This window comes from Eurosta solidaginis, chromosome 1 (assembly GCF_040869045.1).
Source record: "Eurosta solidaginis isolate ZX-2024a chromosome 1, ASM4086904v1, whole genome shotgun sequence".
NCBI lineage: Eukaryota > Metazoa > Arthropoda > Insecta > Diptera > Tephritidae > Eurosta > Eurosta solidaginis.
Genome location: NC_090319.1, coordinates 361,331,437 through 361,475,615, shown reverse-complemented (window position 1 = coordinate 361,475,615; position 144,179 = coordinate 361,331,437). Strand labels below are relative to the sequence as shown.

The 144,179-nt window shown below is 39.0% G+C and overlaps 3 protein-coding genes and 1 long non-coding RNA gene across 11 annotated transcripts; 3 read left to right on the top strand and 1 right to left on the bottom strand.

Moving 5' to 3' along the window:
- Nucleotides 1-48,163: 48,163 nt before the first annotated feature.
- Nucleotides 48,164-58,556, bottom strand: Mink (Mitotic spindle and nuclear protein). Its single transcript, XM_067762819.1, has 5 exons — nt 58,310-58,556; nt 53,370-54,800; nt 53,242-53,313; nt 50,064-50,243; nt 48,164-49,975 (listed from the first exon to the last, which is right to left on the bottom strand). Exons 1-5 carry the CDS (start codon nt 58,317-58,319, stop codon nt 49,224-49,226), a joined length of 2,445 nt encoding a protein of 814 aa, XP_067618920.1. The 5' UTR covers nt 58,320-58,556; the 3' UTR covers nt 48,164-49,223.
- LOC137238153 (uncharacterized) lies at nt 52,879-53,368 on the top strand. The gene is made up of 2 exons (XR_010949119.1): nt 52,879-53,077; nt 53,156-53,368. It is a non-coding gene; the product is annotated as an uncharacterized lncRNA (long non-coding RNA).
- Nucleotides 58,557-72,335: 13,779 nt separating the features above from the next.
- LOC137238151 (ankyrin repeat and sterile alpha motif domain-containing protein 1B) lies at nt 72,336-122,273 on the top strand. Of its 7 annotated transcripts, none has more exons than XM_067762815.1 (12): nt 72,336-72,490; nt 72,856-73,008; nt 73,079-73,316; nt 76,065-76,614; nt 76,672-76,855; nt 80,613-80,956; nt 82,691-83,015; nt 86,013-86,353; nt 89,749-90,185; nt 90,251-90,487; nt 98,305-98,436; nt 98,492-98,860. In XM_067762815.1, the coding sequence occupies exons 2-12, from the start codon at nt 72,902-72,904 to the stop codon at nt 98,621-98,623; spliced, it is 3,027 nt and encodes a 1,008-aa protein (XP_067618916.1). In that variant the 5' UTR covers nt 72,336-72,490; nt 72,856-72,901; the 3' UTR covers nt 98,624-98,860. The 7 variants fall into 7 exon arrangements, with proteins under 7 accessions (XP_067618916.1, XP_067618913.1, XP_067618917.1 ...); XM_067762812.1 differs by having other exon boundaries at nt 82,664-83,015; XM_067762814.1 differs by having other exon boundaries at nt 72,363-72,490; nt 72,877-73,008; nt 82,664-83,015.
- Nucleotides 122,274-132,423: 10,150 nt separating this feature from the next.
- PIG-S (phosphatidylinositol glycan anchor biosynthesis class S) lies at nt 132,424-140,173 on the top strand. 2 transcript variants are annotated; one of them, XM_067774645.1, is made up of 9 exons: nt 132,424-132,600; nt 134,242-134,280; nt 136,791-136,881; nt 136,944-137,083; nt 137,149-137,346; nt 138,771-138,965; nt 139,024-139,499; nt 139,561-139,702; nt 139,762-140,173. In XM_067774645.1, exons 1-9 carry the CDS (start codon nt 132,549-132,551, stop codon nt 140,079-140,081), a joined length of 1,653 nt encoding a protein of 550 aa, XP_067630746.1. In that variant the 5' UTR covers nt 132,424-132,548; the 3' UTR covers nt 140,082-140,173. The 2 variants fall into 2 exon arrangements, with proteins under 2 accessions (XP_067630746.1, XP_067630754.1); XM_067774653.1 differs by lacking the exon at nt 134,242-134,280.
- Nucleotides 140,174-144,179: the final 4,006 nt, after the last annotated feature.

The following is a 144,179-nucleotide window of genomic DNA, read 5'->3' as shown; positions in this document are numbered from 1 at the left end:
CACCCTAGGATTGGTAATTTCTCATTATTTGCAATGTAAACAAATCGTTTGGAATTTGACAATTTTAAATCGGTAAACCATTCTTTATGTGAAGTCATGTGTTCGGTAGCACCTGAGTCTGCGATCCATACGTCATGGTACGGCGCTAACAAAACATCTGACGTTGATGCAGTAAATGCTACTTCATCACCGTTCTTGTCTCTCTGCTTGTCGCCCTCACGTTTTTTAAATTGTTTTTTCTTTGCACGACATTCTCTCTCCCAATGTCCAATTTTATTGCGGTAGTTGCATTTTGACGTTCGCTTTCTTTCGGCAATTGACTTTTTTGGTTTTTCAGATTTTGCATTGAAAGCTGCTTCGCTTACAGCTCCGTCACTACTCTTCTTGAGTTGATCTTCTTCGAGCTGTAACTTTGCCATCAAATTGTCTATAGTTCTGCCTTCTTTCACGTTATACCAAACAGTTTTGAAGTTTTGGAACCTTGGTGGCAAACTGCTTATAATTCGTACCATCTTGATATTTTCGGATAACTTTTCTCCTTGTGCCTCTATTTCCGCTGCCAATGCTGACACCTTTGACACATGATCTGCGACTGACTCGTCTTCCTGCATTCGTAGCGAAAAATATTCTTCATAAAGGCACATAACTTTTACTTCACTTTGTTTGTCGTGAATATTAGCTAATTTGAGGTAGACTTCGCTTGAGCTAGTGCATGTTAGTACGTGGTTTGCTTGATCCTTTTCAATGGAAGATATAAGAATTCCCATTGCTTTACCGTCACGCTTCATCCATAAGTCCTTCTGATCTTGGGATGCCGAATCGTTGAATTTGGTTATCCCTTGTACTATTCCTAGTAAACCATGGCCTTTTAATACCGCATCGACATTAAACTTCCACAACCTGTAGTTGCTGTTATTTAGTCGGTGGAAAATATGGATTGTTTCTTTGGTCATCTTAAGCCAATCTGGGCCCATAACCTGATGAAATAAAATGCTATCAAGTGCAAACTTAGCACGTACAAAATATATGCTACGTTTATTCACGCGGTTTGATGAGAAGTAAAGTAATATAATATATGTACAGATTATATTTTTATAAGTATATACAAAACAACAATACAAATAACAGTTAGTAATGAATTTAAGTAGCTGAATACAAAGCCGAGTAAGAGTTTGCCACGTATCAAAGGAGTGACAGATCTTTAAAGACAAGTGGTGCCATAAAACAATGTTGCTTCTTAACAGAAATAATAACGTTTCTGTGTCGGTTCATATTAAAACAATTTAAATTAGTTAGTTTCAGGTAAAGTTGTCTCTGTTGAGGTTTAACTTTAACTTCTAGGCGAGCTCTGGTTTACTTAAAATATTCATTTTTTAGACGTACCACACACACTGAGCTTCACACCAACTTGAGTTCAAGCGATAGCTAATTACTCAAGCGGGAAGTTTAGGAGTTAGCTAGGCATTTTCATGAAAGGCACAACTAGGTAAAGAGATGGAAACAGAATCGGAAAGAGGGTTGTCATCTTCTCCAGTATCGGGTCTGAGGCGAAGGTTCAGTTTGTCATATTAAATCGTTCCCGCAACCGTCGGGCTTGTACCTTAATAGTGCTTGGTACCAGATCTGAACCGTCAAAGGACCATCAACATCGATAACACTCCCCAAACCTTTCATGAAAATGTCTAGCTAACTCATAAAATTGTCAGTGTAGGAAGTAGTGGCGTTTTTTTGATTTGGGTACCAAATTATCGTAATATACAAGGAAATGAGATGAACTATCAGCTCGTGAATCTGCTCTTGATGTCGCAAACTTGCTCCTCTTCTTCATTTCGTCTTTCATATTTTTGCTTTTTTTGCCTTTCATTTGTTCATTCTCTCTTATCTATACTCTGTTCCTCCATTTTTGTTACTCAGACGCTGCTCATTTTCATTCACGATGATAATTTCAACCACGCTCATAGTTTCGCAAAGACGTCTGGGTAAATGGTTGTATTCTCTCACATCTTGGGCAAAAGTGTTTACACATAAATATCTTTAATGGATTTCAATTCATTTGAAATGGTTTGACTCCCGTACTTATGTGTTTCAATTTAAAGCCACGAATAATATCACACCATAATCGCAGGTAGTGCACTTATTGTCAACAACAATATCATTATATGCTATGACAACAGCAAGCATATATATATTTATATACAACATACTAAGCTGATACTGATTAAACAAATTGGTGGATGTATATTTATGGAGGCCCAAAGTATACGCTTTAGGTTGGATCGACTATTTACCTACAATAAATGCAAGCTTATTTTATATTGAGTCTATAAGTCCTCTAATTGACAATTCCGATCAAAAAGATATGAAAATAATAACATAAACATAAGGCATTTCAAAACAGTTAAGCAAGTTAAAGTTCGGGCGAACATTAAATGATATGAAAGCTGAAATATCGTTTTGTGTCAGAAGCTACAATATCTCATTAAAATTGGTCGCTTATTTCGACTTTGATATTCAAAGTTTTGTAAAGAGCTTAACAGATTAACTAAAAAGGGCGGACCATGACCACAATCTTTTTTTCAACAATGAAGTTGCAATCGAACTACATCCATCCTAACCAAAAGGATCGGCTGCATGTTTAATTGCGGGAAGGTTACTCGCAGTTGAGGCTGTAGGTGGCCATAAGTGGTAAGTTCCTTGAAGCAATTTTCTCTTTGATATATCAGGCGCATCGGAATATACATATGAACCTGGGCATCTAAGGTCGGGTTGAGCGCCTACGAGGAGAAGACGGTTAAGGTATTGAGTACTAGGAGTTACAATGTTCCGAATTGGACCCTTCAGGCTCAAAAAATGTAGGGTTAATGCCGGCTATTATACTAGGCATCTAATATCGGATTGAGCGCCTATGCGGGAAAGGCGGTTACGGCCTTGTTTACTAGGAGTTACAAGGCCCTGAATTGGATAACGTCTAAGCTAGGAGTGGTGACCCTTCAGGAAATACATTGTATAAAATATATGGAAATCATTCCAGACAGTTAGTTGTGGTGCAAGCACTACGTGGAGGGGTCCTTGTTTGGTGGATGGAGACATAAAGCTGGACCTAGCTCAAGAAATGCAAGCTAGCAATGCCTGGCATAACGGTGGCCCTGAAAACAACCTCGAAGGTTGCACTGTTTGCTGTATACTGCGCTGATCCGGAAACAAACAGGTCTTACAAGGTCAGCTTATTGGAATGTTTTTAGGTAGAAGTAATAGCCGTAACTAAGAGAGTAGAGGCACTGTAGGAAAATAGCTTGAACTGCAGCCGCGTCAATTTTTACATTGAGAGCCAAACAGCAATTAATGCAAAAATCCCCCATAGAACAGCATCTAAAAGTTTGGTAGAGTGTTAGCAATTCCTGTAATGAACCGAGATGGCGCGAAGCATTCATCTTTATTGGGTCCCAAGGCATATGGGAAGCGAAGAAAATCAAAAGCGGATGAACTAGCTAAAAAGGGCGTATGCCCCGAAGCTTACTCGGTAGATTAAGACAAAGGACATAATCGACCAAGCAGGAAAGGCATGGATCCAATCCCGGGATTGTAAAGTATCGAAGATCAAGATCACAACTGTGGATTAACAAAGTTACTCCTGTCCTTAAAAGAGAGGAATGTAGACTCGTGATTCTGACTGCTGCGCTGGCAACCCCTGGAAAGGGCTGCGCTACACAACCTCTTGAATCATTTGTGTTCCGTTCCTGTGATTGCCAAGCTAGGATTCCAGCTATTAGAAGTGATCACGTTAGATTAGTATTAGAAGAGAAGTCACGTCTAGAAGCAGCAAATGGCAAGTGTCCTAGAAAAATTCTTGTATCTGCCAAGAGGACGGAGTTATTTTATAGCATAAGTTCTGGTTTTTGATAAAGTTTTTTAGTTTGGTCTTTGAGCAAACTTCTGATTTCACTATGAACTTTTTATTTCAATGTGAGTTCCTGGTGCTTCAACCTAACGTTGCACTTACATATCTGTTGTTGTTATGTTGTTACATGAGTACTGAACGTGGTTGTCAACCGGCTTTGCTTAGATCTAGACATAATATCAATAAACATACTACTGCCTGATTGCAAAATGATATCAGCGGATTGATTTACGGCTTTCAAAACTTTTAAATTTTCGCCTCCCAAATGTTGTCGGTGCCGTCCTTATTTTCCAAAACTTTATTTAAATATTAGTTTACGTTATAAAGTTAATCCCATCGCCAATTTTCACCACTTTATCGGTATTTGTGTATGCGGAGTGTCGCTTTTTCGTTTTTTTAAATGGATAATGAAATAGGGGGCATGGCTGTAATCTGATTTCGACCATTTTCTATACCAATATATTTTAAGTTCAGATAAACTGGTGTACTGTATTTGGGGAAGATATCTCAATTTCTTAAGTTACTGTTTGAAAAGACGGACGGAAGGCTACGTATAAAAAGTGGGAGTGGTTTCTAACCGATTACGACCATCTTATAAATGGTTAGGGCAGCGTGTCTAAAGCGTACTAATGATGAAGGCTTAGCAACCTTCGAAATGGATATATCTACGCAATTATGGCAGATTGTCTGAAAAATTGTCGACCTACTATTCCAAAATTAAACAACAATTTTTCAAATTAAAAAAATTAAAAAAAAAAAACAATAATTCTCATAAAAATTATTGTTCAATAGGCCGATAAAAACAAAAACAATTAATAATTATTTATTTAAATTTTTCTGTTCATTTCATTTTAAGCTTGTAATATGGTCCACTCTAATATTCATACAGGGAACATATATTACTCATACGCCCTGTTGTCCCATGCACAAGTGACTGCTTCAACAGAATGCACCAGCGGCACGCGTGATAAACATCCGAGAATGCAACAACATTTATTTCGCTATACAAGTGCATTTAATGTGATACCTATGATGGTAATTCATTCGTTAATATGTGTCATACCTTTGTACTAAAATATGTAGGTAAATATGTATCTATAAGTACGTAGTTAAGTTGTACGTAAGATTGTTATATGGAGGTTTTATTTGTGTGTGTATTTGCTTCGGTAGTTTTGTCAGCTTCTCTGGTAGATCGCATGCACATAAATTTCAGTAAATCAGTATTTATAAACTTACTAGCTGACCCCGGCAAATTTCGTTTTGCCCAAAATATATTGCGTTAATGAATTAATTTAGAGACTTCTAGTTTTGGTTGAAATTTGTGATTGCTAATAACTTAGGTTTTTGGGAACCAGAATCACCACTAGCAATAACATCAGCACTGAAATCCATCGAAGAATCAATCCTGCCAATAAATGCTACTTTGGACTAGGTAGGCAATTGAAAAGTAAAGTCCTCTCTCGGCGAAAGAAAATCATACTCTACAAGTCACTTGTCGTACCCCGTCCTGATATATGGGCCAGAAGCATGTACCATGACAACAGCAGTTGAAGCGGCTTTTGGAGTGTTCGAGAGAAAAGTTCGTCGAAAGATTTATGGACCTCTACGCGTTGGCGATGGCGAGTACTGAAGAAGATTTAATGATAGGTTGTACGAGCTATACGCAGACATTGACATAGTCCAGCGAATTAAAACGCAGCGGCTGCGCTAGCTAGGCCATGTTATGCGAATGGAAGATGATGCTCCGGCCAAGAAAGTGTTTCTATCGGAACCCGCCTATGGCAGCAGGAAGGCTTGTTGCATGCGATCTGATACTGTTCCCTCGTACATTCCTCTGATGCGATACCAAAGGGTTGTCTATCAATCTTAACAAAACTGTCCTAGTGGCTTTAACCCAAAGAAGGCCATCAAACATCCCAGAACCATCCCTGGGTGGAACCAAAATACAATTCTCAATGGAGGCACAATACCTAGTGGTCACAAGGGGGAGAACCCTCACAGGGAATGCTCATTTGGATGCTATTCTAAACAAAGCAAGAAGAACTTTCTTCACCTGAAACGTTTGAGCTTTCATAGTTTCCTTCTATCCACACATTCTGCTGCAATTTGATGATTTATAGAGCTCCAAAAATAGGTGAAAAGTCGTTAATCGGTACGTTTAAGTCCGAATTGTTGGAAAACGAGACCAAGGGGCAAATTGTGTATGACGCATAAGAAATAATTACACAAGTTACTTTATTGGGTGGCAATCATAGTTTATTGCAACTCCGCAAGGTAAGTTTAGTAGTAATGGAGTTTAAAATTTACTGCACTGTGCTCAACTATGGAGACAGTTATATAGCGGATAATGTGAATGATGGCGACGATAATGCCACGGCGTCGTACAATATCAGGCCCTTAGTAAACTGCGTATAACTTTTGTTTTTAACATCCTCTAGCTCCTGGTCTGTATTGATTGAGAAGACACGATTTACTTCCCTTCCTTTTAAACAGATGCTGTTACAAACCACTGTTAATATAACGTTTTGTACAAGATATTTGCGTGTGAAATAAATTAAAAGGAAATTAGTTTTTGACGGCCGCTGTGATATAGTGGGAGGGTTGTCTGTCTACCATACCGAAAGTCCCATTAGCAAGTTTATGTGCTTAGAAACTCTTAAAATGGAAAATGTTGTCACAATTTCTATAACGGGATAACACTTAAACTAAGCACAATTAACAAGCGGATGTATGTATCTATTTTTGAGCTTTTAAATTCAGTAAACGACTAAAATTCTTTTTCACGTCAGGAAACTTATTCAACGTTCCAATTGAAAACTAATTAAATTGCCTGCAAATGCGTAGCTGTTTGTAACATAATTTTATTTAAATGCATACCAAAAATTCTAACAAAATATACAATGTAAGTAATCCTCTAATATATGATACCCATCGGCCATAAATTTATATAAGTAGTAAAGACTGTAATTTTATGTGATATCAGTGATGCAAATCGGGTTTGAAATTAGCTGGGACTTGATTTGACCCGTGTTGAACCGAACTGATTATGCCATGCTAGCACAATTTCTCATTAAAAGAGCAATGACCCCAGAAATGATCCCAGAAAATTTCGATGAGCCTCATATTGAAAAATGAACTTACAAGCTAAAAATTTTTAAGAAGCTCTCTTCTGATCCTTTTCCTTCTTTCTATTTCTCTCTATCTCCATCTTTATCCTACTCCAACTCGTTCCCCAATGGCCTGCATCCCCGTCCTTATCTTACTATCATTCTATATGATCTATTATTTCCATCCGTCTCCCTCACCCTCATTAATTTACATTTTCCCTCTTTGTATATCTATATCTGCTTCAACTCCTTTCCCGTTGCTATTCTCTTCCCCGCCACTCTCATCAGATCCGGCATATCCTTCTTCTTATTTCTTTCCAACCAACACCAGCAAACACTTTTGACCACGAAGTGGGTTAGGTTCACCCACTTATAATTCTACTTATAATTCTGGTCTGTATATATATAGCAATTCCCTAATTACTTCAACTCATTCAAGTTGAACCTTTTAAACTTTTCAAATTGTTTTTAGTCATTGGTTAAGCTGATTTCATATTGTGCGCTAAATTAGACAACAACCGAAAAATATCTGGAAAATGTTTTGCTGTGGTTTCATGCTTCACACCATTTTAAGCGCAAAACAGAAAACTGATTTTTACCACCTTACTGAGGTCGCGCTTACAAACGCAAATAGCCAAAGAGTACCATACGGTAAACATACCTAACTTTTCACAAAGCCCACAAAAAAGTTGTGTTAGCGATCATAGCGAACAAAAAACACACGGACAGTAAAATGAAATATATATGTATATATTGGCCAGCAAGCCGAGTGCGCCCTATCTCAGAATTTGTTCGAGAAGCGCTCTATCCCTTCCCAAAATGTATTGAGTTTATGCTCAGAGCATTTTTGATAAAAACGCTGGAACTGTATCGTGTTTGCGATCGCGAATGGCAAACCAATTTCACTCAAATGATAAATTTGAATCTGTCAAACTATTCATAAAAACTGTAATAAAACATGAATCTAGTGAGTACGTATGGTCAGTAGTAAACATATGTCATTCAAAGGATTTACCATTCAGAGCTATCGTGATTTAAAAAATGACACACTATTTGTAAAATTAACAATAAAGAATGGATCAAATGAGTACTAGTTGCCAACATTTCACATATCCGATTCGCCTTTTCAAAGCTATTGTGATTTAAAAAATTGATTTCCATCACGGATCGTATAACACGTTAAGTTCTAACTAAATTTTGAAATAGGACGTTCTCCAAAAAAAAAACTCTCATACAGAGCGTTTGTGAAAAATACACTAACATTTTTCAAAACAATTTTTATATTGGAAACTTTTTTTTTGCTGAGACATAGCGTTTTCGAAACAGCAGCCGAAAAGGACAATTTTCCCAGTAGTCAATATTTGACCTATAGGCCTTATATCATGTTCAAATAGAAAAATAAATTGAGGCAAATTCTATTTAAATCGAGTGGTGTTCATACAACTCAATTTAGCTTACGCAATAATAATTTTATAGCTGGTTGGCTCATCTCTACAGCAACTACATACCTTTGTTCAGACTGTCAAAATGTGCGTGTTGGTATTAGGCGAATGGAGTGGAATGAAAACATAAAACTTAAAAATTTTGTGTTTTGTAAGAAAATGTGTTCAATGTTTTGGTTTAATTTTGATTTTGCCATCACCTTTTGACAATCACTACTCCAGTAAAATGAAAAAAATAAAATCAGCTGATGGAATGAGACAACCATATAGTTGAGCCATGCGTAACTGGCGTTTAAATCTACTTAATAAACAAACTTTACAAGGTTGCATTTGCAGTTTGAAACAATTTATTACGCAATTTTTTTAAAATTGGCAATTTATTATTACAATTTATTATATGATAAGTTGCGCAAGAAATTGCCCAAATTGTATAAATTGCCAATTTTGTGTGTGCTTGTAGCTAGTATTATAGGTAACGTTGTGTCTCATAGAGATAGAGGCGAATTGAATGGCTACTGTCATAAGTGTAGCAAAATGTCGTGTAATATGTGAAAAATCACTGACAAATTTCAAGTGTTACATCATAAGAATTTTGACCAAACAAAATGAGTGTTATATAAGCTGTATGTTTTTTAGCATTCGATTATAATGTCCCACATTCTGATGATGTATATATTTTTGTACGCGTCTATGCGTCTGACCATTCGCTTTTGCCGTTGTCATTTAACACTGTTGTTGTCATCGTTCATCCACATTGCGGTAGGCGATATAACATGACAGGCACTTTATTCATTCGATTGTACGGGTAACGGTGTGGTTTCCTTCAGCAGGTGGGGAAATGTTGGTGTCATACTTGGTTGGTTTTTAAATTACTATTTGTACCTAGCTTTAAGCTGAACTTTTATTTATTTAACTTATGCGAGAGAAATAAATACAACTTTTACTCAGTTCAAGTCCCTCAACAAAAAAATGTAGGCTAACTAAAAATTTAAATTTCATTGCGAACATTCTCCAAAACCGGATTTATGTCAGTTTTATTTTTTGATTTTACAAAAATTAACTTCAGGAGTCTTAATTCGGGGTACATATCGTGTATCGAAAATCACTTTCGCTTAAACCATGGTATAAAAGAAGAAGGCATGTTTTGTCAAAATGTTCTAAGCAAACGTCCGGAGACTTCGTGAGGCTGTATTCCTTTGCTATGCTATAACTCCTAATACGCTAATAACAAGCTCAGAATTCGCCTTTTATATGACTCTTTTCGTTGTCATTTATGTGCTAAAAATTGGGGATTGGAATTTGCGTGTTCAGAGCGGATTTTGGGTGTAGATCCGAATCATAAATATTTATCCGATAGTCCCTTAAAAAAGAGTTTTCATTATCAACATTAAGGTATATAAAGTGATATACCAGATAATTCTTGACATACCGAAGAGGTTCTTCGATAACATGGTCGCCATCCATATATTTGACTCCTATCTGACTCATAACTATGAGTGCTCCGAAAATGTTTGCAGATGTTTGTTTGTGCCGTGTGTATAAGTCCACACGTAAGATGGGAAAACTTCTGATCGCCATTCACCAGTGAATGGCCAGGTTGACTATTTTGCATGCGGTTCAACCTGCTCACTACTTCTGGTCACTTGCGGCGTAGTATTCTCTATGTAACCATTGAACATCCGGTTGGTGGTGAGATTATATGAGAAGGTGACTACCTAGCTAGGCCCCTCCGGCACAGCCGGTTTAAGGGCTAGCTGGGGGACTTCATCAGCGACATCTGATCACCATAAGGTGCAGCTGTGTTTCGTCGTCTGTTTTGTATCATATATGCTTCATCCCCGCTAAGTGGGTAGTTCGCTGGGCTTGGGAAGTTAACACCAACATCCAAGAAATGCGACGGACGAAACAAAAATGATTGAAAAGGGCTGACAAAGGAATTGCTTTTAAAAAGTTCAGCCTCCACAATGAAACATTTCCCAATGAGCTGAAGCTGATGGACTTCGCCGGTGCTTAAAACATGGTCATAGCCAGCATAAGGTTCCGTTATAAGGATACACATTAAGCTATATGGCTGCCCTATGATCGAAATACATGTAACCAGATCAACCACGTTGTGATGGGCGGGTAGCAGTTGTCCATACGATTCGACGACTTTATGTCGACTCGGATCACTATCTCAGCCAAAATACGCACCCTCCTCTGCGTGGCTAAGAGCAAGGAACAAAAAACGCGAAAGGTTGCAATCGCAATAGACTGCCAATGATTTCGCAACTCGACTCTCACACTTGCTCCCTGAGAGCACAAGTCAATCTGACGGAATACAGGAGCAGGAACATATCTCTAAACCACTCCGAGGCCGAGGTTAAATTGATTACCGGCAGTCATAGACAAGCAGCTAGTACGATGTAGATGCACGGTTTGGTGCAACCAAAACGCAAACGCAACAAGAAAAATGTGTTAACGCTAGCGCAAGTGGAAAAGGGAAGGCAGCCGCCTCTACAGGAAGAAAATGAGAAGCAGAAAGGCGTAAGTGCAACCTATGCTTACTCAAAACTGGAAAAATAAGCAGAAAAGATGGGTTTGAAGTTGAAAGAGGACACAACGAAGTGCCTGCTGTCATCGAACAAAGAGTCAGTGCATATGGAAAAAATCACTCTTGCCAATAAATGCTACTTTGTTCTAGGTAGGCAATTGAAAAGTAAAGTCCTTTGTCGGCAAGCGAAAATCATACTCTAAAGTCACTTATCTTTCCCGTCCCGCTATATAGCGCAGAAACATGTACCATGACAACATCAGATGAAACGGCTCTGGGAGTGTTCTTCGAAAGATTTGTTGGCGTTGGCGTTGGCGAGTACCGAAAAAGATTTAACGATGAGATGAACGAGCTATACGCAAACATCAACATACTCCAGCGAATGAAAACACAGCAGCTGCGCTGGCTAGGCCATATTATGCGAATGAAATATGACGCTCCGGCCAAGAAAGTATTCTTATCAGAACCCCCCTATGGGAGGACAGGAAGAGAGCGGCCCCACTTCACTAGAAGGATCAGATGAAAATGGTTAAAATTCCCTTGGTGTTACCAATTGACGCTAGTTAACCCAACGAAAAAGCGAATGGTGCAACTTGTTCGACGGTGAAACGTTATTTCAGTATGTAAATAATCCCTGTTTAAAGCTGCTCAGCCAACACACCCATTTTTAAGTTGTCGTCACAATCATCTAACAAGAGATCTAGAATATAACGCTTATGAAATAAACCAGATTTGGTATCATGTAGTTATTTAAAGATATATTTAAGTGTTAGTGTTTTGCATAAAATGTCACATGCCCACTGCTCGCCCCTTTTGACCCAATTACAGAAATATATTTGCACTTTTACAGCTTTACATTTATTAAAGCTCTCCATAAAACCGCTTGCTTTTATCAGCGATAGGACTAAACACTCGTACATAGAGAAAACTATTTTATTGCGTTTTTGAATTATATATATTTATGAGTACACTTATACGCACGCCATGTCGTCCCCAAAGAACGGCAATCTAATATAATACCCATTAATGAAATACGTTTTGAGCTTTTTATTTTATGACCACATAGAGTACGAGTAGTTAGTTGTATGTAACTGCGCAAAAGCATTAGTAATTTTTCATTTTCCATTGAAGTTGTTAAGTACATACTTGATAAAATGTGAGATATGCATTTTTCTGCAGTTGATTACTACATTTTTATTGTAAATTTATACATTTGTTAAATTATGAAGTCAAAACTTGCCAGTAACTACAACTAAGGCCTTTAGACTAAAGATTACATATTTGTAGAATTGCGGAGGTGTCATAATACTTGTACTTTGAAATTGAAAGTAGAAGTTTTTACTTACTAGCAGACTCTGCAGACGCTGTTCTGCCCTAACTTTAGTCTATCTGCATAACTTTTAATACGTTTTTACCTTTTACTCTTCTTCGCTCCTTTCCCCCTTTTCTTTGTCCCTGGATTTACTCCTCTTCTGCTTCGCTCTCTACGTCTTTGCCATCCCTTCATTTCTTTCTAGCTCCCTATCCTTCTTTCCCCTCTGCTCCATCTACCCCTATCTCTCTCTCTTCGTCTATCTCTATCACTTCACAGTCTTTTTCTCGTTCCCTCGTTTTCTCTCTAGTTTTTTTATTCTTCTCCAACCCTTATTCCCAGTCCCATTTGCAGCTTCAGCAGAAGCCCCAGTCCCAGAGTGTTGTATGTATTTTTGAATACTGTTTAAGAAAAAATATATACTAATTTCTCTACAAAAAAAAAACAAATCAATAGGTGGGCTAGCCTTACGATTTTGGGGTATGAAAAATATATGAGAACCGATTTTCAAACTATTTAATATGCTCACAAAATTTCATGAGAATCGGTCGAGCCGTTTCGAAGAAATTCAACCGCCAACACTGTAACACGAGAATTTTATATATTGTAACGAATTTTGGGTAAATCCTGAAATTTATACACCTTCTGCTAACGTTCGAATCGCTAAACTGTAGAATACATCACTCCAATATTCAGTATTGCAAACTGATCTTTATTTAGATTACTTTGGGAGTAGTGCAATTATACTTCACAATTATACTGCACTTCGCAACTACAAGCGTGTTTAAATCAAACTGATTACTGATTGTTCAGCTTGTGCTGCTTTTATACTCTCCGTTGCTTCGTTCGCATATTTCTACAAAGGTTTAGACGTTTCACCTTCTAGAACTCTTGTATCTCCTGCTTGGTAATTAGTTATATGAGTACATGCATATTTGTAGTTTATAGCCATATGCGTGTGAATGTGTGAGTAACTACTTCGGCTGATGACCACATCTGTGTGTGTGAGATAGCTCTACGTCGGCTTCTACATAAGTATTGCTAGCTTTAAATGTGTACATGTACATAAGAGTGGCTGCTTCATATTTTTGTTGTTGTGTGATTATTTACTAACAGCTTAGTGATGCTAATATTCGTCGCAATATGTATAAGATTTCTAAAATAGTTTTTTGACCAAATGTACTAATTTCTTTGATATGTTTGCGTAAGAAAGAGGGAAAACTGAAAACCGAGTTGCAGGCAACAAAGTTATAAGCTCGCTAGTGTACAAAGCTACGAAAAATTAGTTTATTTTCCGTAAATCACGGTTTTGGGGGTGTCCGCGGAAAATCTTGTAGAAAAATTGGTATGACATCCCGGGCATTTTTTGGTATCAGCCAGTGTAATATACCGTAAACACATTTTTTAATAATAATGACAACATTTTGTCCTCTCTCGATGAGCAAAAAGAACGCTCCACAAGTAGCTCATCATACATGTCCTGATTAATGGCGCGGAATCGTGAACGGGGTCTAGAGAAAAAAAGATGGCTCTTGGAGAAAAACTTCTTCGCGAGATATATGGTCCTACCCGTAAACGGCGCGTATCGAAGGAGATATATTAATGAACTGTATGAGCTTTTTGCAGACAGAACGATAGTTTAGTTTAGTTAAGTAGGTTTATTCAGTATATGATCACAAAATCTGATACAAAAATAAATAAAAATGTTTAAAACAAAATATAACAGCCAACATAATATTTAAATAAGAAATATAACAGTAAACATAAATAGAAGGGATAGTGTCAAAGATATCTGGCGTGAACGGCCAACATCGCTGACGACATTATTTTGTAGACACATAGTTCCAAATAGATTAAATCTCCAAGTAGTAGACAGAAATACTCTCGGAAAACCGCTATTGGGGGGAAAGCTCATTAGGGAAGTTCTCTAAAGTATATTTGATTTGAGTTTTGCCGCCCACTTGTATTTGAATTGGTAGTTAGAGCTTAAATGGAGATACAAGAGCTTTTTATACAGTCACCCACGGCACGCTACTGCAAGACTTGGAAGGGTCCTCCCTCCCTCCAACGCTCAAAAAGGTGGACGTCCAAGGCTTACCTGGCTGGCCAGCAGGGGCAATTCAGGAACGTAACATCTAAACCCAGAAGAATAAAAGAAGAGGTACCACATGGTGGTGTCCTATCCCCGCTTTTGTTTAATTTATACACATCGAAACTCCCTTCGCCACCAGAATAAGTCAACATTTTACCCGACGCCGATGACTGCACGATAATGGCTACAGGTCCCGTCCCACCTATCGATGATAAAAAAAATGTAAGGCGCGATAACCTCCGAAGAGATCTAAGGCCGAGCTTCTCTTCCAATTTCCGTCGTGCTCCTCTTGATTTTCCCAACAAATTGGCCGGACGGCACCTACATGTTTTATGCCAACTCCGAACGGCATCTGCAAGGCAGATGAGTTTTCACTGAGAGCTCTTCATGGCAGAAATACACCCGGAGCGCTTGCCAGACACTGCCGAGGGGCGACCCGGCTTAGAAAAATTTTCCTCTAATTGAAAAACCTTATTTCTAAAATTTTGATGTTGCTTTGCCCGGGGTGCGAACCCAGGACATACGGTGTGATAGGCGGAGCACGCTACCACCACACCACGGTGGCCACCTATCGATGAGCCATGTAATAAAATAAACAACTCTCTGCCTGATCTCTCCAGTTTTTCGCCTCGCAAAACCAGACATTGTCGCCAACCAAATGAATGGCGACCTTTTTTTAACATGGACATGGCAAATGTCGACCATACTGGATGTGACGTTCGATCAGGATCTTTATTTTGGCGAGCATGCAACCGCAATTACACCTAAAATCCAGAGCCGTAATGAAATCCTCAAGTCTCTTTCCGGCAGCACTTGGGGTAAAGAAAGAAGGACGCTCATTACCACTTACAAAGCCATTGGCCGGCCGCTTGCATGCTACGCTAAAGGAAAATACCGGCCTGCCACTAAGGGCTGTCTTCTTATGTTCCCAGAAAACCTCCTACACTGAGGCGAGAGTACTCCCCATTAGGGAGAGAAATGAAATGCTGAACGAGTTTTTGTTGAGTACCCAGACACCTGAACATCCCACCATATATCTGAGTGAAGTGGCCGCTGCTTCAAAGGGGCTCAAGAAGTCATCTCCACAAATGGGTCCGCAATGATATGCACATTAAGGCGTTGGACCTCTGTATCAGGAATTTCCCGGCAAACAACTTTATTGAAGATAAATACCCTGAACTCGCAAAAGAAGAAATCATTCTACATAGGGAGACGCGCGTCACTCTAGCTAAACTTCAATCTGGATACTGAACAGGTTAAACTCTTACCTATCCAGAATCAACCCCGACATATTTAATGCATATCCTGCTTGCAACGTGTCCCCAAATGACACCAAACATCTCTTTAATTGCAATGTGGAATCAACACCTCTAACACCTCTCCCATCCCTGTTAAACTGAAAGTTTCCTTAGACTTCCGTTAGAGAATATTACTGACAATTTGTGAGTGGTTGCACCTATCAAATGGGGCGAAGCACTGCTACAACAACAACCTACCATAGTTAGGACAAGTCAGCACACTACCTCCATATAATTACAGATCGGAAATTGCTTTACTAGACAAATAAATATTGCCTCAATCACCCTAAGTTGTATATAAGGGTTAAGAAAAGTTATGACAAAGCAAAAGTTCAATGGCCGAATGAAAGCAGTACACTAAATAAATAATAAATGTTAAATGTTTAAGCTTTAAACTTAATCCCCCGCTCTAGGTATATATGCATCAATATTATAGTACTGAAATGAAGATAGGGCATTAGGGCATGAAATTCTGCGTAATTTTTGTATTCCTTTGAATGTGCTACGCCTACAATACACATTTTCTCAAGTGATCATAAGATAAGTTGTTTTGTTTCGTATCTCCACGTTATAAATTGAATTGCCTTTTGCGTTTTCATACTTTCCATATATTTTTGTTGAGTTAAATGAAAAATGGAATTGATGCAGATCGATGAAGGTTGAGCTGAAATAATTCAGCGTAAAAATTTTCAAATTTGTCAAATCGAATGTGACGCTGCTTTTATCCCTTTCATTATAATGAAATGGTATATTTATATAATGGGATCCGAAAGCAAAAAGTGTAAGTCCTTAAAAGAGAAGAGATGGACCCATCAATAAGTATACCTAAATCTGCAGTATAAAAAAACTGAGTAGATTTAGACATATCCGTCTGTCTGTTTCAAGGCAAACTAGTCCTACAATTTTTGAGATATATTGATGAAATTTGAGGAGCTGGTATATGTCCGTGTCCGATTAAACACTAAAGCATATATCTCCCATATAACTGATTGTTTATATCTTAACGGCATTACGAAATTATTTCAGAGGGTTTTTTTTTGTTTACAGCCAGAGCATGTCTACTGGTACTCAGGTTCGCACTGAATTGAAAATCCAGCAACGCTGCAAAAATATAAGTAACACTTTTTTGTATTTTTTGCGGAGTATCGGATATTCCGTTTTTAAAACCGAAAAGCCTAAGACTCTGAAGCTTTAGTACAGGTTTTTCATGGCATTTGGAAAGTCTTGGAATAACACCCTAGTATAAACATATATATTTCATCACAGACGCCTCTCTAAGTCTTTAGCTGCATTATGGAAATGAACTCAAGTTGCCTTTTGCTTGAATTTTTCTTTTGACTTTTGTCTCTTCGCCCTGATTCGCTTCGTTTGAGGGTCGTTTATTGTATTAGCGCGTTGGTAAGTCGACGTGGTGCTGTCATGTTTAATGCAGCATTAAATTAAAAATTTAAAATTACTGCTGCATTGCAGTTGTTGTGAGAGATCTTTCACCAAACGAATTTGGCCATTTCTCGTACTGAAGCGCCGTCCCTCGGCTACAGCTTCCTGACAGTTGATGTGCCAAATTCGGCGGCTATTGCAGCAGTACAGATTTCTTGCTGTTGACTTAAGTGGAACCATAATATATATGTGTTTATTAACTGGTTACATATATCTGTATAAAGATCTACATATGTATTGTAAATGCCACACAAGGTATTGGCGCATATGTGTATATATGTACGGTAATAGTCTAGTTGAGGGGTCGACTGCTAATACGCGTCAAAAAATATCGAGATAGGTGTCGAAGGTAGGAAAAATTTTATCTCTGTCCGGAGATATTTGCAGTTGAAGTTGGCGATTTTCATGTGGTTGTTGTTGTGTGTACCCCCAAAAAAAAAAGTGCTACGCGTCTTTTGACACCTCTCCCGATATTTTTTGACGCGTATTAGCAGTCGACCCCTCAACTAGACTATTACCATATGTACATATATATTTGGTCCTTAGTTGTTAAGAAGACATTTTTATATGAAGATAATTTTTTTTAATGTTTTCTCGAGACGTTAGTACATAATTTTCCTTAGAATTTGTGTTTTTACAGTAAGTGTAAAGGGATAAAATATACATCGAATCGAAGTACGTGCAATAATTTTGTACTTGCATTGGTCGTAATCCTCCTTTGCGAATTATCCCGGATTCATCCTAGACTAATCGCATTTTTTGCAGGGTCGTGACATTTTTCTTTCTTTCATGTCAAAACTTTTGAACAACAAAGTGCCTAATTATAGCCGCCCTACTATCACATAAAGCCACTGAACTTCTTTCATTAATTAACTTTTTTGATGACCTTAAGCGAAATACTACCAACCACACAAAAATTAAAGAATTTAGATACAAATAGGAGACATGTAGCATTTTTCGCATTTTCACTATTTGTATGCAAATGTTATTTGGTTCAAACAAAAAAATAATCTAAGAAGATGCATAAAAAGTCGCAACAATATCCAGTCGTATATACATACATATCGTTGGCTTAATGTGAAAATGTGCTAAGTCACCTTTTACGAATTTTACAGGAGACGAAAAATAATCTTATTTATTAAGTGAATGAGGATACCTTAATTGCAATACTTTTGAGTGTAGAAGCTTTGAAAAAGATAAATAAAAATCATGTATGCTAACCCAGCAGCTATTTTATGACGTAGAACAATTTCCGCACTCAAAACAAATTTGTTCTCCTGACTTAGCACTTTTTACTCAATATGTTTCCCCATCCTCCTCACCTTTAATGATTGAAATATAACACTAAAACTATATATTTCACAAAAAAAAAATACATACCCAGATATCAACCTTACCTACCCGTGGCGAAGCCGAGGTTCTGGCGATCCCAAATTCGTCATGGAACTAGTGGGTGGGGAGGACGGGATGGCCTCGAAGCTTTAATGTGGTCATATAAATCGTTCCCGAGATGGTCGGGCTAGTACCTTAATAGTGCTTTGTTATCGAAACGTACTGCATCTATATCCCGCAAAGGACCATCAACATCAGTTAACTCCCTAAAGTCTTCGGGGAGTGTCTTTATCGTTAATACAACAACAACAACACAGCATGTACTTTTAGACTGAATGAATGAAATAAATAAATAAAATGCGCGCACAAAGAAATGACTAGTAATTCAGATTGATATTATTGACAGGTTGACTTAGCACATTCTTTTTAACAGCTGACGATAGAGTTTGGTCGTTTCGTTCTGAACATGTTTAATTAACCGGGTCTCTCAACTGAACAAGTGAACTAGATCTTCGATTTCGGTTCTATTTGTTCTTCTAGTTCGTTTTATCTAATGTTATTCTTTCTCTCTTCTCGTTCGCGAGCATTGTAAATTCATACATACATACATAGAAGTGAGCACGAATGTCGATCAAAGATGACTTGATACGAAACATTATTTTTACGCTCTCACGAGGGATTTATCACAAATTTGTGCTGGCAACATTCACAGATAAATACATCGCGCCAGCTGAAGCGGGTGCCAGCTAAAACGAAAAACAGGCCAAAAATTTCGGTAAACTTTAGGATGAAAATACTTGTTTTAGTGTAAATATTATTAGTTCGAAGGTGGAGGGTAAATATTATTTCCCATTCAAAAGTTATCACTAAAAACAGGTTTTGTAAATATAAAGTCCTGATGCAACCAGTCCATTCTCATCAGAGAATCAGAGAACCTGGAACGTCAGTCATGTAGGATAAGTCCTATCCACTAAATGATGTTAACTATTATATTCTAGGTCCGATTTACTCAAATTTCAAAACAATATTTGGTTTTCACTCGCAGTTAAATGCGTTACAATATTTGACTAACTAATTTAATCAAAATGTAAATTTTACTTAGATTTGTTTATATTTAACTCTAACTAGTCGTATTATTATAAAATAAGTTTAAAGAAATTAATATTTTACGACTATCATTTTACTAAATGACTGAAACTATAAAATCGCCGAAATGTATGTCAAAAACCCCATATTCAGATCTATTCATTTTTGTTTGGAGTGGTATCATTGACAAAAATGTGCATTTTGACAGCGCTCTCTCGAAACAAGGAGTTGCAAATCCCTTCATCTATGATGTCGATGATGCCACTTACACTAAAGACTAAAGATTTGTGTGGCACTGCAACAAAAAGATATGTGTAGACTATTTAGGAAAAACATCTTTTGTTAATTATTACATTTATTAAACTTGAAAAGTTCATATTTACAATTTGTGTCTGTACTCTATCAACTTCCTGGATTTTCCGAAATTTGTAACTTTTTTTGAAGTTAATTATACATAAATATATATTAACTTATTTATTCATAACACATTTAAATATACCTACACAAAGCATTGCTGCAACCCCCATCTATACTTGTTGACTATTTTCGTGGGTGTGAGCAGTAGTGAACAAATTGGCTTGAAAACAAGTAAGGAAGGCTAAGTTCGGATGTAACCGAACATTGCATACTCAGCTGAGAGCTTTGGAGACAAAATAAGGGAAAATAACCATTTAGCAAAATGAACAAGGTGGGCCAGGGGTGACTCTAGAATGTGTGTTGTACGATATGGGTACCAAATGAAAGGTGCTAATGATTATTTAAAAGGAAGTGGGCCTTAGTTCTATAGGTGGACGATTTTTCGAGATATCGACCGAAATGTGGGTCAGGTGACCCCGAAGATCATCTGTCGGGTATCGCTAATTTATTTATATATGTAATACCACGAACAGTATTCCTGCCAAGATTCCAAGGGCTTTTGATTTCGCCATGCAGAACTTTTTCATTTTCTTCTACTTGATATGATAGATGTCACACCCATTTTACAAAGTTTTTTCTAAAGTTATATTTTGCGTCAATAAACCAATCCAAGTACAATGTTTCATCTCTTTTTTCATATTTGGTACAGAATTATGGCATTTTTTTCATTTTTCGTAATTTTCGATATCGCAAAAGTGGGAGTGGTCATATTCGGATTTCGGCCATATTTTATACCAAGATAAAGTGAGCTCAGATAAGTACGTGAACTAAGTTTAGTGAAGATATATCGATTTTTTCTCAAGTTATCGTGTTAACGGCCGAGCGGAAGGACAGACGGTCGACTTCGTATAAAAACTGGGCGTGACTTCAACCGATTTCGCCCATTTTCACAGAAAACAATTACCGTCATAGAATCTATTCACACACCAAATTTCACAAGGATTGGTAAATTTTAGTTCGAATTATGGCCTTAAAAGTATTCTAGACGAATTAAATGAAAAAGGGCGGAGCCACGCCCATTTTGAAATTTTGTTTTATTTTTGTATCTGGTTGCACCATATCATTACTGGAGTTGAATGTTGGCATAATTTACGTATATATTGTAAACATTTTAAATTTTTTGTTAAAATTTGACTTAAAAAATTTTTTTTTAAAAGTGCGCGTGTTCGTCATCCGATTTTACTAATTTTTATTTAGCGCACATATATGCATTCCAATAACATCGCCACAATCAACCGAGATGTTGCGTTCGTAAATATGAAGGTACTTCAGACTTGGCAATTGAAGTTTATTACGCCTTGCCCATTCATATACAGAATTTCGCAAAGCACTGTTAAAAACATTCTCCCTATACAACAAAAATACTTGCTAACATATTTTGCGTCGTATTCATTTGTTATATTGCAGTTTCTATTTGCGAAAAATGTAAGAAAATTTACCAACCAGTGGGAAAAATAATTTCACTTGCAAAGTGTGCCAACACTCTTAGCCAAAGCAAATGTCAAATTCTTCTTCTTATGATTTACTTGGAACAACATTTGGGAGATGGCTACTTTTCAATATCAGATGGCGCCAGTATCGCTCATTCTACCATTCTCCATAAAAATACATGCAATCTACTCATAATGCATAAGCATGTGTTAAATTCATCTATATGAACAACTGCTTATGTGTCGGAGCTGTAAGCGTCGATGCACGGCCAGAACAGATACAGCGATACTGAAACGATTTACATTAGAGTATGGAGTTAATCGAAATGGCTTCTGAAATAAATTACTTATTATTCAATGGCCAAAAAAATTTGCCATTTAACGGTGCTAATCTTTATTATTTAGGAAAGTTATTATAAATATAAAAATTGATGACTATAACAAGGGCTTTGACACTTAAATTTAAAATTTTTCAAAAAGTGGAGTTAATCGACGTGTGCACTGAGCGGCTCATGTATAACAAGTATTCAAACAAACAAACGCACATTAAACTCGTACATTTAGCATGTGTGTATGTTTATGGAACTCCACACAAACACATACATATGTAGAGAGGAATGCAAAGGCATGGTAATTGTTATCCCAAGGTTACGTGGCTGCTGCATTGCGCTATTGGATACGTCAGCAGCAGTGCACCGGAAAATGTAGCAGCATCAATTCCATAACGAACAAATGAATAACCGAGAGAATGAACAAACGACAGTAGTCATTATGTATTCAAATACTTCCGTTAACATTACTATAAACACGGCCGAACGAATTCATGTCCTTCATGTACATATATATGTGAGGAACGAACTTAAATTACAATCACACAATTATCACAATACGCACAAACACACACACACGATGACATATAAACAAACTCAAAAACATACTGGATAAGGTTTACTTGTACAATGTCCTGCCCAACCGCAAGCAAGTCATTGTAACTTGAGCACACTTACACGTATGTACATACATATGTACGAATGTATGTACCAAATGAAATTTGGCAGCTTATATAAGACTTATTTTATTTGACCAAAAGTCTTCCAAGACAAGAGCTAAGATTTTGTAAGAGAAGTCAGTTTGTAGTATATTTTTACTTATTTTTTGTAGGTATGTATGTAACCCGTTATACCTAGTAATAAGAGAAATATCACGTATACGCACCGGTGCCCGGATTTTCAAGTGGTATGGATATGTTTTCGTGTAGTTGGTTGGCTTCTTATTGCCCAGACATTGGCTTCTTATTGGTTTTTTATAGACGTGTTTGCGTCGGGTTAGAGATGCGATTTTATACTCAATGAGACATCGATAGCAAATCACTCCGATAACAAATTGCCAACAGGTATGAAATCGATACGAACTATAAATACAAGACAAACGACAACAACAGATCAGAACGAACATCGACACTGATAATGGCACAACGCCGAAACCGGTTTGTCTGCAAACCAAATTTGACAAGGGATGACGGAAAATCTTTCCAATCTTTTCGATATTACATTGACAATTTTTTGATATATCGAAAACTTTTTAAAGACAAATCGATAAGAATCCTATAAAAAGTTGATAATCCTCTGATAACAAATCGATAACTAGTAAATATTTTTTAAACCATATCGATAGCTTTTCGATGACTTTTTGTTAACTTCTCGATAACAAACCGATAACTCGTCGGTAAAAAAATCTTTGTTATCGATATAAAATTGATGAAAAATCAATAACCGGTCGGAGCAAACCCCGCTCAACCGCCTACCAATTTTAGTCTACAGACATAGCGTAACGATTTTGGCAAAAATTTTAAACAGATTGTTTAGTGGTGAAGGATATACATATGTACATCTATGTATATATATAAAAGAAAGTGGTGTTAGTTACACTATCTATAACTCAAAAACGGAAGAAACGATTTGACTGAAAATTGGTGGAGAGGTAGCTTAGAGCCAGGAGAAGGACATATGATACTTTTTATCCCGTGCTTGCTGGGGTCTTGAGATCAAAACGTGGACCTGGGTAATCCTGGAATGTGTTTGTACAATATGGGTATCAAATGGAATCCGTATATGAGTGCTTTAATTCGGGATATTTTTCGTATCCCTGGGTGACAAGGTTCTCGAGATATAGGCCAAAACGTGGACCCGGGTACCCCTAGAATGCGTTTATATAGAATATGGATAACAGATGAAAGCTGTGAGTGCTTTAGTATAGGGTAATTTTCATACCCCTGGATGACTAAGGTCTCGAGATATAGGCCAAAACATGGGGCCGCGTACCCCTAGACAGTGATTATATAGAATATGGATAACAAATGAAAGCTGCGAGTGCTTTAGTATAGGGTAATTTTCATACCCCTGGATGACTAGGGTCTCGAAATATAGGCCAAAACTTGGACCCGGGTACCCCTAGAATGTGTTTATATAGAATATGGATAACAAATGAAAGCTGTGAATGCTTTAGTAAAGGGTAATTTTCATACCGCTGGATGACTAGGGTCTCGAGATATAGGCCAAAACATGGGGCCGCTTACCCCTAGACAGTGTTTATACAATATGGATATCAAATGAAAGCTGTCGATGAGTGCTTTAGTACAGGGTAATTTTTATACCAATTTGTGACTAGTGTCTTGAGATATAGGCCAAAACGTGGATCAGGGTAACACTAGGAAGTGTTTTTGTATTATGGGTATCAAATTGAAGCTGTTGATGAGTAGTTTAGTACAGGGTAGTTTTCATACCTATTGGTGACAAGGGTCTCGAGATATAGGCCAAAACGTGGATCAGGGTTACACTAGGAAGCCTGTTTACATTATGAGTATCAAATTGAAGCTGCTGATGTGTGCTTTTGTACAGAATATTTTGTATACCGCTACGTAACTAGGGTCTCGAGATATAGGCCAAAACGTGGGCCCGGGTACCCCTAGAGTGTGTGTGTAATATGGATATCAAATGAAAACTGTTGCTGGAAGTTTTAAAGTAAATTTCATTGTGATATTCGATTTAGTCGCATCAAACTGGCAGAACTGGTAAATTTGCACGCGAAGCCGAAATAAAGACTTGAATTAATTATACCCACATACCTATTTACATGCGTCCTATTCGATTTGCCTGAAATTTGGTATATAAATTTGCCTACATTGGTATTTACGATCCTTTTTTCCGGGAAGTAGACCAGAGACGGACTGGGATTAGGACTAGGACTGGGACTTATACTCGGAATGGGCTGTGACTGGAACATAATACATACCACCCTCTGGGACTGGCAATAAAGGATGAAGAAGAATGAGAAGAACTTGAGCGAAGAGAAAAGAGGGAACGAGAAGCGGACTGAGACGAAGATAGAGATATATGAAGCGAAAAAGACGGAGGTAGGAGTGAAAAAAAGGATTAAGAAAAAGTGAAGAGGGGGACCCAAAATTAGGGTAGAACAACGTCTGCCGGTTCTGCTAGTATAAACATAGAGAACAAAAGGCAAAGGACGCAGTATTCAGCCGTGGAGGAAAATCAGACTTTCTGATGAGCGCGGTTGCATACCTGAAGAAATTACAAAAATTGACAGCTTCTCGCAAAGGAAAATATGGTGTTCAGAGCCCAATGCTTTTGATTGGTAAAGTAGAATTAAAATTGCCGCGCTCTTTTTATCAATTCTATCTTGAATGTCAACTGATACCCCCGATGGGATTTCCATTGTACAGTTTCTCTTTGACCTGAAGCCGGACTAATAGATTAGCAAAAGCTTGTTTTATTGCACGTTTGTATTTATCTCCCCATGGATTGGAAAGGCAGAATGGATGTCAAGGTATCGTTATCGGACAGGAGCTACCTTAGCGGTACTTAGGGAAGTAGTATGTAGTGTGATTTTTTGTTTGTGGATACAGGACTTTACTTCTCAATAGCCTACTCAGTCCAAAGTAGCAATGACAAGTGCTCGGTTTCATTTTTAAGTTTCTTTGTTGGGTTATACCGTTTCCCACCTGGTCTTTCTAGCGGAGTGGGGGCCGCGCTCTACTTCTGCTTTCATATGCGGGTTCGGATAAAAATACTTTCTACTTTATATGGAGCATCATATTTCATTCGCATGACAAGGCGTAGCCGCTGCATTTTTATTCGCTGGACTATGTTGATGTCTGCATAAAGCTCGGACAGCTCAACATTAAATCTTCTTCGGTACTCGCCGACGCGTAGAGGTCCGTAAATATTTGGAAGAACTTTTCTCTCGAACACTTCCAGAGCCGCTATATATCATGTTGTCATGGTTCATGTTTCTGCACCATACAGCAGGACGAGTATCATAAGTGACTTGCAGAGCATGATTTTTGTTTGCCGAAAGAGACCTTTACTTTCTAATTGCCTACCTATTCCAAAGTATTATTTATTGACAAGATTAATTTTTCGGGCGATTTCAGAGCTGGATTTGTTGTTTGTGTGTATGCTAGTGCCCAACTAAACGAAGTATTTTCCTATTTCGAAATTATTGCTAGCAACAACGATGTGGTTGCAAAGTCGCAAATGCGCTGACTTTTTGCTCGATGACTGCACTTACTTCGTTTTGTCATCATTCACCATCAACCCCATCTTTCTGCTTCTTTTCCCAGTTTGGAGTAAGCCGAACTTACGGGGCAAGTGTTCAGGCCGATGATATCAATGTCGCCAAGTACGCCAGCAATTGCACGCTTTTATAGAATATTCTTTCCAGAGTTGTTAGTTTCGAACGGTTCGAAGAGGTCCTTCCCAATTCTGACCGAGCAGATGGTGTTGCTGAACGTCGTTTTGCACAGGCATATAAGCTTTGCGGGGAAATCCGGGTGTGTGAACGAAGATGAAGTACTTTACAGTTTCGAGTTTATATCCGCCAATAGTGAAATACCTTTCACTTTTACAAGGCATTAATGCGTGCCGATTCGAGTTGTTTATAGTGTATTAAGAGAGATGTGTAAGCCCGGCATCAATGCATTGATTCGAAAGGCTACTGGTCCCCTTTCTGAAACAACTTGGAAATGAAAAGGTAGCCCTTATAATAAATCTTATTTAAATTTCTTGATGTTATTTGGAGTGATATACTAACCATCGATGGGATTAAAGATGAGTATGACAAACCAATCCCGAGGGCGACCCCATTTTCATTTGTGTGTTATTCCCATCAGTATGAGTGGCAATGGTCAAAGCTAGCAAGTCGTGTAAAGTAAGGCTTACGTAAGACGTTCTTATTCATTTTAATAGCTGGCAGCATTTGTTCTTGGCTAATGACAGCACATGTATACGTGAAGTCAGGTGGGCACGCACACCGCAATCCTCGCATGTCACACGCTCGTCCAAATAAACCACAGCACGCCGAAGCTGAATATTTGCTGGACATGCATACATATTTACATCATAACTGATATGTAAGTTTGTATGCACATAAAATGCAGTCCGCCTAAATTCTTTAGTAGACGGTGCATTGCGGTGCAAATCTGTCAAAAGTAGGTTACTATGCAACAGAACTTCAACGCCTATTAACTAAGAACAACAACAATGCCTGAAGACGTTGTGGCAATATCTCTGTTGTTACCAACACCATCACTCTGCATGCGTTTACATTTACATACAAAACTTTGTATGAATTCGTAGATGTATTTGGCTTTATTTATCTGCTTGACGCTGTGGGTTCGCACATAAAGTAAACAAAAGTCACGTGCCGGCTAGCGATGTGTGTGCCCCGACGAGAACCCAGAGGACGTTATAAGCATGCGCGGATAAGAGAGAGGTGCCTAGCAGGAGCTCCGAAAGAGCATGCACATCGAATAAGAGGATAGTCGTAATTTTATTCGAAATTAGCTCTCATAATCTCATGGCTAATTGTGTCTGATATGAGGTAGTGGGTTAGTGATATGCACAATAAGTCCGGGCTGTAATGCACAGATTTGACTGTAGTATAATCAAGTTATCAAAATATTTTTTGTCGGAATTTTTTTAATTTTATTGGCACTAAGGCAGTTCCGGATTGGAGTTTGTCGAACTGATTTTGTTTATTTTCAGTATTATTATTTCAGTGGCGTGGTGGTAACGTGCTTTGTCTACTAAAAGTGGGCGGTGCCACATCCATTGCCCAAAATTTTACAAATTTTCCATTCTGCGTCATTAGGTGAACCCACCTACCAAGTTTCATCGCTTTATCCGTCTTTGGTAATGAATTATCGCACTTTTTCGGTTTTTCGAAATTTTCGATATCGAAAAAGTGGGCGTGGTTATAGTCCGATTTTATTCATTTTAAATAGCGATCTGAGATGGGTGCCCGGGAACTTACATACCAAATTTCATTAAGATACCTCAAAATGTACTCAAGTTATCGTGTTTACGGGGAGACGTACGGGCGGACGTACATGGCTAAATGAATTTCTTTTTTCGCCCAGATCATTTTGATATATAGAAGTCTATATCTATCTCGATTAGTTTATGCCGTTACGGGGTACCGTTATGCGAACAAAATTAATATACTCTGTGAGCTCTGCTCAGCTGAGTATAAAAATTGGGCGTGATAATCATCCAATTTCGCACATTCTAATACCAATATATTGTTAGTCATGTACCAAGTTTGGGTAAAATATCTTTTTTTCGGCGGTTGCCGCAATGTGGTTGTAGCGTGCTTGTCTACCACACCGAAGTGCCTGGGTTAAGTCCTGAACAAAACAACAGCAAAATGCCTTAAAAATTTAAATTAGTAACAGGCTGTCTTAGCGAGGTCGCCCCTCGGCATTGGCCTTAAAAACACTCCGAGTGTATTTCTGCCATGAAAAGCTTCTCATTCTTGCAGATGCAATTCAGAGGCGGTCTCGTCCCATCAATTTGTAGGAGAAATTAAAGAGTGGCACGATGTCAATTCAAAGAAAAGCTTTACCTTAATATCCTCGGGGGTATTTTTTTGTTTATCTCTATTTTTCAAGTTAACGTAGAAGAGGACGGACGGAAGGACAACAAAATGGGAGGTATAAAAAGGGTGGAGCCTCCAAATTATATGATTGCTTAATTTTTGTTCGTTTTATGGCATTAATAGTATTATAGAGATAGATTAACTAAAAACGGGGCGTGGACACTGACATTTCACAATTTTTTTTACTCTCGTACTTTGTTTAAAAACACTCGCCGAAGATTTTTGGGAGTGTTATCGATGTAGATAGTTCTTTGCCCGATATAGATCTGGCACGTTCCGGTAACAAGCACCATTAAGGTACTATCCCGACCATAGCAAGAACGATTTAATATGACCACACTAAGCCTTCTTAGCCAAAATATCGGTTTAAATATATCGAGTATTAAGTACATATATACCAGTATATCAGTATCGAGTAATAAAACTATCCGTATGTTATAGTATCGTATCGAAACTCGTGTCGCTATTTATAATATGAGTATCTTCCAAACTATGTACATTCGAGGAGATTCAGGCCGAGCTTCTCTTCCAATTCATGTCGTGCTCCTTTAAACTTGCCCTACAATTTGCGGAACGGGTCCTTCATGTTTTATGCCGACTGGAAAGCTTGTCATGGCAGAAATACACTCGGAGTTTTTGCCAAATCACTGGCGAGGGCAGCCCCGCTTAAAAAAAACTTTTTTCTAATTGAAAAAAAAAATATTTTTTTCTAAATTTTTGATGTTACTTTTGCCGGGGAGTTGCAGCTAAAACCTTCCGTGTAGTAGGCGGAGCACGTTTCGACCACACTACAGTGACCGCTTACTAACTAAAAAAAACTTAACGATACTCATCACACCGATATACATATATCTTGCATGCAGCAAAGATACGTACACGCTCCAGCAAAGAAAGCTCGCTCAGTAACGCAAGGAAAGTTTGACGTCGATAATCCGACATCTGATAAACCACGCTCTCGGCTTTTGCACATATCCGCTGGGAATTGCCTTATTTATATCTTGCACTGTAAAGGAGCAGTGTGATCATACATTTATCTATGCCGGAGGGTTCGTAATAACAACTGGATGATAAGGAATTTCGTGGGATAACGCTGCCTACATGGTCGCACCGTGTACGGGCATAAAATGTGATGATAGTAGCCGATATTGTGTGGGGAAATGGGAACGTCCTGCTTATAAGAAAAAGTGAGTTTTAAGAGACGCCTAGTTGGAAAAAAACCAAACGCGTGACCGAACAGGGTAAGTGCAAGGAGCTCGAAATACTCTGATAAAGGAATAAAGCATAACATTTTTACAAGGAAAATCAAGGAGAATCTCCTGCTTGGTTACCAGCTACATATATACGTGTATATTTGTACATATATACGTGTATACATATATACGTGTATATTTGTGTATGCGTGAGTACACACAACCTCTGCGGGTTAGGGGTTAAGAATATACCCACGGTAGGGGTTGGGTAGCGCAACCCTCTCAAGGGATTGCCAGCGCAATTTTCAACCTCACCTATCTGTGGCGAATCCTGTTTCGTTAACAGCCGAAGCTCTGGTGACCCCAAGTTCCTCATAGCACTAGGGGGTGGGGAGGGCGGGATGGCCTATAGAGTTTAATGTGGTCTTATAAATCGTTCCCGAGATGGTCGGGCTAGTACCTTAATTGTGTTTGTTACCGGAACGTACCGCATCTATATCTGGCAAGGGACCATCAACACCCAAAGTCTTCGGGGAGTATCTTTATCGTAAATACAACAACAACAACAACAGTAACAACTTCGGCTGATGACAACATGTGTGTGTGTGTTAGATATCTTTTCGTCACCTTCTACATAAGTGTTGCTAGCTTTAACGTGGGCATGTATATAAGAGTGGCTGGTTCATGTTTTTGTTGTTGCGTGATTATTTACTAACAGCGTGGTGATGTCAACATTCGCCACAATATAAATATTTGGTGGGAGAGTAGGCATCAGTCTGTAGTTGTATTAGATGTCATGGGCGATATTGACTTATGAGTTGATTTGGATTGATGTCACTGATGGTGGGTAAATTTCACAAAAAAGTACTATACATGACCACATGACCTGAAGCAAAGTCAAATAAAGACACAAAATAACTAACGACGTGCACAGAAACCAATCTTAGAGCAGATTTCTTCATTCGCGTTGACCATATTCAACAAACAGCAATACAACATTATTTCCATTTCAATAGTATATTCAAGTCTAATACCTTTCATACTCTCATCAACCATTTTCAAGTAATCTAGTTTCGTAGAATTGGCAGTGTAGCAAATATTCCCAAATGGGAAACAATAAACAAACCGAATCGTAGATACAAAATCAAATTTCAGAACAACAAAAAAACTTTCTAACAATCACTGTGCACAAAAACAACACCAACACTTACTGCACCATACCGCCTAACCACCACATGTATAATTTCTGTTAATTTTATTGTGGCTTCGAAAACGAAATTAGTTTTGAGAAAATAAATAACAAAAGATCACGAAATCAAATGTGCTAGCATGTTTGTAGGTAGTAAGCCAGGTTAGTACCAGTGGGATTTTACGGTCGTCAACATATGGACAGCGTAAGTGGACGTGACCGAAGCTTAATTTGAATCAATGAAAAAGCGTTTTTTATGGGCTAAGAAAAATGGAGTGCAAGTTGGCCAAGTGATGATTTCTCTCAAATCCATTCCTGCCAAGAACATATAAGCAAAATCTATTACGAGGGCTGCATTTTATATTTTGCGCCGTGACAAAACTACATGTGATTAGCTGTAATTAGATATTTTTATCGTAAAGTTTGGTATTTTTTGGCATAAACTTGCGAATAACGTTTTCACTTACGAGTTTTATTTGTGTTTATTTATAGGGAGTTTAAAAATTCATATTGCCTAAAAATGGAATTAACCCGTGAACATTTTCATGCGATGATTTACTGCGATTTTCGACGTGGATTTTCGAGACAGGAGTGCATCAATCAACTTTCTTCTACTTTTGGTGTTGAATTACCACACTTAGCCACTGTGAAACGTTGGTACAGCGAGTTCCTACGTGGCCGCCAATCTTTGCAGGACGAATTTCGTGAAGGTCGTCCAAAAATGGTGGTTGTGCCAGAAACAGTCGATGCTGTGTGTCAATTGATAATACAAGATCGTCCTGTGACATATCGCGAGATAGAGGCATCCTTGGCCATTAGTGGTACCAGCATACATTCAATATTGCATGAACATTTGGTCGCAAAGAAGGTTTGTTCTCGTTGGATACCGCATAATTTGACAATCGCCCAAAAAAGGACTCGTGTCGATTGGTGTAAAGAAATGGTGAACAAATTTAGCCGTTGTGGACATCGTAACAGTTTACGAATCTTGGATCTATGCATATGAGCCGGAAACAAAGCAGCAATCCACTGTATGCGTGTTTCAAGGCGAGCCGAATCCAACAAAAGTTGTTCGCGCAAGAAGCACCTCAAAGCAAATGGTCGCCTTTTTTCGGAAAATCTGGTCATATCGCAACTGCTCCACTAGATAAACGTAAAACGGTCAATTCTAAGTGGTATACAACCATCTATTTACCAAAAGTTTTTGTAGAATTAAGGAAAACCAACTGCCGAAGAAAAATCATTCTTCACCAAGGCAATGCGAGCTCTCACGTATCGATTCACACAAAAAAGTTTTTGAGGACTCAAAAGGTCGAATTAATGGGTTACAGCCCTGATTTGTTGCCTAATGATTTCTTTCATTCCCGAACATCAAAAAACAATGAGAGGTAAACGTTTTTCAACGCCTGAAGGAGCTGTAGAAACCTTCAAACAGCTCCTTTTAGAGGTGACCTCTTCTGAGTGGCAAAAGCGCTTTGAAAACCGTATTATAACGAATTTACTGCAATTCAGCTTATTTCAAATCTTCTACTAAGGTTCGAGTCACTAAACTGTTGAATAAATAACACCACTATTCAATAATGCAAAATGGCCTTTATTAAAGTACTTCACAATAAATAACTCTACTATTGCTCGACAGATTGCGTGCTTAATCAAAACTGATTATTGCGCCTCTACCGGTGTCGCCTTTTATACTCTCCGGTTTAGTCGTTGACATTTCCAGGCGGTTCTGTTCTAGAACCAGAGCTGGGGAACTTCGATTAGAATTAGAAATCATTACGATTAGAAAAATAAAATAATCTAATCATTAGTTTTTTTTTTGATTCTTTAATATTGTTACGAATATTAGCAAAACTAAGGAGTGCTGCCATCTCCAGGCCGATGCTAAGCAGTGACGTGAATTCACATCAATAATTCAATCATTATGTATCTACATAAACGAAACAATAACTGCGTATACATATATGTACTATGTACGTATACGAGCAGCGGAGCGGCAATGCACAAACACATGCATATATCTTATCTGAGTTGTCACAAGAGAGAGCAATAATTTGTGCACGTAGTTGTGGCTGGCGATTTTGTAGCCGAAACAACTAGTAAGTTCTGGAAATCGAAGAGCCTAGAAGTATGCAGCGTAAACTATAAAAGCGGGGCAAGCGAGTAAGAAGTAATTCAGTTTGAGTTGAGCAATCAATCAGTTATTGATTAAGCACGCGATCTGGCGGCCAATAGTAGAGTTTCATTTGAGTTGTCAATCAGTTTGGTTATTAAGTAAGCTATTCGTTGCAAAGTACAAGTGTTATTGTGAAGTACTTGAATAAAGGCCATTTTGCATTATTACATATTGGAGTTATTTATTCAACAGTTTAGCGATACGAACTTAGCAGAGGGTTGCAAATAAGAGGATTTGCAGCAAATTCGTTACAATTGGTGTCAGAAGAGGAATTGTTGAATAAATTCCAAAGGACAACAAGGACATGGCAAAGTTCAGTGAATTGAAGATCCAGCAACTAAAGAAGGAGTTGGAGACCCGTGGATTGAATACAAGCGGCGTTAAACTTGAACTTCAGGCACGGCTACGAGAGGCAATGGAAGCAGAAGGAATTGATGTGGAAGAGCATGTCTTTCATCTTGATAGCGAGGAGACAACAAAAATTGAAGAGAAAAACGAAACATCGCAGACGGTTACCAGTACAGACTTGAACATAATTTTAGCTGCAATATCTGCTCAAACATCGACAGTGTCATCTCATTGATGGCTGCTGTAGAACGGCGATACGGAAGCGAACACAGGAAACAGATATTTCAAATAGAATTGCAAAACCGCTACCAAAAAGCTAACGAGACTTTCCAGGAGTTTGCTTCTGACATTGAAAGATTGGCTCATCTTGCAAATGCGGATGCACCCGTGGAATACACGGAAAGAGTGAAGATTCAGAGCTTTATAAATGGCATACGGGACGTCGAAACGAAGCGGGCTACATATGCGAATCCAAAACTAACATTTGCTGAAACGGTATCGCATGCTTTGATTCAGGAAACAGCGTCGCTTCTGTGTAAGCCAGTTTTCAAAGCACGCCGTTTGGAAGTAGAAAGGCCAGAGTGGGTAGACACAATTTTGGAAGCACTGAAGGGATTTCAACAGAAGAAGGCCGGAGTTATTAAATGTTTCAAGTGCGGCAACCCAGGTCACATTGCACGTCATTGCGATCTTGGTCCTAATAGTTCCAACAATGTGGGTGGCCGTAAACGCAAAGCTGGCGGAAGTGAGCAAGAGCTAGTAAGAGGTAGAGAGCTAGATCCAGCTATTGAATGCCCTGTGATATCTGTGTCGCAAATTGGCAGAAAATCGGGCAGTCTTACCGTCGGTGGGAATGTGGATGCCATCTCCAGTCCGATGCTAAGCAGTGACGTGAATTCACATCAATAATTCAATCATTATATATCTACATAAACGAAACAATAACTGCGTATACATATATGTACTATGTACGTATACGAGCAGCGGAGCGGCAATGAACAAACACATGCATATATCTTATCTGAGTTGTCGCAAGAGAGAGCAATAATTTGTGCACGTAGTTGTGGCTGGCGATTTTGTAGCCGAAACAACTAGTAAGTTCTGGAAATCGAAGAGCCTAGAAGTATGCAGCGTAAACTATAAAAGCGGGGCAAGCGAGTAAGAAGTAATTCAGTTTGAGTTGAGCAATCAATCAGTTATTGATTAAGCACGCGATCTGGCGGCCAATAGTAGAGTTTCATTTGAGTTGTCAATCAGTTTGGTTATTAAGTAAGCTATTCGTTGCAAAGTACAAGTGTTATTGTGAAGTACTTGAATAAAGGCCATTTTGCATTATTACATATTGGAGTTATTTATTCAACAGTTTAGCGATACGAACTTAGCAGAGGGTTGCAAATAAGAGGATTTGCAGCAAATTCGTTACAATATTTTAGATTACTAATTGATTAGATTAGAACTAATCAAAAATCTAATGGCGATTAGCGACGATTAGCATATCTAATCAATACTAATCAAAACTAATCAAAAAAAATTCGATTAGATTTGTCGATTAGTTTTGATTAGATTTGATTAGATCAACTATTTTGAAATATTTTTGTTGTTTTTTTCGTTTAATTCATAAAGTAACAAACTTAAAAGAACTTTTATTCAAAATTTCACTGTAAACATAAACCTTATTAAACAAGTAAGGACGTGATTGTCTTCTGCTCATAGCCCTGGTCATTTCGGTACACTTATTGGTGGGTCTATCTCCACTTTTTCTCATACTAATTGTAGTATAAAAATTAAAGGCACGTTCTGAAAAAAAAACATGAGATTCTCGACGCTTTAAATGTATGCTGTTATATTACATATGTATCACAAAAAGTTTATATTCGACTTCATTACTACCAACTTTTCAAAGAAAATTCAGACAATGAATTCCGTCTTGGGGTATCGACTATTCCAGCAAATGAAAACAGCCTTTCGACGGGCGCTGATGACGTAAGCGGGGTATTGAACGCTAGACACGCTTCCTTCAGTGCACCATATTTATTCCAAATTTCAGGACCTGGTGTCGGGTCATTCAAATACGCATATAGCTGATTGCTAACCACTTCTTTGAAACCGTTTGACTCGTTTGGTGAAATTGGTGTTCTGGGAATTAACGCCTCCTCATCATGTTCTGGAACCAAAATAATATTTAGTTTGAAAAATCATATAATATAGATGAAATTACCTTCATCATTGAAATCATAAAAAGAGCTTTCATAGTCCAACTGAGGCAGTTTATTACTCAAAGAAAGTAACGCAGGAATAATACAACCATATTTTACATTGGCTTCACCTTGGAGAAAGTCCAAAACGAGAGTATATACAAAAATAAATAATTTTTTTTTTTTTAAATATTTCAAAATAGTTGATATAATCAAACCTAATCAAAACTAATCGAGAAATCTAATAGAATTTTTTTTGATTAGTTTTGATTAGTTTTGATTAGATATGCTAATCGTCACTAATCGCTATTAGATTTTTGATTAGTTCTAATCTAATCAATAAGTAGTCGATTAGTATAGCCAACTAATCCTAATTAATCAATTATTCTGCAAAATAAAACTTTTTAATCCGATTACTAATCATTATTCCCCAGCTGTGTCTAGAACCTACTAGTTGGTTATCTGCTATAAGTTTCTCAGCTATAACTACAGATGCACAATTTTTATAGCTTCTCTCACAGCTCATGCGCGTGTGTTTGTGAGCGACACTTCCACAATTATATTGCATATCTCAGATAAGATATCTGCATGTGTCTGTACGCTGCTCCTCCGCTACGTGTACGTACATATGTATAGACACAATGATTGAATTATTTATGTAGATACATAATGATTGATTTATGGATGTGCATACAACTCACTTCCAGCATCGGCTTAGAGATGGCAGTACCCCTTAGTGTTGCTAATATTCGTAACAGTATTTATAAATGTTGCACTCAAATAAATTAGAGACTAAACCAGCCAAAACCCCACACCTGGCAAAAGGTTTTGCCACCGTTAACTACGACACACTACTCCTTGCCTAAAAACATGCACCGCAAATTGTCTGAATGGTCGGCAGGCACTTGTTCAATTTAGGAGCGAAACCTCAAAACCTAGGGGGTACCACAAGGTGGTTTTCCATCCTTCACTTTTGTTTACTTCAGGGTTGGGCACTAAAGAGTTAGTGCACTTAGCGTTGTACTAAACACTAATACTTAAATTTAATTCGTTTTTCGCTATCACTTAAATTTTAGGGATACAAAATTTTCACTGCCATACACTTTTTCGTGGGCACTGAATTTTAGTGAAAGTGCATAAATGTCCAGCCCTGGTTTAATTTCTGACAGCACGGTAATAATAAAATAATTAAAAACAAGTAAGGAAGTCTAATTTCGGGTGAAGGCGAACATTACATACCCAGCTGCACACTTGAAATGCGGTTGTTGTTTGTTTTGTGTGCTTAAAAGCACACCTTTGTGCAGATCTATTGTGCAAGAACTTTCAGCCTAATTTTGTATCTGGAGGCTCTTGATGTATCTAAGTACCTCTTCAGGCTTTTTACTCCATAACACATAGGGATTAAGAGTCCCACCACCTATATGGGACAGTCTCTGCCTAGCTAGAGCGACGCATTAGCAGAGAATGTCAACCGGCGTTTCATCATCCAGCTCACAGAAACGACAAATTTGGGTATCAGATAGATTTAATTTACTTAGGTGATATCGTAGACCGCAGTATCCCGTGTAGTACCCAGTAAGAGTTCTTAGGTCCTCCCTGCTTAGGTTAATGAGTTTGGCTGATACTTTCGTTGCCGGAAGTATAAACAGTTTGGCCTGCCATTGCCCTGGGCAATCAATCCAGTGACGTCTGAATTGTTTAGTTTTAGATTTAGATTTTAGTGCATTCATCCACTAGCTTAGATGTAACTGTGTAGGATTGCAAGGCACGCAATGCCGCCTGGCTGTCCGACATAATGTAGATGCTCTTCGATGTTGAGCCTCTCCGCAGACATTCTCTACCACAGACCACTATTGCATGAAATTCTGCCTGAAATATGGTGGGGTAACATCTCATTGGTATCGATTTTTTGAAGTTTGGCCCGTAGATACCAGCTCCCGTTCTTCTGTCATCGAATTTCGATCCATCCGTGTACCAGACCTCTGAGTCAGGGTCGTTATAAGGATTCACTATTTCCCAGTGGGTCCTGTCCACAACGGACACTTGAAAGTTCTGTGAGATTCTGAGCTTAGGGGACTTACGTCACGCAGTTGTAATGAGGGATTTCCTATGAATTTTCTTATTACTTTCATATACCCTATCATATTTCCTTTCTTCAACTCAGAAATATTTGGAAGTTTAAGTGCACCTAGTGTTGCCTCTTTCTCTATCATAATAGGGAAGGGAGGTATTCCCACTAAAGCACTAAGTGCGTCAGCAGGGGCGATTCTCACCCATTATGCCAACGCAAACTAATAGATGCAGTTTGCTTAGTTTAACCATTGCCTTTCTTTGCGTGGCCTTCTGCCACCAAACTAGAGATGCATAGGTGACTATTGGCTTTACGACAGTATTAAATGTCCAATATACCATTTTTGGACAAATCCCCCATGTTTTGCCGTAGAGACGAGTACAGGCGAAGAAAGCTCTTGTTGCCTTGTTTAGGATAGCATCCAAATGAGCATTCCACGTGAGGGTTCTATCCAGTGTGACCTCTAGTTATTTAGCCTCCATTGAGAATTGTATTTTTGTACCACCCAGGGATGGTTCTGGGATGGATACTTTCCTTCTCCGGGTGAACGGCACTATAACAGTTTTGTTAGGATTCATAGACAATCCTTTGGTATCGCACCACGTCTCTATGATGCAAAGGGCTTGTTGCATGCGATCTGATATTGTATCTTCGTGCATCCCTGTGATACAAATAACTAGGTCATATGCATATCCTTGTGTGTCAAATCCCTTGGTTTTCATTAACTGAAGGAGGTCATCAATGACCAGGGTGCACAGGAGAGGGGAGAGCAATCCTCCTTGTGGGCAGCCTTTTGTGACCGCAATTGATTCAGTTGTCCCTCCAAGTTCCAAATGGATTTTTCTACTCTTTAACATAGACAGCACCCATCGTATTATTACAGGGCTTATGTTCTTGTCAATCAAAGCTTGTTCGATAGCTTGATGTGTTGTGTTATCGAAAGCCCCTCATATATTAATAAAAGCGCAGAGGGCTATATTTTTTGACTCTAGAGCATTTTCTATTTTTACCGTGAGACTATGGATAGCCGTCTCCGTGGATTTCCCTGACTGGTAGGCGAACTGATTCCTACACAGAGGAAATTTTTTTAGATTGACTTCCCTGATATGCTGATCTAGGATTTTCTCCATACCTTTTAGGAGAAACGAGCTCAGGCTTATTGGTCGATACGACGAGGGCAGTTGCTCGGGTTTCCCTGGCTTTGGTAAGAATACTACCTTAACCTCTGCCCACCTGCTCGGGATATGGCCGTGCAGTAGTGATGCCTTATATAAAGTGGAAAGGACTGGGGCTATATGCTTTATCCCTTGCTGTAACAGACAAGGGTAGACCCCATCCGGTCCTGGTGACTTAAATGGGCTGAAATTAGACAGAGCCCATTGCACTCGTTTCATAGTGGTGAGCTTTGTTGCTAGGCTTTTTTCATTACCACTGATGGTTGGCAAATCTGCCATTATAGGTGGTGATTGATAGCCTGCTGTGCAGTCAGGAAAGTGTGTTTCGAGTAATAGTTTTTTCGTCTCTTCCGGCCGCGTGGTGTAGCTCCCATCTGTTTTTTTCAACGTGCCAATTAAATTTCTGTGATCTCTAGAAAGGGCTTTTTGTAGTCGAAAAGCTGCTGGAAGATCATTAATCTTTTCACAGTGTTCTCTCCAGGCAGCCCTTTTAGATTTCCTAAGTTCTTTGTAAGATGTTAGAGTCACTTTATATAAATCACAGTCGCCCGTAGCTCTCGCTTTATTGAACAGCTTCCTAGCCTGGCATCTTAGCTGCCCAAGCTTTTTGTTCCACCAAGGCACATCACGTTGTGTACGTATATTTCCTTGGGGCAACTCTCATTGAAAGCTGTTTTAATGTCTGAGTGGAGCTGTTCAGCTTCCTTCTCAAGCTCCTACACGGTGGTTATAGGTCGCTGTAAGCTGTTACCAGCTTCCTCAATAATAAAACGGAAAAGCTCCCAGTTCGTTTTCCTGGGATTTCTAAAAGCTGGCATGTGTTCCGGAAAGCGACCAATGTCGAATACAATGTGTTTGTGGTCCGGCATTGATTCCTCTCCTGAAACATGCCAGTTAGTGACGGTGCTGGCCATATTATGGCTGCACAGGGTAATATCTAAAACTTCCCCTCTAATAGCATTTACAAACGTGGGTTCATTGCCCCAATTGATAATGCTTATATTATTACTACTGATAAACTCAAGCAGGTACTCATGGCTGTTGTTGATGTTCGTACTACCCCATGTTGTATGATGGGAATTTGCGTCACAGCAGAGGATCCATGGTGTGCCACTCTGCTGACAGTATTTGATGAGGGCTATTGCTTCGGTTGGTGGGCCGTTTCTTCCTCCCCCGGAAAGTAGGCAGAGGCCAAGATTGCCTCTTGTTCGCCTCTTGGGGGTTTAATTTTAGCCCAAACTGCTACGAGATCAGCCGTCATAAACTGTAATAGTGGAAGATACATTAGTTTGTTGCTTAAAAGCATCGCCGCTCTTGGGCAAGAACTGGTGGTATAAATTCACTTACCATCAGAACTGTTCAGGCCTTTGCGGCACCGTGTTGAATCCAGGGCTCCTGAATGAAGGCTATTCTCAGACCTTCTGCAAATTTTTTAATTAGGACGTCTGAGGCTGCCTTTGCACGGTCAATATTCACCTGAAGGCATTTCAGACGTCTTTGCTTTTTTGATAGGGAGGGGAGACACTATTTATGGTCTTTGCGGCCACGTGTAGCCACCTTCCTTGCCCTATTGTTAAGCGACATTATGGCTTCTTCAGCCGTTCGTCCTCGTCCTTTTTTGTTCCCTTTCCTGACATTGGGGCTTCCACGAGGTGGTTGCCTTGTTTCCGGGATTTGGGGGACAGGCTGGCGGACTTTCGCTGCCTCGTTTGGCCTTTGTGGGCCAACACTAGACCCAGAAGGCCTGGGCTCTTCTTGAGAAGGTTTTTGAGGGGTGTCCGATTGACTCGGCAAATCCTGCTGTTCAGTAGGTAAATGCCTACTAGATACCTTCTGGTTCTTCCAACAGCACTGTTTGTCATCGTCAACCGTATCATCCCCCTCTCCCTTATTTTCACTGCCGCTGGTTTTTTTTTTCCTTTGTCTCTCCACGCTAACCGCGCTTCGAGGAATGTATTATTTTAACGTTGTGATTACAATCTTATGTTACTGTATGATAACTCTTTACAATATTGGTATGTATGTATCCTGATTAGTTATAAATAGTATTAAAATAGTACTGCTTGCGAATGGATACAAGCAAAAATATATTACAATTTAAAATTTAATAGCAAGCATTGAACATTTATCAAATAACAATCTATGCGCTAAAAGTTTTTAGAGTACTGATAATAGTATAAACGAATTTATTAAGTGATTTTATAAGTTGCTTATGTCTAACGACTTCCATAATGTTGAATGGTCGTACGCCGAGCTCTTCACATAGTGCTGTATGAAGTCTTCGGGCTCTTTCATAGGCTGGACAGTCAATCAAAAGATGGTTGATTGTTTGTGATGTTGTCGAGTCACATGGACATGTATCTTCTTCGATGATTTTAAAACGTTTTATATACGCCTTGCAATAGCTGTGACCTGTTAGGATTTGAGTCATTTCGAAAGATATACCCAGCATTTGTCTACAACTTTCCGCTTCCACAGGAGATTGAAAGAATAGTTTAGTGCCGCTTCCGGTTGGTTCGTCCATAAGCTCACTACGCCACGTTTCAGCAATCTTTTGATCTTTATGACGCTTAGCGTAGCTAAGTGGACATGCGTAATACGAGGGAGTTGTTCTTAGCGCCGCTGCTTCTTTAGCCGCTTCATCTGCAAGCTCATTGCCCATGATACCGATATGAGCTTTCGCCCATAAGAACTCTACCAAATAGCTTTGACGTAATTGGTATAATCTTTCGTGTATGGATGCAATCAATGAATTCGTGTTGCTCCTATCTTTAATAGCGTCAAGGCATGACTGACTATCACTTAATATGTGTAGCCTGGTAGACGCAAGATAGGTTTGGGACCATGCTAGGCTTGAAAGACAGTACAGACGTTATCTAATTTAAATGTCTCCTAACAGTGCGTGCCATTTGGTTGAAAACCAACAAAATCGCAGCCACATTCTTCGGTTTCCAGCTTGCTACCATCAGTAAAAATTAAAGTTGTATTGGTTGTTGATATTATATCGATTTGTGTTTGTTGCATCATCATACCATAATTAATTGTTTGTCGATCTGCCGGATGCAGAAGGTTATGTGGGCGTACGCCTTTTTTGTATAGTGAGTTCTCTTGATGTTGTATTAAAGTAACCTGTTCTTTTTGTTTCGTATATATTGCTTGCTTCAGTAACTTTCAGGTGTAATGTTTTGAAGCTAGCCAATGCTAAAGCCGATGTTGCAGATACGGTGTGAAAAACTCGTATTGCTCTAATAGCGAAGCATCGTTGGAACGATCGCAGAAGTCGACGAATGTAATAATACTTTGTTGCACTACCCCAAACGGCGGCAGCGTAAGTAATCATCGGTTCTATTACTTGTCGATATATTATTAAGACGTTTTCAGGATGGATGCCCCAAGTTGGTGGAACGAATTTACACAGATTGTTAAAAATTCTTTGTGTTTTCGCTATGATATACTTCGCATGACTTATGAACTTCAGCAGATCATCTATCACCACACCTAGTAGTTTTGTGGCTTTTACCAACGGTAGGGTGACGCCGTTCATCAATAAGTTTGCAGCTCTTGCCTTTCTTGTGAATCCTATAGCCTGCGTTTTAGCTTCGCCGAATGTTAATTTCACGTCCTTTCCCCATTGACTTATTTGGGTTAAGCTTATTTTTGCTAAGCACTCCAACTCAGCGCGTGTTTTTGCACTGAACGTGAGTCTGCGAATGCTTGTATTTCACACCCTTGTGGCAATGGTCATAGGATTTTTTGCGGTGGATTCTGCGTTATCAAGCTTTACCGTGCGATCATGGAGGTAGCTCTTCATTAGATTATAAATATTTGAAGGTGTTTTGTATCGAATTAATTGGCTTAACAGCATTGGCCACCAGGCATTATAAAATGCGGCTTCTATGTCTAAAGACACGCAAACCACTTGATATCGCCTACACTTTTTATCCTTAATATTTTGTACTGCATTGTAGAGAGCATCTGTGGTTGACGTTTGTTTCTTAAACCAATACTGGTTGGACGACCACAATTTGTTGTTTTCAGCATGATACGCCAAGCGCTGGGTAAAGAGTTTTTCCAAAACTTTTACAGGTAGCAGACCTATTGGACGGTATGATGATAAACTGTCAGCTCCTTTGTTCGTTTTTGACAAGATTTTTACGTAGACTTCTTTCCATGCCTTGGGGAAATGTCCTATTTTTAAGCATGCGTTGTATATACTTGTTATAAGCCTTGGGTAGTCCTTCATTACCTCCATGCAAATATCAGATGTAATATTATCTAGACCCGGAGCCTTGTTGTGATTTCAAAAACTTCATCTTGTGTGAAACCTGGATCATTCGGAGTGCTTAAAATTAGCTCAGCTTGATTTCGAATATTTCGATGCCGTGCGGAAGAATTTTCACTATCTTCGGGATAAAAGTGGCGCAATAGTGATTCAGCTGTTTCGCTGCTTGTTTCAGTAAATTTACCATATTTGTACAGAGTTATCGGTGGGCGTTTAGTAGATGCATATTTTATGATACGATTTGTAACCGTCCATACATCTTCTTTACCCTGATAATTACAGAATTCTCTAAAATTTCTCACTGATGCTTCTTTTAAGGCTTTATCGTATTTGCGTTTTGCTTCCGCATGGAGCAGTGCAACTGCGTTTACTGGTCTGTGGTTCTTGCTTAATCAGTTAAGTTTGTGGTGAAGTTTAATACAGCTTTCTTTGAGGGCTTGTAGATCTTGATTCCACCAGGGATTACACGATGTTCCACCTTTCTTTGTTTTATCGATTCGTTACAAGCGTCGCGTATACCGCTTGTAAGATCAATTATCAATTTCTATTGAGGTGCAATTATTAAAGTTTATGTTTAGTATTTTGGACTTTTGTACGTTTTTATGTAGCCGTTCATGAAAAATGTCCCACTTGGCGATTTCGTTATTAAACAAAAAGGTAGATGTTGGTTTGGATGATTTGAGTTCTTCACTCTTCTCCAGCTTCAAAGTTATCGAGTTATGGTCAGAGCTCTGAACTGCTTCAATGTTTACTTGCCAATCTTTTATATAATTTATAATGTTGTCTGACGCCAATGTAATGGTATTTATATTTACCAGGGGCAGGGATGGCTTGTTTTGGGCCTTAACTTGACCCTGTCACATCCACAGAAAATCAAGTAGTTGCGTTGCTTTAATAGCTCCGCAGACAACGGATCGACGGCTATAGTAACTTCCGCCACCGTAGACTTTCGAATCCGGTTGAGGATTCTCCAGTTCCTGGTACTCAAGCCGACATTTTGGGCCTCAGCTAACCTCAAGATGTCGTCATTTGAGGGGCATTCCTCTTCCTTAAAGAACCCCACGAGAATGATGCGACGTGGTACATCCGCATCAGATACCACCCTCAGCTTGGCACCTTGCCATGGAGTGAGCTTTGGGGCGATAGCCCTTAGCCACTCCGCGGTGGTTGCATGCCTGCAGGTGATAGAAAGCCAGCCTAGGCGAGGTGTGAAACCGCTGAAGTTGGGCTTTATAGCACCATCTTTTTGGCTCATCACCTCTCCCAGGATGACCTTCAGTTCCCCTGAAGACCAGACCGTATCGGATAGTCGGGAGGTATAATGCCCAGCCTTACCCCACTCAGGACATCCCTGAAAGTGGCCGACTGCTTGGCTGTTGCATCACGATGGGGAGACATGGTGGCTTCGACATTTGATGCACAGCTTTCCACAGGTTTTGGCAATATTTTTGTATTGCCAGCTGTGGGCAGCGACATCTTTTTGGGCTCTCTCTCTGGTGGAGTCGAGCTATCTGAGCGGCCTCTCTTGGCTGACCCCTCACCACGGACCGATCCCAAGGGTTCTTTGGCAAGTCCCCTGGCTTCATTGTAGCTAATCCCCCTGACCAATAATCGCTTGAGACGTTTTCGAGCGGCCTCAATTCAAGCCTCTCTTCATCCTCAGAGACCGTGGATTGTGACTCTACCCGATTTGCATCCTGCAGAGTCCCCATATCTGCCATCTCCACGTCATGCAGGAGACTATTCGGCCCCGGCAAGTCTGTGACGACAGCTGATTCGGCTTGCACCGAAAGGTCGCAATCGATCTGATCTATTGGGAGTTGTTCAGCTCTATTTTGGTTGTTTTTTATATTTGTTTTTATCCATAAAAATACCCACGAGTATGGTGGAAGGTAGGTCAGCTGGGACATAGCCCCCAATATCCCAGCAAGACTAATTACAATCAGAGGGCGTCAGGTATCTGGAGGCCACCGTTATAAGACACACTAACGTAGTGCCATTCATCCCATGAGCACGGTTCGGATGACACTACGGGTTTTATCGAGTTGTCCTCTCTAGATCCGCCATATTTGTTAGCAAAGCTTTGGCATCTTATTCAGGGTGTGACTCTTCGCCACGTATGGCAGGTCTTGAACTAAAAAATAGCACCTGTTTATGGAAAACTTGGCCCAGGGGAAACGGAGTGCGGATGGGAGAAGGGAGAAGAAGGAAAATCTGGTTGAAGAGAGGAGAAACGGGTCGCCGCTCGCATTTGCCGCCGAAGCGTTACCAGGTGTCACCGCGAGAGGCTCTCAATGTGGGGGGAGGGTGCAAGCACCTACGAGTCGACGTTATGGGATGACGCCGGTGTGTGCAAGGCGAGACATCCCCATCAAAGACACCATAGTGTTAAAAGGCTGCGCAATAACACATAGACACATGGTTCTATTCTGAACTAATTTTTCTTCCAGTTATGGCTCCCGAAACATAGAAAATTGCTTAGTCATAAAAGGGGCGGTGTCACGCCCTTTTTTTTAATTTGAAGTTTTTCCTATTTATTGTTATAAATCGACTTGGGAAATGAAATACCATTGATATAAAGCTCTTTTTTGCAAAGATATACCTTATTTAGTCGTCCACGACCCTTTTAAAAATCTTTTATATAAAAGTGGGCATGGTCCTTTACCGATTTCGTTAATTTTTCTTCAAAGCATTCCTTATAGTAAAGGCAACGTCTCTGCCAAATTTTGTTACGATAGGTTTAACGATTTTTTATTTATGATTATATTATTTGTAAAATTGATTTTATCACAAGTGGGCGGTACCATGCACATTTTAAATAATTTTTATCAAGAGTCTCAATATCAGTCCACACGTCAAACTTCAATATTCTAGGTGTATTATTTACCCAGTAATCAGATTTTTTGTGTTTTCCAAAGTTATATATATAAAAAGTGGGAGTGGTTATCATCCGATTTCCTTCATTTTCAATACTAATCTATTCAGGGTCCAGATAAACTTGTGTACTAAATTCGGTGAAGATATCTCAATATTATTTACTCAAGTTATCGTGTTAACGGACGTGTAGACGGACGGATGGTTAAATCAAATTTTTTTCGATACTGATGATTTTGATATATGGAAGTCTATATCTATCTCGACGCCTTTATACCTGTACAACCAACCGCTATCCAATCAAAGTTGTTATACCCTGTGTACCAGTACATCTGGGTATAAAAAAAAATTTTTAAGTTACACGGTTTTATTGAAAACAATACTTACGTTAAGTAATAATAATACTAAAAGCTAGAAAATAATTAGGTAGGTCTTAGGTACTAGTCATCACACTCCTCATCAATCTAGGGCTGACTACATGTATGTATGTGAAATATTCTCTTCGCTGTTGTTTTGATGTTAACATTTGTGTGTTTGCTTACTTTGCTGTTGGTGTGCATTTATGTACTAGCAGCATATGTATAGAACTGCTAATATTCGCGACAATACCTTGACCTTCAATAGACAAATTCGTTTTCAGAATACATACATAGGTATCTTCCCAGTCTCTCTGTTTCTTCACATTGCGACCTGGCGTTATCAGCGACCAAATCCACGGCCACTCTGTTCACGACGTGGAATTAACAGATGGCGCAAATATAGAACGCTCACGTCGATGGTGCCCCGCTATCGACTGTCAGTCACCCAAAGATTCTTGGGGTAACCTTCTATAACACTCTTACCTACAAGGCGCATGTCGTACAATAGATGATTTCTCTCAAATCCATTCCTGCAAAGAATGTGTACAAGTTTACATGGGTATCTGTCATGAATTGATTCAACTCAACGGTGTACTAAAACACGAATCAATATCCTTTGCTCAACGGCCCAACAAAGTTGGTACCAATGGGCTGAAGTTAGGTGTTCAAGTCAACCAGCCTTGGTGAGTTCGGGGGCCTATCTATACCCCGCCGTTCTATTTCTAGGTAAATGGCACCCGGTTGCGCTGCAACTCCATCGCGAGCTCTGAGCTTGGCTCAGTATCCCTCTTTCATTGATTTTTCTTATCTCAATATTTCAAACATGCCAAAAGACAAGATGATCACTGACCCACTCATACAATAATCATTTTTTTATAGCTGACGAAAGGCGTCCGTTTCTCCGTTTAGCACCTTTTTCACCGATTGCCACAATTAGATGTGGCCAACCTCTGGTCTACTCAAAGCGAATCGATAAGTGAACTCTTAGGGGGGGTGAAACCACACTGCATGCGACTCTCTCACTAGGAGGGCGAACCCAAAGATCATATCCTGCCCTGAATACAAGCGCAACTTCCGTCTGTCGCCGGACGGTTTCTGTCTCCCATTTCTTCTTCGTGTATGGACTGAGTTCCAGTTGGCTTATGGCAACAGTGAGCAAGAAAAAACAGAGCTGCAAATTCATTGGTAATCGTCTCGATTTCAGCCTTTCGAGGTGTAACATTCCTTCTGTTTTTCGTTCAATTATTTAGGCATGCAGAGGCGGTATCGAATTTCGACCGCGACGAGCTACTATCACGGAGATAGTAGATATCATGATCGCGAGAGCGGAAATGGAGGCGGCCTCGCGTTTATCATACACCACTCAGTGCAATATCATATATTTGATCCCGCCATCGGCCGCAGGGATGCAAACCTAGAAATCATCAACATCTACATCCCTTCTGCCACCTGTTGCCCCAATGGATACCGCCCTAATATCAGCGCCTTACTCACTGGCAATAATCGCATTATCTTAGGCTATTTCAATGTCCATCACAATCTATGGCATTCAAACTTGCAGGCAGACAGTAGGGGCGAGATGTTGGCGGATCAAATAGAAGAAACGACGTTCTGCACAATAAACGGAGATGCCCCCATACGTATGGTAGGAAGCTGTCACAGTTCGCTGGATATATCAGTCGTGAGCGCGGGACTCGTAAACTGCGTCAACTGACAGCCGATGGTAAAATTGGCATCCAATCACCTGCCTATACTTATTTCGCTCGAGCGACTGCATTGTCACAGAAAAACGCATTTTCATGAGCTTTAAAAAAGGAAAGTGGGATGACAAGGCCTTCGGCGAGTGTTCATATCGCTACAACAACATACGACAAGGGCTGGCTTTTCTCAACCTCTCCCCCAAACAGATCACAAACTGGTTTTGTAGTTTTAACAGCAGTTAATAAAAAGATAGAAATATAAATATGCTTTTCAATAAACTTATGAATTTATTAATATAAATTATACAATATCCGTTAAAGGTTATTATGTTAAATCCTATGTTTGCAAAAATTCCTAAAGGCAAAATAATAATAATTAAAGTCATACAAAAAATAACTGGAAAAAGTTGAAAGTAACTTACAAATAAACAAATATAAGGGGTATATATAATTTCTGGACATGCTTCATGCACAAAGGCCCTAACAAACAAACTAAAAATTTCACAGCAGAAGCAAAAAACATTTTATTTCCACTGGTTATACGGTTTTATAGAGGTGCTTAAACTGCGTTTAAACACTTTTGAATTTGTGTGTTTTAATATATAATACGAGAATCTGTGAAAAACAGTTTCGAAAAATCGATTGATGAGGGCCGTTGTGAATTAAGCTAACAATAGGTATATTGGGGTGCTAAAATAATTTGTTTTTTTTTTTCATCGAAACGACACTGGTAAGTATATTTAAGAACCTCTAAAATTTGAGATAATTAGATTATTAAAACAACTTGTCTGGTGAAACTTGAGTTTGTATAAAAGCCGATTTATAGAAATTTTGGTTTTCAGGTTTCTTTTGTACTTCTCGTTGCCGCCGAGTTTCCTGTGCATTAAGAACGTTCTCTCTACTACTAAATCTACTCTTGGCGAACTGTAAGTAAACGCCAACACTATTCAAAAGTCGAACGTGAATCGGACTGTGGTTATTTAGTTGACGGTTGAATTCTTTAAAAAGATATGTCAAACGATTTTTCTTAGAGTAACCTTTTCTTGTTAAAATCAGGTGCTATGAAACCAAATTTACCCAAAATGTTCGTATGGGAAATAGCGATGTGGACATACATAACGTTAATATTGAAAGACAACAGGCATCTAAAAAAAATTTTTGAGCGGAAACAGAAAACGTTTTCATTTTGTAAGGCCCTAACCGGTGTGCGTACGCATGTAAGATGCACAAATTAAATTTTAATAAAAAATCTACGATTTGAAATTCCATATGATGAATGCACCATTTTTAAGACAAAAAAATACTAAAATCTGTAATAGACGTTTAATGTTCCATATTTTTGCGATGCGCCATTTGTAGTTCAAATCGCCGGTTTGAACGCACACCACGTATGTGGTGGCTATAATTATTTTCCGCTGTGCCCGGTGTTTTACGTTGCGTATTTGCATTTGGTCCACCACGCCCCTTAAACATATCCATACGACGCTGTCGACGTGAAGCCATCTTTGCGTCAAACGATACGGCTGGTTGTGCGATGGTTGTGAGTGCTGTGGCAGTTGTGGTAAAAATATTTGCTTTCGATGTTTTAGCCACTGTATTTACAGGCACGCCAATTGTACTGCATGACGACTTCGCATTGCTTACATTTGCGAATGATTCGAGTGCTGTTGATAAGTTAAAAGCTGCTCGTGACGGTTGACGTGTGCGTACCGACTTCATAACAGCATTCTTAGCTGGTGTTGGGTGCTTATTATTACAACTAGTAAATTTTGTAATGGTGTGAGGTTTAATGATACCCAAACGTGGATTTGGTAGCTTTAATGTGCGATCTTCTTCATGTGTTAAGCCAGTATTGGACGGCAATGGTTTGAGCACAGCAATTTGTGGTACCGGAAGTTTTAAATCTTTATGTTCTTTGCAAGTTACATCAGCTGCCTTTATATGCATAGCTTTTGTACTTTTTTCGGTAAATGTCGTATTTACCGAATTATTGTGTAAATTAATTCGCTTCATAGCCTTTGGCTTTTCGACGGCCGGAGTCCGGTTGGTAGGCGGAACAGATTTTTGTTCAGCAGCTATAATGGAAGAGATTTAGGATTTAATAAACCAACACATTATTGACAATTAAAAAAAATCATTTTTATTGAATAAGAATAAACATACCAATACGATTTTTGGCAGCAGAATTGGTAAGTATTTTGGCACGCTCTGCCTTACGACTGACGTGATCAACCAGGTTTTCCATTTTCTCAAATTGCTTCTGATGTATCGCTGCAAAATTTGGCAATTTGGTACGAGATGGCTTGACAATCGGTGTTTTACGCATTTGACTTGATGCGAGACCTACGAAAGGAAAAGCTTCTTAAAAAAATTTCCGAAGTTGAACTTCATAACAATTCCTGAATGCAATAATAACCTATCTCGCCTCTAAGCATAAATTCAATTCATTTTGAAATAAGATAGGGCGTTTTTGAAAAATATTGATATGAGAGCGTGGTTTGGCACTAATAGCAATGTTAAGGTGATATTCTACTCAACCGCATCTTTTTTTTTTAATAAAAGGAGCACGACGCAAATCGGAAGTGAACCTTGGCCTAAAATCCTTTAGAGGTTATTCGCGCCTTAGGTTAGGTTGAACTGGCCGGTCCATGAGGACCTCACAAAGACTGAATGAGTCCGTAGTGTTACCAGAAGTTTGTTTTAACGACCAAACTGAAAAACCCTATCAAAAACCAGGACATATGTTATAAAATAACTCCGTCCTCTTGGCAAATACTAGAAGCTTCCTAGGACTTAAGCCACTTGCTGCTTCTAGATTTGATAGCTGTATCACTCCTGATATTTGGAGTCTTAGCCTGGCAAGCGCAGCGCACGAGCACAGAACGTGCTCGACCGTTTCCACCTGCAGCCCGCACTTCCTACATCTAATATCACTGACCAAGCCTAATTTAAAGGCACGTGACGACAGAAGGCAGTGTCCAGTAAGAACACCCGTCATGAGTCTACAGTCCTCTCTTTATAAATATAGATGCAACTTTGTTAGTCTAAGTTTGTAAGACCTAACGTTATCTTCGACATTTTACAGCCCCGCGCTTGAACCCATGCCTTTCCTGCTTGGTCGATCATGTGCAAGGGATGCGCCCTTTTTAGCTAGTTCATTCGCTTTTTCGTTCCCATCTATTCCCTTATGCCCTGGGACCCAATATAGATGTATGCTTCTCCCTGTCCCGATTCTCTCCAGGGACTGCTAACACCCTAACACCATTTAGATGCTGTGCTATGCGAGATTATTGCCTTAATTTTTGCTTGACTGTCAATATAAAAGTTAACACGGTTGCAGCTTAAGCTATTCTCTTCCAGGGTTTCTACCGCTTTGGTTACGGCTACTATTTCTGATTGGAAAACGCTAAAGTAATCCGGCAGCCTGTAGGATATGTTTATTTACGGATCAGCACAGTATACCGCAGACCCTACTCCTTCCACTACTTTGGAACGATCTGTGTACACATGTATCGCCTCGTCCGCCATTTGAGCACCCTTGCGCCAACCGTCCACCTCGCGCCTTAGGTTAGGTTAGGTTGCAAGGGCTGAGCTGAACACTATGGTAACAGCTCACTACTTAGGCTACCAATGGGCCCATTGTAATACCCTACACGGTCTCAAAAGAGGACCCCTACCCTGCCTAAAGCGGGTCAAACCACTTCGTGGAAATTATAAATTTTGCCTCGCGCCTTACATTAATTAAATTTTTATTTATGTATTTCACGTATCAGCATTAAATTTGTCCAATATGGCAAAAATCAAATGTGGAGTAAGGAAGGATAAGTCAGAACGAGTATGACGATCTATTGACAATTCATCTATAAATCTGAAATCAACAGTGCGCAGTCTCAAGACAAAATTTCAGGGTGGACGTTGAATAATCCAACGAAAATTTATCTATATCTCCCAAAATCCAAAGCTAAGAAAAGAGAACGAAGAATGGTTTTGTATGAGTAAAGAGACGTTTCTCCACATACATTCAATCGGAAGATATTGCCGAAGAGCGAACAGTTCATGGGTTGGTGAAAAATAACAAAACTGAATTAGTGGTAAAAACTGTTTTCAAGTTTTAATCGCGGGTGCCGACGGGCCAATTCTCTGCTCTGCTATAATTTGCAGGCTTTCTACGTGGTGCTCGAGATTTGAACACGCCATTGTTCACAGTTTTTGAGAATATTTTTTTTCCTGCCTTCATATTTGAGGAGCTCTATACCTGATTTGATCGTGACTGTATTGCAAAATATAGGTCTGTTGGACATGCGAGGCAATACAAATAATTGCAAAGTTCCCTTCCTATTCCTTTAGTGAACTTCGCTAAAAAAAAGTTTTTGATAAACGGAGCCAACTCGGGCATTCTGCTAAAAATTTCGTATTTCAATTATTGATAGTCATATTCCGGACAGCCGGGCGATTGTCCCGGCTGTGTAGCGGAACCCTTCAGGTTGCCAGTGCAATATATGTGGGATTAGGTACTTAAGTACGAATTAGTCAACCAGACTGGCAACCTCAAAATTGGTATGCCAAAGGCAACCCTTTAACACAACCGTACAACTTGACGAAAGAAAGCCCATGATGGCCGACCTAGTTTTTAACTGTCCGTTTTGAGAGAGATATAGTCCGTTGTCAGCCGTCGTCGCGCAAAGAAGTAAAATGTGTTTGATTGTTAACTGTTGTAATAACCTAAAATGACAAATGCAAAACCAAATGCGAAACAACTAACTAAATAATCGAATTTGTAATCTGGAAACTAAATAAAAATAAAATCGAACTTAAATCGTGAAATCGCTTAATTAATTGACACGAAATCCCACATATATATCTTCTCCAAACCCAATTGTCAACCTCACCTACCCGCGGCGAATCCTGTTTCACTAACAGACAAAGCTCCTCATGGAACTTGGGGGTGGGGAGGGAGGGCCTGAGGGTTTGATGTGGCCATATAAATCGTTCCCGAGATGTTCGGGGTAGTACCTTAATGGTGCTGTGTTACCGGAGCGTACCGGATCTGTATCCGGCAAAGGACCATCCCATCCATAAGAATGCCCAAAGCCTTCGGGAAGTAACCTTATCGCTACAACACCAACAACTTTAACAACAACAACACCAACAACATTGTCTTGCCGGAAATATATCCAGTACGCATCGGTAGAAATCACCATTAAGGTGTCCGACATCTCGGGAACGATATAATATGACCATATTGAACCTTCTAGGAAAATATGTAGCGCCTTAACATTAACATCTTATTATAACAACATTCAGTAAGTTACAAAGGAACAAAAGTGGTGACCAATATTACCTGGCGATTTTAACTTCTTCATCATAGAGCCTTCATCAAAGGACAAAGAGCGCTTGCGGCGTTTTGTTACAACTGAAAGATGTGCAAATTATAAAATCTATTAATAAAACTTTATTTACATCACTTACAGTCCTTCTTAACATTGTCACTCTTCTTCACGCTCTGTACGATACGCATATCCAAATCATCCACAATAGTTGTTTGATTAGCTGGACTGAAAAATGTTACATTTTTGCGCCTAGCTTCTACCTCCGCGCCGCCAATACATACTGACCATGAACGCTTGCGTATGCTACGAAGCACAATTTCTTTGGGCTCCATACTGGAGACGGTGATTGTCACGCCATTATGTGATTCCGGTATTTCATCAAACGTCATTACTTCATCATAATTGGTATTTGAATGATTGGTTTTGGGTTTAAAAGGTGTAGGCTTACGCAATACGGTTTTGGAGTACCGCTTCGGTGTAGCAGTCTGAGGAATTGGTGCAGATTGATTTAAAATATCTTCTTCTCCTTCGTGAGTGGTGAGTACAATCCGTGGTGATTTACGTGGGGGTGACGTGGTAGTTTCGTCATCTGAGAAACGAAGTGGCTGCATATCATCTTTATTTTCCGGTTCTTTGGCGTTGAGTATAATGCAGTCGCTGTCATAAGATGTTTCATTAAGTGTTAAAATTGGAATACTGTTATCGCTTGGAGAATCTGGTTTTTTTATATTTGCATTTTTATTCTCAATACTTTCAAAATCTTCGTTAAGGATATTAAGTCCTAAATCAGACATATCTAAAGAATTATTTTTTAAGTAAATTCCGAATCCGCCTTTCTTATCTTCCTTTATTTCTATATTTTCTTTAACAATATCTTCATTTAAATTTGTGGTTTCATTTTCTTTGTGTAGCTCGCCATCACTTCCATGGTCGGTTCGGATTTCGGTTTCTTTATTTAAATTTGTTATCATTACAAGCATGTTCTCCTCGATGTGAACATTAGCCTCATTTAAATTGTTTGGCTCATTTTCTTCATGCGGCTCTCCATTTTTTTCATTTCCATTCGGCATTTCAGTTTCTTCATTTTCGCTTGTACTCGGTGCGGTGTTTTTGTGCTTATCGCCGCCTACATTTTTACGAACTTTTCGTCCGCGCTTATGTGATACACGCCCTACTTTGGCGGGTGTCCATTTTTGTGCCTCTTCTTCCGGCTTTTCCCGCTTTTCATGGTCCATATTTCCATTAGAGCTCAAATTCCGTTTACTTCTTACAATATCGTCATACTCTTGTACCGGTTTTACGCTTTTCCGTGTACTCCTTCTGGGTGTATGGGCCAAAGCTTCGTTTCGCTCTGGCGTTTGGGCTTCCATTTTTAAGGCAACATTTTTATCTTTCATCGTACTAGGCGTAATTGGAGCTCCAGACGTATCCCCCTCAAACGCGTCCCCATCATATTGTGATATCTTAGGTTCCACTTCCTTTTCCAAAGTTGCAGCACGATTGCGGCGAAGAGGATATCTTGTCGATGTCTTGGTGTTGACGGCATCTTCAGTAGTGGTATCCTGCAAAGCTGCATTGCCAGAATTTTTTGAAAATTATAATAAAAATAATCATTAAAAACCATTAAGTTTAAAAAAATGTCTTTTATTTTTTAAATACATTTGTTTGCCGAGTAAACAATGTACCTGAAATCATAAGGGTAATTCTATACGACAGCATTACACTGCTAATACGCGTCTAATATCGAGAGAGGTGTCAAACGACGCGTCTTGGCATCAGTATTAATAATCCGAAGGCGGAAAATTTTAACTCGTTCAAAAGATATTAAAGAAAAACCGAAAAATTACCTGCGGGTCCCTCCGAAACCGGGTGTGGTATCCATAGTATTTTTGTGCAGAACACCTTTCTGCGTGTGCTTATAAAAAATTACCCTGGGTGGGTCCAACACCGCCTTGGAGACCAAAACTATATTCGCGTAAAAGGTAAAAGTCTTGTTGAGGGGTCGACTGCTAATACTACCAAATATCGAGAGAGGTGTCAAAAGACGCGTTCCCAGGACCACGAATCCGAAAGCGGAAATTCAAAATTTTATTTCTGTCAAGATATGGTAATTCTATACATCATGACACTGCTAACACGCTTCCAAAAATATCGAAGGAGGTGTCAAAAGACGCATATTAATCTCGACAACAATAATCCTAAACCGGAAAATAAAAATTTTAGCTCTGTCCGGAGATATTTGCAGTTGAAGCTGGCGATTTTCATGTGGTTGTAATGTTGGTGTACGCACAAAAAAATTGTAAACATAAGTGTTTTTCGCGGCTATAGTTTTGGTCTCCAAACCGGAGATGAACCCACCCAGAGTAATTTTTTTAGGTAATAGTCTAGTTGAGGGGTCGACTGCTAAGACGCTATCAAAAATATCGAGAGAGGTGTCAAAGGCCGCGTCTTGACATCAGCATTAATAATCCGAAGGCGGAAAATAAAAAATGTAACTCGTGCAAAAGATATTAACGAAAAACCGAAAAAGGACCCGCGGGTACCTCCGAAACCGGGGGTGGGATCCATAGTATTTTTGCGTAGAACACCTTTCTACGTTGGCGGCCTTTGTGCGCGCTTATAAAAAATAATATTGGATAAACTATATAGTGCAGGATTCCGCGGTGTTATGCATAAGTGGCTTAAATCGTATATATCGGGCAGAACACAAAAAGTTAAAGTAGAATGTAGCTACAGTAGATTACAGCTTGTTAATCTGGGTGTTCCCCAAGGCTCAGTTCTTGGTCCAATATTGTTCTTGGTCTATATTAATTCAATATTTAAGCTTCCATTGAGAGGCAAGGCCACTGCCTTTGCAGACGATCTTGCAATTGCGTACAGTACACCGAATTACTTTGAATTAATATGTGACATTAACCATGATATACATTTGTTACGAACCTGGTTCGCTTCACACAAACTGATTGTAAGTAGTAAAACTAGACTTATGTATTTCAGTCATGTTCTCAAAGAACAACCAACTTATGATGTCATATTTCACTCCGCAGTGTGCTCTCGCTTTAACATGCACCATATATCGTGCACTCAAAGTGACGCGATGAGATCTTTTGATTGTAATAGAAACTGTAGTGAGAGCTGCTTCAGGGTTGAAGTTGTTGAGAATTTCAAGTACCTAGGAATTATAATAGACAACCGCTTGAGTTGGTCTGAGCACATTAATGCACTAAAAAAATACTTTCTATATACCACTCGTCACTTTTATCGTCTGAAAAAGTTATGTTCAATATCCACTTTAAAAACAGTTTACTACGGAATATTTCAATCTAAACTGCAATATGGTATCACATGCTGGGGCGGCGCTTCGGCTAATAAGCTGTCAGCAGTGGTAACAATTCAAAAGGGGATTATAAGGCGAATCTGTAGTGCAAACTATAGGTCTCACTCTATGCTATATTTTAGGAAACTAGATATATTTCCGTGTCGACATCTCTATCTTTACAAAGTTTTAAAAACATTCTTTATACGGTGTGGCTACCTGGAAAGCTTTCCTTCGGAAGTCTACAACTTACGAAGAAATCTACTTCCGATGGTACAAATTCCGCATACTAGGACGTCGCACTTTACAAGTTTTTACACATACACGTCGTGCAAATTTTTCAACTCCCTTCCTGCCACTGTACAGGTAATAAGAAATGTCAACTTATTTAAAAAAGATGTTAAGCTGTATCTTTTTGGTTATAATCACTTTGAATTAGAAACGATGCTGAGGATGACCCTATAAACCGTACATACCTTAGGAAGCTGCAAATATTTAGTATTGATTCTCTTTCATATCTTTGATGATTTAATTTAATGTATAACATAAACTCTTTATGCAATTTTTATTTTTGTACACCCCACACAAAACAATATACCAAAGCTAGGACTGGCATTTAGAACTATGTTAAACTTTAATATAAAAAATGCCATATACTTTTCCTATGCTGCATAGTAATTTGAAATTATTTAATGTAATATTGTAATCTTAGGTTAATAAGTATGCATCTGGAAAATGTTTAATAAAATACAATACAATACAATAACCCTAGGCTACGCCATGCCAAGTCCTGGTGTGTGGTATAACCGTGGCTACCGCCACGGTGATGCATAATTTGTGTGGGTACGAACACAACAACGACATGAAAATCGCAAACTTCAAATGCAAATATCTCTAGACAGAGATAAAATTTTTCTTTTCCGCCTTCGGATTATTGTTCTCGAGAATAATACGCGTCTTTTGACACCTCTCTCGATATTTTTCGTAGCGTATTAGCAGTCGACCCCTCAACTAGACTATTACCAAAATTTCTAATTTCCGCTATCAGATTCGTGATCCTGGGTACAAATCGCATCTTTTGACACCTCTCCCGATATTTTTAGACGACTTTTAGTAGTTGTAGTAAAGAATTAACAGTTTTTCGGTAATAGTCTAGTTGAGGTGTCGACTGCTAATACGCTACCAAAAATATCGAGAGGTGTCAAACGACGCGTCTTGACATCAGTATTAATAATCCGAAGGCGGAAAATAAAAATATTACCTCGTTCAAAAGATATTAACGAAAAACCGAAAAAAGACCCGAGGGTACCTCCGAAGCCGGGGGTGGGATCCATAGTATTTTTACGCAGAACACCTTTCTGAGTTGGCGGCCTTCGGCCGCGCTTATAAAAAATAACCCTGGGCTACGCCATGCCAAGTCCGGGCGTGTGGTATAACAGTGGCTACCGCCACGGTGATGCACAATTTTTTTTGTGGGTACGAACACAACAACAACCACATGAAAATCGCCAACTTCAACTGCAAATATCTCCAGACATAGATAAAATTTTCCGCCATCAGATTATTGTTCTCGAGATTAATAGCGTCTTTTGACACCTCTCTCGATATTTTTGGTAGCGTATTACCAGTCGACCCCTCAACTAGACTATTACCAGTTTTTCTTCCATTCTTTCATATAAGGCGAGCAAATTTCTTATAATCCGCATATGTTGAACGAATTATACATTTTATTGTGAATTTTTGTTGTATATATGTACACTTACCCAAGCTCATGTTAGATGATCTCCAAGAATTTATTAAGCCGTAATTCTTTGACTGCTGCGGTAGGTAGTCTTAGATCCACATTAACTAGATTGTTTTCAAGGTGTATTAAAATCAGAAATTTAATTCAGTTTTCGTTGGCTCTGACGCATTTGATACCAGTAAATACTGCAAAAAACGTGCAAATGTAAAAAAGTAGAAAAAAAAATTATTTCGACGCTTAACTTCGAGTTGAAAATTGTTGACAGTTTGTAGCTATTTTAAATTTGCTGAATAAATTTGCTTGCTGAATACATGCAGTAATCCGTTTCTACTTAGGGATGCCAGGCCGCAATATAAAAGAAATAGTTACGTTCCAATGACGCGTGAACCAGATACCAAAGAGGATAAATACAATAAGAGGCGTCACTCGTTATTTTTTTGGCATTTACTCGATGTATACTAAGAGGTAGTCGCTACTTTTTTTTGGGCGAGATGTTTATAAATGTCTTCTATACATTTTCGTGGGGTATTTGTGTTTATTTTTCGACTGTATTTAATTAATTTATTTAATTCTCTTTCCAAAAATCACAGTTGCACAAGAGGCCTACACGGCATGGATAAATGCGAGACAATTAAAAATATCCCTCTCAGAAAACATTCGGCATCAATTTTTTTCAATTTCCAGCGAGATACTCGCCACAAAATAACGAGTGACGGCTCTTATTGTATTTATCCTCTTTGCAAATACTGATAGAAATTTAACTAGCAAATGCAGGGATGCACCTTAACGTTAAGCTAATCGTTTATCAAAAAATTTCCAGCGTTTCCGTTGAAATACTTCGAAATATTATCGATAAATAAATTATCAATATAAATTGTATCCCGTTTTTAACCAAAACGAAAATCTTTCGTTAACGTTAAAAACGTTAACAAAATCGTGATAATTTATGTTTAAATTGTCCTGGCAATGCTATAGCCATGGTGAAGCTGTAAAGTGGTAACAGTGAGCGGACATACACACACAAACTCCATGTAATTTGTTTGTCTAATTCGTTGGTGGTAATGTCAAAAATACTCTGGGAAATGTTCGTACTGTCAAAATTCATGAGAAAAGTTGCAATCAGCTTCGCTAATGCTTTCACCCTAATGACTCCGCCATCAATCAGCTTTGTCAGCATAGTTTGAAATTAATAATCAACATAAACGACTTGATTTCGTTTTGATATGGCAGAAAACGAAACAAAATCATTTCGTTAATTTGACGTTCTTAACATTAATAAACGAAACGAAATGACTTTGTTTCGTTTATTAACGTTAATTATCGTAACGAAATGATATCGGTTAAGCATGCCTGTGCAAATGCAACATATCAATCGCAAAAATATCACCGAAGTAGCATCATCGTAATTGTTGAAATGTTCGCGTTATACATATTACATGTTCGTTTTAATGTAATATTATGTTTTTTTTTTGTAAAGAAAATGTGCAGTGTGTAATTTAAAATTAATATTATTTAATTATATAAACTTTCGTTTATTAAAACTGTATTTATGTGAACATGACATAATGGAGTTACAAAACTCTGGATTTTTTAACAAATTAACTTGACACATGAGTAGCCACAAATCAATTAAAAAATATTGTCAACTTTAATTTAAAAAGTATGTGAAATGTAAAAATATAAGTAAAAATTTTGTTTTACATAAATTCATACATATATGATAAGCGGAACATATAACGGGGTAGAGATTACCTTATTTATAATTTGTGATAATATACATATAACTCCACAAAGGACAAAGAGTACAAGTAACGGGATTGAAAATACCCTTATTATATATTAATGTACAGTCATGTACACATGTAGGTTAGGTTAGGTTGCAAGGGCTGAGCTAAACACTATGGTAACAAGCTCACTACTTAGGCCCCAATGGGCCCATTGTAATACCCTGTACGGTCTCAAAAATGACCCCTACCCTGCCTAAAGCGGGTCAAATCACCTCGTGGAAATTATAAATTTTGCCAGAGCCTTTACTTCATAGCAAGAAACCTCAGCGAGGTCATGTAGAAAAGGTTTACCGAGGATAGCCATCCTACGCCTACTAAGTGCTGGCCAGTGACAGAGAAGGTGCTGGACGCTCTCTTCCTCTTCTGTACATCTGCAGCTGCGACAATAGTCGAAGGTCGCTACCCCCATTCTAGCACCGTGCGTGCCTATTAAGCAATGCCCTGTTAGAACCCTTATCAGGGACGATAGAGCTGATTTGTTTAAAGTCAGAAGCGCTTCTGTGAGCCCCTTGTCATATGAGGGCCAGGTTTTCCTGGATGTCTCACACGAAGATATGGCTGACCATAGTCCATTTGCGATTCTTAAAGTGCTTGTGCTCACACGAAGCCTGAAAGTGGCCATGGGTATGCCTACCGAATCATTTCCCGGAAGGATATGGTTGGTGGTGGCTCTTCTGGCCAGCTCGTCTGCTCTGCAATTGCCTTCAATATCCCTGTGCCCAGGTACCCATATAAGGCTGATACTGAAGTGCTGAGCCATCTCGTTAAGAGATCTGCGGCATTCAGTGACCGACTTTGCGTTGTCGACGAATGAGTCTAGGGCCTTTAATGCGGCCTGGCTATCAGAGAAAATAAACACCCGTTTACCATCCTTAGGCATAGACCCGAGATGGTTCACAGCCCTGTGTATTGCCAGCATTTCCGCTTGGTAAACACTACAGTGATCTGGTAGGCGAAAACAGACCTCTAGACCCAGATCCGTCGAAAAAAGGCCTGCTCCCACCTTCCCGTCAAGCTTAGAACCATCCGTGAATATGTTGATGGCACTCGGTACCGTATGTTGTTGCCTGGTATTCCAGTCGCGATGGCATATATATAGTATAATTTTTAACGAAGACGTTATTTGGCGTGCAGTAGTCAGTGCGCGCCGGTATTGGGACTGGAGCGATCGTGCTCACGATTGTCGCGTGTCCACTAGATCCATTTGACTAGAGACCTGTTTCCCTTATGCGTAGAGCGGCGATGACCGCTATTTCCTTCGCCACCAGGTCAAGAGGTGGAAGGTATAGCATTGTGTTGAGTGCTTCAGAAGGAGTGGAGCCGAGAGCCCCGGTGATGCAGAGCTCCGAACTCCGTTGCACCTTTTGAAGCGTCTTAAGATAGTTAGTTTTAGCTAGTGCAGACCACCAGACCAAGGCACCATAAAGAAGAATCGGGCGCACAATGGCTGTATAAATCCAGTATGTCACCTTGGGGGAGAATCCCCAGGAGGTGCCAATTGCCCTCTTGCAGGTGAACAGCGCTGCTGCTGCCTTCTTGCATCGCTCCACTATATGGTCACTCCATAATAGCTTCCTATCCAGAATTATTCCCAAATACTTGACTCGATCGCTAAACGCTAAAAACGTACCCCCAATTCTTGGCGGTGTTAGATTTGGCACCTTATACCTCCTCGTGAAGAGGACAAGCTCGGTTTTGTCCGGGTTGACTTCCAAGCCTGTGGCTGTGGCCCAGTGCGAGATTTCCCCCGCATGGTGACGCAGATGTCATCTGCATACGCGATCACTTGGTGACCTTCCGATTCCATGAGGCGGAGTAGTTGGTTGACGGTAACCACCCAAAGTAGCGGAGAGAGAACACCTCCCTGCGGAGTGCATCTGCCGACCGGTCTGCGGATCACGCATCCACCTATCTCAGTTCTAATCTGCCTACGCGTAAGCAGATTGTATATAAACTCCACCAGGCACGCGTCCACCCCCAGATCGGTCAGCGCCGAGGTGATGGACTCAGGGAGAACGTTGTTGAAAGCACCCGCTATATCTAGAAATGCCACCAATGTGTATTCCTTGAGGTCTAGTGACCTTTCGATAGCGGATACCATTGAGTGCAAGGCCGTGTCAGTTGACCTGCCCTTAGTATAGGCATGCTGTGCTTGCGAAAGAAGCGACGACTCAATCCTCCTCCTGATGGGGTCCTCTAGAAGTCTTTCAAGCGCTTTAAGCAGAAAAGGAGATAAGCTTATAGGCCTATAATCATTTGGTTTAGAGTGGGAGGGTTTCCCTGCCTTGGGGATAAAGACCACGTTGACTTCCCTCCATGATACTGGTACGTAATTTAGCCTAAGACAACCTATAAACATCCCTTTAATCCAGGGCCTTATAAGTTCGGCAGTATACTGGAGCTGAGCCGGAAAAATTCCATCCGTCCCCGGCGATTTGTAGGGCTTGAAGGTCTGTAAAGTCCAATCTATCCTTTTATCATCTGTGAGTTCGCTTATCAGCTGATCATTAGGTGACCCTCCGCTGACAATACTTGAAGACACGCCCGTTCCTACTGGGAAGTGCGTATCCATTAGCAGGTTTATGGTTTCAGCGCTGGAGTCCGTCCAGTGCCCATCCGGCTTTTGGACGTAACTTAGCTGAGTTGGAGATTTCGATAGCACCATCCTTAGCCGGGAGGTCGCGGATGCGGATTCAATCCTGCCGCAAAAATCTCTCCAGGAGGATCGCTTTCCATTCCGGATTGCTTTTTTATATGTATTTATCTTCGCTTTATAAGCAGCCCATGAGGATCCATGTTCATCATGCTTTGCTTTATTGAAGGCCGCCCTACATGACTTTCTAAGTTTATCAAGATCAGACGACCACCATGGTGGTTTGTGAGTTTCCAAAACCTTTTTAGCCGGGCAAGCCTTATCTAAAGCATTCCTGCAATTTTGACTGAAATTGTTTACAAACACGTCCGGCTCCTCCTCGCTTTCTGGGACTCCTCAGATAGCTTTTTACCTACAATCTTCTTATAGTAGCCCCAGTTAGTTCTTCTAATATTTTGTATATACTTAGGACTTGCGTGCGCCTGCGATATAGAAAAACTTATATATCTATGGTCAGAAAAGGAGTGCTCCTTTAGAACCCTCCATGAAACGATAAGGTCACTGAAAGAGTCTGTGACCAGTGTTATGTCAAGGACCTCTTTGCGGTTCCTCGTAATGAAAGTGGGATCATTTCCCCTATTACATATACTCAGGTTAGTGCCTAACAGATAGTTGAATAGAGAGTCACCTCGGTCATTTGTATCTCTGCTGCCCCACTGGGCGTGATGAGCATTGGCGTCGCCTCCGAGCAACATAAAGTCGTTTCGTGGATTTGCCGCTCTCACGAACTCATTGAAATTATCCGGTGGTAATGAGCCTTGGTGATCGTGCACTAGGTAGAAGGAGGCAAGTTTAAAGCTCCTCCCTAGCCCCTCGACGCTGACCGCTGTCAAATCCTCATCGCTATAGTTGGGTAGAAGAAAAACATTAAGAGTAGACTTAGCCAATATACATGTGCGAGGCTTACCCTTTCCCTTGCCAGTGATCCAGGGCTCCTGGACTAGAACGATGTCTACCACACCTGAAGACAGGTGCAGTAGGAGTGCAGCTGATGCAGGTTTATTTTGAGGACCCGGATCACTGCTTGATTGTGCTCTCCTCCGTGAGCGTCGCGTCGGAATCGCCATCCTCCAGAAACTGACCCTCAGAGTACAACCCTCTGAGAGCCAAGCTTCCGCTCGAACTTGCCGAAGCATAGCCACCAGCTTCTTCGCCCTCGTCTACCTCCATCTCGTCTTCACTGGGGGGGAGTTCAGCCACCACCGTACGAGATGCAAGGTTTACCAAGGCTCCGACGTCAGCCTTATAAACCTTAAGGCTTATATTTTTGAAGCCCTAGCTTACCCTGAAATCCTGCCTTTTCAACGCTTCGACGCTTGCGCTGTCGAGCAGCAGGACTATCTGCATCGTGGCCCGTTCATTCTTCTCCACGTTAACCACCTTCCAGTTTTGGGTCGGTAGACCCTGGTTGTACTCCTGGAGCAGTTCCATGATATCAGCGGGGTCCGTTGGCGTCACTGGAACCCAGGCTCGCGCCCTTGGTCGTGAGGGGATGTCACACGCCTCCACTACCTTGAGACGCGCGTCCGGATACACCTCCCCTATCAGCGAAACGGCGGCTTTATAAACCTTCGCCGACCTGGCGTCGTCACACGCAATTAGATTTATATTGCCCTGGTACCACCCCGCATCGGTATAAGAAGGCGGCGGACCAGGGTTATCTTTTTTGACCTTAACGGCCACAGTAGCGAGCGCTGCCTCAATCCACTTCCACTGCTGTTTAGGGATCCTGCCATCTTCGCTGCTCTCGTCCATAACACCAATGATCTGCCGATCCTTGGCTCCAGCCTCCCTGCTCCTTGGCCCTTTTCGGCGCCGTAATGTACACATGTAACTCGATAGAAATTCACATAATACATAATTAAATGTACGGTTATGTACATATATTCATATTTTACATACAATTGCTACGCTATATAAACCTAGTAAGACGAAACACATAACCAGAATGAATATAAATTCATTAAAATATGTCACCTCATACGACGAAAATACATTTACAAAAATAAGAAGATTGTAACACCCACGATTAATGTCATCCATGATATCTGTTTCAATTTTACTTGTAGTATACCATAAATGTTATGTTCAATGTTTTACATGTAGACTCGATGTAATGTTTTGTGAAAAATACCACTCTGTGCTGCGCACAGTAATACCTTAAAAATGCATCACTGACGATCAGCATCGTCATGATCGCCTATAAATACTGTGTAACCCTACAAGAATACTGACTATCATATGACTATCATCTGATTGTCAGCAATGTCAACCTAACGATCAGCGCCTCATACAAACTTTCTATCACAAACTTAAGGGGACTTGCGCAAATGTGATGTAAACAACTGTGTACGTGTGAGTTTTTGTCTCCTTCTTATACATCAACATGGCCTACTGATTAAGTATATAGCCGTACTGCTCACTCTCATTCATTTTCCTGGATCAATGCTGACACTCTAACTATCAAATAGTGTCATAAATGATAGTTTACTGTATATATCAGGTTTGACTGTTATACTATCATAAATGACCATTGTTATATTCCGCCAAAAATGAAACAATGCTTTTTGCTTTTTATTTACTTTTTTCATTACGTTTTAAATTTTGTACGTGATAAAAGCATACGTGTTTCTTATTTGTTTAAATAAATGGTTTTATAAGAATTCGAGTTCAGAATGTTCAATTTAAATTCAGAAAATAACAAAACAGAAGAGCGCTTTCCTCATGCGGAAACACATTTAAAAATGAATCACCACTAACCACTATTATTTTTCGCGTATCAATTTTTGAGTGCGCCCCACACATTCCGCCAGCTTTTGGTATTTTTTAATATTATTTTCGATTTTTTTTTCTTTTAGCATGGAGCTTTGAAATGCTCTCTTTTTCATTTTTTAAACTTATTTTTTATATGGTTTTCGTCGGTTGAAAATGGCGGAATTTAAAAAATAACAAAACAACCGTGATAATCATTTGATTGTCATATGACAGTCAGTAGTGACAACATGATTAAATCGGATAAACTGTTCTCGCATACATAAAATTCCGTTGAGAATTATGTATCTGTCTCACATGCATAATGGTATCTGCTGTATGTTCTTTTGTTCTGTACCAGGTGTCCGAAGCTTTCCCAGTTTTAGTCCTCTTTCATGATTATAGGCTGTCGTTGGGTACATGCGGACATGCGTGAGCGAGCAAAGGAACATACATAAATTTGAGTATCAATGTCGTCATCGCAGGATCAGCATTGTCAATTACAAGTGTGAGTGTATTAGTAAAACTATCAGCGTTTCTTGTAGGGTAAGCAATGTAATTGAGGGTGATTCTCGTTTGACTGCCTTACATGTTAGTTCGTCCAATATTGCTTTGGTCAACTAGCATTAATAAAGCATACATACAAACGAAACATTAGTACACGCGTTTTTATTCGATTGCCTACAATTCTGTGTGCGACTCTCGTCCTAATTATTGGACAGGTCCATTTGGAAGAGTAGACGCGGTCGCTACAACAAAAATAAGGAATTTTTGGCTCTGCCAATCCTATGAGCCATAATCTTCGGAACGGCAATGCTAGCGTTTCATTGGCGCCCAACTTAGTGGCCTCGGATCTCGACAACGAACCGACTAGCGTGCACAAAATGGCAACATTTTCACCCGAACAATTTTCCCAAATACTGGAGGCGATTTCAAGCGGCGGTAAAAGCCGTTCTTTTACAAAGTGTACATCACGCTTTAAAGGGCAACGGGATCCAGCAACGGTAGAGGAATTTGTTGCTGCTGTAACAGTATACAAAGATATAGAAAAAATTTCTGACGCCGATGCATTACGTGGGATGTGGCTATTGCTCGAAGACTATGCAGCAACTTGGTGGATGGAAATAAAAGAATCCGTTTCAACATTCGACGACGCCAGGCAATTGATACGAGCAACATTTTCTCCTCCAACACCCGACTGGAAGATTTACTTAAATATTTTTGAGCATAAGCAGCAAGTACGCGAAGCTACCGAGAGTTTTATCTACAAAAAGCGGCTGTTGGTCTCTCAACTCAAAGATAGCATCAGCGAAGTGGTACAGTTGAATATGATCTACGGCCTCTTATTCATGAAAATTAAAGATCGTGTGCATCGTGATGCATTCTCGACATTTGACCAACTTATATCGCGTTGCCGTGATGCGGAATTGTTTCTGGCCGAATCCAATCAACTTCCGACGGCACCAGGTGAGAAGGCGGAACGCACGGATGGGCCCAAGAGGTGCTCTTTCTGCCGATTACGCGGGCATACAGTGGACGTGTGTTTAAAAAACAAAAAGGAGCAGCAGGCTCAGCAACAATCAACAGTGGCAAGTTCAAGCGGAACAGCAACGCAAATCAAACGTACACCTGCGTTTGCATGCTACGGCTGTGGAGCACCGGAAGTGTACCGCGCGAATTGCACAAAATGTAGCGGGCACAGTAAAGACAGTCCTCAATATCTAGCGTTTAATGCGGTGAACACTACCATTGTTGGAAGATCCAGTCCGCTAGTTTACATAGAGATGTTTGGGATGACAGGTGAAGCTCTCTTCGACACTGCAGCGGAAACTTCTGTTGCCAGCGCTAATTTAAAGAAAGTATTATCGAGCAAGGGGTGTGTTTTCCAAGATGTCTTGGCTGACGTCATATTGGCAGATGGAAGCACGACCACGCAAAAAGTGTTATCAACCATTTGCGACATTACTATCGGCAATAGGGTTCGGAAAATTCGAATAATATCGCTTCCAAGTGCTACAAAGAATCGGACCTTAATCGGATCGGACTTTTTGGAACAAGCACACATTGTGCTGAATATGGCACACCGATACTGGTATTTCGAAGATGAACCCAGAACAAAATATGATTTCGCCGCTCCAAGTGGGAGTAGTCTACCGTTTGCTGTAGACATAGCTGGTGCGCATGTGGTAACGAGCAATCGGCAATCGCCTCGAACTAAGGCTCTAAACGAATATTCAAATTTCGTAAGCTACGTCATAAGGCGTGATACTAACATCGACGATGCCGATTCTCCAGAAATATGTCCAGAAGTAAACTATGGGCCATCAGTAAAAGAGAAACGTTCAAATTCCAACGACTAATCTCCACGTTTAGTACAGCGAATATTCAGAATTCACTCCCAGTTGGCGAATCTACGCCCGAGAATACATCTCGTCTATTTGCACCTCCAATAAAGGTAAAGATTAGCCGCTATGAAAAGTTTTGCTAAGAGAACTTCTTCTCGTTGAACTCCCTTGAATTGAGTGTGAAAAGTAAGATAGATGTTTGCGATCTAACTATGCAACAGAGCGTTGAGCTTGAAAAGGTACTATCTCAGCATAATGAAGTATTCGAAGAGTCAACATGCGCAACACAATTTGCCGTGCACAGCATCGATACAGGCAAACATCTGCCAATCGCTTTGTCACCATATCGATTGGCACCGCACCGAAAGGCTCTATTAAAGAAAGAAATAACCGAAATGCTGAGGGTTGGTGTTATCGTAGAGTGCGAATCGCCATGGGCAGCACCTGTGGTTATCGTGCCCAAGAAATCAGGCGACATACGTATTTGCATCGATTACCGAGAGTTAAACGCCATTACCAAGCCGGATCGGTATCCTCTTCCACGGGTTGACGACTGGCTACATGAAGCAAAAGTTACCTATTTTATGTCAACGTTGGATCTACAGGCTGGCTATTGGCAAATCGGTGTGAAGAAAGAAGACCAGGACACGACCGCGTTCGTTACGCCGTTTGGTATGTACAAGTTCACGCGCATGCCTTTTGGGTTACGAAATACGCCAGCAACGTTTCAGCGGTTGATTGATCCACTCAAAACGTCTTTAAACAACGTAACTTTATTTGCATACTTGGAGAATATAATTCTATGCTCGGTCAGTTTCGAAGAGCATCTTCGAGAGCTCAATATGCTTTTCGATCGAATTAAGCAATTTGGTCTTAAGGTCAATAAAAGGAAGTGCCGGTTTGCCTGCCGCGAAGTTAAGTACCTAGGGCACATCTTAACGTCAGATGGCATACGAGTAGATCCAGAAAAGGTCGCCGCAATATCTCTGCGTAATCCTCCGAAAAATGTAAAAGGGCTACTATCGTTCCTCCAAGCGTGTTCATGGTACAGGCGCTTCGTACCCCAATTCACGGATGTTGCAAAACCACTTTCACAGTTGATTAAAAAGAATGCATCTTGGGTATGGACAGATGAACAACAAGCTGCGTTTGACAAGCTAAAGCAGCTGTTGATAACATCGCCTATCCTAAAACAAATCGACGAAAACATGCCATACATCATAAAAACCGACGCTAGCGGTTACGCATTAGGAGCAGTTTTGATCCAGGGGGAGGGTCCGGATGAACACCCCGAAGAATACGCGAGTAGAATCTTAACAAAAGCAGAGCAAAATTACTCTACCATTGAGAGGGAAGCTCTTGCCATAGTGTGGGCTGTCAAAAAGTATCGTGGATACATTGAAGGATCCGACATAAAACTCATCACGGACCATCGGCCGCTTTAATGGTTACTGACGCTAAAGTCACCAACCGGACGCCTAGCCCGATGGGCATTACTCCTCCAACCATACAATTTAAATATTGACTATAAGCCTGGAAAAATAAATATTGTGGCAGACATGTTGTCAAGGCCACCTTGTGAAGATAGACACGAAACCAAAGAACTGTGTCATATATGCTCATTTGCTATTGATCTTCCACGCCGTGGAGCGAAGGAAATCCGTGACAGCCAACTCAGTGATTCAACACTAAAAGGTATTATTGATTGTTTCGAGGGTGAGACTGATGATGCGGTACATTGGGCCAAGAGAGGATGCAGGATGAACGATGGCGTTCTCTATTGCTACAGCGACGAAGGTAGCGAGGATGCACAGCTGGTTGTTCCGAAGTCCGAAGTTCCAGATATTTTAAATACGTATCACAACAAAGACACTGCTGGTCATTATGGAATCGACCGGACTAAGTCAAAGGTATCATCGCGTTATTATTGGCCAGGTATGCGAAAGGATATTGAGAATCATGTCAAAAAATGCATTGAATGCCAGCGCTATAAGATAACGAACCTGAAGCCAATGGGCCTATACCAAACAAACTTCATTGCTGAAATCACGCCGTACCTAAGTACACTCGCTGAAATGTTCAGAGCCACGCAAGAATGCGAACGAAAGCAACAAGACACTAACAAAGCCGTCACGAATAACTAAAGACGGGACCAAGAAGGTTTAGAAATTGGAGCTAAGGTGCTTGTGACCACTTAAATTTTGAGCAATGTTGGAAAGGGTATAACATCAAAATTTATTCCACGACGGGATGGGCCTTACGTAAGTATTGACAAACAAGGTTCCACCTCCTACGTAATTGCTCATGAGGACAATATCCAGTATCCACTGGGTACATACCATGCATCATCACTGACACCATATCGTAGTTCTGACAACGTTCCCGAAGCTCCGGTAAACATGATAAGACGCCGAGGACGTCCTGGAAAGACCACTAAATAGGATACATCATCGGGTAGATTTTTGTATCCTAGGGGGAGACTGTAACAACCACGATTAATGTCATCCATGATATCTGTTTCATTTTTACTTGTAGTATACCCTAAATGCTATGTTCAATGTTTTACATGTAGACTCGATGTAATGTTTTGTGAAAAATACCACCCTGTGCTGCGCACAGTAATACCTTAAAAATGCATCACTGACGATCAGCATCATTGTGAATGATGACAAAGTGTGATCTCTTAAGGTACGCGCACATTACGCTGCGCGACACGTAGCGGCAGTGGCGCCTCACAGAGCGACATATTTTGGAAATTCACATTAAGCGGCAATCGAGCGACACATTGCGGCAAAAGTTTGTGTTTATTTTTGTTTGCAAAATGGACGACACAGTTTTTGAAGCTGTAATTATTTCATTTTTGTGCGAAGAAGAGGAAAGGAAAAGAAAAAGGTCGTGGCTATGGGTCCAAGACATCTCATCCTCAAGATATGAGGAAGGAGAGTTCCACACTCTTTTGCCCAGATTGAAAAAAGATGGTGCAAAATTCTTTGCATGTATACTTATGAGGCAATTCACACCTAGCGGCAGCAGCACTGGCTTGGGCATTATGGGGGTACCACTTGCTGGATGGGAGAGAAATTATAATACTGACACATAAATATAATTCACGAAGAATTACAAATCTTGAAAAAGCACATGGCAACAAGCTATATATTTAACAATTACAAGGAAAATAGTTGTGCTACGGGTTTTTATTTTGCGACATGTATTAGCTGCTTAGGCACGTCTAAATGTTGCTAGTATATTACCCTTATTATACGTTTTTTAACCTGGCGATTTAAGAGGCAATTTAAGGGTCCTCTTGCCATCTTTAGAATTTAAAGATTCAATTCCCAAGACCAAAAAAAAAACAAAATGCAACATATTTATCTGGTTCAATTTCTGATCCGTATGCCAGTTCTGTTCGTTTCGTTTCTTATAGTAGATTTTTTTACAGCTAACCACTTTTGAGTTGGTAGCACTCATGGGCTCGTCTACATGGTTGGCTAATCTCTATAGCAACAACATTCCTTTGTTCAGATTGTCAAACTCAGACAAATTAAATGAAAAGGAAAAACATTTTCTTTTATTTTTGTATTTTGTTGCACCATATCATTTCTGGAGTAGAACGTTGACATAATTTTCTTATGTATATACTGTGAAGATATTAAATTTTTTGTTAAAATTTTACTTTTTTTGAATATATAGTAATAGGAGCAACGTTCCTGCCAAATTTCATAATGATATCTTCAAACGACTGCCAAATTACAGCTTGCAAAACTTTTAAATTACCTTCTTTTGAAAGTGGGTGGTGCCACGCCCGCTGTCCAAAATTTTACAAATTTTCAATTCTGCGTGAGGAGGTCAACCTATCTACCAAGTTTCATCGCTTTATCCGTCTTTGGTAATGAATTATCGCACTTTTTCGGTTTTTCGAAACATTCGATATCGAAAAAGTGAGCGTGGTTACAATCCGATATCGTTCATTTTAAACAGCGATCTTGGATGAGTGCCCAGGAACTTACATACCAAATTTCATTTAGATACCACAAAATTCACTCAAGTTATCGTGCTTACGGACGGACGGACAGACATGGCTTCTTTTTTCGCCCAGATCATTTTTATATATAGAAGTCTATATCTAACTCGATTAGTTTATGCCGGTACGGATTACCGTTGTGCGAACAAAGTTAATATACTCTGTAAGATCTGCTCAGCTGAGTATAATTAAGTGGTGCACCGCGCTCTAGCAGAGTTCGCAATTTTTCTTGCAGGACACCCATTGAAACGCAGCGATTTAAAAAAACTTGTCGCTGCGATTTACAGTAATCGTTCAGTCCCTGCGACAACATCTATATAAGTATTCGCCATATCCATGGCGAAACGATACAAGGTGGCAGCATGGTGAGATACCTAGAAACATAAATAAAAGTTCCTTGTGCCTTGTTTTTGTAAATTCGATGGACAAATGTCAAAATCGTACTGCACCGGAAGTTGATGTATCAAATGAAATAAAAAAAGTTCATAATCAACTGTCCCATGCTGTCACCTTGTATCGTTCCGCCATGGCCATATCTATAATAAATAGTATTTAAGGTTTTGGGGAGAGAATATTTTTTATTTGGTTTAATATACACACGCATGTGAATAATATGAGAAATACGTTTTCGTTTACTTAATTGGTAAATTACTTTCATTAGTGTTTAATTATTTTAGAAAGAGCAATGCGTTTATGAGTTTAACCACGTAATTTTCTGTGGCATTGAACAGGTGTAAAGACCTTGATTATCAGTGGGTCAAATATTAAGTAAACAAATCTTCGTTGTTGTAGCTTAATAACGAGCAATAATTTTGATAAAAGTTATTTATAGTGTAGAGCTTTCTTAAAACTCCATCGCGTGCGTATGAGTGTTTGTTACTTGCCAATCACCTTTGTAAAATATGTATTACATATGTAGAGAATTTACAATGAACATTAAACGCATGTGTACATGATTAGTCATTACCTCCTCATTAAAATGTCTGTAAATATGTTCCTATTTTTTAGTTAACGTTATCAGATTTACAGTTTCCATCGCAAACTCTGCAATGCAATGGGCAAAGATCACGATCTGTTAGAGGCTGCACGCATTGGCAATATTGCTGTTGTGGGAAAAATACTCGAACAAATATCAAAGCGAAGTAGTGGTCCATTCGCAAGGTGATTACTATTCATAAATGAAATAACTTATTTTCCTTTTATCGGACCATATATAATTTTTATCAACTAGTTTTCGACGAAGTCCATGTATTAATAGCCAAGATGTCAACGGTTATACACCACTACATCATGCATGTCTCAACGGCCATGGAAATATTGTTCGGCTGCTACTGGCACATAACGCTGCGCCGGATATGCCTGACATACGAGGTTCGACTCCATTGTATTTAGCCGCTTGGGCTGGTCATGATGAGATAGTGAAACAACTTTTGTTGCATACACCAAAAGCAGCAAATCCAAATGCGCAGGTATGTTACATTTTCTTAATCTGAGGGTTCTGTATTTCAGATATATTCACACCAGCCATGGAGGTTATTTGAGGGAAGAGCAATTCCATACCTCGAAAGGGCGACATTGCATAAGACCCATTGAGTAAATAATTAGTTCTCGTGACGTGGTGTTACTAAAGAATTGAAAATGTATCACAATTCTGATCCGCCCATGATATACAGAATAATGCGAGGTGTAGAGGCAAAACAGAAGTTCATATTCATGCTCAAAATATAGTATGTACTAAAGTTAGTTGTAGGTTTTTGGACATATAGCTCATAGAAAACTATGTCGAAATGCTGTAACTAACTCCAACATGTATTTTATTTTGACCAAAATGGTTCACAGTTTTTTTGGCCATGGCCGGCGGTAGGCAACTTCCTACGAACAGCATACATGCCTGGAAAAACTCTAATAATACGTTACACTTTTCGAATTGATAGGAAAACGTTAGGATTTGATTCACTGTTTCCAGTGTGTCCTAAGAAAAATTAAATTACCAACAGTATCCCTGCAGAAGTAGTTGCGTATGACAGGCATCACCTGTACGTGGTTATATCAAATGTTGTTGTTGTTGTAGCAGTGCTTCGCCCCACCTAACAGACGCGACCGATCACAAACTGTCATCAATATCCTCTAACGGGAGTCCAAGGAAACTTGCTGTTTCAACAGGGGTGGACCATAGGGAAAGGGGTGTTAGAGGCGTTGGTTCCACATTACAATTAAAGAGATGGTTGGTGTCATGTGGGGACACATTGCAAGCGGGGCATACATTTTGTATGTCGGGGTTGATTCTGGATAGGTAAGAGTTTAACCTGTTACAGTATCCAGAACGAAGTTGAGCCAGAGTGACACGCGTTTCCCTGGGGAGTATGCGTTCCTCCTCCGCAAGTTTTGGATACTTTACTTTGAGTACTGGGTTCACCGGGCAATTCCCGGCATAAAGGTCCGACGCCTGTATGTGGAGTTCACCAAGGACCTGCTTGTGTTTTTTCGCTTCATACGGCTGTGTTCTCAGATGCTGCATTTCCTCAAAATGCTTACGGAGATGATTCCTTAAGCCCCTAGGCGGTGCTGGCTCGTCAATCAGATGTCTGTTGGGATGCCCAGGTTTCTGGGTATTCAACAGGAACTGTTTGGTCAGCATCTCGTTTCTTTCCCTGATGGGGAGTATTCTCGCCTCATTATGTAGATGGTGTTCTGGGGACATAAGAAGACAGCCCGTGGCAATTCTGAGAGCAGTATTTTGGCAGGCCTGTAGCTTCTTCCAGTGGGTAATTTTTAGGCTTGGCGACCATATGGGCGACGCGTAGCACGTAATCGGCTGGGTTATATCAAATCATACATACAAGCTAGTTCCTGTAGTTGCTAGAACCCTTAAAATAAAAAATTTAAATAAATGTAACACGCGATAACCTCCGATAGATTTTAGGCCGAGCTTCTCTTCCAATTTGCGTCGTGCTACTTTTAAATTTTTTTCTACAAATTGGTGGGACCTACTTGCTTTATGCCTACTGCGAACGGCATGTGAAAGGCATATGAGTTTTCACTGAGGGCTTTTCATGGCAGAAATACACTTAAGAGTGGTTGCCAAGCACTGCCGAGGGGCGACCCCACTTAGAAGAAATTTCTTCCAATTGATAACAGTTGTTTCTAAAATTTTGGGCACGCTACTGTCACACCACGGCGGCCATCGTGATTTTTAGCCGTCAAGGACTACACTTATAAAAATCTTCGGCACGCAAGTGATAGAATGATGGTTCCAGACCCGTAAGTGCTAGTCTCAAACATGTATAATCCCTTCACTCTAATTCGGACAAGTTCTTCACACAGCTTGGACATTATTAAAGGTATTTTCAAGTTACTCAAGCTTTATGGAAACGAACCAATAATATACTAAGTAACTAAATAGAAAAACTACGTACAAGAGGTGGAAAATATAATTATTTTTAGCGTTCGTCCTGGTGTGTTGGTAGCGGCCTCAGCTATAACGCCGAAGGTCCTACGTTCATAAAATTGATTGAATCGTGTCGTGTATTTATTTATTTATTTTAATTTACTTTAATAATTCATACATTGAAAACCAAGTATTGATAATTGTCATTTAATTATTATTTTTGTTTATTAGAGAAAAACTGAGAAGAAGAAGACATTTACTGGCATATTGCGATGGTGCAATTTTATTGTCAGTCAATCTCGCTATGTTCAATCTCATAAAACCTTTGAAAACATAACGAAATATCTTGACGATGAAATCGTACCATCGACAATAAATGTGTGATGAAAAAGCTGTGCTAGTAGCGTGCTCCGCCTACCACAGCGAAGATCCCGGGTTCCCCCCCTGGGCAAAGCGACATCAAAATTTTGGAAACAATTTTTTCTAAGCAGGGTCGCGCCTCGGCAGTGTTTGGCAAGCAGATGCCGTTCGGAGTCGGCATAAAACAAGTAGGTCCCGTCCTACCAATTTGAGAAGCTCGGCCTAAAATCTCTTAGGTTATCGCACCTTAAATTTATTTATTTTTTATTTTTCTTTTAAGTTTTCACTTAATGAACAAAAATAAAAATTGATTAAAAATTTTAATTAGTCGATGTTGAGCTCATGAATTCTTTAAAGTTAGGTAAAATTGAGGAGTGAAATAAACATACAAACATATGTATTTTTATAATGATATGGTAGATGTTTACGTTATTTTGAGCATTAAAGGGATTGCACCTATTTTTTGCAGACGATCGACAACGAGACACCACTTCATTGTGCCGCACAACACGGACATAATACTGTTCTAGCCATTTTACTTGCCTATGGTGCAGATCCGACTGTACGCAATAATAGTTTCCAGACAGCTTTAGATTTAGCAGCGCAATTTGGACGTTTGCAAGCAGTACAAACCTTAATACGCACACACCCCGAGCTGTTGGCACCATATCGTACGACCGGCAGCAATACACACTCTACCCCAACAGCCGAATCTACGCCATATACAATTTCACCATCAACGCATATTTTTACGCATACATGTTTGCATTTAGCCAGCCGTAATGGGCACAAAAAAGTTGTAGAAGCGCTGTTAGCAGCAGGTGTGGACGTGAATGTTATGACCAATTCTGGAACTGCGCTACACGAAGCTGCACTTTGTGGCAAAAAAGCTGTAGTCAATGTGCTACTACAGGCGGGTATTAATCCAAATGCTACCGACGGTTTAGCGCGTACTGCACTCGATTTGCTTAAAGACTATCCACCGCATGTGACGTATGAAATTTCATGCGCAATAAAAGGTATTTGTAGATTATACTTTTCATTTTGAATAAGTTTTAATCATATTCCTTTATTAGATTTCTATAAAGACGCCTCAAATGGCACCCATTTCAAGCCAATAAATGAGCATAGTGATCAAGATGATTATGACCGTAGTGACATATCTATCTCACCAGTGCCAAATATGAATTATTTCAATAGAAGCGAAAACAATGCAAAAGTCAGTGCAATTGCACAAAAGGAATTTTTAATGCCAAAGACGTAAGACTGTGGATTGAATGAATGAAGAATGGCTCATTTGTGTATTGTTACTCACCTTCACCACCACCTCAGAATGTTTCATTTGATGCACCACCGCCTATTTTCCATGAAACCATTGCTATTAGCGGTGTCACAGCATTGTTATCTACTATTTGTATCCTATCGCTTAAACGCAAACCCATTACTGCATACATACATTTAAACAATCCTTGTATGGTATTAACTACATATTGTGATTAGCGAAGCTTTATTACTATTAATTGTATTTTTTTTACATACAAACACCTACCTATAATACAAACTTACTTACTTACATATACATATATTTACCCTATCATGCATATATGTACATGCATAATAAGATATATTTATATAAAACTAACCAAAGCTCATGTATGTGCTCGAATACATGTATATCTATGTCTGACAATGCAAAAATATATACATTAATGTTTAACTAAAATTTATATTGCTGATGTGAGACTTTCTTATATATTCGTATGTACATATACCCCTTGCATTTCTCGCGTCACTTAATTTCATTTCAACGCTTGCGGTGGTTCACATAAATCATTTTTACGCTAAAAATAACGAGCTATAAACCAACTGTTGCTTTTTACAAACAAACGCAAAGCAATAGCTCCCAGGAATACATGCTAAAGTCTAATGTAAGCATTATTCAAGAAAAAATGCTTAACATTTTTACATATAACTTTATATGGAATTAGTAAAACTTCTAAATTCTGTTACGCTTCATTATCTATGAAATTAAACGCATAAGAAATTGAGTCTTGTAAAGAATGCAGAACATATTTTCAAAACAATTTCATTCAAATATTGAATATTTGGACCTTTTATCATTATCATTTTATATTAAATTCGCGACAAATATACACTTTCATTCCATTTCGATGGTGAAGCTGGAAACACCTTAATTTTCTGGTTCTTGTATTTAGAAAATTGGTATCTTGCATATCCGACCAGAGTCGTGCATACATACATTGTGTAAATAAGTTTGAAATGAAACTTCTTAATGTATCTTCTACGCGAATCGATGCAAACCTTGATACAAGTTGATACTAAATCATTCAATATATATTGAAAATACGTCGACATATAGATTTTTATGATTCGCCCGATTTTAAGGAACTAATTTAGATAATTCTTAGCCGTAACTTAATGCCGAGGTAAACTTAAAATTAGTTCAGCCAGAGAAGCTATGTTAATATTTGGATAAATAGCGTTTCGGTCAATACTCATATCCACTAGTATTAACAAGCTTTACATTTTTACTCTTTACGTCACTTGCCGATAATCAAATTTTGTAGGCTCAGCGGCGTTTCACTTTGCCTTGCCCTAAAATGCATGGAAGAGAAAGACCTGGGGCAATAGGGTTGGAACAGAGATACATGGTAGCTAAAAGTGTTGTTTCCACATTGCAATTGAAAAAATGGTTATCATGTGGGAACAATTTACATGCAGGACGTACCTCCCGTTTGTCGACGTTGATTCTGGATAAGAAAAGGTGAACCTATTACATTACATGTAAAATAATGCTTGGGTGTACGTGGGGGTGGGGTATTTACAGCGGTTGTAAAGCCTACTCTATACTATGGCGTCCTTCTTTAAGGGACAGACACACCAAAGAGAACCTACATCAAAAGATTAAAAGGAATATGCAGGCTATCAACACTTAGCATTACGGGAGCCCTCAAAAGAACACCGAAGGCTTCACTGTGTCATTTTGCACATTCCACCAGTAGACCTGGTGGTAAAGAACTTGGCGTTAACCATTGCTACGAGGCTCATGTCTCGGGGCAACTTGAGCACAGACCGCTCGTCCATAGTAGTATGGCGTCATCAATTACGGGACGAACAGTGTACCTGATTCCGTATCTGCGCATCGAAGGGGCGCTTAGAGTCACAATAGAAGGTGTCCAAATGGCGGACGAGGCGATACACGCGTACAAGGTTTCATAGCTTTCGTAACCCGATTATCAACCCCATCTACGCGAGGCGATTCCTGTTACAAATATGCATGCATCATACACATATTAAGCAGGCGAGGCTCTGGCGACCTTTAGTTCCTTATGGAAGTGCTCTTTGGCCTAGAATTTTTATTGTGATCATACTAAATCGTTCCAGAGATGGTCGGGCTAGTACCTTAATGGTGCTTGTTACCGGAACAAGAACCAATAACATCTATAACACTGCTACAACAACAACATAACACTCGAAAAAATCTTCGGGGAGTGCCATGGCCACGGTAATGTTGGTCCTTATCATTAGTTCCATTTTACAATCGAACGATGATTGTGTAATGGTTCTAAGAGATTTCACCGATCTATTAACGCCACACCAGGTATTGCTACTATGCCACTTCATATTCTCAGAGACAATCGGAGTAGCACCATTAGCTCCCCAGCAAAAATCGCGTGTACTCCATGCATGCATGTATGGAGTACCAGCTATGAACAAACCGAGTGCTCCAAAATTAACCACAATTTATACATGGTACAATTAACATTGCGATGTCCTAGGACTGGACCATATACTCCAGCTCCGCATTATATCAGAGTAATCCATGGAGTACCCACAGTCCAATAAACATCGTGTAGTGATTACAATCGTTAAAAACGAGCAATGATCGGCTTACAATATGTTCGTGTAGAAACATGAGTTGGTTCATTGCTGCATTACAGTGGAGTATAATGGTAAGTACTCCAGGGGACCACACGATCCAACGATTTTTGCAGGGTCGCTTTAGAATTCCCACCTAAGTGTCCCCGGTCTCGGTGTTACTTCCACTATTCCTCTCCTTTTCTTGCTTTGCAACTTTCGTGGTACATGATTTTTCGGTATTGTGAGTTTCATTTTCGTTCTGGCTTGCAGATTCGCAGCAGCAAAATTCTTGTCAGCGAACTGCTCTCGACATTCAAAGTGCATTTTGAAAAATTTACAAAACTAGCAATAGCCATCGTAGCGTGTGGGGTTTTTGGCTGCATTTTCTTCAAATCTGCGTAAAGCTCATTGTTAAATATCATTATATACAAGACGGTGGCCTGTCAGAAAGGACCACAAATCCATCCAGTATTCTAAGGACGATCCCATCCTTTCATCATCACGGCAAGTATGTTGAGAGATGTTTAGAGCGGGACCAATAGTGACGTGGCTGTAAAGGCGCGAATGCGTCGATTCTTTCTAAGATGATAGCAAGTACTTCGCATGTTGTTGTTGTTGTAGCCATAAGGTTTACTCCCCGAAGGCTTTGTGGATTGTTATCGATGTGATGGTCCTTTGCCGGATACCGATCCGGTACGCTCCGGTAACACAGCACCATTAAGGTGCTAGCCCGACCATCTCGGGAACGATTTATATGGCCACATTAAACCTTCAGGCCATCCCTCCCTCCCCGCCCCCAAGTTCCATGAGGAGCTTGGGGTCGCCAGAGCCTCGTTTGTTAGTGAAACGGGATTCGCCGCTCGAAGGTGAAGTTGACAATTGTGTTGGAGAAGCTATATATTCCGCTACACAACCCCTTGAATCGTCCACATGAAAGGCTTAGTGGGCCATGATGTAATAAATTTAATAACTTTAACAACAATCTGAGTTAATATATGGGTATGTATTGGGGAATTTTTTGTCATCATTCCTAAATCCATAACCATAGCCTCATGCTTATGACTACATACATACTTAAGAATGGGCTTAGATATAAAATATTACTTTTATATTTTGAATTTCATCTAATTTACAGCTTAAAGCAAAATGGACTTTCGGTTTCAATGGGTTCATTAGAACAAACCCCAAAACCACAGTCAAATTACTTGCAAATGAAGCCAATATTTTGGCAAAATTCTCATACATGCTTATCAAGGCTGCAATACGTTGATGCCACATCAATATTCACATCAGCCAACAAACAACGTTCGCTGCAGACTGTTTTTGGTGAAATACAGCGGACTCGAAGTCCTAGCAGCCCAAGTAGGTACGGAAGATGTGCACGGATCCAAATAACTTCAAAAATGGATAAGCACACGATGGATACCACAACCGGATCGATGAATGATCTCCATGGGTTGACAAGTATTAGTACGAAATGTATGTTTTACTTGTGTGTTGCTAGCTTGCATCCGTTATTTTTTTTTTATACTCAGCTGAGCAGAGCTCACACAGTATATTAATTTTGTTCGCATAACGGTAATCCGTAACGGCATAAACTAATTGAGATAGATATAGACTTCTATATATCAAAATGATCTGGGCGAAAAAAGAAATTCATTTAGCCATGTATGTACGTCCGTCCGTAAACACGATAACTTGAGTAAATTTTGAGGTATCTTAATGAAATATATGGTATGTAGGCTCGTAGGCACGAAATCGGACTATAACCACGCCCACTTTTTCGATATCGAAAGTTTCGAAAAAAAACCGCAAAAGTGTGATAATTCATTACCAAAAACGGATAAAGCGACAAAACTTGGTAGGTGGGTTGACCTTATGACGCAGAATAGAAAATTAGTAAACTTTTGGACAATAGGCGTGGCACCGCCCACTTTTAAAAGAAGGTAATTTAAAAGTTTTGCAAGCTGTAATTTGGCAGTCGTTGAAGATATGATGAAATTTGGCAGGAACGTTAATCCTATTGCTATATGTGTGCTAAATAAAAATTAGCAAAGTCGGATGACGAACACGCTCACTTAAAAAAAAAAAATGTGAAAAGTCAAATTTTAACAAAAATTTGCATATCTTTACAGTATATAAGTAAATTATGTCAACATTCAACTCCAGTAATGATATAGTGCAACAAAATACAAAAATGAAAGAAAATTTCAAAATGAGCATGGCTCTGCCCTTTTTCGTTTAATTTGGCTAGAATACTTTTAATGCCATAAGTCGAACAAAAATTTACCAATCTTTGTGAAACTTGGTAAGGGCATAGCTTCAATGCCGGTAATTGTTTTCTGTGAAAATGGGCGAAGTCACGCCCAGTTTTCATACACAGATGACCGTCTGTCCTTCCTCTTGGCCGTTAACTTATCGTGTAATCGATATATCGTTACTAAACTTAGTTCACGTACTTATCTGAACTCACTTTATCTTGGTATTAAAAATGGGCGAAATCCGACTATGACCACGCCCACTTTTTCGATACCGAAAATTTCGAAAAATGAAAAAAATGCCATAATTCTATACCAAATACGAAAAAAGATATGAAACATGGTGATTGGATTGGCTTTTTGACGAAAAATATAACTTTGAAAAAAACTTTGTAAAATGGGTGTGACACCTACCATATTAAGTAGAAGAAAAAGTTCTGCAGGGCGAAATTAAAAGCCCTTGGAATCATGGCAGGAATACTGTTCGTGGTATTACATATATAAATAAATTAGCGGCACCCGACAGATGATGTTCTGGGTCACCCTGGTCCACATTTTGGTCGACATCTCGAAAACGCCTTCACATATACAACTAAGAGCGACTCCCTTTTAAAACCCTCATTAATACCTTTAATTTGATACCCATTTCGTACAAACACATTCTAGAGTAACCCCCGGGTACACCTTCATGGCGATATCTCGAAAAGACGTCCACCTATAGAACTATGGCCCACTCCCCTCTAAAATACTCCTTAATACCTTCCCTTTGATACCCACACACATTCCAGGGTTTACCTAGATTCATTTTCCTACATGGTGATTTTTATTTTTATTTTGTCTCCAACGCTCTCAGCTGAGTAAGTCATGTTCGGTTACACCCGAACTTAGCCTTCCTTACTTGTTAATGTATTCCTCTATTACCTATTAGGCGGAATTCCCGTTACTCCACACAAAGGCTGTGTAGACGAGTATGTAAAGATGACTGTTCCAATGACTATTACAAACTCAACCTCGGGGGACGAAACACTGAATAGTATAGAGTTTCAAAGTTTTCATTCCATTCGCAGTAATGCTGAGGACCATCGAGAAATTACTGGTTCAAATAACCTACTAAATAGCCCCACCTCATCAAACATTTTAAAGCATAAAAAACCTTTGCCAAGTCCGCGTTCCATTAAAACGAATGACTATCCTAACATTAAGAACATTTTAACACCATCAAATACCAGTATTATAAGCACGAATGAGACGAAGAAAACGTTAGTTACATCATCAATGTCGTAAGTGAATTAATTATATATGTATTTGCTTTATCATACCGAGTGGTGCTAGAAATTTCGTTGATATAACAGTAGCTAGTCGATTAAGCCATGTCTGGCGGAGGGTCCTTCGCTTTGTTATCACCGTCCACCCGCCTTCATATCCGAGGGTCGTGGTGGCAGTACTCTGCCCGCTATACCGCTGACTCGTCTTGCCTTTTCAAATATTTTGTAAGTGCTGCCTTAGGTTGCCGTCGGGACCGACTTAAAACACTTGGGATCAGCGAGATGAGAACCTCCATCTGCCGGTGGCTCTTAAAGGAACAGCACCACGACTCTGAGCAACATCAACGGCTCCAAAAGGATTGGGTACCACCTCTGCATGAGCTACGCTAAAAAATCAATGACTATCTCCCTAGTCTTTACAGTTTTATCAGCTCGCGCAATCTAACACTGTCACCGACCAAATCGATCAAATTCTTGTAGACGTTATTGACAACATACACAAATGTCGACCATATTGGACATCCACGTCGATGGTATTACTTACTTACTTAATTGGCGATTAACCGTCTAAACGGTTGTGGCGTCCAACAAGGCGCGCCAGTCGCTTCTTTGCTCTGCTAACTGGCGCCAATTGATCACACTAAGGGAATTTAAATCGTTTTCCACCTGGTTCTTTCAGCGGAGTGGAGGCTGTCCTCTTCCTCTGCTTTCGTTGGCAATACGCTCCCAAAAAAAAAAAACTGGGTGTGACATTCGCACAGGATCTACATTTTGACGAGCATGCAGCCGCAATTGTGCCTTAAGTTCAGAGTCGTAACAAATTCTCAAGTCTCTTTCCGGTAGCATTTAGGTCGGCCGCTTGTATGCTACGCGTCCCCAATATGGTCGCCGAGTCTTAAAGAAACACACTGGAGAAGACTCCAGGCCTCTCAAAACACTGCGCTCAGAACTGCCACGGGATGTCGTTTTATGTCTTCAGACCATCATCTATACAGTGATGCGAGAATACTCCCTATAGAGGAGCGAAATGAAATGCATAACAAACTGTTTCTGCTGAATACCCAGAAACCCAACAGACATCTGATTGGATAGGCCCCGCCTCCCAGGAACATAAGAAATCATCTTCGTAAGCACTATGGAGAAATCCGACACTAAATATTTCAGCCGTATGAAGAAAGGGCGCATGAAAAGGTTCAGAGACATCCACAAAAAGGCGTCGGACTACTATGCCAGAGACTACCTGGTGACCGCGTTCTTAAAGACAAATACTCGGAACTCGCAGTTGAGCAACCTTCCCAGAGATATCGCGTCACTCTAGGTCAACTTCGCTCTGGTTACTGTAACAGGTTAAACTCTTGTTTATCGAGAATCAACCCAATGCATGCAAGTACTGCATGTAATGTGTCCCCAACCATATTTTCAATTGCAATGTAGACCCAACGCCTCTAACATTCTTATCTCTCTGGTCCAACCATGAATATTTGTGAGTGGTCGCACCTATTGGATGGGGTGAAGTACTTCTACAACAACAACAACAACTTTTGCACCCATTACAGACGAGTCGACTCGTTATCGTGCGATTTGTTTAACCTGAAGCTGGAGAAGATAATTCTAGCAGAAGATCTAATCTGCAATTGTAAAATATATTATAAGTGTGTATTGATGATAATGAGTTCTGCCTTATCTATAAAAAAATAAATAAATGTAAGGCGCGATAACCTCCGAAGAGATCTAAGGCCGAGCTTCTCTTCCAATTTACGTCGTGCTCCTCTTGATTTTCCCTACAAATTGGCCGGACGGGACCTGCATGTTTTATACCGACTCCGAACGGCATCTGCAAGGCAGATGAGTTTTCACTGAGAGCTTTTCATGGCAGAAATACACCCGGAGCACTTGCCAAACACTGCCGAGGGGCGACCCCGCTTAGAAAAATTTTCTCCTAATTGAAAAACCTTTTTTCTAAAATTTTTGATTTTGATTTGCCCGGGGTGTGAACCCAGGGCATACGGTGTGGTAGGCAGAGCACGCTACCATCACACCACGGTGGCCGCCATTATCTGCCTTATCTGGTTTGGATAAAAAGGAAAAGAAGTGGGTCTGGCGCTGAAGGAGAACAAGACGATGAACTTCCTGTCATGAAAGAAAGAATTGGTCCATTTGAGACTTTGCAGCTACGTCACTGTTGACGGATATATATTGAAAACTGTGACGACTTCTCCTATCTGGAAAACTGGTTGGGGAATTTGGAGTTAAAAAAAATAAAACTATTCATCATTTCAAAATTTCTGAGTGTTTAATAAAAAGTTATTTTTTATTCAAGCATTTCTTGAATAATGAATAACATGTTATCATTATTTATAGCCGGGGCGACTTCAAAAGAGTCCCAAAATCAAATCATCCCGAAAGGTCACCAAAACGACCCCAAAAAGGACGTCAAGGGAGTCCCCGTACGACAAGCCAGACGGCCACTTTCCTCTCTGGCTCATCCGATTAGTACTAGTCATAAAATTTGTAACTCAGTGCACTATCACCAAAATCATCTCGACTGACCCCAGGAGGATCCCGAGGGAGTCCCCAAAACCAACCCCAGGGAGTCCCCAAAACTATCCCGAAATGGCCCACAAATGACCCCGAGAGAGTTTCAAAAATCTTCTCGAAATGACTTCAAAGTGATCACCAAATGACCCCGGGGCGACCTCAAAAGAGTGCCAAAATCAAATCATCCCTAAAGGTCACCAAAACGACCCCAAAAGGACCTCAATGGAGTCCCCGAACGACAAGCCAGACGGCCACTTTCCTCTCTGGCTCATCCGATTAGTACTAGGTCAGAGGTAGTCATAAAAGTTGTAACTCAGGGCACCATCACTTTGCGTGAGTGCCTCAAAATTTTTCTGCATGGTTGGTTTGGTCACCACTGTTTTAGACCCATTGCTCGATTACAACCGTTATTGAGGTTATTATTCTATTTGAATAAGTCGAACTTGTTTAATCACACTAAAATTTATATTGCAGACAACAAAACCAAAGCCCACACTTACAATCTTCAATCGGAGCATCGCCACCGAAAGACGCTAACAACAATAGTCAAGTTATAAAGCATACAAAACACTCGCCAACTCCCGATTTTCCCCCACCATCGGTTACGCAGGCCGAGCATACAATACTCGAATTTATACGCCCAAAAAGCGAGCAGGAGACTCCGCGACAATCCCTCAACTTGAAACAAGAGTCCAACACCGATTTGGAAGCATTCATTGTGGACGCAATAAATCAATTTGAGCTGCCCGATTCTCCAGAGAGTTCACGTGCATCAGATTGTGTGGAGGAATTTGTTGGTGATGTGCCTTTTGCGGGTAAGAAGGATTAAATATATTTTAATATATATACGGCGCACAGTGGGCCAAGAGCCGAAAAAGTATAGAAGTAAAAAATGTAAAAGGTTTTTTTTCCTCCACTTTGCATTGTTCTAGCATTACTTATACTTTTTAGAAATAGCAAAAAAATAGCTGCGGATAGCTGCAATTTTAACTGCGTTAGGACTGATCTGGTAACTCTAACAGATTTTTCAAAAAAAAAGTACAAGCTTTTCATGGTCTGGTGGAAAGCACTGGACACGGCGAGCACCTCCAAAATGTTAGTAGCAGTGCAACGGACGGCGCTGATCGGTATCAGAGGCGCTCTCAAAACACCACCTACTTTGGCACTGAACGTCATGCTGAACATATATCCAGTAGATATTGCGGGAAAGACGGCCGCGGCCCGGTCGTTCGTCAGGCTTCGTGATATGGGGTATGGACTTTTTCACTTCGGAGACTCTAGTCTTCTTACCAGTTTCGACTTTATCCCGGACAGAACGGACTATTGTATGCCGATAACTGCTCCCTATACAACCTTCACCCCAGTCATTCCACCGAGAGAGGAGTCGGGAAGATAAATTATTTGGGGCATGGGACCGGTTAACTTGTTCACGGATGGGTCGAAGTTGGACGGAAAGGTTGGTGGGGGGGGTCTTTTGCCAAGAGCTAAATGTAAGCCGCAAGTCACTGCAGTGTATTCCAAGCGGAAGTTGCTGCGATTAAGGATGCGGTGGATGAAATGCTATCCAGTGCTACTACGGTTAGGGAAGTTAACATCTAGCCAAGCGGCTATCAAGGCCTTGAGCTCAACTACAGCGCGATTGAGGTTGGTCTGGGAGTTCCTGACCTCGCTTGCCATTGCATCGAATTATTTTACAATTAAAATTATCTGGGTCCCGGGCCATAATGATATCCCGGGTAACTGTCAAGCGGATCTCTTAGCCCGCATCGGTACAACTAAAATAATTGGGTTCACTAAAGCTCACCTATCAATGGTCATTGGGGTTTTGACAGGGCACTGTCCCATGTTTATCTATGCGGTAATCTCAATACACTGGAAACTCCATCCTACTGCAGCTGTATGGAGGATGATGAGGTCGAATCACCAAATCACTGTATGCTTAATTGCCCAGCTTTTTCCAGAGCTAGACGAAAGTACTTCGGTTGTGACTCACTTGGATCTCCCGAGGATTTATCCAAAGTTGAGATTGGTATGATTCGGAGCTTTATCGTTGCTACCCAACGATTCTCTAAGTAGCTAGATCTAAGTCACCGTTATTTTGGTGTATGTGGTCTCACAACGGACATTCGTGTTGTCCGAGTGAGCTATCCTTATCAGGGCAGCTACCACCTAACCTAACCTAACCCAAACTAACCTAACCTAACAAGCTTTTCAACCAAATTATTTCGAAGGTTTTATTATGCAGTTTGATAGTACATTTAACTCTACTATAATACTTAAAGTACATGTTTAAACTTGCTAGGTAATTTTTGTGGTGCGAATTGTAAACCGCCATTTTGAAGTTTTTAAAACAAGTTTTAAATACCTAACCTGCGATTTCGAAAAATAATTTTTTTTAATGTTCTGTACTGGAATTTAAGTGTCTGGGGAAAACTAGCAATTTCAATTTGTAGCTGATGAAAAGTAACAATTTCGGTCTATGGCTGATAAGAACTAACACTTTCGTCTTCTGGATGACGAAAACTCAAACTGCGAATCTTGTTTTTAACAAAGAGTTCAATAATAATATAGGTTCCATACGGCCATAGTAGTATAGCGTCATCAATGACAGGATGAACAGACTACCTGATTCCGTATATGCGCTTCGAAGGGGCTCTTAGAGCCACAATAGAGAAATGGTGGAGGAGGTGATACACGGGTACACTAATGCTTCCAAAGTAGTGGAATGAGAAGGTTCTATGGTATACTGTGCTTATGCAGAAATAAACGGATCCTACAAGCTGCCAGATCAATGCAGAGTTCTTCAGGCGGAATTAGTAGCCGTCACCAAAGCAGTGGAAACACTGGAAGAAAATAGCTTAAACTGGAGGCGCGTCAACGTTTGCATTGACATCCAATCAGCAATTAAGCATCTAAAAAAGTTTTAGAGTGTAAGAAATCTTTGAAAAGGACCGGTATAGGTAGAAGCATACATCTATATTGAGTCCCACGGCATATAGGAATGGATGGGAATGAAAATAGGGGCATCCCCCGAAGCTTGCTACTAATTAGATTGGGAGAGATTAAAAATGGCGAGAGTTGCACATGATCGACCAAGTAGGAAAAGCTTGAACCCAAGCGCGCGGCTTATAGTGTCGAATATCTTGTGTAGGTATTACAACCTTGGATTAACAAACATGGTCATTAAAAAGAGAGAACTGTAGACTAATTACTAGTATTCACATGCCTTTGAGTTAGGCTTGGAAAGTTGTAGCAGATGTATCAAGTGCGGGTTGGAGGAGGAAACGATCGAGCACGTTTTGTGCTCGTGCCCTGCATTTACCAGGCTAAGACTCCAGCTGTATGGAGTGATACAGCTGTCACATCTAGAAGCAGCAGCTGGCATCGGTCCTAGAAAGCATCTAGTATTTGCCAAGTGGACGGAGTTATTTTATAAGATCAACCCTGCGGCGTGTGATCTCTTTATTTAAGGCAGGACCTACTTCAATATAATTAAGACTATCCACGATCGCCCGATTGGAAGCATTAGCCGGTAAAAACATTTGCGGGTAAAAAATCGCCTATCATTACTTAGATAATATTTAGGAGATCCATCTGGTGGCAATTATTGAAGACTTTCTGCAGCGGTAAATAACTCGCTTCAAAACGGGTTGCACTAAGTAGCGGAGACAAGCACCTCTGCTGGTCATAGTATATAACCTATAGCTAAATCGGTTGCGATGAATAGTGGACAACACGCTTTTCGGTTATAGAAGTGGAGAATAGTGTAGAGATAAAAAGGATAGATACATTTCAGTTGCAGTTGAGTATAATGCATACTGGAATTTAGCAGTACTAATTTTATGCGCAACAACTTCATAAGTTTGGACAAAGTTAGCAGTCCATATAAAGTTTAAGTGCATATGTATATACATGTAAAAAAAAAAAACATAGCTATTGTTGAATACCCCGTTAATGTCTCATACGATTCCAATAGTTTGAAATTTATATACAAATCTATTAGAATCTCAAAGCTTTTGAATAGATATGATGTTAACATATAGTTGATCTTCCCCACCTTTGGTAGGAACCCGACTCGAGCATTTCTGCAGAAGTGAGGTACATGATTAAGTCTGGGAACTCAAAGTTTGACTGGAGTTTTACTGGCGCTTTTTGATAACTTTTTTTGTATTTGGTACATTTTGATAGTTCAAAAATAAATATCTTTTAGGCCTCTTCAAAGGTTCTAATTTGAATCTGACGATGGAGAACAGAGAGGAAACCCCTGCCCTTAGTTATATATCAAACCGTTTACGCTCACCAAGTTTGGTCCGTTCAATAAAACCGTTACCACCCCCTCGCCGTAATATTTTACTTCAGCAAAATAAACCTAGCGACTATGAAGACTTTAATGCTTCAAAAGTGTGGCAAGAGATTGATACGATTTTTGAAAATATTGGTCATGAGGTAAACGAAGTAGACGAGTCTATGAAGAAGCAGGAGCGTGTGAACGCAGTCACCGATATAGGCAAAAGAAAAAGCGAATCGTCACTGCAGATACGTAGACCGGCGGATTTGTGTCTGGGTAATAATGAAGAATGTACCACCACCAATTGGTGTCACTCACCGAATACGCTCATCTTTGGACAAATTCATTATATGGTGTATGTAAGTGGTACACATTTGTTTATTGTCTTTGCTTTGTTATCTTATTTTATCTGTTTCCTTACCAGTATCTGGGCTCCACAGTCATACGAGAACTACATGGAACGGCTTCTACACGAAAATCCATTTTGAAATTCAAGCGTAATGCTACACCACTGCCAATTGTTAAGGAACGTGAATCAAACTTGTTGAAGGACTGCAATCATTTAACTAAAATGCTCAAAAAGTCTAATCAAGATACCCACTTGATGGTTGGTCTCGCTGTATCTTATGCTGGTGTGAAATTTTTGCATGCTGAGGATAGTGTAAGTAGTTCAATTAATTCAATTTTTGTCCATTCGGGAAACGCTGTTAAGATGACTATTCTTGTAATATGGGATACTTTCATTTTATTCTCACCAGTTGCATACGAATTCGTCGATTGGCCATATTTCTCAGTGCTTTTTGGGAGTTCGGCTACAGCCTTAGATCAGCCTAGAAAATACCTCCATCACGAACTTCTATATATATCTATAGAACTAACTTCGAACTTCTATAGAATTTGGTTAGCAGTAGAGCTGAGAGGAATATCACCCTATCTCGGCTGCCAGTTCAAAACCACCTTATCTTAGAATATTTTTCAAAAACGCCATATCTCAGAACTCGGTTGAAGAAAGTGCTATATCAGAAATTTTTTTACAAACACCCTCCCTTACGTCAATTTATGTTCAGATAGGCCAATTTTGAAGCATATTCTGAGGTAGAAGGTTATTCAAACAATTTCTGAAATAGAGCGCTTTTTAAAACTTTCTGAGATAGTACGTTATTGAATTGGCAGCAGATAAGAGATACACAGCGCCAGCAGAGCTTCTAATGTATGTGTGTAGCAGGATAATGTTGGATGAAAGTTAGAGTATAGAATTTGCACAAAAAATTTTTACTTCTTGAAATACAAGCGGAAACGTATTCACCGGTTGCTTTGCTGAATTTCAGTCGCTCCACTCACAAGACTTGAAGGTGACGGCCGAATAGATTTCCGATGATCTTCCAAGCTATTTGAGGCACCTCTAAAATAATCCAAATCGTAGAGTATTGACAGAAGTGTTCTGTAAGAAACTTTCAAAATTCCATAATTCCACCGACTGAGGTTTAAAGGTCTTATGGATAGCCCTAGAGGAGAGGCTAACAATTTTGGAGTCCCAATTACAGGTTTACTTAGAACTAAATTATTAATTTAAGTATGACTTAATGTAATAAATAGAAAGACTCAAAGCATGCCTTGAAGAGAGACCTAAACATGGCAAAGTCAAGATCTAGACTCCTACATAGGTGATTGAATTCTACAAGCCCTCTTAGAAGAGGAGCAAAGCTGAAGTAATTAGAATGCAACAGTTCAGTACGGAATGTATTGTGAAAGCGGAGGGCTCTGTTAGGGACATTGAAAGTTACCTTACCCAGAAGTTCAGAACAGTCAATAACACCAGATATTATATCAAAAATAAACATTAAGCCTTGAACAGAACGCCTGACTTCAAGTGGTAAGACATTGATAAGCATGCATCTCGCATTGTAGGGTGGCATGGGATTATCAAAGTGTAGATGTTGAAGAGCAAACCGTATGAATTTGCCCTGAACTCTTTCAATTCTTAAAGAGTGTGAAGAGTATATCGGATTCCAAATGACTAAGGCATATTCTAACTTTGAGCGTACTAAGGAATTATACAAAATTTTTCTGGTATACAGGTCTTTGAAATCTTTCGCATATCGTCGTAAGAAAGCTAAGTTGGTATAAGCTATTGGTATAAGAAAGTTAACATGATTAGTAAAGGTAAAAGACGAATCAAAAATTACGCCAAGATCACGAAACTTATCAACTGAGGCAAGAGTTACGTTTGAGATTGTATACACGGACGAAAAGATATTCATTGACTTAGTAAACGTTATGTGACAGCATTTACTAATGTTGAGTCGCAGATTATTTTGTGAAGCTCAATCGTTCATAGCATTCAGATCTTCCTGCAGACGCAAAGCATCATAAATACTGGTGATCTTACGGAAGAGTTTTAAATCGTCTGCATAAGGTAAATAATTAGAATATTTTAGGCTAGAGCCAACATCATTAATAACAAGTAAGGAAGGTTAAGTTCGGGTGTAACCGAACATTACATACTCAGTTGAGAGCTATGGTGACAACATAAGGGAAAATAACCATGTAGGAAAATGAACCGAGGGTAACCCTGGAATGTGTTTGTATGACATGTGTATCAAATGAAAGGTATTAAAGTGTATTTTATGAGGGAGTGGGCCATAGTTCTATAGGTGAACGCCATTTAGGGATATGGCCATAAAGGTGGATCAGGGTTGACTCTAGAATTTGTTTGTACGATATGGGTATCAAATGAAAGGTGTTAATGAGTATTTTAAAAGGGAGTGATCCTTAGTTCCATAGGTGGACGCCGTTTCGAGATATCGCCATAAAGGTGGACCAGGGGTGACCCTAGAATTTGTTTGTACGATATGGATATCAAACGAAAGGGGTTAATGAACATTTTAAAAGGGAGTGGGCCTTAGTTCTATAGGTGGACGCCTTTTCGAGATACCGCCATAAAGGTGGACCAGGGGTGACTCTAGGATGCGTTTGTACGATATGGGTATCAAATGAAAGGTGCTAATGAGTATTTTAAAAGAGAGTGATCCTTAGTTCCATAGGTGGACGCCGTTTCGAGATATCGCCATAAAGGGGGACCAGGGGTGACCCTAGAATTTGTTTGTACGATATGGGTATCAAACGAAAGGGGTTAATGAGTATTTTAAAAGGGAGGCGGCCTTAGTTCTATAGGGGACGCCTTTTCGAGATATCGATTTAAAGGTGGACCAGGGTTGACTCCAGAATGTGTTTGTACAATATGGATATCAAATGATAGGTGTTAATGAGTATTTTAAAAGGGAGTGAGTGATCCTTAGTTCCATAGGTGGACGCCGTTTCGAGATATCGCCATAAAGGTGGACCAGGGGTGACCCTATAATTTGTTTGTACGATATGGGTATCAAACGAAAGGGGTTAATGAACATTTTAAAAAGGAGTCGGCCTTAGTTCTATAGGTGGACGCCTTTTCGAGATACCGCCATAAAGGTGGACCAGGGGTGACCCTAGAATTTGTTTGTACGATATGGGTATCAAACGAATGGTGTTAATGAGTATTTCAAAAGGGCGTGGGGTTTAGTTCTATAGGTGGACGCCTTTTCGAGATATCGCCATTAAGGTGGACCAGGGGTGACCCTAGAATTTGTTTGTACGATATGGGTATCAAATGAAAGGGGTTAATGAACATTTTAAAAGGGAGTGGGCCTTAGTTCTATAGGTGGACGTCTTTTCGCGATACCGCCATAAAGGTGGACCAGGGGTGACTCTAAAATACGTTTGTACAATATGGGTATCAAACGAAAGGTGTTAATGAGTATTTCAAAAGGGCGTGGGGTTTAGTTCTATAGGTGGACGCCTTTTCGAGATATCGCCATTAAGGTGGACCAGGGCTGACTCTAGAATGTGTTTGTACGATATGGGTGTCAAATTAAAGGTATTAATGAGGGTTTTAACAGGGAGTGGTGGTAGTTGTATAGGTAGTCGCCTTTTCGAGATATCGGCATAAAGGTGGACCGGGGGTGACTCTAGAATGCGTTTGTACAATATGGGTATCAAACGAAAGGTGTTAATGAATATTTTAAAAGGGCGTGGGTCTTAGTTCTATAGGTGGACGGCTTTTCGAGATATCGCCATAAAGGTGGACCAGGGGTGACTCTAGAATGTGTTTGTACGGTATGGGTATCAAATTAAAGGTATATTAATGAGGGTTTTAAAAGGGAGTGGTGGTAGTTGTATCGGTGGTCGCCTTTTAGGGATATCGGCATAAAGGTGGACCAGGGGTGACTCTGGAATGCGTTTGTACAATATGGCTATCAAACGAAAGGTGTTAGTGAGTATTTTAAAGGGAGTGGGCCTTCGTTCTATAGCTGGACGCCTTTTCGAGATATCACCATAAAGGTGGACCAGGGGTGACTCTAGAATGTGTTTGTACAATATGGGTATCAAACGAAAGGTGTTAATGAGTATTTTAAAAGGGCGTGGGGATTAGTTCTATAGGTTAACGCCTTTTCGAGATATCGCCATAAAGGTGGACCAGGGGTGACTCTAGAATGTGTTTGTACGATATGGGTATCAAATTAAAGGTATTAATAAGGGTTTTAAAAGGGAGTGGTGGTAGTTGTATAGGTGATCACCTTTTCGAGATATCGGCATAAAGAATGCATTTGTACAATATGGGTATCAAACGAAAGGTGTTAATGAGTATTTTAAAAGGGAGTGGGCCTTAGTTCTATAGGTGGACGCCTTTTCGAGATATCACCATAAAGGTGGACCAGGGGTGACTCTAGAATGTGTTTGTACAATATGGGTATCAAACGAAAGGTGTTAATGAGTATTTTAAAAGGGAGTGGGCCTTAGTTCTATAGGTGGACTCCTTTTCGAGATATCACCATAAAGGTGGACCAGGGGTGACTAGATTGTGTTTGTACAATATGGGTAACATACGAAAGGTGTTAATGAGTATTTTAAAAGGGCGTGGGGCTTAGTTCTATAGTTTAACGCCTTTTCGAGATATCGCCATAAAGGTGGACTAGGGGTGACTCTAGAATGTGTTTGTACGATATGGGTATCAAATTAAAGGTATTAATGAGGGTTTTAAAAGGGAGTGGTGGTAGTGGTATAGGTGGTCGCCTTTTCGAGATGTCGGCATAAAGGTGGACCAGGGGTGACTCTAGAATGCGTTTGTACGATATGGGTATCAAATTAAAGGTATTAATGAGGCTTTTAAAAGGGAGTGGTGGTAGTTGTATATGTGAAGGCGTTTTCCAGATATCGTACAAAATGTGGACCAGGGTGACCCAGAACATCATCTGTTGGATACCGCTAATTTATTTATATATATAATACCACGAACAATATTCCTGCCAAGATTTCAAGGGTTTTTTATTTCGCCCTGCAGAACTTTTTCATTTTATTCTACTTAATATGGTAGGTATCACACCCATTTTACAAAGTTTTTTCTAAAGTTATATTTTGCGTCAATAAACCAATCCAAATACCATGTTTCATCCCTTTTTCGTATTTGGTATAGGATTATGTCATTTTTTTCGTTTTTGGTAATTTTCGATATCGAAAAAGTGTTATACCAATACAAAGTGAGTTCCGATAAGTACGTGAACTGAGTTTAGTAAAGATATATCGATTTTTGCTCAAGTTATCATGTTAACGGCCGAGCGGAAGGACAGACGGTCGACTGTGTATAAAAACTGGGCATGGCTTCAGCCAATTTCGCCCTTTTTTACAGAAATAAGTTATTGTCCCAGAATCTAAGCCCCTACCAAATTTCAAAAGGATTGGTAAATTTTTGTTCGACTTATGGCATTAAAAGTATACTAGACAAATTAAATGAAAAAGGGCGGAGCCACGCCCATTTTGAAATTTTCTTTTATTTTTGCATTTTGTTGCACCATATCATTAATGGAGTTGAATGTTGACATAATTTACTTATATTCTGTAAAGATATTAAATTTTTTGTTAAAATTTGACTTAAAAATATTTTTTTTTTTAAGTGAGCGTGGTCGTTCTCCGATTTTGCTAATTTTTATTAAGCATACATATAGTAATAGGAGTAACGTTCCTGCCAAATTTCATCATGATATCTTCAACGACTGCCAAATTACAGCTTGCAAAACTTTTAAATTACCTTCTTGTAAAAGTGGGCGGTGCCACGCCCATTGTCCAAAATTTTACTAATTTTCTATTCAGCGGTATCAGTTTAACTCACCTACAAAGTTTCATCGCTTTATCCGTCTTTGGTAATGAATTATCGCACTTTTTAGTTTTTCGGAATTTTCGATACCGAAAAAGTGGGCGTGGTTATAGTCCGATATTGTTCATTTTAAATAGCGATCTGAGATGAGTACTCAGGAACCTACATACCAAATTTCATCAACATACCTCAAAATTTACTCAAGTTATCGTGTTAACGGACAGACGGACGGACGGACAAGGCTCAATCAAATTTTTCTTCGATCCTGATGATTTTGATATATGGAAGTCTATATCTATCTCGATTCCTTTATACCTGTACAACCAACCGTTATCCAATCAAAGTTAATATACTCTTTGAGCTCTGCTCAACTGAGTATAAAAATTATGAATCAAATAGGACCAAAGATGCTACCTTGTGGTACACCCGAAGTTGCTAGGAATTTGTAGGACTTAGTTTTCTCGATTTCAACAAAAGATATCCTATTTTCTAGATAAGACTTCAGCCACAACGAAAAACTTGAATGAAAGCCCATGTTTTCAAGTTTCCACAAAATTAAATTATGCGAAACTGTGTCAAAAGCCTTGGAAAAATTTGTATATATGGTGTCAACTTGACATCCATCCTTGAACGCCGAGACACAAAACTGGGAATAAAGCGCTAGATTTGTGACAGTCGAACGCCCTGCAATAAAACCATGCTGACATGGATCGATTATTTTATTGATGGCGAACGATAACTTGTCCTTAACTACCTTTTCAAAAAGTTTGGGACAGGTCGACAATTTAGATATTGGCCTATAATTCTTTACATCGTTTTTATTGCCAGAATTCAAGATTGGAGTGAGGGACGCCAGCTTCCAGCGATCAATAAAAACTTCGGTCGATAGCGAAGTATAGAAATTATGGCGCAATGGAACACAGAGAAAAATACTACACTTTTTAAATAAAGAAAAGGACAAACCATCTATATCATTTTTCAGTGAGGACTGAAAGGAGGAGATACCCTTAATAATGTCCGTTTCGGATACAGACAGGGACCCAAAGTCTAAAGGCTTTGGTGTAACAAAGGAATACCTGTTGTTAATATCATCCGCGTCAACAATGTAGATTTGAAAAAATCAGCAAAAAGGTTTGCTGAAATAGCCACCTCTCTGAACTGGTATCGTTAAATTTCACACAGGTTGGGATGTTAGTACAACCTTTCTTAGACCGAACATAGTTCCAAAAAGATTTAGGTTTTGCTTTTAACTCGTCCTCAAATCGGGAAATGTATTTACTGTCATATAATAGGTATACTGATCTTCAAAAGAAATGTCGAAAGTCGCTTTATTTCAAATTATAAGTTTGCCACAATTAAGGGATGTGACCAACCTTTTCAATTGAGAGGTGACCAACCGCTTTATAGTCATCCAAATATCTCAATGTCAAACAACACTACTTCTATACCATAAGGTCGACTTTCTCTTAATCTTGGTTCTATCACTCCCTCTGCGAGATGGTCATAACAGTCGGTTTTTTGTAGTCTAGATCTCATTCTACCATACGGCAGACAATAACCGCTCTGTCTTTTTACCATAGCGAACATATTCATACGAACCCAGTTGCTTTACTTTCGGTCTCAATGTACTGAATAAAAATCTGGTGATATCAAGCAGCCTTCGACAGACATGAATGGTTTGTAACTTTTCACTAGTGTGAGTTCCAAGGGGTATTTACGTTGCTTGAGCAGAAAGAAATCCAAGATTTTTTGAAAGACGTGAGTTAGTCTCTTCTTCTTTCTACCTATTCTAAAGTTAAAACTTTGTAATAGAGTTTACCGACCAGTCTTGAGCAAAGTGAGCTATAGGGGATAGACTGGGTCGATTTATTAACCGATATCGCGCCATCGATTTTTCGATAGGGTTTGGGCTCAGGAAAAAGTGGAAATTTTTTTCCTGAGCCCAAATCCTATCGGAATGCGATGGCCCGATATCGGTTAACTTTCGTCCATACAAATCGACCCGGGTTAATAGGGGCGTATTTCAAGCCAAAATTAAGTACGTACTTGAAGTTAGTAGCCGATTTTACCGAGATTACGTCTTAAGGCACTTAACATTGAATAAGCTCCGTATATAACATTTTAGGTGTAGTTTGTGATTCTCACTACATCTAAGGAATTCAAAAACTCTATGGTACGAAAGAGATGCATGAAGTTGAAGCGTTTTTGCACGATTTCGTCCTGTCTGCCATTTTCAACCTCGAAGAGCTGTTATTTACTTAAATTTGTTTGATGTTTTTCTTATTTTGTAGTCCATTATATGCACGCATGACATTGAAAATATCAACTGTGTATGCCAGGATTCGGAGGACTTACGTTATTTTGCTTATATAACAAAAGAGGATGAAATGCATTATTGTCATGTTTTTATGGTGGATAATGTGGTAAGTTGATTGGGCATATAAGTATTATTATTGGTAATATTTATGAGCTTTTTAGGAGCTATCACAAGAAATCATATTGACGCTAGCGGAAGCTTTTGAGGTCGCATATCAATTGGTGCTAAGCAAGGATGATGGTGTGAGGAAATCTGAAGTTTCTAATTCTATGGAAAATATAGCAGCTATATAAATTAATTATTTTTCTGCATTTTTTATTACTTGTGCAAATGTGTTTGTTTTTGTATTTTTTACTAGTCGTTTGACCAACTTTGATGTAAATAAGTCACTATTTTTGTATTGAAAGCGTTATTTAAAGCCTCAAAAGGTTTTAAATGGCGCTTTCAGCGTTTTGATTGTTGTAATATATTTCTTTAAACAAAATATATGTATTTGCAGAATGGCCCAATAAATGGGTGTTTCAAAGAACTATGGAGGATTTACTACTTAATTCTTTTGCGCGTCCAACATTCGGACGTATTCATATTCAATAAAAAACATTCGGCTACCGAACAGCAGGACCTCATAGTTTTTACCCCCAGCGGGTTAGGGGGTCAGAATATACCCGCGGTAGGTATGCCTGTTGTAAGAGGCGACTAAAATATCAGATTCAAGGGGCTGTGTAGCGCAACCCTTTCAGGTTGCCAGCGCAATGTATAGCTTCTCCAAACACAAGTGTCAACCTCACCTATCCGTGGCGAATCCTGTTTCACTAACAGACGAGGCTCTGGCGACCCCAAGCTACTCATGGAATGTTGGGTGGGAAGGGAGGGATGACCTGAAGGTTTAATGTGGCCATATAAATCGTTCCCGAGATGGTCGGGCTAGTACCTTAATGGTGCTGTGTTACCGGAGCGTACCGGATCTGTATCCGGCAAAGGATCACACCAATAACACTCCCCAAAGCCTTCGGGGAGCAACCTTATCGCTACAACAAAAACAACAACAACAACAACCTCATGGTTTGGGTCCGGATTCGGCGGAGCCTCAAGAAAAAGGATGAGTTCAATTTGGCAATCGGTCTGACTCTAGTACTTACATTAAGTTAAAGTGTTAATTTCACTTGATGTATTTTGGAAGGATTTTCTCTAAAAATTACCAAAACTATCAAATCAGTTTAAGCGTCTATTTAAATTGATTTATGCATACATATACCTCTATATTTACTGATCAAGCGCTACATCAGCAAACACGCCTTCAATAGAAGGTATAACAATCTTTAGTATATTATCTATTACAAGAACACAATTTGATCTTTACATACTTACTTAAATGTCGCTTGGCCGTTTTTACGGCTTTTGCAGTCCAACAAGTCACGCCAGTCGCTTCTTCGTCGGGCTAACTGGAGTTTGAATCTCGCTTTCAACCTGATCCCTCCAGTGGAATGGGAGCCGTCCTCTTTCTCCGCTTCCGTGGACAGGTTCCGATAAGAATACCTACTTGGTCGGAGCGTCATATTTACTTCACATAACATGGCCTAGTTTGCGTAGCCGGTGAGTTTTAAAAATAAAATAAATAAATGTGGGGTACGATAACCTCCGAAGAAATTTTAGGTCGAGCTTCACTTCCAATTTGAGTCGTGCTCCTTTTAATTTTTCCTACAACTTGGTGGGACGGGACCTACTTGTTTTATGCCGCTCCGAACGCCATCTGCATTGCAGATGACTTTTCACAGAGAGCTTTTCATGGCAGAAATACACTCGGAGTGCTTGCCAAACACTACCGAGGGACGACTCCGCTTAGAAAAAAGTTCTCCGAATTGAAAAAACTTGTTTCTAAATATTTGATATTTCTTTGACCTGGGCGTGAAACCAGGATCTTAGGTGTGGTAGGCAGAGCACGCTACCATCACACGATGGCGGCCGCCATGAGGTTTACTCATCATTTAATCTTCTTTGGTACTCGCTGTCGCCTAAGCGTAGAGAGGTCTAGGTACCTACATATATATCACATTTCAGGAAAATGAGACCATAAAAGAGGAGTTCAGTGACAAACACACGTACAGAAGAAATATATATACATATAAAATAAATTAGATCTGCTTATGACCGGTTTTTCAGTAGGAGTTAAATTAAACTCCAGTTAAATTTGACTGAAGTTTATCGTTGCCACTTCGGCTGCTTAAGCTGAGATGAGCAGCAAAATTCTATGTTATCGAACAAAGTAGCAAGGTTAAACTCTAGTCAACTTTAAGTAAAGTTTAAACTCCCACTGAAAACCAGGCATTAGTGCATAAACACTAGTATATGCATATGTACATACATTCATGCAAACATACCAAAAATAGAACCCGTATACACCTTGTGGAATGGGGAAAGGGATACGATAGGAATCTTTTAGTGATTCCCAAAGTCGTTCCAGTTGTTGAGTTTTTACCTTACGGAGTGATTCTCTTTGGTCACCTATCAGGCTTTCTAACCATTTAGAGTAAAAATCCTCCATTCTTCGAAAATGAAAACTAGAGTCGGGGCCACCAGCGGGGAGAGATTCATTTTTATTTTCCAATCTCATTTTTTGGTTTTGTGAAGGAAGTTAAACTTACGCCTTCAGAAAATTATACACACCTGTTTAGAAAAGAAGGAAATTGTACTCACCTGCGAAAATTTCACAAAGCCTAATTTATTAAAAAACAAAAAAGAATTTAATATCTTAAATATCCCTGTGAAAAGAGTTGCAAACACAAATATATGACTCCGTTTATACTAGGGCTGGGACAATCCGCATATTCGAATATCCGTATATCCATACGGATATCCGTTGACACGGATAAAATTCGGACGGATGGTTAATATTCGTTTGTGAAACTATCCGGATATCCGAATTTATGAAAATCCGGTTAATAACCGTACTTTTGAATATCCAGTGAAAGCAACAAATTTATGTACCATATATGTTTATTTAACATTAATAACAATAAATTCGTGTAGCATTTAAATCAATTAACAGTGAATAAAAAAAGGCTCGTATTGAAAAATATGTAATCTGATGTTAAACTATTTTCTTAATAATAATTTCATAATCTACAAACATATTTTGTGAATAATTTTTCGATGTTTGCTTCGTTCAATTCTGATATGCAGATATTCAACTTTTATATTCGAATATCCGGCCACAGGGATATCCGGATTTTCCGTTTACGTATCCGGATATCCGGACTTTTTGCTTAGCTATCCGGTTATTCGAATAACCGGTTTATCCGGATAGTTGAAAAATTCGGACGCAGTTCACAGCCCTAGTTTATACCCACACAGAGCGTGCAAAATTAAATACACACAATCATAGGTATACCTAAAACAAAAAAAAAAACAATACCTGCAGATATAATTGATTTAGTATTTTGCAGTAAATTGTCCCTATTCTTTTTTCCATCACTGTAAATATTTGCACAACTGCATTGATATATTAATTTGAGAACGATTATGTGATATGTTTACAATAACTGTATTTTTAAGGAACAAATAGAGAAAAATACAAAGGGTAAACTTAATTGGTGGCCACCGTGGTATTATGGTAGCGTGCTCCGCCTACCACATCGTATGCCCTGGGTTCACACCCCGGGCAAAGCAAATTCAAAATTTTAGAAATAAGGTTTTTCAATTAGAAGAAAATGTTTCCATGGGGGGCGCCCCTCGGCAGTGTTTGGCAAGCACTCCGGTTGTATTTCTGCCATGAAAAGCTCTCTGTGAAAACTCATCTCCCTTGCAGATGCCGTTCGGAGTCGGCATAAAACATGTAGGTCCCGTCCGTACAATTTGTAGGGAAAATCAAGAGGAGCACGACGCAAATTGGAAGAGAAGCTCGGCCTTAGATCTCTTCGGAGGTTATCGCGCCTTACATTTATTTATTTAAACTTAATTAGTTCTATCTGTTTTCAAACTGCTAATTAGTTCTATTGTAACCTCCTACCACAAAACCATAGTTGGGGACAGTGCACTAAATTTCGAGCAACAACACTACTCGAAGCTAAGTGGGTTGACATAATCAAGATTTTGAATTAAGTGTTAATGGGACGTTAATTTGCTACCGATTTGAACGTCTGTTCATCTTTAACATATTCGTAAAATTTACTGAGCTTCAGATGGCATTTATAGGAATATAGAAATTGAGGAGTATGGCACAAAGCGCCCAAGTTTTTTCGCAATAATACTAGTATTTTTCGTTTAGTTTAGTTAGTTTAGTTTAGTTTTTTAAACTACATATATTTATTTGTTACAAACTAGAGATATACGCCGCCGATAAACGCCGCCGATAAACGCCGCCGCCGCCGCCGATTTGGGACCTCTTTCGCACGCTGCCGCCGAATGTCAAAAATATCGGCGCGGGGCGTTCGGCGCGTTACTATATTTTCTACTCTTTTAAGACTGTCTAGGCCCTTTATCGTTCATCTAGAAAATTGGTCCGATATGGTCGAAAGGGGTATCAAGGGATGCGCATCACTGCAGGTTATAAAAATCCAATTGCGAAATTTAACACTTTCTAACCGTTCAAAATTTATTTGAGAAAACAAGCGATTTCAATACCAGCTTAACACGGATTTTGCATCACCGAATTCACCAAGTTATTAAAACAAAACACTTAAAGAAAAGTTATATAATAAATTTATATGCTCACTTCGCATAATTTTTTCAAAAAATGAATAAAATACAAGAATTTAAATAAAATGACCCAAGTCGAACATATTTTCTAATTGTCCTCAAGTTGTTAAAAAAGCAAGTTGCGCGAAAAAGGTGCCGAATTTTATATCCCGATTGGCTGAAAGAATAAGCGAAATCAGTGATGCAAAATCTTTTAGTAGGCTCCAGTGGTTTAAGTTCTACTTTCAAATGATTCTCAGCTCATACTTAAGTTGCATATACATATCTTCAACATGTATGAGGAGGGTTTGAAATATCCCTTTATTTGCTGATCTATAAAATAGTGTCTGAAATCTTAATTTTGATTTTCACACAACATCATTCAACACCCAAGGGTTCCGGTTTGACATTTCCTAAAGTTGGCGGCACTATCCCCAACTAGTCCCTTGGAGTGAATCACATTGGATATAGCCTATAGCAAGAACACTCAAAGTGGTTAAGCAAAAGCTTTCTCAAGACAGTCGACCAAATTACCGGGTGTTCTACTACCCTAACCTAGGGGATAGGCGAACTTGTCTGAAAACTGAAGGCGGTCATTCATAATGAGCTCTTATATCGTAAGGCCGGAAACGAAGACTATTGAGGTCAATGTATCGAACACAAACGTTTGCAAATTTTGGTCTAAATTTCTAAACTAAATATTGTAACGAATTTACTTGCAAATCCTCTTATTTGCAATCCTCTGCTAAGTTCGAATCACTAAACTGTTGAATAAATAACTCCAATATTGAATGATGGAAAAATGGCCTTTATTAAGTACTTCACAATAACACTTATACTTTGCTACTCGCTGGCTTAATAACCAAACTGATTAATAACTCAAATGAAACTCTACTATTGGCCGCCAGATCGCGGGCTTAATCAAACTGATTGATAGCTCAACTCAAACTGAATTACTTCTTACTCGCCTGCCCCGCTTTTATAGTTTACGCTCCATACTTCTAGGCTCTTCCATTTCCAGAACTTACCAACTATATTCGTGTGTGTATAGCTCTCATATAGTTTCTACTTGTTTACAATTAATTGTCTACTTTTTAGCGCTTCTCAGATGTACATATGTGAGTTTGTAGTTTACAGTCTCCCGCACACACATAAGCGTATAAGTAAATTCATATGTGTGTGACATCTCATCTCTCGCTGCTTTGTATGTAAATGTTGCTCGTCGGAATGTGTACATATGTGTAGACGCAATTATTGATTCGTTTATGTAGATACATAATGATTGAATTATTGATGTGAATTCACGTCACTGCTTAGCATCGGGCTGGAGATGGCAGCACTCCTCAGTTTTGCTAATATTCGTAACACTGCCCTCCACCTAAGTCTGATCGTCCCGATCAGACAAATCTCTCCATCTAAACGCTGCTAATCTCTCCAAATGTACCACTCTTCTACTCCGTGGTTTCTCAATGCTTTGTATGCGGTAGATGGTATCACTGATCTTCTTCACAACTTTGTACGGGCCTTCCCAACTGTACCGAAATTTGGCTGGAACACCTTTCCGCCGGTGAGGGTTGTTTAACAGTACCAAATCTCCCACCAAGAAACCTTCCGAATTAAAGTTCTTGTCATGCCAGTGTTTCATCTTACTACTCATTACCCTGGGCCGTTCCTTCACACTCTGTTGTTTGGTCAATGAACCACTTCGTAGAGCTTGCGCTGGACGGATTTGCTTTGCATAATCGGTATCGTTCCCACATTTCACAACAGTATTGTGCTCCGGCTTGAAACTACCCTCGCATTCTTTCTCGGAAATTCGTTGCTTCGTTGTCCTGCGTCTTTTAGGTTTTGTCAATGCCAGTGTTTCTCTCGCAGGTACTTTTGATTTTGATTTATTTGGCCCATTCGATCTATCAACTTTTGCCTTTGACTTTCGTGGTCTTTGTCGAGTCTTTTCCACCAGTACCCGATTACTGCTGAACACTTTTTCCAAATTAAAGTTAAGTGGTATGTCCTGGTTCTTATAGCGCATAATTTTTCTCTGCATATCGATCCTGACGTCATGGTCAACCAAGAAGTCCACTCCCAATATGACTTCATCAACGATCTCCGCCACAACGAATTTGTGTAGAACCATGACTTTCCCAATTAATACCTCACATACCACTTCGCCTTGGACTTGATTATATTCGCCTGTGACCGTACGCAACCTTGCTCCAGGTAATGACTTTACTCTCCTGTAGACCAAATCAGATCGAATCAAGGAATGAGATGCCCCCGTATCTACAGTCAGTACACGCTCTTTACCATCCACATTCCCTCTGACGGTAAGACTGCTTGATTTCCTTCCAATTTGCGACACAGATATCACAGGACATTCAACAGCCGGGGCAAGTTTTCGTTCTTTACATTTGACACGCTCTTGCTCATTTCCGCCAGCTTTGCGTTTACGGCCACCCACATAGTTGGAACTATTAGGACCAAGATCGCAATGACGTGCAATATGACCGGACTTCCCGCATTTGAAGCACTTGATAACTTTTTCACTCCGCTTTTGCGATCCTTTCAGCGCCTCCAATATTGCGTCTACCCACCCTGGCCTTTCTACTTCCACACGGCGTGCTTTGAAAACTGGCTTACACAGAAGCGACGCTGTTTCCTGAATCAGAGCTTGTGACACCGTTTCTGAAAATGTTTGCTTTGGGTTCGCGTATGTGGCTCGCTTCATTTCAACGTCCCGTATGCCATTTATAAAGCTCTGAATCTTCACTCTTTCCGTATATTCCACGGGTGCATCCGCATTTGCCAGATGAGCCAATCTTTTAATGTCCGAAGCAAACTCCTGCAATGTCTCATTTGCTTTTTGGTAGCGGTTTTGCAACTCAATTTGGAATATCTGTTTCCTATGCTCGCTTCCGTAACGTCTCTCTAAAGCGCTCATCAATGTTTCGTAGTGGTTCCGCTCGTACTCTGGGATGGTCTGTAAGATTTCCGCGGCAGGCCCTTTCAGTGCCACGAACAGAGCTGCAACTTTATCTTCAGCATTCCATTGGTTCACTGCTGCGGTCTTCTCAAACTGTAGCTTAAAGACCTGAAAAGGAACAGAACCGTCAAAGGATGGTGTCTTTACCTTTGGATTACTCGCTGAAACAGCTGGGCGGTTTAGTTGTAACTGCTCCATAAGACCTTTTAACGCTTCTATTTCGGCATCATTTTGTCCTCGAGTTGTAAAATTTTTGCATCCTGCTCTTCCAGTTTTACAAAGAGCTGCGATGATACCTGTTCCAAAATTTGTGCCGACATTTCAGATATACGTGCCTCTTGCGCTTCCAGTTGAGATGCCAAATGTGTCTTCTGTTCTTCCAATTGTGATGTTATACGGGTTTCCTGCGATTCCAGTTGGGATACCATATACGTCTTCTGTTCTTCAAGTTGTGAAGAAATTTGTGTTTCCTGTGCTTCAATCTTCGATGTTATTCGTGTCTCTTGGGATTCGATCTGTGATGACATATACGTTTTCTGTTCTTTTAGTTGAGATGACATATACTTTTTCTGTTCTTCTAGTTGAGATGCCAGTTGCGACGACATTGATGCTACTGTCGATGTTTGTGCAGATATTGCAGCCAATATCATGTTCAAGTCTGTGCTCGTAACTGCATGGCGGTACGATACAAGGTGGCCGCATCGAACAGCTGATTATAACCTTTTTTTATTTGATTTGATACATCAACTTCCGGCGCAGTACGATTTTGACATTTGTCCATCGAATTTACAAAAACAAAGTACATGGAATTCTTATTTATGTATGTATGTATGTCACCATGCTGCCACCTTGTATCGTTCCACCATGCGTAACTGTCTGCGATGTTTCGTTTTTCTCTTCAATTTTTGTTGTTGTTTCGTCCGCATCAGGATAAAAGACAAACTCGTTCACATCAATTCCTTGCGACTCCATTACCTCTCGTAGCCGTGCTTGAAGTTCGATCTTATTGCCGGTTGTATTTAATCCACGGTTCTCCAACTCCTTTTTCAGTTGCTGGATCTTCAATTCACTGAACTTTGCCATGTCCAAGTTGTATTCCCAATCTTCGGAATTTATTCAACAATTCCTCTTCTGACACCAATTTTAACGAATTTACTTGCAAATCCTCTTATTTGCAATCCTCTGCTAAGTTCGAATCACTAAACTGTTGAATAAATAACTCCAATATTGAATGATGGAAAAATGGCCTTTATTAAGTACTTCACAATAACACTTATACTTTGCTACTCGCTGGCTTAATAACCAAACTGATTAATAACTCAAATGAAACTCTACTATTGGCCGCCATATCGCGGGCTTAATCAAACTGATTGATAGCTCAACTCAAACTGAATTACTTCTTACTCGCCTGCCCCGCTTTTATAGTTTACGCTGCATACTCTAGGCTCTTCCATTTCCAGAACTTACCAACTATATTCGTGTGTGTATAGCTCTCATATAGTTTCTACTTGTTTACAATTGTCTACTTTTTAGCGCTTCTCAGATGTACATATGTGAGTTTGTAGTTTACAGTCTCCCGCACACACATAAGCGTATAAGTAAATTCATATGTGTGTGACATCTCATCTCTCGCTGCCTTGTATGCAAATGTTGCTCGTCGGAATGTGTACATATGTGTAGACGCAATTATTGATTCGTTTATGTAGATACATAATGATTGAATTATTGATGTGAATTCACGTCACTGCTTAGCATCGGGCTGGAGATGGCAGCACTCCTCAGTTTTGCTAATATTCGTAACAATATGATAACTCAAAAATTTGACAATTGTTCACCGCTTTGAGTATGACGGTGAGAAAAAACGGTGAGGAACGAGTTGAACGTAAACTTCACCGTCTTTTAGTTTCCACATAATTACTTTTACATTGCAATATTTTTGGCAACCGCTTTCGAGGGAACCAAGCCTTTAGAGATACGGTTTAAAAGCAACAATGTACTTTAGGGGGGATATAACACAATTCAGGGACCTAATCAAGCGAAAACGACTTCATAGCTTGAAATGACATTAAGAGCAACAAGTAAGGAAAACTAAGTTTGGGTGTAACCGAACAATACATACTCAGCTGAGAGCTTTAGAGACAAAATAAGGGAAAACACTATGTAGGAAAGGGTAACCCTGGAATGTGTTTGTATGACATGGGTATCAAATGGAAGGTATTAAAGAGTATTTTAAAAGGGAGTGGGCCATAGTTCTATAGGTGGCCGCCTTTTCAAGATATCGAAATGAAGGTGGACCAGGGATGACTCTATAATGTGTTTATACGACATGGGTATCAAATTAAAGGTTTTAATGAGGGTTTTAAAAGGGAGTTGTATATGCGAAGGCGTTTTCGAGATATCGACCTAAATGTGGACCACGGTGACCCAGAATATCGGGTACCGCTAATTTATTTATATATGTAATATCACGAACAGTATTCCTGCCATGATTCCAAGGGCCTATGATTTCGCCCTGCAGAACTTTTTAATTTTGTTCTACTTAATATGGTAGGTGTCACACATATTTTACAAAGTTTTTTCTAAAGTTATATTTTGCGTCAGAAAACTAATCCAATCACCATGTTTCATCCCTTTTTTCGTATTTGGTATAGAATAATGGCAATTTTTTCATATTTCGAAATTTTCGATATTGAAAAAGTGGGCGTGGTCATTGGCGTATTTCGCCCATTTATAATAGAGCCTACGATTTCTCGAACATGTTCGAGAAGAGATTTCTGTCAAATCTCGCCTTCTCGCGAGATTCTCCAATCTCGAATTATTCGTAAGGCTCGCGAGATTCTCGAATCTGGAATTACTGGTAAGGCTTGCGAGCTTCCCGATATTCAACTTAATCGATTCATTGGCTGGTTTATATAGAGCTTACGATTTCTTCTGGAGCACAAGCCAAAATGTCCACAAAACCACAAGTAAAAAACCCCGAAATGTATAGAATATTGCTAATGCAGCGACTGAATTGGCAGTCGAAAGATCGTGAGTATTACGAGTAATTCGAGATTCGAGAATCTCGCGAGCCTTACGAGTAATTCGAGATTCGAAAATCTTGCGAGCCTTACGAGTAATTCGAGATTCGAGAATCTTGCGATAAGCCTTGTTCTTGAATTATCGTTGAAAAATAAAATATTGCGAACAAAATTGTATGTATAATAAATATGTTTTGAGTTAAATTTCATTGGAAGCAATAAAATTAACAAACAACTCACAAGTAAAAAAAAAAACAAGTGTATAAATACTGTCCATACAGCGATTAAGTAAGAATGTCGAGAAGCCCGCGAGATTTACGTGTACTTCGAGACACGAGAATCTGGCGAGAATTCGAGTTCTCGATGTCTCGGGTCTAGAAAATCTCGCTTGTGTTCGAGAAGAAATATTAAGCTCTAATTTTTAATACCAAGATAAAGTGAGTTCACATAAGTACGTGAACTAAGTTTATTAAAGATATATTCATTTTTGCTCAAGTTATCGTGCTAACGGCCGAGCGGAAGGACAGACGGTCGACTGTGTATAAAAACTGGGCGTGGCTTCAACCGATTTCGCCAATTTTCACAGAAAACAGTTATCGTCATAGAAGCTATGCTCTTACCAAATTTTTATGTATAAAGTGAATCCAGCTAAATTTTGTGGGCACTATTTATACATATTGGGTCATGTGATTAAAACATAAACAAGAGCTAGATTTCAGGAATTTCAACAATACAATAAAAATTCTTCTTAATTTAATTTAAAGCTATACAAAAACAATTTGTTTTTTATTTACTCGGCCTTATTAGCTTGAGTAAATTTCCGGTGGAAAGTTTCTGCTAAAATTTAAACTGTTTATAGATAGAACAAAAGGCTAATTAAGCGTTTTAAAATGATATTTCCATAGAAATTTCACCTATAATATGAGCTCAATAAACCTATTTAACTTTCATGAATACGCAATTATGTATAGTGATAGTTTAAAACCAGTTGAACAAACAGTTTTTAAAATATTTCCTTGAAAATATTTGCACTTGCTTATTTCTATCTTTTCAAACTGATATAAACGTATACTGTCACAAAACCATAGTTGGGGGCAGTGCACTAAGTTTTGAGCAAAACTGCTCGATCTTGTGTTAAGTGTTAATGAGATGTTAATTTGTAATGGATTTAACCGTCTGGTCATCATTCACATATTCGTAGAGTTTAATGATTTTTAGACGGCTTATATGGTAATATAGAAATTTAGCTTCAGTTGATACAAATAAAACAACCCAATTGTTGTTGTTGTTGTAACGATAAAGACACTCCCCGGTGTTTGTGAAGAGTGTTATCGATGTTGATGGTCCTTTGACTGATATAGATCCGGTACGTACCAGTAACAAACAGCATTATGGTACAAGCTCTACCATCTCGGGAATAATTTAATATGACCACATTGAAACTTCTAGACCATACCGCCATAGATAGCGGGTTGAAGCTCAGAAACTACCATCTTTCGAATACGAAGGGGAAATGCTTGTTGTGTTTACCTTGGTGAAATAAACTGTTAAGAAATTTTCATTCGCTACTCTTGAGCACATGTGGGTAGGTTGTATTTTGAAATTTACGACCAGTTTCGTTATATTTCGATTTAACAAAGCACTACAGCAGTTTTGATACCTCGCACAGTATTGATGACTAACATTTATGAATTTGGCGATGGCAGGCCTTTTAACCATTTTTGAGAATACAATGAAAACTCATCTGCCTTTCAAATGCTGTTCGGAGTCAGCATAAAATATGTAGGTCCCGTCCCGCCAATTTGTAGGTAAAATAAAGGGGATCATGACGCAAATTGGAAGGGAAGCTGCACCAGCAAGTGTAAATAACAAAAATGAAGCAAAAACAATTATGAAGCAAAAACAATTACAAATGCAAAAATCAAAAGCAATATAAACAAGTAAGGAAGGCTAAGTTCGGGTGTAACCGAACATTACATACTCAGCTAAGAGCTTAGCTGTGTTGATTTCGTAGGGTTTCATAGACGGTTTATAAGTGGTTTTTACATATCACATACGTTTGGGAAATATCGACCAAATTGTAGACCAAGGGTGACGTTTTTTTGGAGCGATTTTCCTTCATCCTTTTTCAAATAAGGGAAAATGGTGTAGGAAAATGAACCTAGGGTAACCCTGGAATGTGATTGTATGACATGGGTATCAAATGAAAGGCGTTAATGAGTATTTTAAAAGGGCGTGGTGATAGTTGTATATGTGAAGGCGTTTTCGAGATGACCTAAATGTGGACCAGAGTGACCCAGAACATCATCTGTCGGGTACCGCTAATTTATTTATATATGTAATACCACGAACAGTATTCCTGCCGTTATTCCAAGGGCTTTTGATTTCCTCCTGTAGAACTCTTTCATTTTCTTCTACTTAATATGGTAGGTGTCACACCCATTTTACAAACTTTTTTCTAAAGTTATATTTTGAATGAAAAAACCAATCCAATCACCATGTTTCATCCCTTTTTTCGTATTTGGTATAGTTATGGCATTTTTTTTTAATTTTTCGTAATTTTCGATATCGAAAAAGTGGGCGTGGGCATAGTCGGATTTCGGGCATTTTTTATACCAAAATAAAGTGAGTTCAGATAAGTACGTGAACTAAGTTTAGTAAAGATATATCAATTTTTGCTCAAGTTATCGTGTTAACGGCCGAGCGGAAGAACAGACGGTCGACTGTGTATAAAAACTGGGCGTGGCTTCAAACCGATTTCGCCCATTTTCATGGAAAACAGTTATCGTCATAGAATCTATGCCCCTACCAAATTTAACAAGGATTGGTAAATATATGTTCGACTTATGGCATTAAAAGTATTCTAGACAAATTAAATGAAAAAGAGCGGAGCCACGCCCATTTTGAAATTTTCTTTAATTTTTGTATTTTGTTGCAGCATATTATTACTTGAGTTTAATGTTGACATAATTTACTTATATACTGTAAAGATATTAAATTTTTTGTTAAAATTTGACTTAAAAAGAAATTTTTTTTAAAAGTGGGCGTGTTCGCCATCCGATTTCGCTAATTTTTATTTGGCACACATACAGTAATAAGAGTAGATTTCATCATGATATCTTTAACGTCTGCAAAAATTACAGCTTGCAAAACTGTTTTCAAACTGCTAGTTAGTTCTATTGTATTCTCCTGTCACAAAATCATAGTTGGGGGCAGTGCACTAGATTTTGAGCAACAATACTGCTCGAAGCTTAATGTGTTGACATAATCAAGATCTTGTATTAAGTGTTAATGGGACTATAATTTGCTACCGATTTAAACGTCTGTTCATCTTTAACAACATATTCGTAAAATTTAATGAGCTTAAGACGGCATTTATAGGAATATAGAAATTGAGAAGTATGGCACAAAGTTTTAAGCTTATTTTGAAAATTATTTTTAACTTTTTAGTTCGAGTTTTTTAAACTACATATGTATATTTATTTGTTTGTGACTCTTCTTTGCACGCCTAGCCTAGAGAGTTACAAACATACATACAAGTGTAGCTCTGTATAGATTAGTCTGTGCGAGTTATAACCAACACCCGAACTTCTAGCACAATAGAATGTAGTTTATATTGTAGCCTCCATTAGTTTAAAGAGAGTCTGATGGAATTTTCCTTGAAAATAGCACAAATTTCGTCCGCATACGCACTCACTTGACGGCACTCACCTCCATGAGCCATAATAGTTACCTAACAGTTACCAGCCAAAATATAAATGTTTCTTTCTTTTCAGTTTCTCTTAGCAAACATAATAATAGAATATTCAATCAATTATTATAAGCCGGTGTTAAGCTCATGAATTCTTAATAATAAGTATCATTAAAAAATATATTTTAATTGCATGAAAATAATTAATTACAATAAAATAATAAGAGGACTGAAAAAAAATTGTCAATAAAATCAATAAAGTTCAGTTTAAATTTATACTAACAAAATAAATAAATATTTGTTTTTTTTTATTTATTTATATATAAAATTTCAGACAAATAGAATCATGAATAGAAAAAGATCGTCAGTACTTATCTAGGCAAAAGGCTACCTACAACCCAAAGTTGGGACAAATCGAACAGTGAATTGAATTTCCCCAGAAAGAAACTTCACAGCAACACTCAGGCCCCGCACAATAAATATGATTTATTACAAATAGATCAATAGATCAGACTCTGGTCAACTTTCCGAAAATAAAGGAACTACCTCTATACCAAATATCAAGCAAATCGCACTATATACTTTTTATGTAGAATAGGTCGGCCTTGGTCCATTCCCTGAACCAAATTGTGAATCTAAAGCATGCTGAAACCGCCCTGAACACACAAGTCGTTTAGGGGGAGTTCAGTGACAAACACGCGTACAGAACAAATATTAAATATGTATAAGATCATTTAAATCTTTTTATAGTGGTTTCTTTTCTGGCAAAAGTGTTACGCTTGTTGTACGCTGCAGAAGGGTTGTAGTTATAATTTGTTCTATTCTAAAAATCAGGCAAGGCCTTTACGGGGTGTTTCGTTCTTTTGTAAAAATTGTTGCCTGCTCGCAACGCAAAAGCATTATATTTTTACCCTGCATAAAATGACTGTTAGTGTGGCAGTGTAACCCTGCCAAACCAGCTGATCGTGACAATTTATTTTCGTAACTTCACAAATTTTAGCGAAGAAAATTTAAATGAATTACCAAACTCTATTTTTTATTACTATTGACAACGCGCTTGTGAGAATCAGCTGTTCTTTTCATGCACTATAAAAGTTGACAATTTTCAAAGATAGGAGCAACTCTATTAAGGTTTTACCATTTATTTAGGCAACTATTTTTTCAGAAAAGGAAACGTTAGGGTGCAAACATTAGTATATACTATATACATATATGCATATGTACAAACATGCGTACAAACTACCAAAAATAAAGGCGCTATTTCTATTTTGTTGGAAGCCTTTTTTCGAATATATACATACATCCATAAACATATGTACATTCGAGCGGGTCGCAAAAAGAAGTTGTTACAACCGCCCCTAAATTTGAAACTTATGTTGAGAAGGTTTCGGAAAAAATTTTAAACATTTTCTTGATCCTTTGAAATACAGCCGAAATTGCTTTTTTATTGTTACTTTAGTGTTTTAGTCCGAATTTTGAATTTGATATGCCATTATTTTGGTCTTTGAAATCTGCATATTTGCTTTAGTGTCCTTTCGAGCTATGAAGTCTATGAAAGCCAAACAAATACTTAATGACACTAGTAAGCGATCTTCAACATAAAATTGTTGGGATAAATCTTGATCCCGTGATGTGGTGAAGCGCGCTCCTCCTACCACACCGAAAGTATTGGGTTCAAATCAATGGCATCAAAAATTTTGAAAAAGTTTTTTTCAATTAGGACAACTTTTTTGACGTCCCTCATCAGCGGCACCACTTTGTTGTTAAGTTGGTCCACCAGCGCTGCCAATGCATACCAATTTGGTATCACCATTTTTCACATTTTTTTAGGTTTTCTTGGTTTGTTTTTTAAATTTGTTTCAGTTTTATCAAAAAATGTAAATTAAAAATAGTTAGTATTTATATATATTAAAATAACTCAAAACTTTCACAAATTATTCACCGCTTTGAGTATGACTTGGAAGAAGGAATTGAACGGTGAACTTCGCCGTCTTTTAGTTTCCACATAATTACTTTTACATTGCAACATTTTTGACAACCGCTTTCGAGGGAACCAAGCCTTTAGGGATACGGTTTAAAAGCAACAATGTCATGAATTTGAAAATACTTTCGGCTGGTAAAACAAATAGGTACTTTAGGAGGGATAGAACACAATTCAGGGACCTAATCAAGTGAAAAGGACTTCATTGCTCGAAATGACATTAAAAGCAAAAATGCAGATTTCGAAGACCAAAATAATGACGTATCAATTAAAAAATCGGATATAAAATATCCAAGCAAAAAACAATTTCGGCTGTACTTCGAAAGATTTAAATAAATTAAAAAACACTCTCAACATAAGCTTCAAATTTACGGGCGGACTTCACCCCTTTTTTTAAATGGGAACCGACCCGGTCTAATGTACATCCCACTCAAAACAATTCTGCGCGTACAATTCACAGCGAACATACACACACAAACTCACTTTAGTGTCACATTTTTTAAAATGTCACTCTCCACAATTTTTCATAACGTACATAAAGGGCGAATTAATGGTGACTTATAACCATAAAGCCATAACCAGATAAATAAGCTGATCGAACCTACCTTATGGAAAGGAATGTAATCCATTAATGGTGCCATACCATAACGCTAACGCCATAGCCAATAAATTGGTTTTTGGTTTCTCGCCATATCCATAACCTAAAAATATTTGAGTTGGTGAATTTATTAACTTTTTTTAGAATTTCTTCATTGTTTTGGATTCGTTATGACTAAGATACTTATTTTTTGTGGAATATGTTTGTAATTTTTTGCGTTTTCATCATTTTTTATGAAATTTTCACGATTTTTAGGTTAAGGCACCATTAATCGATCACATTGAGATGGTTATGGATATGGGTATGGTTACGACTATGGCGTTAGGGTTAAGGAAGTTTAATTTGGCTTTAAAGAAGTATACCTTCAAAGATGTAATAGCTTATTAAAAATAGAAAATGCAAAAAGCTAATCACAAGCTACACAATCAATAACTTACGCACGTAGCCAAAACATTTCAGAACAAAAAATAATAATGCCAAAGGCGCTATGCATGGTTGGATCAGTTGTTTTATACCGACATGGATCGGCCAAGTTTGCCTAACTTATTTCGTTATTTTCTTTTTGTTTCATGTTCTATTCATAAACGAGGGAACTTTAAAGCTATGTTTAAAGTTTGATCTCCCAACCTAAGGCATTTGCATGCGTCACATCTTAAATGCATACAACCAAGGTTTTTTTTTTTTAAATCGCAATTACATTTTTTATTAATTATTTGTAAATAACACAAAAAGAAATATCGCCATTTCGACTGCTTATTGAAATATTACCATATCTCAGCTGCCGTTCCAAAAACGTTCTATCTTAGCATAAATTCTATGCTTTGACGTGAGCTAGGATGTATATGAAAAAAGTTCTGAAATGGGGCGTTCAGCCGAGTTAGGTGAACGCAGCAGTCGATTTAAAAAAACACCTTGCAATTAATATTTTTTTATTACAAAAGTTAAAAACCCTTGAACTTCAATATTACTTATACTTGTATATAAAGCAGGATAACAGTGGAACCACGGTTGTACCCCACCTGATAGCACTGCATAAAGTTCTCCATTCTCCATGATCTACTAAACAAATTAGTGTTGTTGGGAAATTTTTCCTTAACGCCGCATAACGAGCCGCATAAACAGTTTTACATTCGTTGATTGGGAATACTTCAAATTCTGCAGATTGGAGTTCACTGTTTGCATTTGTCGAACCCTATCCACTAACTCGCAACTTTACGCCCGGGTTTAATTCAGTTTCGCATAAAGCTATTATTTGTATTCTTAAGCTCGGGTAAAAGCGTTTTTTTAATACAATTACAGCTAAATCCATTTCTACCATTCGCGAATCATATTCACATGGAAGAGTTATATAGATTTTAAGTTTAAAGTGAAGGAAGTTGAAATTTGTGGGTGATATTTATACAAAATTTTGTTGTGAAAATAAAAGCAATATAGAAATATGACAGATATGGTAATTGGCGCCCGCCGTGGTGTGGTGGTAGGGTGTTCCGCCTATCACACCGAGAGTCCTGGGTTCAACTCCCAGGTAAAGTAACATCAAAAATTTAGAAAAAAGTTGATTCGTCAAACACGCGGGGTGTATTTTTACCATGAGAAGCTTCTCAGCGAAAATGCATCGGCGGCGGCATAAAACATGTAGATCCAGTCCCGCCAATTTTAAGGAAAAATTAAAAGGAGAACTACGCAAATTGAAAGAGAAGCTCGGCCTTAAATGTCTTCGGAGGTTATCGCTCCTTGCATTTATTTATTTAATTGTTTATTTATATACAATGATGGAAAAAATAATAGGGACAACTTAGTGCGAAATACTAAATAAATTATATTAGCAGCACTTCAATATCTCTCTTGGTAGTGCACTCTATAAAAGTAGCTTTTTAAAGTTGTTCTTTTGCGAAAAGTGAACCAGTAGAAGTTTGGCTTGGAAAAAATAATAAATGGTAAAAACTTCGTTGTCGAAGCTTCTTATAAAAATATTGCACTTTTATGGCGTATGTGGTTTTTCTCCGGAGGAGATGGATTGGGAGGGGAGTATTTGGGCCAGAATTAGAGGGCTATTGAAGTCCATTCTACCATAACGAGCAGTTAACTAAATCTTGTTGTTTGCATCCTCGAGTTCTTAAATCGGCGGGGTTGTCATCGCTAGATACGTGGCGCTAAATTGTGTTGCTGACGTTCTGCAACATTTGGGTAAATTCTGTATGCCACATAAGTTTTCCGTGTACATACGTCGGGGTTTTTCTAGCCAGGCCAACACAATGGAGGAATCTGACCAGAGTGTCAGTTCGGGTGGCGGTACTTCAATTCAAATTGAGTTTGAGTTATTTATTTCGACAATACCACGGCTCTGCAGAGTTCTAGTCGTGGCATGTTACCTGCTTGCAGGGATGCCACTTTGGTTTTTGCCATAAAGAAGTGGGTTGAGGGAGTTCTCATCGTGCTGCATTCTTAAATAAACACATGCAGCAAATGCATGGCATCAGAGAAACCGTGGATTTTGATGCATTTATTAGAGGAAAATTGCGACCATCGAGAGATATTTATACTGCTGATATCTGGAAGATTTGCGCAGAAGGTGTTCCACTTGTAAAGGGATTCCAGTTTGACATCTTCATCCTAGCCGGTTCCTTCTTACCAGAGCTACTGGAGAAGGATTTTTGCTAAGATCATTATTGGTGATAGCCATTCAAACCGGGTCGCTACGGCTGAGAGTTTTTGCCGTTTTGTTTTTGACTTTAAGTCGGGAATAGGGTCGTGTGAGTACGAAAAAGAGTCAATTACTGCGAAGGCGTTTTCTAGATATCGACCAAAATGTGGACCAGGGTGACCCAGAACATCATCTGTTGGATACCGCTAATTTATTTATATATATAATACCACGAACAGTATTCCTGCCAAGATTTCAAGGGTTTTTTATTTCGCCCTGCAGAACTTTTTCATTTCATTCTACTTAATATTGTAGGTGTCACACCCATTTTACAAAGTTTTTTTCTAAAGTTGCGTCAATAAACCAATCCAAATACCATGTTTCATCCCTTTTTTCGTATTTGGTATAGAATTATGGCATTTTTTCGTTTTTGGTAATTTTCGATATCGAAAAAGTGGGCGGGGTCATAGTCGGATTTCGGCCATTTTTTATACCAATACAAAGTGAGTTCAGATAAGTACGTGAACTGAGTTTAGTAAAGATATATCGATTTTTGCTCAAGTTATCGTGTTAACGGCCGAGCAGAAGGACAAACGGTCGACTGTGTATAAAAACTGGGCGTGGCTTCAGCCGATTTCGCCCCTTTTCACAGAAATAAGTTACTGTCCCAGAATCTAAGCCCCTACCAAATTTCGCAAGGATTGGTAAATTGTTGTTCGACTTATGGCATTAAAAGTATCCTAGACAAATTAAATGAAAAAGGGCGGAGCCACGACCATTTTGAAATTTTCTTTTATTTTTGCATTTTGTTGCACCATATCATTAATAGAGTTGAATGTTGACATAATTTACTTATATATTGTAAAGATATTAAATTTTTTGTTAAAATTTAACTTAAAAAAAAAAATTTTTTTTTTAAAGTGGGCGTGGTCGTTCTCCGATTTTTCTAATTTTTATTAAGCAAACATATAGTAATAGGAGTAACGTTCCTGCCAAATTTCATAATGATATCTTCAACGACTGCCAAATTACAGCTTGCAAAATTTTAAATTACCTTCTTTTAAAAGTGGGCGGTGCTACGCCCATTGTCCAAAATTTTACTAATTTTCTATTCAGCGTCATCAGTTCAACTCACCTATGCCGATAACTGCTCCCTATACAACCTTCACCCCAGTCATTCCACCGAGAGAGGAGTGGGGAAGATAAATTATTTGGGGCATGGGACCGGTTAACTTGTTCACGGATGGGTCGAAGTTGGACGGAAAGGTTGGTGGGGGGGGGGGGGGGGGGTCTTTTGCCAAGAGCTAAATGTAAGCCGCAAGTCACTGCAGTGGATTCCAAGGGGAAGTTGCTGCGATTAAGGATGCGGTGGATGAAATGCTATCCAGTGCTACTACGGTTAGGGAAGTTAACATCTAGCCAAGCGGCTATCAAGGCCTTGAGCTGAGTGCCTGACCTCGCTTTCCATTGCATCGAATTATTTTACAATTAAGATTATCTGGGTCCCGGGCCGTAGTGATATCCCGGGTAACTGTCAAGCGGATCTCTTAGCCCGCATCGGTACAACTGAACCGGATGAAGATGACTGTAGAGATTTCGGGATTCCGCTGGCCACCTGTGGATTGCTCGTCCATAGCTGGGCCTCGAGTCAGCTCTACAAACCTTGGGCGCACACCACGTCTTGCAAGGTAGCAAGATCTTTGTGGCCGAAAGTGGATGACAGGAGGTCTGCTGAAATAATTGGGTTCACTAAGGCTCACCTATCAATGGTCATTGGGGTTTTGACAGGGCACTGTCCCATGTGTATCCATGCGGTACATCTCAATACACTGGAAACTCCTTCCTATTGCAGCTGTATGGAGGATGATGAGGTCGAATCACCAAATCACTTTATGCTTAATTGCCCAGCTTTTTCCAGAGCTAGACGAAATACTTCGGTCGCGACTCACTTGGATCTCCCGAGGATTTATCCAAAGTTGAGATTGGTATGATTCGGAGCTTTATCGTTGCTACCCAACGATTCTCTAAGTAGCTAGATCTAAGTCACCGTTATTTTTGGTGTATGTGGTCTCACAACGGACCTTCGTGTTGTCCGAGTGAGCTATCCTTATCAGGGTAGCTACCACCTAACCTAACCTAACCCAAACTAACCTAACCTAACCGAAACTAACCTAACCTAACAAGCTTTTCAACCAAATTATTTCGAAGGTTTTAATATGCAGTTTGATAATACATTTAACTCTACTATAATACTTAAAGGACATGTTTAAGCTTGCTAGGTAATTTTTGTGGTGCGAATTGGAAACCGCCATTTTGAAGTTTTTAAAACAAGTTATAAATTCCTAACCTGCGATTTCGAAAAATAATTTTTTTTAATGTTCTGTACTGGAATTTAAGTGTCTGGGGAAAACTAGCAATTTCAATTTGTAGCTGATGAAAAGTAACAATTTCGGTCTATGGCTGATAAGAACTAACACTTTCGTCTTCTGGATGACGAAAACTCAAACTGCGAATCTTGTTTTTAACAAAGAGTTCAATAATAATATAGGTTCCATACGGCCATAGTAGTATAGCGTCATCAATGACAGGACGAACAGACAACCTGATTCCGTATATGCGCTTCGAAGGGGCTCTTAGAGCCACAATAGAGAAATGGTGGAGGAGGTGATACACGGGTACACTAATGCTTCCAAAGTAGTGGAATGAGAAGGTTCTACGGTATACTGTGCTTATGTAGAAATAAACGGATCCTACAAGCTGCTAGATCAATGCAGAGTTCTTCAGGCGGAATTAGTAGCCGTCACCAAAGCAGTGGAAACACTGGAAGAAAATAGCTTAAACTGGAGGCGCGTCAACGTTTGCATTGACATCCAATCAGCAATTAAGCATCAAAAAAAGTTTTAGAGTGTAAGAAATCTTTGAAAAGGACCGGTATAGGTAGAAGCATACATCTATATTGAGTCCCACGGCATATAGGAACGGGTTGCACTAAGTAACGGAGACAAGCACCTCAGGTGGTCATAGTATATAACCTATATCAAAATCGGTTGCGATGAATAGTGGACAACACGCTTTTCGGTTATAGAAGTGGAGAATAGTGTAGAGATAAAAAGGATAGATACATTTCAGTTGCAATTGAGTATAATGCATACTGCAATTTAGCAGTACTAATTTTATGCACAACAACTTCATAAGTTTGGACAAAGTTAGCAGTCCATATAAAGTTTAAGTGCATATTCAGTATTCAGTAATCAGTTTGATTTAAACACGCTGTTGTGAAGTGCGTGATATTAAAGTATAATTGTACTACTCCCAAGTAGACTAAATAAAGACCATATTGCATCTATACAACAGCTTAGTGATTCGAACGTTAACAAAATATTTGGAATAAGCGGAATTTCTCAAAATTCGTTACAATATAGTTGATCTTCCCCGCCTTTGGTAGGAAAATGACACGAGCATTTCTCCAGAAGTGAGGTACATGATTAAGTCTGGGAATTCAAAGTTTGACTGGAGCTTTACTGGCGCTTTTTGATATCTTTTTTATCTTTGGTACATTTTGATAATTGAAAAACAAATATCTTTTAGGCCTCTTCAAAGGCTCTAATTTGAATCTCACGATAGTGGGCAGAGATGAAACCCCTGACCTTGGTTATATATCAAACCGTTTACGATCACCAAGTTTGGTCCGTTCAATAAAACCGTTACCACCGCCCCGTAATATTTTACATCAGCAAAATAAACCTAGCGACTATGAATACTTTAATGCTTCAAAAGTGTGGCAAGAGATTGATACGATTTTAGCAAATATTGGTCATGAGGTAAACGAAGTAAATGCGCCTATGAAGGCGAAGGAGCGTGTGACCGAAACCACCGATATTGGCAAACGAATAAGCGACTCGTCACTGCAGATACGTAGACCTGCGGATTTGTGTCTGGGTAATAATGAAGAATGCACCACCACCAATTGGTGTCACTCACCGAATACGCTCATTTTTGGACAAATTCATTATATGGTTTATGTAAGTGGTACGCATTTGTTTATTGTCTTTGCTTTGTTATCTTATTTTATCGTTTTTTCTTACCAGTATCTGGGCTCCACAGTCATACGAGAACTACATGGAACGGCTTCTACACGAAAATCCATTTTGAAATTCAAGCGTAATGCTACACCACTGCCAATTATTAAGGAACGTGAATCAAACTTGTTGAAGGACTGCAATCATTTAACTAAAATGCTCAAAGAGTCTAATCAAGATACCCGCTTAATAGTTGGTCTCGCTGTATCTTATGCTGGTGTGAAATTTTTGAATGCTGAAGATAGTGTAAGTAGTTGAATTAATTCGATTTTTGTCCATTCGGGAAAAGCTGTTAAGATTACTATCCTTGTAATATGGGATACTCTCATTTTATTCTCACCAGTTGCATACAAATTCGTCAAGAGATTGGCCACATTTCTCAGTGCTTTTTGGAAGTTCGGCTACAGCCTTAGATCAGCCTAGAAAATAACTCTATCACGAACTTCTATGTATATCTATAGAACTAACTTCGAACTTCTATAGAATTTGGTTAGCAGTAGAGCTGAGAGGAATATCATCCTATCTCGGTTGCCAGTTCAAAACCACCTTATCTTAGAATATTTTTCAAAAACGCCATATCTCAGAATTCGGTTGAAGAAAGTGCTATATCAGAAATTTTTTTACAAACACCTTCCCTTACGTCAATTTATGTTCAGATAGGCCAATTTGGAAGCATATTCTGAGGTAGAAGGTTATTCAAACAATTACTGAAATAGAGCGGTTTTTAAAACTTTCTGAGATAGTGCGTTTTTGAATTGGCAGCATATAAGAGATACACAGCGCCAGCAGAGCTTCTAATGTATGTGTGTAGCAGGATAATGTTGGATGAAAGTTTGAGTATAGAATTTGCACAAAAAATGTTTACTTGTTGAAATACAAGCGAAAACTTATTCACCGGTTGCTTTGCTGAATTTCAGTCGCTCCACTCACAAGACTTGAAGGTGACGGCCGAATAGATTTCCGATGCTCTTCCAAGCTATTTGAGGCACCTCTAAAATAATCCAAATCGTAGAGTATTGACAGAAGTGTTCTGTAAGAAACTTTCAAAATTCCATAATTCCACCGACTGAGGTTTAAAGGTCTTATGGATAGCCCTAGAGGAGAGGCTAACAATTTTGGAGTCCCAATTACAGGTTTACTTAGAACTAAATTATTAATTTAAGTATGACTTAATGTAATAAATAGAAAGACTCAAAGCATGCCTTGAAGAGAGACCTAAACATGGCAAAGTCAAGATCTAGACTCCTACATAGGTGATTGAATTCTACAAGCCCTCTTAGAAGAGGAGCAAAGCTGAAGTAATTAGAATGCAACAGTTCAGTACGGAATGTATTGTGAAAGCGGAGGGCTCTGTTAGGGACATTGAAAGTTACCTTACCCAGAAGTTCAGAACAGTCAATAACACCAGATATTATATCAAAAATAAACATTAAGCCTTGAACAGAACGCCTGACTTCAAGTGGTAAGACATTGATAAGCATGCATCTCGCATTGTAGGGTGGCATGGGATTATCAAAGTGTAGATGTTGAAGAGCAAACCGTATGAATTTGCCCTGAACTCTTTCAGTTCTTAAAGAGTGTGAAGAGTATATCAGATTCCAAATGACTGAGGCATATTCTAACTTTGAACGTACTAAGGAATTATACAAAATTTTTCTGGTATACGGGTCTTTGAAATCTTTCGCATATCGTCGTAAGAAAGCTAAGTTGGTATAAGCTATTGGTATAAGAAAGTTAACATGATTAGCAAAGGTAAAAGACGAATCAAAAATTACGCCAAGATCACGAAACTTATCAACTGAGGCAAGAGATACGTTTGAGATTGAATACGCGGACGAAAAGATATCCATTGACTTAGTAAACGTTATGTGACAGTATTTACTAATGCTGAGTCGCAGATTATTTTGTGAAGCTCAATCGTTCATAGCACTCAGATCTTCCTGCAGACGCAAAGCATCAGAAATACTGGTGATCTTACGGAAGAGTTTTAAATCGTCTGCATAAAGTAAATAATTAGAATATTTTAGGCTAGAGTCAACATCATTAATAACAAGTAAGGAAGGTTAAGTTCGGGTGCAACAGAACATTACATTATTATCAGTTGAGAGCTATGGTGACAACATAAGGGAAAATAACCATGTAGGAAAATGAACCGAGGGTAATCCTGGAATGTGTTTGTATGACATGTGTATCAAATGAAATGTATTAAAGAGTATTTTATGAGGGAGTGGGCCATAGTTCTATAGGTGAACGCCATTTAGGGATATCGCCATAAAGGTGGATCAGGGTTGACTCTAGAGTTTGTTTGTACGATATGGGTATCAAATGAAAGGTGTTAATGAGTATTTTAAAAGGGAGTGAGGTAAAGGTGGACCAGGGGTGACCCTAGAATTTGTTTGTACGATATGGGTATCAAATGAAAGGGGTTAATGAACATTTTAAAAGGGAGTGGGCCTTAGTTCTATAGGTGGACGCCTTTTCGAGATACCGCCATAAAGGTGGATCAGGGGTGACTCTAGAATGCGTTTGTACAATATGGGTATCAAACGAAAGTTGTTAATCAGTATTTTAAAAGGGAGTGGTGGTAGTTGTATATGTGAAGGCGTTTTCCAGATATCGCCATAAAGGTGGACCAGGGTGACCCAGAACATCATCTGTTGGATACCGCTAATTTATTTATATATGTAATACCACGAACAGTATTCCAATTACTCCGGAGGAGATGGATTGGGAGGGGAGTATTTGGGCCAGAATTAGAGGGCTATTGAAGTCCATTCTACCATAACGAGCAGTTAACTAAATCTTGTTGTTTGCATCCTCGAGTTCTTAAATCGGCGGGGTTGTCATCGCTAGATACGTGGCGCTAAATTGTGTTGCTGACGTTCTGCAACATTTGGGTAAATTCTGTATGCCACATAAGTTTTCCGTGTACATACGTCGGGGTTTTTCTAGCCAGGCCAACACAATGGAGGAATCTGACCAGAGTGTCAGTTCGGGTGGCGGTACTGCAATTCAAATTGAGTTTGAGTTATTTATTTCGACAATACCACGGCTCTGCAGAGTTCTAGTCGTGGCATGTTACCTGCCTGCAGGGATGCCACTTTGTTTTTTGCCATAAAGAAGTGGGTTGAGGGAGTTCTCATCGTGCTGCATTCTTAAATAAACACATGCAGCAAATGCATGGCATCAGAGAAACCGTGGATTTTGATGCATTTATTAGAGGAAAATTGCGACCATCGAGAGATATTTATACTGCTGATATCTGGAAGACTTGCGCAGAAGGTGTTCCACTTGTAAAGGGATTCCAGTTTGACATCTTCATCCTAGCCGGTTCCTTCTTACCAGAGCTACTGGAGAAGGATTTTTGCTAAGATCATTATTGGTGATAGCCATTCAAACCGGGTCAAAAATTTCGCTACGGCTGAGAGTTTTTGCCGTTTTGTTTTTGACTTTAAGTCGGGAATAGGGTCGTGTGAGTACGAAAAATAGTCAATTACTGCGTTCCATCATATTCCTAAGGTTGTAATAGTGTCATGAAATTTGAGAAATTCTGTATCTAGGACATCAGAGTCTGGTTTTGATTCCAGTATTTTTGTTTGATTTGCGTTTATTTTTCTTAAAGGAAATCCTGCTAATTTTAGAGCTTTGATAGTTTGAGTCATAGAGAGGACATAATCTACATAAGTTTCTCTTAGTATGATGTTAGTGGGGAGTGTTTTTTTCCTTTGAAGGAGTGAGAGAGTTGGTGAAGTGTGCGGATTGCGAGGTATTGCGCGTACTTAACAGCGAAAGTTACGGTTATTTATTTTTTTATTCTATCGGATTTTGAGGGGCTTTCCTAAAGATAGTTCTTTGGAAGTCTTGATCTTCGTCCTTGACTACGATTTTGCGATACATTTTTTTGAAGGCGCCATCGAAAATGAACTTGTAGAGGCGCCAGTTGATAATTATAGATGTCAATTCGTTTCGGAGAATCGGGCCTCTATATAATACGTTATTCATGGAGTTTGCTATAGCGGCGGCGTGGTTGTGATGCTTTAGAAGGCCTCACAACATTGGTTCTCGATCTGTATAAGTTTGCTGGGGTTTTTTCCTATTTCCAGAAGCGTTTGAGTAGGATGCTGAGATGAGATGGTGAAGGCCGATACTAGTTCCCGGGCTGTTCCGCTGGGTACCCATCCGAATGTGAGCGATAAGGGTTTCTTGGGGGTTGTACCGTGATAACCATGTCGATTTTTGAAGGGTTGAGCTGACCTTAGAGATTTTATTACTTGGGAAAAAATGAGTGAGTAGATGGTGCAAAATAGCATTGGTACAAATCATTTTGCTTAAATCAGAGGAGCAAAGTGTGACTTCGCAAGTTGTTGGATTTTGGATTGGGGACGCCAAAAACGTTTTTGAGAGCTTTAGTCAATGAGTGCAGGAATTTTATGATATTGCCTCGAGTAATGTATAGGGAGTATTGCCGCGAGGAATAGGGTTGTTTCGCAGTTGCCAAGAAGTGTGTTGGTATCCTGAGATTTCTGCATCGCTACTTGCCTTGACGTAGATGGTTGTTCTTCATCTCTATGGTGCTGATGAGTTGAGGTTTGGGCCAGGGTTACCTGAGGTCTAGAGGCCGTCGCAGACAGTGCGTTTGATTGGGATTGAAAATGTAAGAGGGGGTGATGTCTTCTTTGGCAGTAAAATTGTGCTGACAATCACGCTGGAGATGTTGGTACGAAAAACAATTTTTTTATGCATATTTTTTTTTTATTTTACACAAAATTTCATTGCGTGGTTCGAGTTACACAGCTTACATGAGACTTGATAGGTTTCTCCATGGAAGTTGTTTGTTTTGTTTCTGTTTAAAAATGTAGAGTTTTGAGTAGAACTTAGAGTTTTAGTGGACAGTTTCGACGAGCATGTATACACAAAGGTCCCAACTAGAGGTTGGTGCTACCAGGATATATTATTTATTGTGGTGTAGTGTGGCTTAAAATTCATTAATTTATGCTTATGTATATTTTTATAGCTAAAAAGCAGGCACAGTCAACCCGTAACCGAAACTTATCTTATGTTGAGCTAAGCAAATTTGATTACGCTAAGCCAATAGGTTCATATTGTGAAGAATATTAGCAACACTAAGGGATAATATCATCTCTAAGCCGATGCTAAGCAGTGACTTGTATGCACATCAATAAATCAATCATTATGTCTACCCATATGTCCATACGAGCAACGGAGAAGAGACGCACAAACACATGCATATATCTTATCTGAGATGCTCACAAAAGAAGGCAATAATTTGTGCAATAAACGTAGTTGTGGGTAGTGATTTTGTAGCTGATAACTAACTAGTAAATTCTAGAATAGAAAAACTTAGAAGTATGCAACGAGGAAACCAGACAGTATAAAAGGCAGCAACAATAGAGGCACGACAATAAGTTTTATTTAAGTAATCAGTTGCGAAGTATAAGTGTTATTGTGAAGTACTTTAATAAAGGCAATTTTGCATTATAGAATAGTGGAGTTATTTATTCAACAGTTTAGTGATTCGAACGTTAGCAGAAGGTTGCCAAAAGAGGAATTTCAGTAAATTCGTTACAATATGTATGCCGTAAAAATATATCTAAATGCTGGCCAGTCTTCATAACTACCGTGGAATATTTCGGTGTCGCGGTTGAGGTGGGGGGTCTCAACAGTTGCGTGGCGCCGATAAATTCCGACGACTTGAGCCGGGTCCACCAGTTATTTTCCAATCCCGTTTTTTGGTTTTAGGTAAGTGCAAACAAATTATGATTAGTATTTGTGAAGAAAATTAAACTTACTCCTGCAATAAATTATACTCACCTCACTCGCTCACTTAGAAAAGCTACTTACCTGCGAAGGAAATTATACTCACCTGTGAAAATTTCACAATTCTTAATTTACTAAAAAACAAACAAAAATTATGACCTTAAAAATCCCTGTGGAAAGAGTTGCAAAAGCAGATATAAAGTGCTGTACAAAATCAAATCCACACAACATACTTTTTTTACCACGAGCAGTAGATCTGCATAGGTGGTACACCTAAACAAACAAAAATAACAACACCACGACGATCATGCATGTAAAGTTAATTAAAATAGTAATATAGGCTATTGAGTCATAAAATGTAATTTATTGCAACAACCTTTAAATGTTATTTTTATAGGGTGCTCTATTCCAAGGAAGATGTTGAGGTTCTGCTGAGATAATTGATTTAGTATTTGGCAGTAAATTGTCCCTATTCTTTTTTCCATCACTGTAAGTATTTTAACAAGTGAGTTTGTATATTAATTTGAGAACGATTATGTGATATGTTTACAATAACTGTATTTTTAAGGAACAAATAGAGAAAAATACAACGGGTCTACTTAATTAGTTCATTAGTTCTATCTGTTTTGAAACTGCTAATTAGTTCTATTGTATCCTCCTACCACAAAACCATAGTTGGGGGCAGTGCACTAAATTTTGAGCAACAACACTACTCGAAGCTAAGTGGGTTGACATAATCAAGATCTTGTATTAAGTGTTAATGGGACGTTAATTTGCTACCGATTTAAACGTCTGTTCATCTTTAACATATTCGTAAATTTTAATGACCTGAAGACGGCATTTATAGGAATATAGATATTGAGAAGAATGGCACAAAGCGCCCACGTTTTTTCGCAATAATACTAGTATTTTTCATTCTTTACAGTTTTAAGCTTATTTTGAAAATTATCTTTAACTTTTCATTTCGATATTATTTAAAAGCGTGTAGTTTAGCTTTTTAAACTATATTTATTTGTTTGTAACTCTTATTTGCGCGCCTAGCCTAGAGAGTTACAAACATACATACGAGTACAAGTGAAGCTAATATAAGCGTGTTAAAAAAAGGGGTGCGTGTATTTACGTACGTTCTTTGTCATCATTAAAAATATATTTTAATTGCATGAAAATAATAATTACATTTAAATAATAAGAATGTATTCGTATGAAGCAATTCACACCTAGCGGCAGCATCACAGCGCGGCGCGGCCATGTTGATCAATTTGGCAAATAATATAAATGTAGTTTAAAACAAGTAAGGAAGGTTAAGTTCGGGTGTAACCGAACATTACATACTCAGTTTAGAGCTATGGTGACAACATAAGGGAAAATAACCATGTATGAAAATGAACCGAGGGTAATCCTGGAATGTGTTTGTATGACATGGGTATCAAATGAAAGGTATTAAAGAGTATTTTATGAGGGAGTGGGCCATAGTTCTATAGGTAGACGCCATTTAGGGATATCGCCATAAAGGTGGACCAGGGTTGACTCTAGAATTTGTTTGTACGATATGGGTATCAAATGAAAGGGGTTAATGAACATTTTAAAAGGGAGTGGGCCTTAGTTTTATAGGTGGACGCATTTTCGAAATACCGCCAAAAAGGTGGACCAGGGGTGACTCTAGAATGCGTTTGTACAATATGGGTATCAAACGAAAGGTGTTAATGAGTATTTCAAAAGGGCGTGGGGTTTAGTTCTATAGGTGGACGCCTTTTCGAGATATCGCCATTAAGGTAGACCAGGGGTGACTCTAGAATGTGTTTGTACGATATGGGTATCAAATTAAAGGTATTAATGAGGGTTTTAAAAGGGAGTGGTGGTAGTTGTATAGATGGTCGCCTTTTCGAGATATCGGCATAAAGGAGGACCAGGGGTGACTCTAGAATACGTTTGTACAATATGGGTATCAAACGAAAGGTGTTAATAAGTATTTTAAAAGGGCGTGGGTCTTAGTTCTATAGGTGGACCAGGGGTGACTCTAGAATGTGTTTGTACGATATGGGTATCAAATTAAAGGTATTAATGAGGATTTTAAAAGGGAGTGGTGGTAGTTGTATAGGTGGTCGCCTTTTCGGGATATCGGCATAAAGGTGGACCAGGGGTGATTATATAATGCGTTTATACAATATGGCTATCAAACGGAAGGTGTTAATGAGTATTTTAAAGGAAGTGGGCCTTAGTTCTATAGGTGGACGCCTTTTCGAGATATCGCCATAAAGGTGGACCAGGGGTGACTCTAGAATGTGTTTGTACAATATGGGTATCAAACGAAAGGTGTTAATGAGTATTTTAAAAGAGCGTGCGGCTTAGTTCTATAGGTGGACGCCTTTTCGATATATCGCCATAAAGGTGGACCAGGGGTGACTCTAGAATGAGTTTGTATGATATGGGTATCAAATTAAAGGTATTAATGAGGCTTTTAAAAGGGAGTGGTGGTAGTTGTATATGTGAAGGCGTTTTCTAGATATCGACCAAAATGTGGACCAGGGTGACCCAGAACATCATCTGTTGGATACCGCTAATTTATTTATATATATAATACCACGAACAGTATTCCTGCCAAGATTTCAAGGGTTTTTTATTTCGCCCTGCAGAACTTTTTCATTTCATTCTACTTAATATGGTAGGTGTCACACCCATTTTACAAAGTTTTTTTCTAAAGTTGCGTCAATAAACCAATCCAAATACCATGTTTCATCCCTTTTTTCGTATTTGGTATAGAATTATGGCATTTTTTCGTTTTTGGTAATTTTCGATATCGAAAAAGTGGGCGGGGTCATAGTCGGATTTCGGCCATTTTTTATACCAATACAAAGTGAGTTCAGTTAAGTACGTGAACTGAGTTTAGTAAAGATATATCGATTTTTGCTCAAGTTATCGTGTTAACGGCCGAGCGGAAGGACAAACGGTCGACTGTGTATAAAAACTGGGCGTGGCTTCAGCCGATTTCGCCCTTTTTCACGGAAATAAGTTATTGTCCCAGAATCTAAGCCCCTACCATATTTCGCAAGGATTGGTAAATTGTTGTTCGACATATGGCATTAAAAGTATCCTAGACAAATTAAATGAAAAAGGGCGGAGCCACGACCATTTTGAAATTTTCTTTTATTTTTGCATTTTGTTGCACCATATCATTAATGGAGTTGAATGTTGACATAATTTACTTATATACTGTAAAGATATTAAATTTTTTGTTAAAATTTGACTTAAAAAAAAAAAAATTTCTTTAAAGTGGCCGTGGTCGTTCTCCGATTTTTCTAATTTTTATTAAGCAAACATATAGTAACAGGAGTAACGTTCCTGCCAAATTTCATCATGATATCTTCAACGACTGCCAAATTACAGCTTGCAAAATTTTAAATTACATTCTTTTAAAAGTGGGCGGTGCTACGCCCATTGTCCAAAATTTTACTAATTTTCTATTCAGCGTCATCAGTTCAACTCACCTACCAAGTTTCATCGCTTTATCCGTCTTTAGTAATGTATTATCGCACTTTTTCAGTTTTTCGAAATTTTCGATATCGAAAAAGTGGGCGTGGTTATAGTCCGATATTGTTGATTTTAAATAGCGATCTGAGATGAGTGCTCAGGAACCTACGTACCAAATTTCATCAAGATACCTTGAAATTTACTCAAGTTATCGTGTTAACGGGAAGACGGACGGACATATATGGAAGTCTATATCTATCTCGATTCCTTTATACCTGTACAACCTACTGTGATCATATCAAAGTTAATATACTCTGTGAGCTCTGCTCAACTGAGTATAAAAACTAAAAAACACGCAATAACGTGCTGGTTTAGTGCTTACAATCCACTTAGATTTTTGATTTTGATAGCATCGTAGAACAGAGATTTGTGTCTCCGCTATTCAGCACAACTCGTTTTGCCGCTAATTGCCGCTAGATGGGTCCAATTCGCCTTTGCGCGCCTAGGCAAGAGAGTTACAAACAAGCTTATACAAGTGAAGCTAATATAAGCGTGTAAGGAAAATGGGAATCTGTTCTCAAATAATTGCATTGTCATCGGTCCTTGATACGTATGCAAAGTTTCAAATTAATCAGACCAGCTGATTACGTCAGGGATACGACTACAGCGATACGACAAACGGCACCATTACTCCAGCTTAAAGCCAAATTAAACTTCCTAACGCCATAGTCGTAACCATACCCATATCCATAACCATCTCAATGTGATCGATTAATGGTGCCTTAACCTAAAAATCGTGAAAATTTCATAAAAATGATGAAAACGCAAAAAATTACAAAGATATTCCACAAAAAATAAGTATCTTAGTCATAACGTATTCAAAACAATGAAGAAAATCTAAAAAAAGTTATTAAATTCACCAACTCAAATATTTTTAGGTTATGGATATGGCGAGAAACCAAAAACCAATTGATTGGCTATGGCGTTAGCGTTATGGTATGGCACCATTAATCGATTACATTCCTTTCCATAAGGTAGGTTCGATCAGCTTATTTATCTGGTTATGGTTTTATGGTTATAAGTCACCATTAATTCAGTCTTTAGCTATTTGTTAGCCCGATCTATATGAAAAATGTTACTGTGCCGCGGCCTTAAATGCATGCAACCCTGGTAAAATTTGACATCGGCATTTGCCGTCAGAGTTGGAAAAAAAATATTTTTTCACTGTGCAAGAAACCAAAAATCTTTTTTATTTTTTGTATTACATTGTTAAAACACTGATAAACTGTTTAATAGAGAATCATGGAAAAGTTAACAGAAAAAGGAACAAGTGATGACCTAGCTGACAACGAAGGTAAGCGCGAGTCATTAAGCACAAACATCCAAACCAGGTGGAGAAGTTGGCCGCCAACAGTCCTTAATTTTTAGTTGTGTGTCTTGATAGGCGTTCATTGTTTACTATTATGCAATAAATGATGATGATGATGATGATGATGATGATGATACCTTAATTTGCGATACGATTAGGACAGCTCTAACTAAGCTCCTAATAGGTCTTCCCAATAATTCGTGCCAAAGAGAAACACAGTCGGTTTTGACCACCACAACTTTCCCCAGCGGATTTGGTTGCTAAAGGGCGAGGTACTCCTGTTGTAAGAGGCGAATAAAATTCCCAAATGATTCAAGGCGTTGTATAGCGGAACTCCTTTATGGGGTGGGTAGGTTGTTATTGTAGCAGTACAATGAAATGACAGCACTTGGTCGGGAAAAATTTCGAGTCGCTCCGCCAACGCCATTTTTAGCTTCTGTTGTTGTTGTAGCGATAAGGTTGCTCCCCGAAGGCTTTGTGGAGTGTTATCGATGTGATGGTCCTTTGCCGGATACAAATCCGGTACGCTCCGGTACCATAGCACCATTAAGGTGCTAGCCCGAGCATCTCGGGAACGATTTATGTGGCCACATTAAACCTTCAGGACATTCCCTCCCTCCGTACCCCCAAGTTCCATGAGGAGCTTGGGGTCGCCAGAGCCTCGTCTGTTAGTGAAACAGGATTCGCCGCGGATAGGTGAGGTTGACTATTGGGTTTGGAGAAGCTATATATTGCGCAGGCAACCTGAAAGGTTGCGCTACACAGTCCCTCAAATATGGTATTTTAGTCGCCTCTTACGACAGGCATACCTACCGCTGGTATATTCTGATCCCCTAACCCGCTGGGGGTATTTTTAGCTTCTCCTACCCAATTGTCAGCAGTCCCGCTGCAAGGAGCTGCTGGGAGGATGACAATTTGTGAGAGGGACGCCACAAATTAAATGGGGTTACACTGAAATGACAGTCCTTGATCGGGAAAAATCCCGAGTCGCTCCGGTACATAGAACCGACTGCCTTGGAAAGCGACCTCACCTACTCGTGGCGAATCCTCTTTCTTTAGCAGCCGAAGCTCTGGCGACCCCAAGTTCCTCATGGAAATAAGGAGTGGGGCCGTGATGGCCTAGAAGGTTCAATGTGGTCATATTAAAACGTCCCCGAGATGGTCGCGCTAATACCTTAATGGTGCTTGTTACCAGAACCTTCAGGATCTATATCTCGCAAAGGAAGATCAACTTCGAAAACAATCCCTAATACTTTCGGGGAGTATTTCTACCGCTACAACAACAAGGACAACTACCACTCTAACTACCAATACTGATATTGGCATTGGAAGGAAAACCTGTTAACTGGTCAATAATTCTTCACTTCACAGAGGTGTATGATGTTATTGCCTTTACAATATAGTCGCTCCACCTACTTAGTACTTTAGATAGATTTCATTTGCAGAACGTTGAAACTAGTTCGGACTTCGCGCTAATTCGTTACTACATATTTTATTTTAAAGAGTTATAATAAGTAATCGAAACACTAAATGTGAAAATTTATTTTTAAGAAACCTACTTCATAAGGTATGAGAATTGTAATTTTTTCATTTAATACAATGAAATTCATTACGTTCCATTTCCAGATGCTCCCGATATCAATTTTCGCAAGTCTGCAACTGCAGGTACGATAAATGGTGAACCTCCATCTAAAGTCACAAAGCTCTCCGGTGGCACAGAATTTCCTGTAATAATAGATTTAACACTCAATCATTCATATACAACACCCACATTTACAAAATTGCTAACAACACAATGGAATGTGCAAGTGAAAGATGACTTCCACGATCCATCTTCGAATGTACAAGTGTATAGAGACCCCTTCCAAGTATGCCTTCTGCCAGATTTACTGCAAAATAAAACGACATGCAAACAGCTTGTGGATGATATGGTATACAAAGTGCATTGGTCACGAAAGCAAATGGATTTATATGAATTTTATCAAAGCACTGATTTGTCCAACATGTCTACATGTAAATCCCTTTCCGCCTTCCTACAAATGCTGCGGCGTACTGTACGTCCATGGTTGGAGGCTTTGACCGGCCTCAAACTAGATTATGTATCTGCATCGTGCTCTATGTACACATGTGGTGATTACCTCTTGGTGCACGACGATTTGCTGAAGGATCGACAAATTGCTTTCATCTATTATTTATCACCATGGGAGAATGCAGAACAATGGACTGAGGAGCAAGGAGGTTATCTCGAACTTTTCGGAAGCGATGAAAATTGTTTTCCGATTTTCCCTGTGAAACGTAAAATATCACCGAAGAATAATCAATTTGCATTTTTTAAAGTTGGTTCACGATCATTTCATCAAGTGGGTGAGGTGACATCATTCGATTATCCTCGTCTCACCATAAACGGTTGGTTTCATGGCGCATCTAATGATGATGTAATTGCCGATATAATGCGGCCATTTGGGAAGCTTGAATTTAATTCACCTTCAAATCAGCCTGCAGTTCATTTGGACGAAATCATTAACGTAGTGTACCTAAAAGCACCAACAAAAAATAGTATTCAAAAACGTATTGAAGATAATTCAGAAATTTGTTTATATGAATTTTTAAGACGTGAGACGTTCGAAGAGGTGTTAGAGCAACTCATATCCGATATGTCACTAAAATGGCGTTTAGAAGGACCAGCGAATGCTCATAATTACGAAGTGCTGGAAATTGATAGCGCCAGTAAAACTATTTCAACCCTAATTGCACTTTTTTCAAGTGAGGAAATGTTTGCGTTATTACGTGATTTTACGGATCTTGACTTGGCTGGCCCAAATGCTAGTGATCCCAAGTATTATATGCAAATACAACGTTGGTCGCATGGAAATTATATCGTGTTGGGTGATTGTGCCATTTGTGAAGAGAATACCCTAGATTTAATATATTACTTAAATGCAAGTGAAGGGGCTGGCGTTGTTACATATCTTTCGCCGGAATCGGATGAACCACGTCAAGCGAATGATTGCGATGAAGAAGACGATTCCGTTCTTTTAACAATTACACCCGTAGATAATGCTCTAAATATTGTTTACCGCTGTGAAGGCACAACGAAATTTACAAAATATGTTTCTCGAAATACGCCGCTGGATAGAGGACCGGTTTATGTGATTTCCTGCAGTTATAAAGAATAAATTTTGTTAAATTTTCCAATGCACCAAAAATAATAAATAATGACTTGCCGAAATGAAAATCATTTCTTATTTGTATTTATTATTATTGTTGTTATATCATATTATTACAAAAATATTGCTAACTGAGTAAAATATTTTGCCGTAACTACAAAAACAATTTCATAAAATAAAAAATACTACTATAAAAGTAATAACTACATTTTTTCCAGATGTATTTTAAGGTCAGCTGCATTGTGGAATAGCCAATTGAATTTTAAAAAAGTCAGCGGAATTTAACAAAACTTTCATGGTATTTTACAAAAGTCAACTGGATTTCAGAAAAGATTACTTGAATTTTTGAAAGTATCAATTCTAGAATCCAATGGTCTCTTTATAAAATCCAATTCGTGCTTTGTTAAATCCAATTTGAAAAATTCTGTGATGGATCGTTATTATAAGGGGTGAGAAGGAAGATCTCCGACAAAAATAAACGCCAAAATTACGAAGCTATAAAAGGCATAGGATAATGGAACTGGTAATGCATGTATTCCCATACATTTTGATGCGCTGAATCTCAATCCGCTATCAGAATCAGCCTGTCAGAGCCCGGTTGGACTTTAGCCTCAAATATGATCAATCGCTAGTTTCCTCTTTTGAAGGTTATGGCCGAAACGCGACTGGATAGGCCAATTCCGATTTGGACTCAGCGCATCAAAATCCATGGGAACACATATGTGTGTCGCATTACCTGATCCGCAAATTTTTTTGTAAATGTATTTTGACCACATATAAATCCTATTACATGAACTTCAAAAGAAAAAAAGTCTGTATGAGAAAAGAAGATAGATCACGCCCACATTTTTAACATAATCAATAAAAAAATTTATTGCAGTGCTTTTCGTTTCGAACTTCGAAAGCCGAGTATGACTTTGAAAAACGAGAAAAATACTAAAATTGGTTTAGTTCAATACCCTGACGAGTGTTGTACATCGTTTGTCTTTTTTTTATTTTTTGTTTTAGACAAATACCGTCTTTTTGCTTCGATGTCTTTTATGATCCTTGTCATTATAATTGGAGTGCCGATGTGGTGGAAGACAACGGAAGTCTACAGGTAATTTTAAGATTAAATGAAAATGTATAATAATCAATTCAATGCGATTTATTTCTTTAAAGAGTAAATTTACCATCAGCGGATATAATGAGTTTGAGTGATGAGCCAATAGAAATTACCACGAAAATTGCGATATTTACCTTCGAAAAGGAGCGTGGGGAACTGCTCGTCAAAGAGCTGTCAGAAGCTTATACTGACAACGGTGTGTATTCTTGCACTTTCATTTTGTACCACTTTGATTGTTTTTTCTACTTTCATAACTTTTAGGTTTATGGTATCCACAATTCGTTCAGATTGCACCTTTCGAAAAGGCTGTTAATTCGAAAACTCCTGCTAATATCGAAACACAATTGTTGAAACAAGAGCAAATAAGAGCGGGTGATTTCATTTTTATCGAATGGCCGAAGTTAGAAGAAGAAGTCTTGATGACGTCAGAGCGTTCAGCATTAATGCGAAATGATACTTGTAGGTTCCAAATATGTTTTCAGTTTGAATCAAATGTATTGCGAAAAAATTTTCGTAAGATACTTCCAGGCTTTTTGTAGATATATTTTTTGGAAAACGTAATTATACTTTGAAGTTTAACAAAGTTGATGCATATTGGAAAGATTTTCCGTCAACCCTTGCAAATTTGTTTTCGGTAATTTTTTACTTTAGCTCAAAACTGCTAGAACCTGTCCAGGAACGAATCTGAAAGCGGAAATCAAAAATTTTATTACTGTCAAAAGATTTTTCCAAAAAACCGAAAAGGAACCGGAGCGCTCCGAAAACGGGGGTGGGATCCATAGTATTTTTGCGCAGTACGCAGAAATACCAGGGGCGGAAGCTGTTATTTCTTTTATAATATAATTCCTTGCAAAACTATTAATTTTGGACTTTTAATATATTTAGATAAAAATTATTTTCGGATTTTTATTACCTGAGTACGATAGAAATAGTTAAACTCGGACTTTTAAAAATAAAAGCCTGGAAATAAATAATTAAAAATTTTTTTTTTATTTCTGATGAGCCGTTTCTTTGTTATCAAGCCGGACTTTTATTTCGGCCTTAAAAAATAAAAGTCCGCATTTAACTTTTATTTCCGGACTTTTATTTTTAAAAGTCCGAGTTTAACTAGTTCTATTGGACTCAAAAAATAAAAATACATATTTTACTTTTATATGTGGACTTTAATGGAAAAAGTTCGAAAAATAAAAAGGATGCATGATTCGACATGATATTGCTATGGGGATACCTGAGAACTCAAACATTTTCACCTAGGACAATTTTTTACCCGAACTTTTCCCACTCCAAAAAAAAAATAATTATTTTCCGTCCCTAAGAAATACAATTTTCAATTTCCGCTTTCGAAATTTTTAGACGAGCTTTAGCAGTTGTGAGCTAAAGTAATGAATTACCGATATAATCATTTACAAAAAAAATTCAACACGCAACTTTTGTAATTAAAAATCAGGGAGCTTACCTCGTAACCCGTATTAATGGTAACAACACTCCCTGAAGGCTTTTGGTTGTGTTGCTGACGACAAAGTCCTTTGCCGCATATAAATTAAATTTTTTTTATTTAATTGTCAAGTTTTTTTCCATACTACGGGTTTGATAGTGAGCACAAATGATTGAATTAATCAGAACATTACATAAATACAAAGGCGTATCTTTGTTAACATTTTTTGTTCGAACACGAGCTTAACTTAAAAAAAGTATTTTAACCAAAAATTGTCCGATTGCTCTGATTTCGTGAAAAAAATTACGTAACAGATTCCATTTTAAAAAGATAATTCAGCAGCCACCAAACGATTAGTCAACAAAAATCTTTGCATCGTTCTAGTTCCCAAACTTTTTTTTTTTTCAACATGATAAAAAAAATGAATCGTTTTCCAATTGTTTTACAGCTTCCAGTCGTATTAAGAATGTTTTAAATCAACTTATTCTACAAACGCATCGTATTCAACAAATAGTTTTTGAAAACTATCGACGTGCAGTAAAAACCGAGGCGCCGCAGCCCGAATATGATGTCGTAGTTTCAATACTCAATCCACGTCCAGATATAATGAATGCTAAATGGAATGTACGCATGGCTGTAGAAAGTGTGTACCTTTATACAATTTTCATACTGAACTGTTATTAACTTCTTTTGTCCCATAGCTTACATTGCACCATTTCTAAAAGAGGTTTCACAAATATCTAACTACACCCTCACAACCCAATGGAAATATCAATTACCTTTTGAGGCTGATTTGAAACAGGTGCGCGATAGTACAAAACTCGGACGTCATTATGCTTTGGGAGAGTCTGATTTGCCCCATATTATAACATCGATTGAGAAAAACTTAGGTGTTGGCATAACTGCCAAACCAGCCATAAATTTAGTTGTTTATATAACACCGTGCGACATTGCCCCCGTACACATATATAATCGTCAGAATAAGCAAGCGACACGCCATAATGTTGACTCTTTTATTTCGCCTAAATGGGGTGGTATAATTATTAGCAATCCCCCCACCGAAGCATGTTTGTCATATAATAATGCACAAGAGCCTGTGGAGTTTTATGTTAATACAAATGATGTAATGCAAATTATGTTGTACCAATTGCAGAAACTATTGGATATAAATATAGAGGTAAGCAATTGTAATATTACAAGAGACACATGAGACAATCTTCCAAATTTGTAATTTTAAGTTTAATATGGAAGGCGTCAAAACAGTTGCGCTGGAGCAAATAACACCACGTCGTTGGGAATATGAAGCATACATTCGACGTAGCGCTGTAATGCACATTACCACAGCGAGTAACACCTTGCAGAGTCTTATTAAGCTGCTGGGTGAGTATATTAATATCCTTTTAACATAATTCTGAAACAATATACTATTTTCCTTACAGACAATATAAGTTATATTGTTATCAATGATGATGTTGGCGAGTCCATTAATGATGCTTACAATAAACTGTTGCTGGCTAAGCAAGCGTTAGCCGAAGGACATTTATTGACTGCTTCCGATTATGCGCGTAGTGCTTTCATCGCTTCGGAGCATGCTTTCTTTGATGCGAGCTTATTGGCACAATTATATTTTCCAGATGAACAAAAATATGCCATATACATTCCTTTATTCCTGCCCATAATGGTGCCTGTGATCACTTCATTTACAATGATACGTAAATTATTAATGAAACTGCGCAATTCAAAGGAAAATACTACTTAAAGAATTGCATATAGCTTATAATTATTTATGTACGCTTTTTGCATTTAATTTTAAAATAAATTCTCTGTAGGATAATTGATTTGTAAAGTAAAGCGATTTTTCCTATGTCCCGTACGATAACACCCCAACATACGGGGTCACTTGGGCGTATCGAGAATTTTGGAATTTCACTGCTTTTCGGTTATGTAAATTAGATAGCTGACGAAAGCAGTTAAGTTCTACAAATTTAGAGGTTTTGCGATTTTACAATGAAAGTTGCGTTCTACTATGTTGTTGTAGAGATAAGGACAATCCCCGAATGCCTTGGGGAGTGTTATCGATGTTGATGGTCCTTTGCTGGATGCAGATCCGGTACGTTGCGGTAACAAGCACCATAAAGGTACCAGCCCGACCATCTCGGGAACGATTTGGCATGACCATATGCAACCTTCTAGGCCATATCGCCCTCCAACCCCCTAGATCCATCGGGAGTGCGGGGTTGCCAGAGCCTCGGCTGTTAATGAAACAGGATTCGGGCCGGGTAGGTGAGATTGACAATTGGGTTGGAGAAGCTATATATTGCGCTGGCAACCACTTGAGAGGGTTACGCTACACAACCTCTCAAATCAATTTGATATTTTATTCGCCTCTTACGACAGGCATACATACCGCGGGGATATTCTAAGCCCACTAACCCGCTGGGGGTTCTTCTATAACACTGGTCAACAACATTTTTGTACATGGGCCGTGCGTATATTTTTTTATTGCTTTTGCACCCAGAAATAAGAATATGAACATAAAAAAGTTTTTGATTTGGTTTTGTTCGAAAAAAATGAGAAAAACGAAAAACATGAAAATTCATCAAAATTTGACATAGATTTGATTTATTCTAGTATAGTAAAAATCAATTTAAGATTTATTCTTATAAATTTAATTTTAGAATACAGTTTATATTTTAAAAAATGATTTTTCCTGCTTTTCCTGCCATATTCGGTAACATTTTCTCTTATTAACGTCCAAATATAGTACCCCATCATGCTTTCCGTATACTGGCCTTGGTAGCGTTTCTCAAACTCCATTATATCTTGATGGAATCGCTCCCCGTGTTCTTCTGAATAAACTCCCATATTATCTTTGAATTTATCCAGATGTGAATGTAACATGTGCATCTTTAGCGACATTCTACATCCGATGGCGGAAAAATTCGTAATCATGCCAGTTATCAGCTCATCATAATTTTCATCCCTATGATTTCCAAGAAAGCCATGAACTACTGCCTTAAAACTGTTCCACGCTAGTTTCTTCTCATTGCTAAGTAGGTCCGGAAAATATCGCAGTTCATAATTTTTTTTATTTGAGGGCCAACAAAGACTCCAGCTTTAATTTTCGCCTCCGACAGCTTTGGAAAAAAAGTCTGCAAATATTTGAAAGGTTTAGACTCAATATTAAGAGCCTTCACAAATTGTTTAATAAGGCCCAATTTAATATGCAATGGCGGCATCAATATATTTTTAGGATCGACAATTGCTTCATGTTTAATATTAAATCTTCCCACTCCATACTCAGTACGTTGAGGCCAATGTTTTTGGCGATAGTGGGCGGCATCATTTCTGCTATCCCATAGGCAAAGATAACAGGAGTGTTTGGTATATCCACCTTCCATTCCAGTAAATAAACAAACCATCTTGAAGTCTCCAATAACTTCCCACTTGTATTCCGTATATTTGATTACAGTTAATAGCATTTTAATACTGTCATAATTTTCTTTGAGATGTATGGAATGTGCCAGTGGAATAGATGGAAATTTGTTCCCATTGTGTAGTAGAACTGCTTTTAGACTTTTTGTTGAGCTGTCGATAAAAAGGCGCCATTCATTAGTATTACAAGGAATACCAATTGCTTCAAATAAACCTTTCACGTCCTAGCAAAAACAGAGTTCATCTTCCTTACTGTAGAAACAAGAAAATTCTTCATGACGCTTTCTTTGCCGAGATTTTCGAACATCAGAAGCAAATTTCGTTGTTTAAGCCGCGATGCTAATAACTCTGCTTTGTCTTTTGATAGATTTAAGTCTCTTATTAAGTCATTGAGATCTTCAGAGTTGATGAGATGTGGTATTCCTGGTTCAAATTGAGGAACAAATTCGGAATGTACGGATGCAGATGAACTCAGTGTTGGAAAGCTGCCTTGAGGGAATAGTTGCTTTTCCAACACAGGTGAATCAGGTACAGGATTTTGTTCCGAATGTGGTACTGGAGCGGATGTCGATGGTAGTTCCGGATATATTGTTTTCCTTAAACTTTTCCCTTTCAGTGGTTTCACTACACAAAAATAGCAATCAGTGTCATGATTACTCGGTTCCCTCCAAATCCTCGGCACTGCGAACTTCATGGCTCTTTTCTCACCCTGGTACCAAACTATAATAAAACGTAAAGCATTTCATAACAATTTAAGTTATTATGCAATTATATATATGTAGATATATGTATATATATATATATGAAACAGTACAATAAAAAAGAGAAAATAAATTATGCTCCAGAATGCTATTGCAAGTTACATGAAACATGTGGAGCCCGTTTTTTGTCCTGGTTTTTAACAGGTAGACCGACGTAGTCTAGGTAGGTCTCGCAAATCCTTCTGTTTTATTTAATCAAACTTTTTTTGTCTTCTTTTAATACATTCGCCACATATATAGCAAAACGAATCAGCCGCTCGTTTACAACTTCTCGAAGACATCATTCCTCTGTGATATGCAAAAACATAGTGTCGCCCACAACGAGTGACCCAAGAAACTACAGCTTCTTAAAAAAAAATTTACTTAATAAAACGCTATCAGGTAGCTGGTAGCTCTATTGCTAGGCCTGCCAATCCGTCAGTAAAAGTTTAGATGAGTTTCTTAATATGTACTTAACGAATTGCCAAATCTACCTAAAATCATGTGTATCTGGGACCTTTTATCTTCTTTTTACTGTTTCTCAGCCACATTTTTTTTGGCTTTTTTTTGTAAGATGAGTATGTTGTGCTTTAAGTAGATCTTTTTTCGATGCATCGCTGCATCAGGTAGCTACCCGCCGCCCTCTATCGACCGAAATAGCGTGAAAGGACCTACATTAGCCTGGTGCAAAAATGCAACATTTTCAAAACGCTATAACTTCTACAAATCCAAATATTTTTGATTCGTAATTGCATTTTTTTTTAAAGAATCGAACATAGAATCCGAATATATAGGGCAAAACCCAAAAAAAATTTTTTTTTGTTGACCTGTTTATTAAGTGTGGATTGGTTGGTTAAATAACTCCAACATTCAATAATGCAAAATGGTCTTTATTATACTTTGAAAATACTTCACAATAACACTTATACTTCGCAACCAATAGCGTGCTTAAATCAAACTGATTGCTCATGCCTCAGCTGGTGCTGCTTTTATACTCTTCGGTTTCCTCGTTCACATATTTCTTGGCGTTTCTCCTTCTAGAATTTACTAGTTCGCTGAAGCTTGCATACTTTTGTGAGTATCTCAGAAATATGCATGTGTATGTGTGAGAACTACTTTGCTGATTGCATACTTTTGTGAGTATCTCTCCGCTGCTGTATGTACATATGTGTAGACATAATGATTGATTTGTTTATGTAGATACAAGTGACTCCTTAGTATCGGGGTAGAGATGATAGTATCCCTTAAATAAATAAATAAATGTAAGGCGCGATAACCTCCGAAGAGATCTAAGGCCGAGCTTCTCTTCCAATTTGCGTCGTGCTCCTCTTCATTTTCCCTACAAATTGGCCGGACGGGACCTACATGATTTTATGCCGACTCCGAACGGCATCTGCAAGGCAGATGAGTTTTCACTGAGAGCTTTTCATGGCAGAAATACACCCGGAGCGCTTGCCAAACACTGCCGAGGGGCGACCCCGCTTAGAAAAATTTTCTTCTAATTTAAAAACCTTATTTCTAAATTTTGATGTTGCTTTGCCCGGGGTGCGAACCCAGGGCATACGGTGTGGTAGGCGGAGCACGCTACCATCACACCACGGTGGCCGCCAGTATCCCTTAGTGTTGCTAATATTCGTCACAATATGGTTGGTGTTGTGTGTTTAATACCTCTTAAAATAGAT

Excerpts from the sequence above, each read along its gene's own strand:
- Mink (XM_067762819.1), bottom strand. Across the intron at positions 53,314-53,369 it reads TGACAATGTTAAGAAGGACT|TTGTAACAAAACGCCGCAAG; the intron begins GTAAGTGATGTA and ends CACATCTTTCAG. Across the intron at positions 49,976-50,063 it reads TGCTGCCAAAAATCGTATTG|CTGCTGAACAAAAATCTGTT; the intron begins GTATGTTTATTC and ends CTTCCATTATAG.
- LOC137238151 (XM_067762812.1), top strand. The coding sequence starts at position 72,902 with ATGGGCAAAGATCACGATCTGTTAGAGGCTGCACGCATTGGCAATATT. Across the intron at positions 76,615-76,671 it reads AATTTCATGCGCAATAAAAG|ATTTCTATAAAGACGCCTCA; the intron begins GTATTTGTAGAT and ends TTCCTTTATTAG. Across the intron at positions 90,488-98,304 it reads TTTTGCATGCTGAGGATAGT|TCCATTATATGCACGCATGA; the intron begins GTAAGTAGTTCA and ends CTTATTTTGTAG.
- PIG-S (XM_067774645.1), top strand. The coding sequence starts at position 132,549 with ATGGAAAAGTTAACAGAAAAAGGAACAAGTGATGACCTAGCTGACAAC. Across the intron at positions 132,601-134,241 it reads TGACCTAGCTGACAACGAAG|ATGCTCCCGATATCAATTTT; the intron begins GTAAGCGCGAGT and ends TTCCATTTCCAG. Across the intron at positions 139,500-139,560 it reads TATTGGATATAAATATAGAG|TTTAATATGGAAGGCGTCAA; the intron begins GTAAGCAATTGT and ends TGTAATTTTAAG.